Here is a 139,872-nt window from a genome sequence, read left to right as displayed (position 1 = left end):
ATACACATATATGTACACACACATATACACATATATGTACACACACATATACACATATATGTACACACATATATGTACACACACATACACATATATGTACACACACATATACACATATATCTACACACACATATGTACACACACATACACACACATATGTACACACCTATACACATATACGTACACACACCTATACACATATACGTGTACACACATATACACATATACGTACACACACATATACACATATACGTACACACACATATACACATATACGTACACACACATATACACATATACGTACACACACATATACATATACGTACACACACATATACATATACGTACACACACATATACACATATACGTACACACACATATACACATATACTTACACACACATATACACATATACGTACACACACATATACACATATACGTACACACACATATACACATATACGTACACACACATATACACATATACATACACACACATATACACATATACGCACACACACATATACACATATACGTACACACATATACACATATACGTACACACACATATACACATATACGTACACACACGTATACACACATACGTACACACGTATACACATATATGTACACACACGTATACACAAAAATGTACACACACGTATACACAAAAATGTACACACACGTATACACATATATGTACACACAAATATACATATATGTACACATATATACATACATGTACACATGTATACATACATAAATGTACACACACATGTATACATACATGTACACACATGTATACATACATGTACACACATGTATACATACATGTACACACATGTATACATACATGTACACACACATGTATACATACATACATGTACACACACATGTACACATACATGTACACACATGTATACATACATATATGTACACACAGATATATACGCATATATGTACACAGATATATACGCATATATATACACAGGTATATACGCATATGTGTACACATATACACATATATGTACACATATATACACATATATGTACACACACATATACACATATATGTACACACACATATACACATATATGTACACACACATATACACATATATGCACACACACATATACACATATATGTACACACACATATGTACACACACATATACACAAACGTACACACACATATACACATATACGTACACACACATATACACATATACGTACACACACATATACACATATACGTACACACACATATACACATATATGTAAACACACATATACACATATATGTACACACACATATACACATATATGTACACACATATATGTACACACACGTATGCACATATATGTACACACACGTATACACAAAAATGTACACACACGTACACACAAAAATGTACACACACGTATACACAAAAATGTACACACACGTATACACAAAAATGTACACACACGTATACACAAAAATGTACACACATGTATACGCAAAAATGTACACGCATGTATACGCAAAAATGTACACACGTATACACAAAAATGTACACACGTATACACAAAAATGTACACATACATATACACAAAAATGTACACACACATATACACAAAAATGTACACACATATGTATATACACACATATATACACATATGTATATACACGCATATATACACATATGTATATACACGCATATATACACATATGTATATACACGCATATATACACATATGTATATACACGCATATATACACATATGTATATATACACATATGTATATACACGCATATATACACATATGTATATACACGCATATATACACATATGTATATACACGCATATATACACATATGTATATACACGCATATATACACATATGTATATACACGCATATATACACATATGTATATACACGCATATATACACATATGTATATACACGCATATATACACATGTATATACATATATATATATACACACATGTACATACACATGTATATACACTCACGTATATACACATATGTATATACACTCACATATATACACATATGTATATACACTCACATATATACACATATGTATATACACACACATATATACACATATGTATATAGACTCACATATATACACATATGTATATAGACTCATATATACACATATGTATATAGACTCACATATATACACATATGTATATAGACTCACATATATACACATATGTATATAGACTCACATATATACACATATGTATATACACTCACATATATACACATATGTATATACACTCATATATATACACTCACATATATACACATATGTATATACACTCACATATATACACATATGTATATACACTCACATATATACACATATGTATATACACTCACATATATACACATGTATATACACTCACATATATACACATGTATATACACTCACATATATACACATATGTATATACACTCACATATATACACATATGTATATACACTCACATATATACACATATGTATATACACTCACATATATACACATGTATATACACTCACATATATACACATATGTATATACACTCATATATATACACATATGTATATACACTCACATATATACACATATGTATACACACATATATACACACATGTATATACACACATACATATACACATATGTATATACACTCATGTATGCACACATATACACATACATACATATATATACACACACATATATATGCACATACACACACACACGTATATACACAGATATATAGACATATACACACATTTACACACACACATATATACACACATACATACACATATACACACATATGCACACACATATACATACATACATATATACACATATACATACATACACACATACACATATGCATATACATGCATATACATACATATACATATATACATACACATATATACATGCACATATACATATATATCCATATATATACACATATATATCCAAGCATATACATATATCCATACATATACACACACGCATACATATATATACACACACATATAAACATATATACACACACATACATATACATATATGTATATGCATACATATTTATACATATATATCTACACACATATACATACGTGCGTATATGTAAACATACATATGTATACATATATTATACATCCATATGTATACATACATATACATATATACATACATATATACATATGTATACATACATATACATACGTACACATACATATACATACGTACACATATGTATAAAACATATGTATGCATACATGTATGTACGTATATATACACACATACATACATACATATACACAGATACACACATATATACATGTATAAACATATATATGCTTATACATATATACATACATATGTATACATATGTACACATATATACATACATGTGTATACACATATATATATACATACATACTTTTACATAGATATACATACGTTTACATATATACATACATACGTTTACATATAAACATACATATGTTTATATACGTATGCGTATACATATATAGGTATACATATATACATGCATGTATATACAAACACATATATACATAAATATATGCATAAATATATACATACAAACATACATATATATATACATGCATACATATATATGTACACATATAGATACATGGACATATATGTGTCCACAGGTGTACACGCATGTGTGTCCACAGGTGTACACGCATGTGTGTACACACGTCTACACGCATGTGTGTACACACGTCTACACGCATATGTGTACACACGTCTACACGCATATGTGTACACACGTCTACACGCATATGTGTACACACGTCTACACGCATATGTGTACACACGTCTACACGCATATGTGTACATATATACATACATATACATATGTATATATACATACATATACATATGTATATATACATACATATACATATGTATATATACATACATATACATATGTATATATACATACATATACATACGTATATATACATACATATACATACGTATATACACATACATATACATACGTATGTACACATACATATACATACGTATATACACATACATATACATACGTATATACACGTACATATACATACGTATATACACATACATATACATACGTATATACACATACATATACATACGTATATACACATACATATACATACGTATAAAACATATGTATACATACATGCACATACATATATATACACACATACATACACACACATATACACCGTATATATATATGTATACATATATATGTATACACGCATAAATATACATATGTATACATATATACACACATATATATATACACATATATACACACACACGCGCGCAAGCACACTCGCGCGCACGCACACTCGCGCGCACGCACACTCGCGCGCACGCACACGCGCGCGCACGCACACGCGCGTACACGCACACGCGCGTACACACACACGCGTACACACACACGTGTACACACACACACACACGTGTACACACACACACACACACGTGTACACACACACACACACGTGTACACACACACACACACGTGTACACACACACACACGTGTACACACACACACACACACGTGTACACACACACACACGTGTACACACACACACGTGCACACACACACACACGTGCACACACACACACACGTGCACACACACACACACACGTGTACACACACACACACACGTGTACACACACACACACGTGTACACACACACACGTGTACACACACACACGTGTACACACACACGCACGTGTACACACACACACACGCACGTGTACACACACACGCACGTGTACACACACACGCACGTGTACACACACACACGCACGTGTACACACACGCACGTGTACACACACACACACGCACGTGTACACACACACACACGCACGTGTACACACACACACACGCACGTGTACACACACACACGCACGTGTACACACACACACACGCACGTGTACACACACACACACGCACGTGTACACACACACACGCACGTGTACACACACACGCACGTGTACACACACACACACGCACGTGTACACACACACACGCACGTGTACACACACACACGCGTGTACACACACACACACGCGCGTACACACACACACGCGCGTACACACACACGCGCGTACACACACACGCGCGTACACACACACGCGCGTACACACACACGCGCGTACACACACACGCGCGTACACACACACGCGCGTACACACACACGCGCGTACACACACACGCGCGTACACACACACGTGCGTACACACACACGCGCGTACACACACGCGCGTACACACACGCGCGTACACACACGCGCGTACACACACACGCGCGTACACACACGCGCGTACACACACGCGCGTACACACACGCGCGTACACACACGCGCGTACACACACACACGTGTACACACACACACACGTGTACACACACACACACGTGTACACACACACACGTGTACACACACACACACGTGTACACACACACGTGTACACACACACACGTGTACACACACACACGTGTACACACACACGTGTACACACACACACACGTGTACACACACACACACGTGTACACACACACAGTGTACACACACACACGTGTACACACACACACGTGTACACACACACGTGTACACACACACGTGTACACACACACGTGTACACACACACACGTGTACACACACACGTGTACACACACACACGTGTACACACACACGTGTACACACACACGTGTACACACACACACGTGTACACACACACGTGTACACACACACGTACACTCACACACGTATGTATATATATATGTGTGTATATATACATGTGTTTACATATATATATACATATGTATCAATATACACATACATACATATGTATCCATATATACATACTTACGTTTCCATACATACATACGTTTACATATGTATATGTATATATACATACGAAGGTATACATTATATAAACATGCATGTATATACATATACATACATAAATATACACACACAAACACACATATATACATATATACGTGCATACATATATATGTATACATATACATACATATACATGTATGCATATACACATATATACACATATATTTACATTAATGTACACATATATACACACATATGTATGCCCATACGTGTGCACACACGTGTACACACACGTACACGTGTACACACACGTACACGTGTACACACACACACGTACACACGTGTACACACACACACGTACACACGTGTACACACACACACGTACACACGTGTACACACACACACGTACACACGTGTACACACACACACGTACACACGTGTACACACACACACGTACACACGTGTACACACACACACGTACACACGTGTACACACACACGTACACACACACGTACACACGTGTACACACACACGTACACACACACGTACACACGTGTACACACACACGTACACGTGTACACACACACGCACACGTGTACACACACACGCACACGTGTACACACACACGCACACGTGTACACACACGCACACGTGTACACACACGCACACGTGTACAGACACGCACACGTGTACACACGCACACGTGTACACACGCACACGTGTACACACGCACACGTGTACACACGCACACGTGTACACACGCACACGTGTACACACGCACACGTGTACACACGCACACGTGTACACACACACACACACGTGTACACACACACACACACGTGTACACACACGTGTACACACACACACACGTGTACACACACACACGTGTACACACACACACACACACACGTGTACACACACACACACACGTGTACACACACACACACACGTGTACACACACACACACACACGTGTACACACACACACACGTGTACACACACACACACGTGTACACACACACACACACGTGTACACACACACACACACGTGTACACACACACACACGTGTACACACACACACACACACGTGTACACACACACACACGTGTACACACACACACACGTGTACACACACACACGTGTACACACACACACGTGTACACACACACACGTGTACACACACACACGTGTACACACACACACGTGTACACACACACGTGTACACACACACACGTGTACGCACACACACGTGTACACACACACACACGTGTACACACACACACACGTGTACACACACACACGCACGTGTACACACACACGCACGTGTACACACACACACACGCACACGCACGTGTACACACACACACACGCACGTGTACGCACACACACGCACGTGTACACACACACACGCACGTGTACACACACACACGCACGTGTACACACACACACGCACGTGTACACACACACACGTGTACACAAACACACACACGTGTACACAAACACACACACGTGTACACAAACACACACACGTGTACACGCACACGTGTACACGCACAAGTGTACACACACATGTACACACACATGTACACACACACGTGTACACGCACCCACAGGCACGTACCTGTACGCGCACCCACAGGCACGTACCTGTACGCGCACCCACAGGCACGTACCTGTACGCGCACCCACAGGCACGTACCTGTACGCGCACCCACAGGCACGTACCTGTACGCGCACCCACAGGCACGTACCTGTACGCGCACCCACAGGCACGTACCTGTACGCGCACCCACAGGCACGTACCTGTACGCGCACCCACAGGCACGTACCTGTACGCGCACCCACAGGCACGTACCTGTACGCGCACCCACAGGCACGTACCTGTACGCGCACCCACAGGCACGTACCTGTACGCGCACCCACAGGCACGTAGCTGTACGCGCACCCACAGGCACGTACCTGTACGCGCACCCACAGGCACGTACCTGTACGCGCACCCACAGGCACGTACCTGTACGCGCACCCACACGCACGTACCTGTACACCCCTACGCACGTACCTGTACACACACACACGCACTTATGTGTACACACACACACGCACATATGTGTACACACACACACGCACATATGTGTACACGCACATGTGTACACACACACACGCACATATGTGTACACACACACAATGTGTACACACACACACGCACATATGTGTACACACACACGCACATATGTGTACACACACACGCACATATGTGTACACACACACACGCACATATGTGTACACACACACACGCACATATGTGTACACACACACACGCACATATGTGTACACACACGCACGCACATATGTGTACACACGCATGCACATATGTGTACGCATGCACATGCACATATGTGTACGCACGCACATGCACATATGTGTACGCACGCACATGCACATATGTGTACGCACGCACATGCACATATGTGTACGCACGCACATGCACATGTGTACGCACGCACATGCACATATGTGTACGCACGCGCACACGTGTACGCACGCGCACACGTGTACGCACTCACACACGTGTACGCACTCACACACGTGTACGCACTCACACCCCGCACACATGTGTACGCGCACACGCCCGCACATGTGTACGTGCGCATATGTGTACGCGCGCATGTGTGTACGCGCGCACGTGTGTACGCGCGCACTTGCGTGTACGCGCGCACGTGTGTGTACACGCGCGCGCACATATGTGTACGCACGCGCGCACATATGTGTACACGCGCGCACATATGTGTACGCACGCGCAAGCACGCACCTATGTGTACGCACGCGCACGCGCGCACCTGTGTGCGCACGCGCGCACATATGTGTACGCGCACGCGCGCACATATGTGTACGCGCACCTGTAGACATATGTGTACGCGCACCTGTAGACATATGTGTACGCGCACCTGTAGACATATGTGTACGCGCACCTGTAGACATATGTGTACGCGCACCTGTAGACATATGTGTACGCGCACCTGTAGACATATGTGTACGCGCACCTGTAGACATATGTGTACACGCACCTATGTATACATATACGTACGCGCACCTATGTATACATATACGTACGCGCCCCTATGTATACATATACGTACGCGCCCCTATGTATACATATACGTACGCGCCCCTATGTATACATATACGTACGCGCCCCTATGTATACATATACGTACGCGCCCCTATGTATACATATACGTACGCGCCCCTATGTATACATATACGTACGCACACCTATGTATACATATACGTACGCACCCCTATATATACATATACGTACACACCCCTATATATACATATATGTACGCACCCCTATATATACATATATGTACACACGTATATATACATATATGTACACACACATATATACATATATGTACACACACATATATACATATACGTACACACACCTATATATATACACATATACGTACACCCATATATACACATATACGTACACCCGTGTACATACACGTACACCCGTGTACATACACGTACACCCGTGTACATACACGTACACCCGTGTACATACACGTACACACGTGTACATACACGTACACACGTGTACATACACGTACACACATATACATATACGTACACACATATATATGTACACACACACACACACACACATATATATATATACATACATATACATATATATACACACGTATTTATACATATATATATTGTTAGCACAAACGCCAATGCTCAAAGTGCATCCAGGGTGAATTTGATTATGAACGATGGAAACCAATGGCAAAGTATTCAAAATCACTGAATTATTTATAATTGTTATTTATGATGAACTCCTTCAATTCTGTCAGATCCCAGTTCCATTGCCATATCTTTCCCCAAACTGCTGCATTCGCAGCCACATGCCTGCAAAATCTCAAGGCCTCTGGATCATCTATTGGATTAGCTTTGAATCAGCTTCCTTTCCCCTTGGCTGAGGCTTTTCCTCTATTGTGATCAATGAAGTTGCAATCCTGGATTGGGCCCGTCCCATTTCTAGTGCATCTCTCCTGATTCCTTCTTCCTCCACTTACAATCGTCACATAGTCCCCCGATCCTCACCTTCCATCCCAACAGCTTCCTTTCACTACATCAGCATTTGCCATTTTCACTATGTGCAACATGATCCCAAACACATCGTCCCCTCTCCAATTTCCAGAGGGATCATTCCTCATACCTTGGTCACTTTTCGACCATTTGTATTTACGGCCAATTCTGACATCCTCCCATGCAAAACCAGAAAATACATCAATCTCTCTTTCCACGCCACTCTCCAAAATTCCAAACACTTCTTCCATTTGTTGCAGTAATTTACATATTCTTCCTCAATTCTATTAGACTGTATATGCTGCTCTCTTCCACAAATGCAGATTATTTGACTGCTTTGCTAAATAAATATCTCCTGACCACAATCGCAACCCTGAGTTATCTCACCTCTGATACTGGCTTTGTTCTAACAAAGCCCAATGCAGTTTCAAAAAAGAAAAGTGCAAGTTTGCGTAATACAATCCCTTTCATAACCACACAACTTAAAAACACTTTACAGCCAATGAAGTACTTTTGAAATGCATCTGCTGTTGCACAATATCTCACCTTGTTTCTAAGCAACCTGTAAACCCTGAATGATAACTTCAGTAACTTTAGTCCTTAAATGCATCTCCACTTTCAAACCTGTGTCAATTATATACAGATGCAACAAGGTTTAAGCAAGTGTGCGGCAAGGAAAGTGGAGTAGGGAAGAAGAGCCTGCAGAATCAATCCCTCTTGAGAGAAAAACTTGGTAGAAGCTGAATCCAAAAAAGCAGCTGTGGGCTATGGGCAGGGGAAAATGGACCTGTTAATTCTGAGTATAAAAACAGGTTTGTGATTGGAGTTGCTATAAATGAGCAGAAATATGCAGAGAATTGGGAAGAACAACTCAAAGAAACAGTCTCTGAACAAAAACTGATCATTTACTTCAATATAGAAAGAGGGGAAGGGAAGGAAAATGGTGCGTAATTGATCCAAACCTGCTGTTTTGCTGAAGGGAAGTCAGGAATGTTGGTGCTGCCCTGGAGCTGCAAGGTTATTTGAATAGTGTTGCTGTAAGCACAGGTGCGGGAATCTGCAGCTCAACGTGTTCCAGATGATGTTAGATAATAGGTAGCTTCAAAATGCCTGAGAGTGATGGAAACAAATTTAATTGTACTTTTCAAAATGGAATTGGATAAATTGGAGAAAAAAATTACAGGAATGTGTAGAAAGAACTGGGGAGTGGGACTAATTGAATTGTTCTTCAAAAGATCTGAAGATGAACCAAATGGCCTCCTTCTGTACCGTAATATTCTAGTGGAAACCAAGGGCAGTATTCTATGATTCTATTCTAGTGGAAACCAAGGGTTCCTGATGTGATTTTTAAAAATTAATTCATGGGATGTGGACGTCACTGGCTAAGCCAGCATTTATTGCCCATCCCTAATTGCCCTTGAAAAGGTGGTGGTGAGCTGCCGCCTTGAATTGCTGCAGTCCATGTGATGCAGGTACACCCACACTGCTGTTAGGGAGTTCTAGGATTTTGACCCAGTGACAGTGAAGAAACGGCGATATATTTCCAAATCAAGATGGTGACTGGCTTCGAAGGGAACTTCCAAGTGGTAGTGTTCCCATGTGTCTGCTGCCCTTGCCCTTCTAGATAGCAGTGGACATGGGTTTGGAAGGTGCTGTCTAAGGAGCCTTGGTGAGTTACTGCAGTGCATCTTGTAGATAGTACACACTGCTGCTGCCGTGCGTTGGTGGTGGAGGGAGTGAATGTTTGTGGATGGGGTGACAATCAAGCTGCTTTGTCCTGGATGGTGTCAAGCTTCTTGAGTTTTGTTGGAGCTACACTCATCCAGGCAAGTGGAGATTATTCCATCACATGCCTGACTTATGCCTTGTAGATGGTGGACAGGCTTTGTGGAGGCAGGAGGTGAGTTACTTGCCACAGTATTCCTAGCCTCTGACCTGCTCTTGTAGCCACAGTATTTCTATGGCTAGTCCAGTTCAGTTTCTGATCAATGGTAACCCCTAGGATGTTGAAAGTAGGGATTCCACAATAGTAATGCCACTGAATGTCGCAGAATCACAGAATTTTAACCGCACAGAAGGAGGCCATTCAGCCCATTATGTCTGCACCAGTTCTTCAAATGAGCAATTTGACCTAGTGCCATTGCCCTGCCTTTTTCCCGTACTCCTGCACATTGTTTCTATTCAATTAATCATCTAATGCCCTCTTGAATGCCTCAATTGAACCTACTTCCACCACACTTCCAGGCAATGCATTCTTCTTTTGCAAATCACTTTAAATCTGTGCCCTCTTGTTCTTGATCCTTTTATGAGTGGGAACAGCTTCTCCCTATCTACTCTGTCCAGCCCCTCATGATTTTGAACATCTCTATCAAATCTCCTCTTAGCCTCCTTCTCTTCAAGGAGAACAGTCCCAACCTCTCCAATCTATCCTCATAGCTGAAGTTTCTCATCCTTGGAACCATTCCTGTAAACCTCTTCTGAACTCTCTCCAATGTGTTCACATCCTTCCTATAATGTGGCACCCAGAACTGTACATAATATTCCAGCTGAGGTCTAACAAGTGTCTTATATAAATTCAGCATATCTTCCCTACTCTTGTACTCTATACCCCTATTAATAAAGCACAGGATACTATATACATTATTTCCTGCTCTCTCCCACCTGTCCTGCCACCTTCAATAATCTATGCACATATAGACCCAGGTCTTTCTGCTCCTGCATCCTCTTCAAAATTTCACCCCTTATTTTATATTGTCTGTCCATGTTCTTCCTACCAAAATGCATCACCTCACACTTCTCCGCATTGAACTTCATCTGCCACCTATCTGCTCACTCCACCACCTTGTCTATGTCCTCTTGAAGCTCCACACCGTCCTCCTCGCAGTTTACAACACTCCCAAGTTTATCATCCGTAAACTTTGAAATTGTCCCCTGCACACCTAGATCATTAATGTCTATCAGGAAAAACAAAGGTCCTAATACCGACCCCTGGGGAACTCCACTACAAACTTTCCTCTAACCTGAAAAATATCCATTGACCATTACTCTCTGCTTCCTATTTTTCAGCTAATTTTGTGTCCACGTTGCTACTGTCCCTTTTATTCCATGAGCAATAACTTATCGCACAAGTCTGTTCTGTGGCACTGTGTCAAATGCCTTTTGAAAGTTCTTGTACACCATATCAACAGCGTTACCCTCATCGACCTTTTCTGTTACTTCTTCAGAATAACTCCAGTATAATTAAACATGATTTCCCCTTTAGAAATCCATGCTGGCTCTTCTTTATCAACCCATATTTTTTCCACGTGACTTATAATTCTATCCCAAATAATTGTTTCTAGAATCTTACCCACCACTGAAGTTAAACTGACTGGTCTGTAATTGCTGGGCTAATCCTTACAACCTTTTTTGAACAAGGGCGTAATGCTTGCAATTCTCCAGTCCTCTGGCACCACCCCTGAGTCTAGGGAAGACTACAAGATAATGGCCAGTGCCCCTGCAATTTCTACTCACTTCCTTCAATATCCTTGGATGCAATTCATCCAGTCCTGGTGTCTTGTCAACTTTAAGTACTGACATTCTATTCAACACTTCCTCCTTATCAATTTTGAAGCCTTCTAGTGACAGTTTTTCCTCGTCTGTCACCATGGCCTAGTCTACCCATCTACCCTCTTGGTAAAGACGGATGCAAAGTATTCACTTAATACCTCAGCCATGGCCCCTTCGCCCATGTGTAAATTCCCTTTTAGGTATCCAATCGGCTTTACTCCTTTTACTATTTATATGTCTATAGAAGACTTTAGGATTTCCCTGGCTGCCAGTCTTTTCTAATAATCCCTCTTCGCTTCTCTAATATGCCTTTTCACCTACCCACTGAACCTTCTCTGAACTCCTTCAAAGGTGTTTGTACTGAATTTTCAGCAATGATGGCAATGAAAATGAAGTACCAAGCCCATTGGCCACAACAGAGGCGTGTGTTAGTCAAAGCTCCCTCCACGACTTAACAGGATGGTTGCTCAGCACCAGAAAGAAGGCAAAAAAGTGCCGAATTGCATATCACAGAGGCCCCCAAAATTTGGAAAACGGGAGGGAGGATCTTGGAAGCATAAAGATCGAGAACCCTTGACCTGGAGGAATGTAAATGGCAGAAACATTTCCAACTCCTACTGTTCAAAAAAAAAACTTGGAGCGGTGGTTATGATCGGAAATTGCTGAACCTAAAATACACTTTATATGTTGTTTGAGGCCCTGCACAAACTGGTGACTTCCTAATTACAGCAGTGACTACACATCAAAAATGAATGCAGTGGCTGTAATTCTGGGGCTCTTTAGGTCGTGAAAGAAGCTGATCTAGATGCAAATTATTTACTTCTGGTATCTGTGATTTTTGCTTCAACTAACCAGACTGCAGTTACAACTCATAAGATTAAAAACAAAAAACTACTGCGGATGCTGGAAATCCAAAACAAAAACAGAATTACCTGGAAGGGTCATGAGGACTCGAAACGTCAATTCTTTTCTTCTCCGCCGATGCTGTCAGACCTGCTGAGTTTTTCCAGGTAATTCTGTTTTTGTTTTGTTTTGCAGCTACAACTCATTGCTCGGCCGGGACCATGGAAAGCTACTGCTCGGGAGCAGGCAAAGTCCTTACCTGTTACGGGACACCAAAAATTAGACTGGTAACTTAATTGAAGCAAGTTAGCGAACTTTTCAAAAAAGTAAGATTAAGAAGAAAATAAACCAAAAAAAAAAGAAAGTGCTTAGAACTGGACCCTGTTAGAACTGTGAAAGTTTATCAATCCGAATTGCACGAACTCTCTCTTCCTGCGTAAGTAGCCGCATGCGCACTCCAGTTTCACGGTACTTCCCGCAGTGCGCATGCGCTTGCTTACGGCCGCACACTGGTGGGAAGTTTGAACAGCAGAAGCGCGAGCAGGACCGTTGAACGGGTGAAGATGGCTTTAGCGCGTGAGGGGGAGCTGGACTGAAGGTGGGAAAACCATTAGGTAGAATTATAGCACACAAATCGGCCTTTCGCACCCACTGGCCCATGCCCATGTTTATGCTCCACAGGAGCTTCCTCACATCCTTCGTCATCTGTTTTAACTCCATAAATTTATCCTCTTATCCTTTTCTCACTCGTGCACTTGTTCAGCTTCCCCTTAAATACATCCATGCTATTCGCCTCTCTGTGGTAGCAAACTCTAACTTCTAACCACTCTGAGCAAAAGGGTTTCTACTGAATTTCCTATCAGATTTATTAGCAACTGTCTTTATATTTAAATAACATTCACTGTAACAGGTGTACCTACACCACATGGAGTGCAACAGTTCAGAAAAAGATATGCCCCCTAGTTCTGGACTCACCTGTAAGTAGAAACATCTTCTCTACATCCACACTATCAAATGCCTCTGTAATATTAAAGACCTACTATCAGGTCGCCTCAGTGGTTTCTAGAGAAAAAAAGCAAAGCTTCTTCAATCTTTCCTGATGGACATAAGCTCTCAGTTCTGGGGCTATCTTTCAAATCTGTTATCTCCCTCTAACCTGCATTGCCATTTAATAAGATAATGGCTGATCCTCAAACTCATCCCACTTTCTTGCCTGATCGCACATCCCTGAATCCTGTAGAAACTGAAAATCTTTCGATCTCAGTCTCGAATATACACAAGAACTGAACATCAACAGCCCTCTGGGTGAGAGTATTTCAAAGAATTCACAACTCTGATGGAAGAAATTTCCCTCATTTCAGTCGGAATTACCTGGTTCCTTATCCTTAGACAAGGTCTAAACTCTTCAGTAAAGAAAAGCAATCTGTCAGCATTAACCCTGTCAAACCCCCTCAGAAACTTAAATGTTTCAATGAGATCATCTCTCATTCTTCCCACCTCCAGAGCATATAGCCAATTGAACTCAATCTCTCCCCATTGAATAACCCTCTCATTCTAGGAATCAATTCGGTGAACCTATGTTGCATCCCTTTTAAGGTAAGTATATCCTTCCTTAGACACAGGAACAAAAACTACTCCAGGTGTAGTCTCACCGAAGCCATGTACAACTGCACCAAGCTTTCCTTACTCTTGTCACAAATGACATGACATATGACTGTGACAAAGTTAAACTGTCCCTCCTCAGCCTTTTTGACCTGCCTGCAGTCTTTGACACAGATGACCACACTATCTTCCTCCAATACCTCTCCACTGTCATCCAGTGGGTTGGGATTGTTCTCACCTGGTTCCATTCTTATCATCAGCCTAACACTTGCAATGGCTTCTCTTCCCACTCCCACACCATTACTTCTGTATCCTTGGCCCCTCCAATTTCTCATCTATGTGCTGCCCCTCAGCAACATCATCCAAAAACACTGCGCTTGTTTTCACATGTATGCTGATGACTGCTCTACCTAAATGATCAGACTGCTTGTCCAACATCCAGGACTGGGTGAGCAGAAATTTCTCTCAATTAAACATTGGGAAGACTGAAGTCATCGTTTTTGGTACTCACTCAAACTCCATTCCCAAGGTACTGACTCCGTTCCTCTCCCTGCCAACAGTCCAAGACTAAACTAGTCCGTTCATAATCTTGATGTCATATTTGACTCCAGAGTTAGGCTTCTGACCACAAATTCGTGCCATTACTAAGACTGCCTTTTCCATCCCTGTAATATCACCCAACTCCACCCGTTTCAGTTCATCTGCTGGCGATACTCTCATTCGCGCCTTTGTTCCTCAGACTTGACTGTTCCAGTAAAATCTAATGGTCTCCTACATTCTCCCCTCCATAAGCTACTGCCCAGGTCTTAACTTGCACCACATTCCATCCACCTGTTGGCTCCTAGTTAAGCACCGTCCTGATTTTCAAATTCTTATCCTTATTTTCAAATCCCTCCATGGCCTCGCTCCTCACTATCTTTGTAATTTCCTGCATCCCCACAACCCTCAGAGATATCTGCACTCCTCTAATTCTGGCCTCTTGATCCTCCCTGATTTTAATCATTCTGCAGTTGGTGGCCATGCCTTCAGCTGCCTAGACCCTAAGCTCTGGAGTTCCCCCCATCTCCATCTCTTAACCTTGCTTTCCTCCTTTAAGATATTCCTTAAATCCTGCCTGTTTGACCAAGCTTTTGTTCATCTGACCTAATACCTTCTTATGTGGCTCAATGTTGCTGTACCTGCATGTTAACTTTGTGTTTCTTGTACACGGAAGGACTGAGTTGTGGTTGGAGACAGGAATATGACCAAAATCCCTCTGAACATTGAATATGTTTTGAATGGTGAGGAAATATAAATTTTTTTCTATTCTTCCTACCAACTTGAGAATGAGAGGGGATCTCATTGAAACGTATGAAATCCTGACAGGGCTGGACAGACTGGATGCAGCGATGATGTTTCCTCTGGCTGGGGGGTCTAGGATCAGGATACGGGGTAGGCCATTTAGGACAGAGATGAGAAGAAACATCTTCACTGAGAGGGTGCAGAACCTGTGGAATTCTCTACCACAGAAGGCTGTGGAGGCCAAGTCACTGAATATATTTAAGAAGGAAACATAGATTTCTGGACTCTAAAGGCATCAGTGGATATGGGGAGAAAGCGGGAGTATCGTATTGAGATAGTGGATCAGCCATGAATGGCGGAGCAGGTTCGAAGGGTTGAATGACCTATTCCTGTTCCTATTTTCTATGTTTCCATGTATTTACTGTTGAGCTTCAATCTTTGCAATCCTTTTTTCATTGGATTTATTAATGACACTCACATCCCATGAACAAATAACTTTCAAAAGGATATCGTCAATACCTTCCATCACTTTATTGGTGATTGAGAGTATACCAATTGGGCGGAAATTGACCAAAATGAACTCAGAGAACATGAGCGGAAACAGGACAGAAGCTAAAGAAAGATGCAAATTCAAGGCTAGGGCATTGAGGAACCTTAGTGAATGTGTGGCCTGACGGGCTAGGAAAAGGGAAGGACTTGGCAGAAGCAGCTGATTGGTGGGTCTCAATCTTTGTGACAAAGAAGGCTATGAGTACCTCACACTTATAGTTGGAGGTGACGGTGGAGGAGACTGGGGAGATGAGTTTAAGAAGACGGTTTTGCAGTACAGAAAAGAACCAGGGTGTTATCTTTGCTTCCAGTACTGCCCACATAGTGATGTAAGAAAATACATGACCCACACCTAGGGGTCAGTCTAGTGTTGGACAGAGCTGTGTTTACAAGCAAGCATGGAGACAGCCCCTAGCTTGAACCCCTTACTATATACATGTACATATTTCTTGGTTAATATCTTGTAGTTCATATCAGAACTGAACTGGAAGATTTGAAACTCAAGATTCTAGTTGATTATGTATCCTTGGAAACACATGAGACACTAATGTCGTCAATGAACCAAAATGTTCAAGATCTGAACAGACAAATTTTTGAGGTGTCACAGAGGTACAAGAAAGAGACTACAGAGCCGAAGAAAATGGTTGGACATTTGGAAGAAAACTTGGAAAAACATTACATTTTTAAGGAGATAAATGAAAAGGTGAAAACCAAGAACCTAGAATGGCAAGAGAAAGTAAAGAAGTTCTCACAAAAAAGCATGAGGAGTCTCAAAAACAATTAGCAGAAGCACAATTACAGAATGCAAGTTCGAACGATAGCACAATGGAATTATACTCTGCCTAGGAAAAACTGATCAGTGTAGAGAATCAACTTTCACGTACGAAAGATGGATTGGTTAAGAAAAAACGAGAACTAATGAGAACACTAGATATTCGCTCACAGGAAGTGGAACACATGAAAGAGGACTTGAAACGCTTAGAAACAAATTCAACAAAATGGATCTTCAATTAAAACTCGATGAACTTCAAGCATCAGAAGTCTCCAGTAAGCATCATGCAAAATGCCAGGAATAGGAGAAGGAATTGCTGATGAATCAGAACAGTTGCTTAAAAGCAGAATTAACAACGAAAACTGATTAACTTCTAGAACTTCGATCCAGTCTGAACAACGTGAAGGATGAGATACGCAGTATGGAAGAGCAAATCCAGACTTTAAAGCAGAGAAGGTGAATTCTACAGAACAGTTTGAAGACCTAACAAATTAATTCAAATAGTCTAAGGACAGTCAGTGACCATGGAAGAAAGATTCCAAAAAGAACTGAACGCCCAGGCAAAGCTGTTAAACTTGTATATGAGTTCTGCAGATAACTCTGAAACAAAAACAATTTGATTTACCAGAATTATTGCTGAGCTGAATGAAAAGATTCATAAGCTTGAAAAACAACTGGAAAAATAGAAGGTAATCAAAAATTTGACTAAAATTGTGAAACAAGTGGGAACGGAGGTTTCATTGTTGGAACGTAAACTTCCATATACATTGAGGTGAGCCACACAACAAAAGAGGAAAAAATGCTGTGGAGACGAACACAGTGTTCATCCACCCTGGAAAAAATGGGATAAATCAACAACTACCTATCACCATAACTGCCAAATCGACAGAGAGCAGTTCAATACTAAGGAATGGAAAAAGAGGATGAAAAGATATCCAGATGCCAGAACAACTACCAAATCAACAGAATTTACATGCAACGACAAAGCCTACCACTCCTCTGATAGGAGTGTTAATGAGATATGGAAGTGTTATAAGGCCCCCCAGACCACCTGAATCTATGAACTCAGATTTGAAGGGGGAGATGGGGTAGTAATAAAAATGTTATTGCATGGGATAAACTAGAATAAAGACTTTTGTTGCAAGGGCGGGGGGGGGGGGGGGGGGGGGGGGGGGGTGTAGTATAAGGGTCTAGTACATATAGGATTATTTTGTGACTGAGTACAGTACCAGTGATGTAAGAGAACATATGACCCAGACCTAGGGGGCAGTCTAGTCTTGGATAGCTGTGTGTACAAGCAAGCATGGAGGCAGCTCCTAGCTTGAACCCTTTACTGTATATATGTACATAGTCCTTATAGTTAATAATTACACACAGTTAACCTACTTAAGACTACAAAGACTTCATTAGGACCTATCAAACGGTATCCAACACCTTACAACAGTGAGCAGTTTTAGCAGACGAGAGTGGGATTCAATAGGGCCTTATCTGGTCCAGTCAGACCTGGCAGTGCAAGGCTAAACCAGTTGTCCACCATATCCATTCAAGTCTGTGTCCCTTGAACTGAAGGGAGCAGAGATAAGGACCACAGGAGAGGCAATGGCCAGGGTGAGAGAGGATAATTGTTTAAATGGGGACTTGTGCAACAAAGGAGGATGTGAGGGTGTGGTTGTGCGGATCGCTAACTGCAAAATGTCATTCTGAAAGCAGGGCCAAAGGCTATAGCGTTGGGATTTTGAAAGTGCAATCTAAGTGAATTTGGAGAGAGTTTTTTTTCCAGTGATGGACACAGAATGAAGTACGCTTCGGAGAGTGAAGTGAAATATGGTTGGAGAGTGATATAATGATAGAAATGGATAGTGTGAAGCTCCCTAGGGAGCTGACCTGAAGAGCCATCTTGAAATCTTCAAAGTACTACCATGGGATCTTTTATGTCCACAGGCCTCGGTTCAGCATATCATCTGAAGTACAACACCTCAGATGGCAGCATTTCTTCAGTACTACATTGAAGCGTCAACCTGGATTACGAGCTCAATTAAAAGCAAAATGCTGTGGATGCCGGAAATCTGAAACAAAAACAGAAAATGCTGGAAAAACTCAGCAGGTCTGGCAGCATCTGTGGAGAGAGAAACAGAGTTGACGTTTCGAGCCCATATGAAGGGCCTGAAGAGGTCATACGAACTCGAGATGTTAACTCTGTTTCTCTCTTCACAGATGCTACCAGACCTGCTGAGTTTTTCCAGCATTTTCTGTTTTTGTTTATAAGCTCAATTCTCTGGCGTGAGGCTTGAAACTGTAACCTGCTTTCGCAAGTGCTGCCACTGACCCAAGGTGCTCTATTAGGAATGTTCCTTTCTGCCCCAAAAATGGCCACTTTCTTCCATGCCATTTCTCCCTCTGACGTGATGCAGTTCCTTCAGAACCTACAGATTTCAGCAAAACCAAGCTTGTGCCTCCCTATCAGAGCACCTGACATTAAGCCCTTCTGTGCTCAGGACACTAGTACCCCCACCAATCCCCTAGGCCCGGCCCACTTCCCCACCCTTCCAATTTAATGAATTAGCACTCCATACAGACAACTGCACTGGGGATAGCCATGCTTTTTGTCAGTCATGGAATCAGCCCTACAACCACTCAAAGATGATTCAGTGATAACTGTCTGTTCATTCAGCTCCTTCATTCTGTTAGACTAACTTTTCTAAGCCTGTACTCTCAATAACATTATCAACATTTACCCTTCAACAGAATGTTCTAAAAATATTAACAAAAGTGAACAGATGGAACAAAGTCATGTCAATGGTAACTACAGTCCTTTGATTTAAGATTTTTTTTTTAGAGTACTCATCTTTAAAAATATTTTTGAGAAATTAATCAGTAAAAATGTTGTAATTTTTGGTTTTTTTGACCTAGCTATTTCTTACCCCGCAACCCACCCTCTATTCTTTGCTCTTTCTCTTCCCTTTCCCTGAAGATTTGGTTCATGCTGCTTCTGGTTCCACAGCCATCCTTCTAAAACTTTACTTTATTGGCATTCTTCCTGTGTAATGTTGGAGGGTAACTTGTTTGACTATGTATCAAGGTCAAGTCAAGCTCGTCTGCATCCAGCATCCATATACATACACGTAATCAAAGGTAGAAAATCATTCCTACCAAGCTTTGGCACACTGAGATTAATTGTTGCACCCTATTGGCTGAGGTCAGGGAGGTCCACAAATTTTCACTTTGATCTTTTTCATTTTTTTGAGTTTACACTGGAAGTGCTGAAGACGAAATTTAGAAGAGTTATTGAGCTCTGTGGCATGATTAAACTGAATTTTGAAACACAGATTAAACTAAAGTGCTTTGCCTTAATTAGATTAAATCACATTCCTCACACTGTCAAAGTAAGACCTCCATGACCTGCACCCCCCAGTGATGTAATCAAAGCATGCTGTTAAGCGTGCTGTGTAGTGATGTACATAAGAATGAAGGCATGCAATAGAAAATATTCCTGAGTCTGCTCAGAGGTGAACTGGATCACTTAGATAGGCCTGAGTGCTCACTTATTAAGGAACTCATAATTGAAATAGAAGAATATCAGTTGAGTTCCTTTATTGGTATATGCTGGCCTGATTTTCTGATATTTGTTGCACCCAGACACCCAATCCAATGCACCTGGACACAGATTCAGGAAATTCTCCATTGTATTGTTTGTAGTGTTTTTTTTTATATTTCATTTACTCATTCACTCAGGGGGTGCAGAGGAGATTCACCAGGATGTTGCCTGGGATGAAACATTTAAGTCATGAAGAGAGGTTGGATAGACTTGGGTTGTTTTCGTTGGAGCAGAGAAGACTGAGGGGCGACCTGATCAAGGTGTATAAGATTATGAGGGGCATGGACAGGGTGGATATGGAGCAGCTGTTCCCCTTAGTTGAAGGGTCAGTCACGAGGGGACATAAGTTCAGGTGAGGGGCAGGAGGTTTAGGGGGGATGTGAGGAAAAACTTTTTTACCCAGAGGATGGTGACGGTCTGGAATGCGCTGTCTGGGAGGGTGGTGGAGGCGGGTTGTCTCACATCCTTTAAAAAGTACCTGGATGAGCATGTCATTGCAGACTCGATGGGCCGAAGGGCCTCTTCTGCACTGTGATTCTGTGATTCACAGGATATGGATGTCACTGGCCAAGGCCAGCATTCATTGTCCATCCCTAGTTGCCTTTAAGAAGCTGGTTGTGAACTGCCTTCTTGAACTGATGGTCTGTATGGTGAAGGTACTCCCACAGGACTATTAAATATGGAGTTCCAGGATTTTGATCTAGCGATGAAGGAACAACATATATGCCCAAGTCAGGATGGTGTGTAAATTGGAGGGGAACTTGCAGATAGTGGTGTTCCTATGTGCTTATAGCTCTTGTTCTTCCAGCTGATAGAAATCTCAGGTTTGGGAGATACTGTTGAAGAACCCTTGGTGAGTTGTTGCAGTAAATCTTGTTGATGGTATGTACTGTAGCCATGGTATGCCATAGTGGTATGGGTGAATGTTTAAATGGTGGATGAGGTGGATCAAGTGAACTGCTTTATCCTGAATGGTGTTGAGCTTCTTGAGTGTTGTTGGAGCTTCGCTCCTCTAGGCCAGTGGAAAGTATTCCATCACACTTGACTTGTGCCTTGTTGATGGTGGAAAAGCTTTCAGGAGTTAACAGGTGAATCACTCGCCACAGAATACTTACAGTCTCTGACCTGCTCCTGTAGCCACAGTGTGTATGAGACTGATTCAGTTAAATTTGTGGAAACTGGTGACCCATAGGATGTTGATGATCAGGGATTCGGCAATGGTAATGCCATTGAATGTCAAGGGGAGGTGGTTGGACTGTCACTTGGTGGAGATGGTTCAGAAGGGTAGAAAAAGGGATAAGGGTATAAAAAGAGGGATAAAACAATGAATAAAAATAAAAATAAATTTAAAAAAGGAAATAAAAAAAATAAATTTAGGAAAAGGGATTTAAAAAGGTGAGGATAGAGGATGGAGTTCATGGTCTGAAGTTGTTGGACACATGTTCAGTCCGGAAGGCTGTAAAGTGTCTAATTGGAAGATGAGGTGCTGTTCCTCCAGTTTGCATTGGGCTTCACTAGAACATTGCAGCAGGCCAAGGACGGACATGTGGGCATGGGAGCAGGATGGTGTGTTGAAATGGCAAGGGACAGGAAGGCCTGGGTCATGCTTGCAGACAGACCGAAGGTGTTCCACAAAGCAGTCACCAAGTCTGCGTTTGATCTCCTGCTACAATGTTCCAGTGAAGCCCAACGCAAATTGGAGGAACAGCACCTCATCTTCTAATTAGGCATTTTATAGCCTTCCGGACTTAACATTGAGTTCAACAACTTCAAGCCATGAACTCTTTCCTCTATCTTCACTGCAGGAGAATGCTGAATGAGGACAGAGGGCTGAGGGCTGGGTACATTGGTTGACTTGCTGGACAGGCTCCTGTTGCTGTCAAGGAACATGGAGGATTCTGGCTCCAACTTGACAGAGGGCATGGCATGGAGCTTTCCCACTTCACAGCCTCTGTTCCATCTCTGTTTTTCTGCATACCCAAAGGCACTGTCACTGCAGCCCCCATACCTGTTGCAGCCTTTGTCTGGATAGGTCAGCTTTTCCACTGCCATCCTGTAAGGATGCAACAACATTCTCTGGGAAATGGACCAAAATATCTGCACTCCAAATTACATTCAGGCACTTCCAATACAAGAAGTTCCATAAATTTTACTTACCTGCAATCAGGGTGCCTGGCCCTTTAAATAATGCTATTGCAGAGTTCATCTTGCTGTTTCACATTATTCCTTTCAGCGGTGAACAACACAGACATTGTCAGGACCTGTGTTGTCCAAATTTGGAATCCTGCCATCATATCAGCCAGTTAGGCTGTGTGACATAGGATAGTGCCAATTCAACATGTTCGGAGCACAAACAGGATGCAGCTACATACACCCATATCAATGAAGAATGCCTCTAGAAAACCAAGATAGGCCTGCATTATGCTGCTAGAAATGGCACTATGCGAATGCATTTCACAGAAGCTTTGACATAGTAAACTTAGCACAGTAAACCATTGTAATGAAACCTAGCTGCATGATGAATATTCACTTTCTGACATCTAAGATGGCTACAAGTAGTGTTGTCAACTCTGGCTGGGCATATTCCGGGAGACGTTGGTGGAAGCGACATCATGAGAAGCCAGCGGATGACATCAATGCACAGATTAGCTGAGACAAGTGCCCTCTTTTTGTGCTGTATATTTTATATAGTTCAATGCAATACATGTGAGATTACCAGCCACAAAGATACAGCAGAAAGCAGCTACAGCACTCTGCTCCATAAAGCTTTTCAGTCAAGCTGCTCACCTGATCTCAAGTCACTTTGGCTGTTTCCGTCAACTGTGAACACTGATACAGTGTTACTGATTGAGAGGGAATGAACCTGTCTCTACTAAATTCCGCTACTGAGTCTGAACAATTCCTTCTACCAGTTGCTCACGGGGAACGGAAATCCACAGCACACTACAGTCCATCCGGTCACCACCAATTCAATCCGACACTAATTAATAACATTAACAACATTAATTAATTACCATACCAGCATCTGGCCAGTCTCAGCCAGTCTTTCACAATGTTAGGATGCCCAAAAGTGATTCACAGCTAATTAAGTACCTTTGAATTGTAATTATTTTTGCTATGGAGGAAAAGGCAGCGGGCCAATTTGTGTACAGCAAGGTCCCACATACAGGATTATGACAAATCTCCATATAATCTATTTTAAAATGATGTTAGCCAAAGGTTTAACGTTGGCCAGGATACCAGGAGAACTTCACTGCTTTTCTTTGAATAGTGCCATGGGATCTTTTACATCTGTGATCTATGATTCTGTGATCCAACTGATTGACTTGACGGGATCTCAGTTTAACATCATCGAGAAACAGCAGCACCCTTCCTCATTACTCCACTGAAATGTTAGCCTGTATTATGTGCTCAAATCCCTGGAGCAGTACTTCAACCCTTGACTTTCTGACACTAATAGACCACTACCAATGAGCAAAGGCTACCACCATTACATATTCAATAACAACAATTTGAGGTAAAAATTAATCTATGTTGTTAATTGGAAGTAGGGGTTTCAACTCGTGACTTGCCTGTGCCAGTTCTGTTGGAGGTCGGCAGCACGCAAACTTTGAGCATGCTGCCTCCTAATTACCATTATTTCTGCATGTGGCGTGGTGTGACCCGCATTGCTGGCTGGCTGGCTACATGCACAATAGGAGGCCTAAGAGTGTACAAGGCTAGCACATGTTCCAACTACCCTCCAGCTCTTCAAGGTAGTCATTTCTATTTAAAGGATCCTGCACTGTAACAATCAAGTCAAAACAACTGAAGCAAAAAAATTCAAGGTGAAAGAACATGGAGCACCAGCCAATGAGAGGGGCCCAAGCTTCACCAATGTCACTCTAGAGGCACTAGTAATGGAGGTGGATAGAAGGAGAGAGGGCATATTTCCTTGATGGGGGCGTAAGGCAGGAAACCCCAAAGGCTTTCCTCAAAGGAGTGGGAGCAGGTTGTCAGGGAGGTTGCTGCCCATAGTCTGGCCCCCAAGGACCTGGCAGCAGTGCAGAAAATGTTTATTGACTTTACATGCATGGTCAAAGTCACATCACACCTCACATCCACCAAACCACCGGCTTTTCATGTTGCTTAATGCACCACACCTCTATCATTCACCCAGCAGGATTCAATTGCACTCAGGACTCATGTCTAACATTCATATACTCCAACATTCTGACACATACCTTCCTGTGATTGCGACCTCACCCACCTCTCGCTGCTTCCACAGACTTCCAAATATTCTGCTTTAGCAGGCACATAATCCAGATACAACGTTACAAATCATTGGCATTCTGCTGGCTGCAGAATCTAGAACCGGGGCACAAAGTCACAGGATAAGGGAACAGCCATTTTAGTGTGAGATGAGGAGAAATTTCTTCACTTAAAGGCTCGTGAATCTTTGGAACCCCAGAGGACTGTGGGTGGTCAGTCACTGAGCATTTTCAAGGCTGAAATTGATAGATTTTTGGACTGTTTGGAAATCAAAGCATATGGTGCTCAGGCTGGAAAGTGGAGTTGAGGCTGAGGATGAGCCATGATCTTATTAAATAGTGGAACAGGATTGAGGGGCCTTGTGGCCTACTCCAGGTCCTATTTATTTTCTTATGTTCTTAGGTAAGGCAGACTGTCTCTCCATGGGTGACATCCTCACAATTCTATGTATCATCATTCCACTTGTAATTGAGTTGGATCCCTACATTTTCCCTGCTTTTGTGCATTCTCTGAAGGAATTAGGTCCTCAGGAATCATCTTCACAGATATCCTGCGATACTTGCTGTATGTGTGCTGGCCCTGAAAGACACAAGAAAGGGATATGTCACAATCTTGACAGTCACCATACTCTGTTTTCTCATAGTTCAATCATTGATGAAATAAAGCCAGCATTTGTCTGTCAAAAGATATTTGTAACCTGTCACTGGCTATCTGTATCTATCCCTGTCTTAACATATTTGACTAAGAGAGTGCAAATATGCCGCTTATCTCCAGGGCATCCTTCTCTGTGTCTGTGTGCTGTATTTATTTGTGGTGGCGCCCTTCCAATCTTTTCCTCTCCCTTGCATTTTGCATCTTCTTCTCCTTTAAGGCATGATGAAACAGACTTGCAAATGAATGAAGGTGTGGTATTCACTCAAGTAAGGTAATGCATTTGGTGAGGGTGCCTATGAGACACATGCAACACATTACTTAAGGATTGGTCTGTGTGTTCACATTAAATGGATAAAAGGAGGTGTGAAATACATAGAAAGTTAAGGCTGAATGCTGCTGAAGATTGAATAGGTGTGAAAGGTGATGTATTGAATATTTATCAAGGTGGAGTGAAAGGCAGAGCGAGGGTTAAAGCACAGGATGTTGAGTCAGCAAATGTACTTACTTTTCCTGACCTGTAGTCGTTTGGTAGTACAGAACTTGAGGGCAGAATTTTGCCCATGTCTGGTGGGTTCGGCGGGGGCGGTCAGAAATCCAACCGCCGCACGCGATCAGGGCTCGACTGCAATTTCACGCTGGCGGGCCAATTAAGGCCCACCCAGCGTAAAACACAGCTTGTCACTGGCCAGGAAGGGCCAAGCGGGGGCCTGTTGGCCGCTGGGTCCAAGGGCTGCCTGGCGGCCTGTTTAAAAACAGCCTAGGCAACCCTAGGAAGGCTGCCAGGGAAGGACGTCTGTCAGCCGCTGCAAGGATGGAGTCAGCAAATGCCAGGTGAGAGGGTGGGTCCCCCGTTTTTCCAACGAGTGCCTTGCTGCCCTCCTGGGGGAGGTGGCTGCCAGAAGGGACACCCTTGACCCCAGAGATGGGAGGAGGAGGCCACCACACCTCACCAAGAGGGCATGGGAGGAGGTGGCAGCCCCCGTGAACAGCCATGACGTGGTGCAGCGCACCTGATTGCAGTGCCAGAAGTGCTTCAAAGACATGCTGCGCTCAGGAAGGGTGAGTGCCATCTTGGCTTGGGTCAGTGCGTTCAATTGTTTTGGGCTGGCCATTCCCCTCCCCCCATCCCTTGGAGCTCAGGAGTGTTAGAGTGTGAGTGCCAACTGACAATCACACCAGAGATGGCCAAGGGGGTGAGCCCTGGCTGCTATGACTGAGCACCTTGCGCCTTGAGGGCCACGACTCGGATGTGCTCCTCAGTTGGGGTTGGCCAGGCTGCAATGGTGCTGCAGGTACAGAGCGGACTAATCAATGCTCCTCTGTCCATTCAGGAGAAGACATCCCATAACAATATTGAGAGGTTGCGGACTGGCGGAGGACTCCCACACCTCCTCAACTTCTCCCACTATGAGCAGGAGGCCTTGGAGTTCAAGAGGCGCCATGCACCTTGGTCAAGCAGCTGCAGTTAGGCAGGGGTGTCAGATGAAGGGAAGAGTGCAGTACACTGAGGTAAGAATTTCAGCTTGTGTCACCATACTAGTGCAGTCTCTTCATTGGTGTGAGCCTTGAACCTGGAGTCTGATCATTGAAAGACAAGGGCACAATGATGCAGACTCCATTGTCTCACCAGGGTGCTTGGCATGCACAGTGACAGTGTGATGACTTAAACTAATGACATGTCCTTCTTCTCCCTTTTAGGTTCATCAGCAGGCGTTCACTCTCCGGACCCTGAAGAGCCACTCCTGACACCAGAGGACCACCATGCTCCCCAAGCACCTGCATCACTGAAGAAGGCACCAGCGCAGATACCAGCACCTCGATGGGCATTAGCTTGGCGAATAGTATCTCGGTGAACATTGGTGAGGGCACTTCACACTCACTTAAGGTGCAGGCAGATGCAGAGAGTGCCCAAGGCGCCGGCAGTCAGAGGACTGCTGGGGACCAGGACGATGCTCAGTCGAAAGCTGATGATGGACCTCTGGAGTTGTCCATTAGGCAGCAGATGCTGGTCATCCATCAGGGTGTGCAGGAGGATCTGGCAGAGATCCAAGAGGGTATGCGTGCCATGTTCTCCGTTGCAGAGGAGTCCCTGCGGAGCGTGAGCACTGCGTTGACCCTCATGGCCGAGTGCAATGCTTCCTCCATGGAGAAAGTGGTGACTCTCATGGAGAGGCTGCTCCAGGGACAGAATCAGCCGTTCCTGGGGTTTCACTTGGACCTGCAAGCCCTCACACAGACACTGACCTCAGCTGGTCAGTGTCCGTGTATGAGATGGATGGGATCCCCAGTATCCCAGCTAGGCACCCGTCCATCAATGGTGAACAGGGAGGTCCAGAGTGACCTCACATTGGCACACAAGCTGCTTGTCGTCTCTGCGGGCTCCTCTCAGGGCGCTCCAGATGACGGCAGCAGCTCCTCTGCCGTTCTGCCAGTGACCGTTGCATCTGATGAGGCTGTGGTGATTGGGGAGATGCCAACCATGGCACTGGCCGCTCCCTCTCCGGCAGAGCGAGCACGGGTTCCACTAGCCAGAGGACGACTGCCAAGGTCATCAAGGCCAACAGGACAGCAGAATCAGCTGACTGTCTCCAATGCTGGTACCAGCGAGGGGGGAGCACCTAGACGTAGCACCCGTAAAACGTAAATTTAAAGCACCTTAAACACAAAAGGGGACTGGTCACGGGTAATCTTTTGTTCCCCCATTTTGTTTTTTTTAATGGTGTGACTACCAACACCGGTTTCTTTCTGTTGAAGACTATGTGACTTCAAATATACAATTAAATTTGCTTTTGTGTTATTGGCCTGAGCATGCTTCATTTATTTTGTAGGTGCAGGGTAGGCCAGTATGTAATGCTGGATGTGGGTGGCTTGAACCTTTATTGCACAAGCACTGAGTGTATCTTGGGGGCCAAAGAAAGGGTCATTTCTGCGATCCACGATGGAGCCGGCAGCCCTGGCATGAGGTGGTAGTTTTTATTTGGCAACCTAGCTGAAGGAGCGTTGGATCAAGGTGTCCCTGCCTCCTTGGAGGTTACCGAGGTCTGGCTCCACGCCCTCAGCATTCTCCTCACCGTGCTCCTCTTCTGACTCACTACTGGATTCATCCTCTGTGGCCTGAGCAGCTGCGTCAACATCCTCTTCCTCCAGTGGGTCCCCCCTTGCCAGTGCCAGATTGTGGAGAGCGCAGCTTGCAACCACTATCAGTGACACCTGCTCTGCGGATATTGCGGTGCGCCCCCTGAGCAATCCAGGCATCGGAAGGACATCTTGAGAAGACCTATGGTTATCTCTACCACCGCCCTTGTGAGGCCATGGCTCCTGTTGTACCACTGCCCCGCCTCTGTTCTTGGGTGGCGGCGAGGCGTCATGAGCCACCTTTTCAAGGGATAGCCCTTGTCACCCAAAAGCCATCCATCCATTATCGCTGGAGCACTAAGCCTCAGCACCTGGGAGTGTCTGAGGATGTACGCGTCATGGGAGCTGCCAGGAGACCTTGCACAGACTTGCAGAATCTGCATCCTGTGGTGACACACTATCTGCACAGTCATGGAGTGGAATCCCTTCCTGTTGACAAAGGCACCCGCTGACCCGATGGCGCCTTGGTGGCCACATGTGTGCAGTCGATTGCACCCTGGACCTGGGCGAAGCCAGCAATCGCGGCTTGCTCAGCCTGGGTGGCCTCGTCCGTACAGAAATGAAGGAAAGTCAACACCCGCCTGAACAGTGCTTCTATCGCCAGCTTGACACAACTATGGACAGCTGATTGGGAGACTCCACACAGATCCCCCACTGACCCCTGGAAAGAGCAGAAGCATAGAAGTTGAGGGCCACTGTGACCTTCAGAGCCACTGACTTGGGGTGTCCACCCACACAGTTGGAGCTCATCTCAGGCCCGATCATCTGGCAATTGAAGGTCATGGTCTCCCTTGAGAGGCGGAGCCGCCTTCGGCATTGCACCTCTGACATATTGAGAAATATGCATCGCCACCTGTAAACCCTGGCAGTAGGATAGTGGCATCTTCTGCGGCCCCTTCCGCCTTGGACTTCCTGCTGGCCCTGCACCCCTTGTGCCTGCACCTCTCGTCCCACAGGTCTCTCCCCTGGAAGCTGCATTGGGACAACTGGCCTCCTCTCCCTTCTGCCCCTCTGTTCCTCCTCAGAGGAGGTTCCCTCCAGCGGAGACCACAATCCCCATTACCAGGGTAAGGGAATGCTGTTTGATACCTGGAAGAGTCCACATGGTCTGAATCCTCAGAGGGCCTGGAAGACACCAATAAGTCCAGAAATGAAGGCTGGAAATGGTAAGAATGAAGCCCCGATCAGAGAATAAGTTGCCAAGTCAGCAGCGAGTTATCTCCAAAGCTCCTCAATATTCATATTGACAATGCTGCTGACCCTTCTTATCCTGCCCATGGATGAGGTTTTGCAAATTGTAGCCTGCCCACTTGCTCGTTTTGCCCATGCGACGAGTGAAAACCCGCACAGGCAACATTAGGTCGCCATCAGTTGGGTTGTCAAGTGCCTTAACTGACCTGTTAATTAATGGTGGGTGTGGCTCCAACTCCTGCGCACACCCGCCAAGCGAAGTATCACATGAGTGCGCGATGATGTCGGGACACTCACCCGATGTCACCATGCGTCGCTTTACACTCAAACGGGTCGGACATGTGCCCGCCCGCTCAGTGAAAAGTTCTGCCCTGAGTTTTTTTTAAATTCATTTACAGGATGTGGACATCGCTGGCTAGGCCAGCATTTATTGCCCATCCCTAATTGCCCTTGAGAAGGTAGTGATGAGCTACCTTCTTGAACCTCTGCAGTCCCTGTGGTGTTGGTACACCCACAGTGCTGTTAAGGAGGGAGTTCCAGGATTTTGACCCAGCAACAGTGAAGGAACGGCGATATATTTCTAAATCAAGATGGTGAGTGGCTTGGAGGGGAATTTCCAAGCACTGGTGTTCCCATGTATCTGCTGCCCTTGTCCTTCTGGATGGTAGGGGTATTGCTAAAAAAAAGAGGCAATTTTGTTGAAACTTTTCATCTTGCACTCATCAGGGCAATTCACAAGAAAATACCAATGTCTGGGGGAACAACATATGTAAACTGTATGAAAAGAGAGTGCTGGTTGGTTGGCAAGTGGACTCTGATTGGTAGAGGTGTTGCCACGGAGTTGATGGTGACTGACAGTTAATCACCAAGCATCGTTTGACATTTAAATCAGGCAGCTTGACTCTGATTGGTCAAGACATTGCCCTGGGGAATGAGCCAGCGAATGGCTGTCACTTACTTTGGTTAGCTGAAACAAGCGCAATGTTTGTACATGTTCTTTCTGTCTGCAAAGAACAGGGACCTGTATATTATTATATGTAGCTCCCAGCACACACAAATGCACCATGTTGTGAGCCCAACAAATAACCTTAAATTGGTTATCAGCATAATTCTTAGCACACGGGATTATTTAGCAAATGTTGTCCAATCGCAGAATCACATCTAATGTTGGACACTGTTTTGAGTTTTGCAAGCATGGCTTGTTGGGTATATTCTGTACTTTGCCCGTTACGAACAGCAGAAGGTACATGTTGTTTGATATGATCCGCCAGTCTTTTGGATGAACGGCTACGTACCTAGCATCATACTGGCACTGAAGTGCATACACCACATTACTGATTTGTGTGATAGGCAAAACACCACATTACTGATTTGTGTGATAGGCAAAACACCTTTCTGGCTTGATGGCAGCATATTGTTAGTGGAGTAGTCAAATTAACTCCCTTTTCTTGATGTACTAGTTGAGAAATCTGCCAGAGGGCTCTCTACCATGGTCTACGCAAGCCTACCTTTAATGGTCAATATACACGTTGGGACTCTTAAAGTCCCATGTGCCACAAGATTGGCCTTATCAGCAACCTTGTAAATAGGACCCACACCATTTGCTTACCATGCAAGCTTGATGCTGAAATAGGACGCATCAAAGACATCCTGCGGGATAATGGCTACCCCGATCAGATCATTTCATGCTGTATATCACGCAAACTCATGAACGGGTCCAAGGCCATCGCTGTCAGCCCTGAAAAATGCCCAGTCTACCTCTGATTGCCTGGAAGAGAAAAGTGCCTCAAAAATTTAAGCAACGGGGGAAGCTAGCTATTTCACACTGCTACTGTGCAAGTAGCAAGACAAGTGGTAATCGCCACTAACAGGATGCTGCCATCAAGCCAAAAAGACATTCTGCCTATCACACAAATGAGTAATGTGGTGTGTGAATTTCAGTGCCAATGAGATGCTAGGTATGTAGGCCGTACATCCTAAAGACTGGCAGATCATATCAAACAGCATGTCCCTTGTGCTGTTCGCAGTGGACAAGGTACAGACCATACCCAACCAGCCCATGCTTGCAAAACTTAAAACAGTGTCCAAACATCAGATGTGATTCCGTAATTGGACAACACTTTCTAAATAATTCTCAGTGTACTTAATATTATGCTGGCAACCAATTTAAGATTGTTAGTCGGGCTCGCAGTGTGGCGCATTTGCATGTACTGGAAGCTACATATATTAATAAACAGGGCCCCGTTCTTTGCAGACAGGACGAACATGTATTCACATTGTGCATGTGTCAGCTAAACAAATTAAGTGATAGCCCATTCACTAGGTTCATTCCTCAGGGCAATGTCTTGACCAATCAGTGTCAAGCTGGTTTAAATTTCAAACAATGCTTGGCAGTTAACTGTCAGTCACCATCAACTGGTGCATTCTCCATGGCCATGCCTCTACCAATCAGAGTTCACTTACCAACCAATCAGCGCTGTCTTTTCATACAGTATAAATATGATGTTCCCCCAAACAATGGTATTTTCTTGTGAATTATCCTGATGAGTGCAAGATGAAAAGCTTTGACAAAAAAATGTCTCTATTTTCAGCAATTTCCTGACCTGGTTAGGTCATTAAACCACTTTCTAGATTACATCTATGACCTGGTCACAACACTCCTGGTGCTCACCTCTCAGCTAGCTCCAATCATACCTTCTTGGTGAGAGCAAGGGGGTTTTTTCCTTCCATTGCTGGGGTAAAGTATGTCTTTCCTACTCCTCCTCCTGACTGCATCCAGCAGTAATTCCAGTGAGGTATCATTAAATCTGGGTGCTGCTCTTGTTCTATGTCCACCTTCTTTCCCGAACATTTCCAATTTATATTGATGCATACTCCCTTTATATACAGTTGAGATTGCATCCTAAGAGAGGACAGCAGATTGCTATTGCATACAGCCACTGTCACTCTCCTGGGACAGCTCCTCAGCAATCCTGATGATATGTCAGAGAATAGATGCTGGAACGTTGTTATGCTCGAGAATTCATTTTCAACAATGGTTCCTCAGAGCTACAATGTCAACATTTTGAGCTTCCAAGGCAGCAGCCTGAGTTTTCATGGAAATGTTTGTGCTCCAATAGAAGCTGTGATATCAGTCATCAAATACTGCATTGTAAAGAAACGGTTAACAGACTAGTTATAAGTTCAAGAGCATTATTTGTTATGTGGAAACCAATTGTACGATACATTAGTTAATTGTAGTGATACTGCTGAATTGAATGGAACAATTTGAATTAAAATAGAACAGTTAATCGTAGCAAACTGATCGTAGCCATACAGGTAATCACAGTGGGATAGGAAGAAGCCCTTATATAGCTAAGCCAATGGAAGACAACTTGGGAATGCACCAACCAAACAACAGCCAATCAACCAACAGAGTGTCGTGCATGAGCTCTTTCAAAAGCTGTATTCTGCATACAAAACCCTTGAAAAAGTTCCACATGAAATTCATGAAACAGCAGTCTTAAATGATGAAGATAAACATAGTAATAGTTGAGCTTTCTCAGGATAAATACCTGATTAATACTTTCTTTGCCAGGAGTGCATTTTTGAAAGTATTTTGCTCAGAAATGATGACCAGGATGACCAACTCTCAGGGGAAAAATTTAAGGGACACTAGCATGGGGGACTATACGATTGGGCAGGGGTTGTAGGCAAATCTGTGAGAGCTGGGTGGGGGTGGGGGTGGGGGCGGGGGTGCGGGGTGAAGGTTCCCAGCCAATCTGTCAGATCAACAGCCAGGGATAGTGAAACGCGCAGATGCATACTGTGCATGGGCAAAATTTAAAGGGCTGGAAAATGGGCAAAACAGCATCCTGGCATGATATAACCTGGGATATGGGACAACCATCTTAATTAAGGGATGACCGCATTAAATCCAGGATGGTTGGTCACCCTGCTGAAGACAATGATGGCTCCTCTACAAAGTACAGCCAGAGCAAGGTCCAAGGCTGGCTCAGCTGTACAGAGGGTCAAGAAGAATATTTGGAAAGCAATATCAATAGGGGATTCTATCAATATCAATAGGGGAACAGACAGACATTTTTGTGGCCGCAGACGTGAATCCAGGATGCACTTACATGCATGAGCACCTAATTTAGACCTTGTTGTTTTCACTTTTACTCTAACTCCACCTAATACCTTATAATTTCTTATTCTAGTGTTATCTGTCTCTCCCAATACTTGACCTACCTTGTTTTTCCTCCCTAATGAATCCAGGATAGTATATTGCCTCCCTGGCTCTTAGGCCAATGTTGTCACTAAGCAACTGCAGCACACTCTGAGGTTGTGGTACATATTGGAACCAATGATCTAGGTAGAAAAAGGGATGAGGTCCTCGAGGCAGATTTTAGGAGCTAGGAAGGAGACGAGCAAGCGGGATGTCAAATAATCTCCAGATTACTCCCAGTTCCAGATGCTAATGAGTATAGAAATAGAAGGATAGAGCAGATGAATGTGGACTTAGGTTTCTGGGACATTGGGACTGGTTCTGCAGGAGGTGGGAGCTATTCAGGTTGAATGGTTTGCACCTCAGCACAGCCAGGACTAATGTCCAAGCTGGGTGGTTTGCTAATGCTATTAGGAAGGGTTTAAACTAACTTGGGTACCAGGATGAGAACATTAGAGAGGAAAAACAAGATGCTCCAAGAATTCAGAGAGATAGATAGCATTCGAGTAAGACATAGTCATGTTATAGCATGGCCAATGGTAAATGCTGAGCTTCAAATCCCAAAGGGAAACTTGAAACAACTGCCACAAATGTTATGCAATTTGTATAAATTTTGAGATGCATGCCTTGAATTCAGTAGTAATAAGACCACCGAGTCTTATAGATTTCTTACAAAACTAAATCAAACCTTTATTAATAGAAGAAATGATTTTAAGTACACACATAGATCTACAAATTACCACTATGATAACTTCTAAATCCCCTAGTTAATCTAACTCCCAGTTACACTTTTGTTAAGGCAACAGTAATTTTAAAAGATTTAAAAAATATAGATTTTAAAAGACCCAAGCAAAGAAACATGATACCCTGAACAATCCCATTCAAAGTGAGTTTTCTTAACTTCAGTTCTTTGTAGACAGCAGCTTAAGGCATAGATGCTGAAGGCTTTTTCTAACTTGTTTTAGATCTTAGAATTCCTACCCTTACACATAGCCTTTTCTCCTTTATACATATTTTCCCCTTTGAATGCAAATCCCCATGTTTCACTATGTCTTTATCTTTACCTTTCTAATAATAAAAATCTCTCATAGTACCAATTTTGGGAAAAATAAACACACTGTTTCTTAACTTCCCCTGGCTAGGTGTAATATTTCGCTCACTCTTTTGAATTCAATCTAGTCTGGTTTATTTAAAAATGCAAATGTTCTCTTTGTTTACCTATGTTTACCTACCTAACATTTCAAACCTAGCTTATCTTCTGTTACAACAAAGCCTTCAGCCTTCAAAGCTGCCTTTAATTCAATTAAGTCACACATACATGCACATACACAGACATAGGCACAGACCCCACTATTACTCTACTTTACAATAAACTCCACTAACATTATAACAATTATTATATCTTCCTGACAGTAAGGTATTAGGTGGCGTCAGAGTGGGAAATGAAACAAGGTTTAAATTAAGTTTTATTTAACTTTTAAGTTGCACTTAAACAGGATTGGGCCCGATGACCTCGCAGGGAGGTTCACTGGTGTGGTTGGCAAGGGTTTAAACTAAATTGGCAGGGAAATGGGCACTAGCATATTGAAGTAGAAAAGAGGAATAAGGTGCGTAAAGGGGTGAGAGTGCTAAATAGTACTTGAGAAGAAAGTAGTGCCATATTAAATAGGAGCAAACCAAGAGGGTCTACAAGATATACAAAGACATGTTTGGAATGATTGTATGTAAATGCACAAATTGTTTTGAATAAGATCATGTTTAAGTGCAACCATCCCTTTTGAATGGGTGCCTCCTGCCCAGAAATGGTCCCAATGTCCCTAGAAGTCTTCCCTCCTGTACCATGCCTCAAGTCATGCCTGGAACATCCCTACCATCCTATTTCTATCCTTGCTAGAATGTGGCACTGGGAATAATCCAAAGATTACTACCTTCAAAGTACTACCTTTTAATTTCATCCCTAACTCCTAAACATCTAAGACCTCAATACCTGCTCTCTATGTGTTGTTGGTATCGACATGTACCACAATTTCTGGCTCAGTATATTCCCCTGCATAATATTCTGCACGCTCTCCAAAAATAACCATGTGGAAATATGATGTAGCAGCAATAACAGAAACATAGTTTAAAAATGGTGAGGACTGGGTGCTTAATATTCAAGGATACAAAAGGATAGGGAAGGGAAAAGGGGACGTGGGGTGGCAATACAAATTAGGGGAGACACTATAGTGTTAAAAGGAGTGGATGTCCTTAAGGGGGACAAAGACAGAATCCATTCGGTTAGAAATGAGAAGCAAAAAGGATATGACTAGGGATTTTTAGGGGCCTCCAATTGGTGAGGGAGAGAAGCATTCTGTAGGAAAATCACAGAGATGCATATGAACTATGGAGTGGGGATACTGGGGAACTTTAATTACCTAAATATTGATGAGGATAATGTAAAGGCTGAGGAGGGGGGAGGAATTTCTGGGGAGCGATGGTGTAGTGGTATTGCCACTGGACTAGTAATCCAGAGACCCAGGGTAATACTCTGGGGACCCGGGTTTGAATCCTGACACGGCAGATGGTGGAATTTGAATTCAATAAAAATCTGGAATTATAAGACTAATGATGACCATGAAACCATTGTCGATTGTTATAAAAACCCATCTGGTTCATTAATGCCTATTGTATGAAGGAAATGGTCTGGCCTACATGTGATTCCAGACCCACAGCAATGTGGTTGACTCGTAAACGCCCTCTGAAATGGCCTAGAAAGCCAAGCAGTTGTATCAAACCGCTACAAGGTCTCAAAAAAGAAATGCAACTGGCATCGACCTAGGCACTGGAAACGACAATGGCGAAGTCAGCCCTGTCTTCCCTGCAAAGTCCTCCTTACTAACATCTGGGGGCTAGTGCCAAAATTGGGAGAGCTGTCTCCTGACATAGTCATCCTCACGGAATCATACCTTACAGATAAGGTCCCAGACACCACCATCACCATCCCTGGGTATGTCCTGTCCCACCGGCAGGGCAGGCCCAGCAGAGGTGGCAGCACAGGGGTGTACAGTCAGGAGGAAGTTGCCCTGGGAGTCCTCAACATCGACTCCAGTCCCCATGAAGTCAAACAAGGAAACCTCCTGCTGATTACCATGTACCGCCCTCCCTCTGCTGATGAATCAGTACTCCTCCATGTTGAACACCAGTTGGAGGAAGCACTGAAGGTGGCAAGGGCAGAGAATGTACTCTGGGTGGGAGACTTCAATGTCCATCACCAAGACTGGCTCAGTAGCATCGCTACTGACCGAGCTGGTGAACTCCTAAAAGACATATCTGCTAGACTAGGTCTGCGGCAGGTGGTGAGGGAACCAACAAGAGGGAAAAACATACTTGACCTCATCTTCACCAACCTGCCTGCCGCAGATGCATCTGTCCATGACAGTATCGGTAGGAGTGACCACCGCACAGTGGTTGCGGAGACGAAGTCTGGCCTTCACATTGAAGATACCCTCCATCATGTTGTGTGGTAAATGAGGTAGATTTCGAACATATCTAGCAGCTCAAAACTGGGCACCCATGAGGCGCTGTGGGCCACCAACAGCAGCAGAATTGTACTCGAACACAATCTGTAACCTCATGGCCCGGCATATCCCCCACTGTAACATTACCATCAAGACAGGGGATCAACCCTAGTTCAATAAAGAGTACAGGAGGGCATGCCACGAACAGAACCACCATACCAAAAAATGAGGTGTCACCCTGCTGAAGCTATAACACAGGACTACTTACATGTCAAAAAGCAGAAGCAACAAGTGATAGACAGAGCTAAGCGACCCCACAACCAACGGACCAGATCTAAGCTCTGCAGTCCTGCCACATCTAGTCATGAATGATGGTAGACAGTTTAACAACTCCCTGGAGGAGGAGGTTCCACAAATATCCCCATCCTCAAATGATGGGTAATCCCAGCACATCAGTGCAAAAGGTAAGGCTGGAGCATTTGCTACAATCTTCAGCCAGAAATGCCGAGTGGATTATCCATCTCGGCCTCCTCCGGAGGTCCCCAGCATTAAAGGTGCCAGTCTTCAGCCAATTCGATTCACTCCACATGATATCAAGAAACGGCTTAAGGCATTGGATACTGTAAAGGCTATGGGCCCTGACAATATTCTGGCAATAGTACTGAAGACTTGTGCTCCAGAACTTGCCGCGCCCCTAGCCAAGCTGTTCCAGTACAGCTACAACACTGGCATCTACCCTGGCTATATGGAACATTGCCCAGGTATGTCCTGTACACAAAATGCAGGACAAATCCAACCCAGCCAATTACCGCCCTATGAGTCTACTCTCAATCATCAGTAAAATAATGGAAGAGGTCATCAACAGTGCAATCAAGCGGCACTTGCTTAGCAATGACCTGCTCACTGACACGCACTTTGGGTTCAGCCAGGGCCATTTAGGTCCTGACCTCATTACAGCATTGATTCAAATACAGATGAAAGAGCTGAACTCCCGAGTTGAGGTGAGAGTGACTGCCCTTGACATCAAGGCCACATTTGACTGAGTGAGGCACCTGAGCAAAACTGAAGTCAATGGGAATCAGAGGGAAAACTCTCCTCTGGTTTGAGCCATACCTAGCACAAAGGAAGTTGGTTGTGGTTGTTGGAGGTCATTCATCTCAGCTACAGGACATCACTGCAGGAGTTCCTCAGGATAGTGTCCTAGGCCCAACCACCTTTAGCTGCTTCATTAATGACCTTCCATCAGAAGATCAGAAGTGGGGATGTTCACTGATGATTGCACAATTTTCAGCATCATTCGTGACTCCTCAGATACTGAAGCAGTCCATTTCCAAATGTAGCAAGACCTGGACATGCTTGGGCTGACAAGTAGCAAGTAACATTCACGCCACACAAGTGTCAGGCAATGACCATCTCCAACAAGAAATAATCTAACCATCGCCCCTTGACATTCAATGGCATTGCCATCACTGAATCCCCAACTATCAACATCCCCGGGGTTACCATTGACCAGAAACTGAACTGGACTAGCCATATAAATACTGTGGCTACAAGAGCAGGTCAGAGGTTAGGAATCATGCGATGAGTAACTCACCTCCTGACTCCCCAAAGCCTGTCCACCATCTACAAGGCACAAGTTAGGAGTGTGATGGAATACTCCCCACTTGCCTGGATGAGTGCAGCTCCCACAACACTCAAGAAGCTTGACGCCGTCCGGGACAAAGCAGCCCACTTGATTGGCACCATATCCACAAACAATCACTCCCTCCACCACCAACGCATAGTAGCAGCAGTGTGTACCATTTACAAGATGCACTGCAGGAATTCACCAAGGCTCCTTCCACAGCACCTTCCAAATCCAAAACCGCTACCATCTAGGAGGACAAGGGCAGCAGATAGATGGGAACACCACCACCTGGAAGTTCCCCTCCAAGTCATTCACCATCGTGACTTGGAAACATATCACCATTCCTTCACTGTCATTGCGTCCAAATCCTGCAACTCCCTTCGTAACAGCACTGTGGATGTACCTACACCACATGGACTACAGCGGTTCAAGAAGTCAGCTCACCATCACCTTCTCAAGGGCAACTAGGGATGGGCAATAAATGCTGGCCCAGCCAGTGAAGCCCACGTCCCCGTGAATGAATTTTTAAAAAAAACTTCCTTGACCAGTATGTTCTTGGTCCAGTAGAAAGGAGGCATTGCTGCATCTGGTGCTGGGTATTGAGGTGGACCAAGTGTCTTTGGGAGAACGCTTGGGTAAGAGTGATCATCATATCATTTAGATTAGTAATGGAAAAGAACAAGGAACAATCTAAAGTAGAAGTTACAAATTGAAACTTCAAGACAATGAGAAGGGATCTAACCACAGTAGAATGGAACCAAAGATTAGCAGGAAAAATGGTAACAGAACTATGGAAGAAATGTTTCAGGTATGAGCTAGATGCATTCCAACAAGGGCGAATGGTAAGGGAACCAAAGTCAGGGCTCCATGGATGATGAGGGAGATAGAGAAAATGATGAAACAAAAAAGAGGATGATGTAATTCAGAGTAAAGGAAGCAACCCTTTATGCCCTTTTCTCAAATACTGAATTGATTTTTCCTTGACACATGCTAATGTATGAACAGCAATATCAAAGTGCAGTAAGATTGCCATTACACTCTGGATAGAAGCGTAGTCTCCATGTAATCACTTCCTGGTTGCGCCAGTAAATGCAACATGTACGTGTATGGTCCTTCCGCCAGTCCCATTCTTCTGTGAGAGTCCATCCGCACGATGGTTCCAAGCCTCCTCTGGCTGACTATCTCTAAATCTCTGCCCATGGTTCTTGGTCTAGTTTTGTTTCGGCCTTAGCTACATCTGGGTCTCTGGGAGGTACTTATCTTTGAGTTCCCACACAGCAGATTGTACGTTTTCACACTTTACTAGGTTTCTGCTAGTTTATTTTTGACCACTTGATCTCTTTTGCACATTTTGGGCCAATAAAACATTGGTCAATGAAAGCTCAAATCAGTTTCCTTCATGTCACTTTTCAGCTGCTTTTACTAAGAGTGTATCATAAACAAAAAAATAAGATTCAGTATAAAGAAGTGTACAGTAAAGCATAATATTTAAGTTAGTTTTCATTGATTAGCAAGAAAAAATGATGTGGGATCCTTGGATTCTTAAAGGGTGCATGATGCATGTCAGGTGAATTCTTCAAGCAAGAACCAGGCCAAATGTAATAAACTGAGAAAGGAAGTGAAGAGGAAAATAAGACTGTCAAAGAGAGTTTATGAAAATATAATGTCAGTTAACATAAAAGGGAACCCAAAAATCTTCTACCACCATACAAATAATAAGTAGGTAGTAAGAGGTGGATGGGTGCTATGGGGGACAAAAGGGTGATATATGCTTAGGGGTGCAGGGCAAGGCTAGAATACTTAATGAGTACATGTATCAGTGTTTACTAAGGAAGAGGATGTTGACAAAATATTGGAAGAGGTGGAGATTGTAGAGGTAATGGATGGGGGTGAAAATTGAGAGACAGACTGGAAAGGCTGGCTATCCTTTGAGTGGATAAATTGCATGGTCTGGATGGCTTGCATAGAAACATAGAAACTAGGAGCAGGAGTAGGCACCCTTCAAGCCTGCTTTGCCATTCAATATGATCATGGCTGATCCTCTATCTAAACACCATATTGCTGCTTTTTCTCCATACCCCTTGATGCCCTTAATATCCAAATATTTATCAATTTCTTTCCTGAATATACTCAAGTGACCCTGCCTCCACAGCTTTCTGTGGTAGAGAATTCCACAGGTTGGCCACCCTGTGAAGAAATTTTTCCTCATCTCAGTCCTAAATGCCCTGCCCCGTATCCTGAGACTGTGGACCCTGGTTCTGGACTCCCCAACCAGGGAAACATCCTCCCTGCATCCAGTCTGTATAGCCCTGTTAGAATTTTATATGTTTCAATCAGATCCCCTCTCGTTCTTCTAAATTCTAGTGAACCAGTCGAACCAATCTCTCCTCACAGTCCTGACATCCCCACTATCAGCCTAGTGAACCTTCACTGCACTCCCTCTATGGCAAGCATATCCTTTCTTAGGTAGGGAAACCAAGACTGAACGCAATACTCCAGGTGTGGTCTCACCAAGGCCCTGTATAACTGCGGTATGACATTACTACTTCTGAACTCAAATCCTCTTGCAATGAAGGCCAACATACCATTTGCCTTCCTAATTGCTTGCTGCATCCACTTATTTACTTTCATTGACTGGTGTACAAGAACACCCAGATCCCTTTGTATATCCACATTTCCCAATATATCACCTTTTAAATAATACTCTGCCTTTCTGTTTTTCACACCGAAGCATATAACTTCACATTTATCCACGTTATACTGCATCTGCCATGTGCTTGCCCACACACACAACTTGTCTAAATCACCCTGAAGTCTCCTTGCATCCTCCTCACAACCCCGCCCAGTTTTGTGTCTTCAGCAAACTTGGAAATATTTCATTTGGTTCCCTCATCCAAGTCATTTATATATATATTGTGAATAGCTGGGGCCCAAGCACTGATCCCTGTGTTACACCACTAGTCACCGCCTGCCACCCAGAAAAAGATCCATTTATTCCCACTGTCTGTTTCCGGTCTGTCAACCAATTCTCAATCTATGCCAGTATATTACCCCCAAACCCATGTGCTTTAATTTTGCCCACTGGCCCCTTATGTGGGACTTTATCAAAAGCTTTCTTGAAATCCAAATACACCACATCCACTGGTTCTCCCTCATCTATGCTACAAGTTACATCTTCAAAAAACTCCAGTAGATTAGTTAAACAAGATTTCCCTTTCATAAACCCATGCTGACTTTGTCTAATCCTGTTAATGCTTTCCAAGTGTTCTGTTACCACATCTTTTATAATAGACTCTAGCATTTTCCCCACTACCGATGTTAGGCTAACTGGTCTGTAATTCTCTGTTTTTTTCCCTCTGTCCTTTTTTAAATAGTAGGGTTACATTTGCCACCCTCCAATCTGTTGGAACTGCTCCAGAACCTATAGCATTTTAGAAGATGACCACCAATGCATCCAATATTTCCAGGGCCACTTCCTTTAGTACTCTGGGATGTAGATTATGGGGATGTAGATTATGGGGCCCTGGGGATTTTTCAGCCTTTAACTCCATTAATTTCTCTAACTCCATTTTTTTGCTAATATTGATTTTCTTCAATTCCTCCCTCTCACTAGACCTTTGGTTCCCTAACATTCCTGGGAAATTATTTGTGTCCTCTTTTGTGAAGACAGAACCAAAATATGTGTTCAATTCTTCTGCCCATTTCTTGGTTCACCGTTTTAACTTCCCCCGTTTCTGACTGTAAGGGACCTACATTTGTCTTCGCTAATCTTTTTCTCTTCACATATTTATAGAAACTTTTACAGTCAGTTTTTTATGTTCCTTGCAAGTTTACTCTCATACTCCATTTTCCACTTCTTGATCAATCTTTTTGTCCACTTTTGCTGAATTCTAAACTGCTCCCAATCCTCAGGCTTGCTGCCTTTTCTGGCAATTTTGTATGTCTCCTCTTTGAATCTAATACCATTCCTAATTTCTTTTGTAAGCCATAGTTGAACCACCTTTCCTGTTTTGCATTCCAGGTTGCTAAAGTAAGTGGGAATAGAGATAGTGGAAGGGTTTGCCACATAATCTTCTAATCTTCCTTAGATATGGGGGAATATGATGGAGGATTGGAGAGCGGCAAATGTGACAACTTTATTCAACAAAGAACATTTTTAGTAACTACAAGCTGCTCAGTTTAACATTAGTGGTGGGTAAGGTTCTAGAAACAATAATAAGGCAATAAAGTCAACAGGCACTTGGGGAAGTTTTGAGTTCATTAAGGATAGCCAGCATACATTTGTAAAGGCTGATCATTCTTGACTAATCTAATTGAATTTTTGATGAAGTAACAGAGAAGGTTGATGATGAGAAAACAATAGTTGTTGTCTATATGGATTTTAAGAAATCATTTGACAAAGTGCCACATAAAAGATTGGTTAGCAAAATTGAGGCTAATGGAATGGGAGGGTCAGTACCAGCTTGGATTTTGAGAATTGTCTTAAGGCAGAAAACAATGAATCATGGTAAAAGGTTGTTTTTCAGACTGATCAATGGTAGTTAAGATTCATCACCGGGACCATTGCTTTTATGAGATTTGAAAGAGGTATACAAGACTATGATAGATTTAAATAAAGTAAACAAGGAAAGCTGCTCCCGTTAGCTGATGGTACAAGGACTAGGGGACACAGTTTTATGGTTTTGTGCAAGAGATGCAGGAGGAATGTGAGGAAGAACCTTTTTACACAGAGAGAGGTAGTGACCTGAAGACTTGTGGGAGCAGAGATGATGAATTATTTCAAAAGGAAATTGGATGAGTACTTGAGGGAAATAAACTTGTAGGGCTATGGGGATAGAATGGGGAAATATAGCTGATTGGATTGCTATACAGACAGCTGGCATGGATTTGATGAGTTGAATGGGTTCATGTGCCATAATGACACTATGACCCTAAGAACTTCTGACTACCTATGTGTGAACAGGGGAAAACAAAAATTGAAACAAAGCCAATGGAAAGAAGTTGAGAAATACATTCAAGATGCTACTATAAATCTTCCAATGGAACTATTCAACCCACTTCCATCAACAGTGCTGTCCATAGCTGCCATTTATTTGAGTGGGTGGATGAATCAACACTGTAATACTGTAACTGGGTGCATTGTATATGGGTTGATGGGTGAATTGGCATTATATTGGCTTAAATGCTCAAGAGATTGTGTACATGAGCAAATAGACTATATGTAAGTCAAACCACAAATTGGTAGGCATAAAGCCCCAAATCACCAGCATTAAGTGATATGATTAACTATTATATTTGCATTTAACAAGCTGCACAAAAATGTGACTGCTTTTTATGCAGTTTGCTCAAAAAACATTGCTTCAGCTTAGTTACACTACACTAAAAGCTTCTTTAGAAGGCTCAGTTCACGTATGCAACTCTTCAGGCAGTCATTTCGCACATAAATCAGCGGTCTAGCAGCACTTGCACCATTACGCCTTGCCACCGAATGTCATGTCCATGTGCTTTCACCCATTGCTCCATATTCTTTTATACTTAAGGTAGCACGTTACCTCATGATTTACCGGAAATAGACTAAGCTGGGCTGGGGTTGTTGAGGCTTTCACATGATGCAGTCAGTTTGGCTGCTAATCTCTGACAAGTAACTTCACTTATGTGTGACATGATGACATTATTCTGCCTTTTCCTACAGGTGTTGTTACCGCTTACAGGCATGTGATCTAATGATAATACTTTAATCAAAGTTTGAAAATCAAAATTGGATGGACATTAAATTTGAAGTTAGAGCTGTAAATAACCATAAAATGTGACACATTTATAGTGAATGATAACTTTGCAAGTATTAATGAGTCAATTGTCTTTAATTTAATTAGGTTAATTTACATGACATGGATTTGAGTTAGACATGATTTATTCCTCTGCTGAGTTTTTGGTATCACAATTTTACAAACTAGGAGTATTTTAGTTTTACCTAAACCAGCCGTATCTAAATATATTTCCATATACCTATATATAATATTTTTATTGCTGTTTAAATTAACTTCCACCTGATTTTATTGCCAATTTAAAAATTTCATTGTGCAGCATGCCAAAGCCTTTCACTGTATCTGTTCCGATAAATGCAACTAAAATCTGTGGGAAACGGATTTAAACTTTTCAAAACCAGCATTGTACAAACACAAAAAACTACTGCGGATGCTGGAAATCCAAAACAAAAACAGAATTACCTGGAAAAACTCAGCAGGTCTGGCAGCATCGGTGGAGAAGAAAAGAGTCGACATTTCGACTCCTCACGACCCTTCAACAGAACTGAGTATAGTTCGGAGAGGGGTGAAATATAAGCTGGTTTAAGGTGGGGGGGGGGGGGGGGGAGAGAGAGAGAGAGAGAGAGAGAGAGAGAAGTTGGGGTGGGGGGGGTGTGGTTGTAGGGACAAGCAAGCAGTGATAGGAGCAGATAATCAAAAGATGTCACAGACAAAAGGATCAAAGAGGTGTTGAAGGTGGTGATATTATCTAAGAAAATGTGCTAATTAAGAATGGATGGCAGGACATTCAAGGTACAGCTCTAGTGGGGATGGGGTGGAAAGACTAACAAGGTATTAGTTGTAGATTTTAAAATAATGGAAATAGGTGGGAAAAGAAAAATCTATATAAATTATTGAAAAAAACAAAAGGGAGGGGGAAGAAACGGGGTGGGGATGGGGGGAGGGAGTTTAAGATCTAAAGTTGTTGAATTCAATATTCAGCCCGAAAGGCTGTAAAGTGCCTAGTCGGAAGATGAGGTGCTGTTCCTCCAGTTTGCGTTGAGCTTCACTGGAACATTGCAGCAAGCCAAGGACAGACATGTGGGAAAGAGAGCAGGGTGGAGTGTTAAAATGGCAAGCGACAGGGAGGTTTGGGTCTTTCTTGCAGACAGACCGCAGGTGTTCTGCAAAGCGGTCACCCAGTTTACGTTTGGTCTCTCACCACCTCTTTGTTCCTTTGTCTGTAACATATTTTGATTATCTGCTCCTATCACTGCTTGCTTGTCCCTACAACCACCCCCTCACCCCCCAACTTCTCTCCCCACCCCCCAACTTCTCTCCCCACCACCCCCCCTTTAAACCAGCTTATATTTCACCCTTCTCCTGATATTGCTCAGTTCTGTTGAAGGGTCATGAGGACTCGAAACATCAACTCTTTTCTTCTCCGCCGGTGCTGCCAGACCTGCTGAGTTTTTCCAGGTAATTCTGTTTTTGTTTTGGATTTCCAGCATCCGCAGTAGTTTTTTGTTTTTACTCTTCACAAGTACTTCATTAGCTGTAAAGTGCTTTGGGACGTCCAGTGGTCATAAATGTTTAAATGGGTTTAAATGTAAGTCTTTTATTTATCTATTTATCTATATCTATCCGAGAACTGCTTGGAATCTGAATGGGATATCATGTAAGCATAAGCCCCCAGGTGCCTTTCTCCAAAGGCTGACTGACAGAACACTTGGTGAGATGGTGCCAGGTGATATAATTCAGTTGGTTCATTACCAGGAAGTGAACACAGATAAACATTCATGGTCAGATTCACTTACTTAACAATGAGTAATTAACCTCCTATTTTCTAACCTTCTGAATGTGGTGAAAACCTGCCTTGGAAATCTAGTTTTAAAAACATCACCATCAAAGTGACTTTCCCAATATTCATTATCTGCCATCCTTACCCAATCTGTCTTATATATGACTTCAGACCCACAAAATGTGGTTGATTCTTAACTGCACTCTGAAATGGACTAGCAATCCACTCAGTTATATTCAAGAAGGTCACTCACCACCATTTTAGAGTAATGTACAGCGCAGAAGACGGCTATTCAGCCCATCAAGCTTATGCTGGCTCTCCATGGTGAAATTCAGTCAGTCCCATTCCCCCCCGTAGTTTTATTTCCTTCAAGTGCCAATCCAATTTCCTTTGAAAGCATTGATAGTCTCTGCTTCTAACATCCTCCTGGACTGCGAGTTCCAGTCATTATCGCTCACTGCGTAAATAAGTCTTCCTCACATTCCCTCTGTATCTCTTGCCCAAAATTTTATATCTATGTACCCTGGCCCTTGTACCATCAGCTAATGGCAATGGTTTTTCCTTGTCTGCTTTATCCAAACATGTCATGATTTTGCACACATCTATCATAACTCCCCTCAATCTCCTTCACTTGTTTGCTCATAGAATCATTGAATGGTTTCAGCACAGGAGGTCATTCGGCCTGTTGTGTCTGTATCTGCTCTCTGCAAAAGCAATTCATCTAGTGCCATTCCCCTGCCTTTTCCCCATAGCCCTGCAAATTATTCCTCTTCAGATTATAATCCAATTTTATTTTAAAAGCCACAATTGAATCTTGCACCACTATACTCCAAGACAGTGCATTCCAGATATTAACCAGTCATCGCATTAAACAAAAAATGTTCTCATGTCACTGTTGCTTCTTTTGCTAATAGCTTTAAAACCAGTTCCTCTAGTTCTTGCTTCCACCAATGAGAACAGTTTCTCCCTATCTATGTTACTGAAGTTCCTCATTCCTGGGACCATTCTTGTGAATCTTTTCTGCACAGTATCACATTCTTCACATTTTTCCTAAAGTGTGGTGCCCAGGACTAAACACAATATTCGAGTTGAGGCTGAACCAGTGCTTTATACAGATTTTATGATAACTTTCTTTCTTTTGTACTCTATGCCCCAATTTATAAAGTTCCTAATCCTGTATGATTTATCAACCCCTTTCTCAACTTGCCTGCTACCTTCAGTGCTTTGTGCACATATATACCCAGGTCTGCCTGTTTCTGCACCACCTTTGGAAATGTGCCTTCATTTTATACTGCCTCACTTCATTCTACCTACCAAAATGTATCACTGCACACTTCTCTGTCTTAAATTTAGTTTACCACTTGTCCACTGATTTCAATAGCCTGTTTCTGTCCTTTTGTAGTTTAACAATATCCTCCTCACAGTTCACAATACTTCCAATTCTGTGTCATTTACAAATTTTGAAATTGTGCCCTGTACACCCAAATCTGGGTCATTAATACATTGCAAGAAAAGTAGGGGTTCTAACACTGATCGCTAGGGAACCCATCATAAACCTTACTCCAGTCTGAATAACAACCATTCACCAGTGTTACCTATTACCTAGCAAATTTTGTATTTTGGAGAGCAATTAGGGATGGGTAATAAATGCTGCCCTTCCCAGAAATGCCCCATCCTGTGGATGAATAAATAAAGATCTTAGACTAATGCCACTAATTTCAGTATTCAGATCCTATCCTAACGTCTCTAAATGCAGTATTCAGACCTTGCCCTAATTAAGATACCACTTATACATCTTAAACTGGCATCTTGTACTTTTTAAATAATTCTGTATTCCAACATTAACCATTAAATGGTGGGAAAAATTATAGCTGTCATTTTGGCCAAAAGGTGAAAACAGGAGCTAAATGGGTGCTGTGCTAATAAGACACACGTATTTGAAGCCTGGATTTGGCACACAGTTTTGGTCCTAATTGCTGATTCCCATAATTTCACTTGCTGGAGGCGCTAAACCAGACATCTGCAGATTTAGCACTCAAGTGCTGAGTACAAGCACTTTTCGTGGAGGCGTTTTTGTGGGCTCCTTGCACTCACTTCCACAGAAGGTGTGGAGTGCCCTGGTTGGCACACAAAAGCGTGCTATAAGATGGTTCAGAGCCTGAAGAGGGTTGCAGCTTTTCACACACAACACTTGAGGTCCTGTTGGAGAGGTCCCAAGCTGGAGAAATATTCTGCGCCCACAGAGGGAAGGACATCAGCTCACCCTCCTTGCCTCCTGTCCCTCTCCTCTTTCAGCAGTCAGTGCTGTTCAGGCAAGGCCTCGTGTCCATCTCCTATTCCTCACCCAGAACAAGGGGGAATCTCTAACCATAACGATAAAAGCAAAATACTGCAGATGCTGGAAAACTGAAATAAAAACAGAAAATGCTGGAAAAACTCAGCAGGTCTGACAGCACCTGTGGAGAGAGAAACAGAGGTTAACGTTTCGAGTCCGTATGACTTCTTAGTTTGGAATCTCTAACCAGATTGTCATGATCAAGCACTCCCTTTCTGCTGCTGACTCCTATGAGGTAGATTAGCAGAGCACTTACCTGTTTAGGTGAAGTCCTCAGAGAATTTTTGGAATAAATGTTGCTAGTGTGTTAGTGGAGACTTAACAGAGTCCAAGAAATGCTTGTGACGTGTTTCAGAGATTCTCTTCACAACTCCGGAAATAAATGGACAAGAAATGATGAGTATTCCTTTAAGTAGCACTTCAAATCCATATCAACACCATGTTTATTCCCAAGTAATTGGTTGCTGTTATGAGAGGCCACCAAGATGTCATGCAAGCACCTTAGTAAGTGCTGTAAACATTTTAAGTGGCAATCAACCCTTTTGCAATTTTCCAGGCGGCTGTTCCTAATCCTTGCTTCTACTCCTTTAACAAGATGATATCTTGCTCTAAACACCAGCTGAATTGGCATTTCAGCTCAAATCTCCACCGTGGTCACATCAGAGGATAGTTAGCGCCCGAACCCACTGCCAAAAATGGCTCATTTCATGGAAAGATTGAGTAATCATTGTATCTCGGTTCTTAATGCAGTCATTTAACCATAATGTCTCACTTATTCTAATTATCCTAGATAAACCACTGGTTACTGAAACTGATGATAAAAATCCAGCTTTGAAAAGATATTTATTCGGATCAGCTGGAACTCTGATTGTTTTAATTATAATCGGAGTTGGAGTTTGGAAAACAGAAAACAAGAAGCAACAAAATTCTGACGAAAGTGAGTAAAATGTTTAGAAATAATAGGCACTCACCAAGTGATTTGTATGAATATAAATACAAATTTGATACTTTAATTCAATTGTTATGGAAGATTCTTTCACAAAATTCAGTGTAAATTTTCTTCAATATTTAAGGTTACGGTTTCTTTACATGGAAGTAAATTTACTGCTTTTTCTCCCACTTCTATAGTGGTTACATTAAAGACAATGTTAGTGTTTGTCACACAGACTGATAGCTTTATAGATACAGAATTGAGAATGTTATTGGTGCAAGATGTGTGATATGATTGAATTCTATAGATGTATGATCTGTGGTGTGATTAAGGATAATTTAAGGATGACTCAAGGACTTATACTAAGGATGACTTAAGCTATACTTACACTACAAGCATAGCTTCATTATGAATTGTGAGGTTAGATTTTCCAAATTCCCTCTTCGAGCATGGGTCCCTCAGCACTTGGACTGAAGATTTTTAAAATCTCCTCCATAATGTTAAGTCTAGAACAAAAACAGAATTACCTGGAAAAACTCAGCAGGTCTGGCAGCATCGGTGGAGAAGAAATCAGTTGACGTTTCGAGTCCTCATGACCCTTCGGCAGAACCCAGTTCTGCCGAAGGGTCATGAGGACTCGAAACGTCAACTGATTTCTTCTCCACCGATGCTGCCAGACCTGCTGAGTTTTTCCAGGTAATTCTGTTTTTGTTTTGGATTTCCTGCATCCGCAGTAGCTTTTAGCTTTTTGTTTTTATCTCTGTGTTAAGTCTAGAGTCTGGCATTGACTAGACTGAGGATTGAGAGCCCCTTCTCTAGGGGAAATTTCACTGTGGGTTCATGTCAGATCCTAACTGCAGAATTGCAATAAGTCTTAGTATCAGTGAGGAGTGGAACTGGTTGACACCGATGCTCAGTTCGTGTGTAAATGGAACCTGAGTTTGTGCTTCAGACTCACTGAGCAATAAACTATCACACAAGGAGGTTCACAGAACCACTATTCCACACGTTCCTTGTAATTTCAATTATTGAGTGTGACTTGTGGAAAATCTTGTCAGATTTGTTGTCATTTAATCTAATCAAATGTTCTGTGCAGGATTAAGTTTTAGATATGGTGGGCTGAGTGAGTGTCACTGCTGTCCAGCATGCTGGTTTCCCGACACCATTCCACCCCGGGCCATTTTACCAGAAGCAAGTTGGGCTGGGCAGCTGTGCTACCCACCTAAAGCAGTGGTAGCCAATTAAGGCAGTTTAAAGGCCTATTAAAGCCTATTGTCAGAGGCCAAGTTAAATTTTTCAGTCAGCCTCCTGGTCCCTGGTTCTGTTGAAGAACCGTGTAGTGCCTGGAGGTAGCCTCCCAATGACTGCCCAGAGGGCCAGCACTCTACACTGGTTTAGAGGCCCTCCCTGCCTGCCTTCAGCCAGAGGTTCTCCCCCACCCCATCTGATGGCCTGGCTGCTAAGGGCTTTCTATGATATAAGCTTAAAAAAGTTTGAGAGAGGGCACCTCCATCTTGGGAATCCCCCCACCCCTCCTCCTCACTTACCAGAAAAGGTAGCCTTCTGCTTCTTCTCCATGCTGGAGGGCCTCCTATTGGCCTCATAGCTTCAGGGGCCTACCTGTCATCCCTAATTGGATGGTGAGCCTGTCCTCTGGCCATTAGTTGGCCAATTCAGGAAAATTCACACCTGGGTGTCTGTTCCCCAGATATTGCAGGCTTCTGACTCCCATTTGACCCTGACTGTGGGATCCCAAAAGCCACATGGAAAATCTTGCCCAGTGCATTTGTGAATTCCACAGAAACCAGCAGTAAGTGACATCACTTGTTAAGAAGCAGACGCTAACTCAAACTTATTTTGTTTTTTCAGAAGCGCTTTTGCTGGAAGATGCTGTAGAAGGTAATGAGCAGAGTCCTGTTTTGTGTTCTTATTAGATTCCAGGATACTTAATGCTGCTGCAACTGACTACAAGGATAGAACTTGTTGACTATTAGAATCCATTTTTACAAAAAAAAACCCATCTAATCTCCAGAGGACTGTGATGATGTTTATTTTTGTAATTTAGTGAGGCAAAGAATAGAATTCGAATCATTAAGTAATTTGGAACATGGACCCCATATATTAACGGAGATTTAAATACTATAGAAATGTAAGTCAGTTTTAAGCTGTGTAGTGTTGAGAACATATTAAAAATCCATTAGCTTATCAGGTTTACTCCTTTCAGAAAACATGTAAAGCCTAATAGGTATCTGCATTTCAATGTCCTCCCAAAGCTACCAGAATAAGCCCACATTAATGGGGGAAATACAATGGGAGGTACTATTTTAAAACTTTGATACTGTCATCTGGATGTCCCATCCCACACAGTAAATTGATGAGAAGTCTGATTTGATTTCCATGCTCCCTTTAGATCTTCCAAAATTTTCTTTGGAACGCTCTTCTGGAACCTTGTTTCTTAAGAAGTAGCCATGTTCTGTTGAAATACTCTTCCAAGTATTTCAGCATCAAGCACTTATCCCTCCAACATCCTACATGTGTCACCTTGACGTCTATTCGAAGGTCCCTCAAAGTAAGGAGGAGGCTTTCCGTGGAGTCCTAGAGTACAGAGAGAGAGAGAAAGAGATAAAAAGAGGGGGAAGGGAAAGAGAGAGGCTATAAGAGATAGGGGCGAAGTCAGTGCAAGGTAAAAGAGATAGGAAAGGTAAAAGGCTAAGGGAGGAACAGCATTGGGAAAACATTCCACATTGACAGTCAATCACTAGACAGTCTGTTGGTCGATGAAGGTTTGTGCGCCTTCTGGAGCTTTCTTCTTGCTCTTGCATCTTTGACTATCATCATCCGCCTTGATCAAAGCCAACTTCACCTTGGTGCGGCAGGGCCCGCAATCGTGGGCGGCCCAGTTAGGGCCACCAACACTCGGGGGCGGGGGGGGGGGCGAAAAATAAGGAACGCTTTGGCATAGGGACAGCGCGAGCAGGCAGGGGTTGCTGGTGAACCTGTAAAAGCAGGGGGCGGAGAGGTAAACCCATGGGGGTGGGGGGCGCCTGCTGCCAAAGCTGTGAGAGCAGTGGGAGGCTGCTGAATGGTGAACCTGTGAGGATGTGGTGGGGGTAGGGGGCTGGCAAACCTGTGGGAGCTGGGGGTGGGGGTGGGGGGAGGGGGTTGGCAGATCAGGCAGCCGGGAGCAATGCAAACTTGCGTTGCGTGCTACACATGCGCAACATTTAAAGCTATGAAATATGAGACAAACAGTGCCCCAGCAACATACACCCCAGGACACAGGGCACTCGCTTCAATTACGAGATGATCCCACAAAGTCCAGGACAGTTAGTCACCCTGGATCCAGTGCACTCTCTTCCCAGCTGTTGAGGTCAAAGCCAATCTTCTTCAAGTAGGCTTTCAGGATATCTTTCAAATGTTTCCACCGGCCACTCTGTGATCTTTGTCCAGTCGCAAGTTGGGAATAGAAAACACGCTTTGAAAAGGGAAATTGGGATTTAGCTGGAGATCCAAATCTGGTAACCTTTCCTCACAGCCTGGTTATGAAGCCATGCTGGCCGGTGGGGATTCATCAGAGCCAGAAGGTCCATTGCCAGAGGGGATTGTGAGCAGCAAAGGCCAAGCCCATGGCCCAGATCCTGCCATGAGGGGATAATCCCTGCTCCAAGGTGCCTGCTTATGAGACCCTCTGAATTCTACATTTAAATTTATACCTCCAAGGGCACTTCAATTTAAGGCAGCCTCACACTCTCAGACCTACGTCGGCCGTACCCACCTCTCCTGCTGGGTCTGCCAAGGCTCTACAGCTGCTGGCCCTCTGATTGGGTTGGCAACTCGGGGATCCTACCTGCTGTCCTTGTTTGAACAGTGAGCGCAAAGATGGCCAATTCTGAGACTGCTTCTGGGAAAAGAGCTCACCCGGTTGGCCTCCCAGTAAATGCAGGCTCAGGACACACAATTGGTCCCGATGTGTGTGTCCCAAAGCCCACAAGAAAATACTTCCCCTTGAATTTAGTGATCCATTATCCATAACTCCTTTGACATGAGACTGGAAATGTTTTTAATCTCATGCTGAGATCTATTTAATCTTTCTTTCTCAGGATATTAATATTCCATCCAATCACCCATGTCCTTAAACTTGAGGGTGAAGCCAGATGCTAAATGAATCCTAGTCTAGTACTTTGACTGAAAACAACCCCTGAAACATGAACTCTAGAGAATCTAAATTCTAAACAGATGCTATAGTGTCAGGAAATGATGGGTCCATTCATCTCAGTTCCTGTCCCCATTTCACCACCAAAATCCTGACCCATTTATCAAATACGAAGAATGAACATGTAAATGCTGTAACATTTCAGAAATCAAATGTCAAAGGAAGTGGGTATGTTTAAAAGCTGGATATGTAACTAATTGAATACCTGTTGCCTGTTTCTGAATCATACATTTCCCATGTTCTGTTAATCCACTGTAATAAACACAAACCCATATTGAGAAATTCAACCATTCCCTTCCAGATGCCATTCAAGGGATACGTTTTGAGAAGCCAAACAGATTGCTTTGACAAGGCATCACATAAGAAGCCCAAAAGCTTCAGCTCAGTTGCCAGAACTGTGAATGTCATCTATCCAAAGGAGCAGGGCACACTTATTATGAGAGCTGGTGCGTCAGATACTGTGACACAAGTGAAAGCTGCTCAACTCCTGCCATTGCCCCAGAAAGAAAAGTGCCCCTCAAAGCGAATCCTGCTGGTAGGCGATGCAGGAGTGGGGAAAAGCTGGGCTGTGGCCAGCATCCAGAAAGAGTGGGCAGCATCTCAACCAGGTCAGCTGGTCAGGTGCATCATTGTCTTCAGATTCTACGACTTAAATGCGGTTGAAGGAAAGACCACTCTACGGAAACTGTTTAAGAAACAGTGTGAGCCTTTGTCATCAGTCCTAACGGAACTTCTCTGTAACCCTCAGGATGTGTTGATCATTTTGGATGGATTGGATGAATTCAGCCATAAATTGCAATGGGGTCCACTGGATAATGATTTCAACATAGATACCAAGGCTGAAGTAAATGTCCTTGTTTCCAAATTAATTTCCAGGAATCTCCTTCCAGCAGCACAGGCATTGGTTACCTCCCGATGGTATACCAAGCAGATAAAATCTAACAAGAAATATTTTGATTGCATCCTTATTATCTCTGGGTTTACCAATGATCAGTTGAGCAGATATTGTGATGTGTTCTATCAGGGAAAGGAAAAGGCAGTAAAAATGTATCAACACATTACAGAAAATGAGATCATCAACTGCCTGACTTCTAATCCCCTTAACAGTTATATCCTGTGCAATATTTTGGACAACGTAGCTGCAGTCCTGCTGCAATGGCAAATATGCCAATGACACACAGCAAAGTATTCTTGCTGTTCCTTTACAGCCTGGTACTGTAGTACAGCTGAAGATTCAGCAATCATCATCGATAACTCTGAGACTGAACAGCGAGGCAAATTGCTGAAAGATACCATCTTGAAATTGGGGGAACTGTGCTTCAACAATCTGCTGTCAGGGAAACTTGAAATGAGAGAAGATGGCCTGGGTACCTATGAAATAGACCCAGAGGTTCTTTCAAAGTATTTCTCAAATCTTATCTTGAGAAAGAAGTGTAAAGGTCAAAGTGTTTTTGAGTTCTACCATGTTGTGCTGAAGGAACAGTTTGCAGCTTTGTATTGTGCAACTTCGCTGAAAGATGATGCTGAAGAGTTGATCAAACGTCTGGATCTTTGGTGTTTTGGGAAAACGCCACAGAATCAAAAAAGCCAATATTATCTGAGACTATTCAAGCCTGAACACACAGAAAATGTACAATTTCACCAGGCTCCTCACGGGTTCCTTAACAGCAGGAAGAGACGGCACGTTGTGGAATTGTAGTGCTCCTCTCACTCGTTCTATAGCCACAGCTCTCATGATATGGTTCAAAAACTGTTTTGAATGAGGTAGTAAGAAGTCAGAGTTGCTGAATTTAATGCGTTGTTTTTTTGAACTGCATGATTCAACTGGAACAGCAGAAGTATCTCCTCATATCAAAAATGTAGATTTTTGCAACATTTCTGAGCCCACTAGACCTTACTGCTTTGTGTTACTGTCTCAGTCATTCTACTGTGGAAGAATTGGATTTAAAACTCTGTACCTTAGGGGACAATGGAATAAAACAGCTCAAGGAAGTGTTGTCCAGCAGCAAATATATCCTGTGAATAAAAACAGCTGTAATAACTTGCACTTATATAGCACCTTTTATCAGAGTAAACATTCCAAGGCTCTAGACAGGAGCCTAATAAGATAAAAATTGGAAAAAAAGTCAAAGAAAGATATTATGACAGATGATCAAAGAGCTACACTTCAAGCAGCATCTTAGAGGAGAGAGAAGTGAAAAGGTGGAGAGGTTTACAGATGGAATTGCAGAGCTTAGAGCCGAGGTGGCTGAGGGTATGGCTGCCAATTTTGGGCACAGTCAGGAATGCATAAGAGGTCAGAGATGGAGGAATGTAGAGTTCTCAGAGATTTGTAGGAGTGGTTACAGAAATATGGAGAGCCAAGGCTATTGAGGAATTTGAGCATGAGGATGAGAATTTTAAGATTGTGGTGTTTATGGACTGGAAGCTAATGTAGGTCAGTGAGCAAAGGGATAATGCATGAATTGGTGCGAGTTAGGTAAAGGCAGCAAAGGTTGAGCATAAATTTATTGAGGGTACAGGACTGGCAGGAGAGCACTGGAGCGATCAAATCTGGGCTATTATCTTGGTATTCTACATATTCATTGGAACGAAATGGTAAGAAGGAGTACAGATTGTACATTAGAATACGGAAAAGATGGTGATGGTAAAAGCGGTGACATACAATGGGAAACCGTTCTCTGATGCACCAGTTCAACTCCACCAATGGATTTGGACAGTTACATAATATAGTTGAGAAGAAAACATGAAATGGAGGATAGATCCAGATACCATTAGGTTATTGCTTGTTGCATTGGCTTTTCATACCTGGTCATCTCCTACAAAAGGTAAAGTTTGCAAAATTAAGGAAGAAGATTTATGTCCTCAGTTGTGTTTTTCTGCAGCTAGTCCGTTCATTGGGTGACACAAACATTGGGCTGAATTTTACCAACCTAGAAAATGATCGGGGGGGGTGAGACCATTTCTGGGTTCCGATCCTGCTCACACACCCATTAGCTTAATTTTGTAGGAGGGGGCTAATTAGCAGGCCACCTTCACGTGTGCTGTCCAATTCGACGACGACGGAGGCGGGAGGTGAAGATAGCGTAGTCCACCGCAAGGAATGTCAGCAGCCCCTCACCTTGTCACAAGTGGGAGCGCTACTGAGGGCCAAGCAGCAGGAACGGGAGGGAAGCAGTGGAACTACCTTTATTATCTGGGCAACAGCTGAGACCCTGTTAGTTTCATAAATTCGGAGACATCCACCACCATGACACCTTCAATCAATGGCAAGGCTGTGACATAGGGAGACAACAGCCTTGTCATTTTCTGCCAGTAACATTTAAATTCCTTCAGCTCTAATGCAGCTTCGACTTCTCACTGTGCAGCTGCCTCATGTTAGGTGCTGACACAGCAGGGGCTTGCATATGCTGGCAAAATTGCTGTTCTGTTTTAAAATTGCTGCTAATTGGCTCCTTGCTTACCTGGATTGGATTCCTGCCACTGCTGGGTGGGTTGCGCATGTCCACTTCCAGGGAGGCAGTAATATGTCGGGGAACCCATCTGACATTTGGTTGTCCAATTTTCCTGTACCCCCGCCCCCCTCCAAAGGCTAGGAAAATTCTGTTCATTGTCTCACAAACTTTGGATATTCTTAGCAAAGCGAATCGTTTGTACTGTCTTTACAACTCCACAGAATGTATATGTCTGGAACTCAAACTTGTTGAACTTCGATTAGAGAGTACATTTTAATTTAACCCTCATTTAAATTGTCTTTATCCTCTATTGTAGGGTAAGTTCTAACAAGCTAACTGAGGAATTAGCCAAGATTTTCAGTGACATTCTCAAAGGGAAAGATTGCGTTGCTGAAAAGTTATCGTTAAGTATTTCTAATATGTAATATGTTTATAAAGAACAAAAAGACTGTATTTATTTTAATGCAGACCACAAGCTGTGACCGTTCTGATCTTGTGCCTTTTAAGAATTGGAACAAATATCCTTAAATCCAGGGGGGTTCACATGTTGTTCGAAGCGCTCAAAAGTAACAGTTTAAAATCCCTTTACCTGTATCATAATGAAATCACTGATGATGACACAGAGAAGATGACTGACTGTCTCAAACAAAATGAAACCCTTAAGATTCTGCAGTAAGTCTGAAATTAATTTGATGTTTGTTTGATTTAAACCAAGTTCCTAAAAATGATATGTCAATGTGCAATTCATTGCACCATCCTGCCCCTGAGATTGCCAGTTTTGACTTTGCTCCCTACAAGTGTCTGTGGTAAATTACATAATTAACATCCACTTGTTACTTATCCATCATCTTTTTGGGCCTTTGGGTGTCTTTCACCTCAGCCTCTCTTTCCCCATTTTACTTTTCATCTCTGCCATGCCGTTTCCCTTATATCTCCTCCCTCCCCTCAGCTCAGTATGTCTTCTGTTTTCTATCTCCAGCCATTTCTTGCTATGAGCTAATTTGTGTCTCCAAAGAGAGGCAGGGTCATCTTCCCCACGGAATTAACTTGATACTACTTTGGGTGGATATTAAACTAAACTGAAATCACAATTGTCTTTTGTTGATAATTTCAGCTTAATTGACAAGAACACAAAGTTTGCTTAATTAACATCATCTCAGCTTGAGTTAGCTTTTTCTTTAAAGGGACAGAACACTGGAGGTGAGATCCAAATTTGGTGAGGCAAAAAGAGATCCACCTCCTGTAATATACATTGAGGTCCCTTTGCTGTTTTTGTTTTGTAATCCTCAAATTTGCCAAGCTCAGATTTCTCTCCCTGAATGAGTGAAGCTCACCAGCTCGGGACTCTTACTGTTGGGTTGTTCCATGCTATAAATGTGGACATTGGCTAAAGCATTGGGCTCAAAGATCATGCCTCCCATGATAAACTAGTTAGCTAACAGTCAATTCTCAAATTGCACGCTCCTTCTGTGGAGCTGCACTTAAAGGGACTTCCAGTCAGATAATTAGGGCTAAAGAATTGTAACTCTTTCTCCCACTCCCGACTCCCTTTGGGCATGGTTCAGTATTGGAGTGCAAGCTTTCAAAATTTACCTCACTGTTAATTCACGCATTAAGGAGGGCCAGCTGGACAGGATTGATACTATCCATGAACTGTACACTAGTATGAATGACATCTAAGAGCAATAAGAGGAGAAAATTCAATAAATTGAGATCAAAAAGGAATTGGATATGAATAATGTAGAGAATCACAAGTAAATAAAATTTATATATTGTATATGTACTATAAAACTATGTCTGGTTAAATGGTGCACTGTGTAACTTCACCTTTGTGTGACAATAGCAAATGTACACAGAGCCAATAGGAAAAGACTTATTTAGGTTTTAAGGCTTTTCACAACCAAAATACTTAATTGTTTATGTGGAAACAAATTTGGTGAGCCTGGTCTGAGAAATATTCAGCAACTCAAAAAGTACCGTTCCAATATGAAGATCATTACTTATATCGCAGAAGATGAAGAACTCATAGATCATGTTTATAACCAAATTGAAGAAGCCATGGCTGAATCAACGCAGTATGATACAGAGTGGCTTTCAAATCTCCTAGAAACCACATTCGAGGACCTTGAGGAAAGCATGTACCATATAACCAATCAACGCACAAGGACAAAGTGGACACAATGAAGGAGAAGATTCAAAAACTGCAAAACAAGCTGGACTGGGAAAAGCAGTTTCCCACTGTTTAATGGTGTCTCGAAGGTTTATGTGGCTTATTCTCAGCCAGCTCTTTATGTCCATTATATTGTTGGAAATCACCATGCCATTGAATAAATGTGTAGTTAATGGGGAGCAGCAGTGATTGGGGTGGGGTGGGGCAAGGTGGAAGCAGGGGGGTTACTGTTTGTCTTTCTCATTTTCAGCAAGGCAGTCCCAGACCTATCAAATTATCAAAAATAAAATCCAGATGAGCCTGTAAGACTAATTTCATTGGTCATGCACTGTTTCTGCATTAGAATTGGAGCGGGTGTGGGGCAGCGTAAACTGAGGTGGGATGGTGAGGGGGTGGGTAGGGGCACCATAACCTGGTATTTGACCAGCAGTGGGGCAGGTGGTGGGCAGCCTGGCTGACCTTGGACTATTGAGGCCCATAAGTAGTCATTTGCAGGGTATCTTCCCGCCACTGCTGGTATATTTTTACCCAATTGCCACAGCCATGTAAAATACAGTCATGGCATCCAGGGTCAGCAGATGTAGGCACATACCCCCCACTTCCCAGCCAGTGGGCAGGGCCACCAGCTCTGTGTTAAATCCCAGCTATAGAATCTTACAGCGTAGACAGAGTCCATTCAGCTCATTGTGCCTGTGTTGGCTCTTTGAAAGAACGATTCAATTTAGTCCCACAGATTAATTCTTCAGCAAGAGGTGAGCCAATTTCAGCAGCTTTGGAGTTAATAATGAGTTGAAGGCAAGATTGCTGGAGGATCCCAGCAGCCAATCTCTACTTTGATTACTGGTTAGTGCAATCATTCTACACAATGTAATCATTAATGATTTGAATGTTTTCCATTATTCAGAGTCAGTGCAAGTTAGATGATGCCTTGCAACTTGTACTAAACGGAAATCTATCTATAAATTTAAAATCTTGCAAACACATTCTTCTTGTCTGTAGATCACTATTTTTATATCAATCTTTAAATTTGAAATTGTCTTGGTAAATGTTTATGGTAAGAATTCAAATGTTGTGTATCACGGTTTGATGATTAGACCAGTTAGGAAAAGTAGATACTTAAAGAAACCAGGTGAACCTTTAGCATTACTCAAAATGTTTCAGAAAATAGATTTCATCTGTCATTTTTAATTTCAGTAACTGAAATTGCTAATATGATCAAATAAACTTTGTAACATAAATAGGCATGTTATTAGGTCACATGCTTTGGTATACAGACATTTAAAATGTAATATTTCTCCTTAAATGTTTTACTCATTTTTTGTATAGCTGCAGTTACTAGAAAGTATAGGCATGGCAGGAGACTTCATTCCCTATGGAATGCGCATCCTGTGCCATGTGGGAAATCTGGCACACTTTCTGTGGCCTAGATGGCCACATGTACATGTCTTGCCAGCTAGAGCAGCTGATCGGCAGCTTTTGAAGTTTGAAGCTTGGCTGGAGTCACTAAGGGGCATCCATCAGACTGAAGCTTTGTGGATAGCACTTTTCTACAGGTAGTCATTGTAGTATAATAGAGAATGTTAGACTAAATCCCATAAAAGGTTTACTGTAATAGTCTGTGATGTCATAAAAGAGAGTGACATATTAATGTGATGTGAGACTCTGGGACAGTCTAAAGTGAAAGTTAAAGAAAAGCAAGCATGGTCAGAAGCTTGTTAGAGTGTTCTCCATAATCTGTAAATATATTAGAGTGTTTATAGGTAGCAATCTCCTGAAATCATTGAAACTACTTCAACCAAACAATGCAATAATGTAGTCACCCCGCAGCTTAAAAATGTGCAGACACAGAGGGAATGGCCACTGCCAGAAGGACAAGAAAGACCAGGCAGGGTAGGGATCTCCTAAGTGCATCTTGCTCTCTAACCTGCATTCAAGTCTGAACACTGATGAAAATGATGCTTCCTATAGGGCAGAGCTAAATCCACAGCATCATGGGTGGCTTAGCTGCACAGGGGTGGGGGTGTTGGAAAGAAGAAAGGAGCAATAGTGAGGGGAATGGACAAGAACTTCTGCGGCCACAGATGTGACTCCAGGGTGATATATTACCTCCCTAGTGCTAGAGTCAAAGATGTCACTGAGCCACTACAGGACATTTTGAGGGAGAGAGTGAACAGCCAGTGGTCATGGTCCATATTGGCATCAATGACACAGGCAGAAAGAGGGATGAAATCCTGAAAGCAGATTTAGGGAGCTAGGAGAGAGATTGAAAAGCAGGACCTCAAAAGGTATGATCTCTGAATTATCCACGGTGCCATATGTTCACGAGTACAGAAATAAAAAGATAGAGCTGATAAAAAAACATGGCTAGAGAGATGGAGCAGGAGGGAGGGCTTTAGATTCCTGAGACATTGAGACTGCTTCTGGGGCAGTTGGGACCTGTACAAGATGGGACGAGTTGCACCTCAACAGGGGCAGGATCATTCCATGTGGTAGTGAGTTCCACGTTCTCACCACTCTCCGGGTAAATATTTTTTCCTGCATGCCTTATATTTATTAGTGATTCTTGTATATTTCTAACCCCTAGTTTGGACTCCCTTACAAGGAAAAACATCTCTACATACATCCTATTGAACCCCTTCAAAATTTAAAAAACCTCTATCAGATAACTTCTTTGTTTTCCCTTTACAAAAAAACACCACAGCCTGTTCCATCTTTCCTGATAGTTATAACCTCTCAGTTATGGTATCATTCTTACAAATCTACACAAAATGAACTTGAAAGTGGTCAAACTCAGTATCCTGCCTGAATTGAGCTTCAATCCTTACATTCAGTCCATCGCCATGATTGCTTATTTCCACACTGAAATTTTACCCTCTTCTGTCCTTACCTACTCCGCTGCTGAAACCTTCATCTGTTGCCAGCTCCAGGCTTGCCTTCTCCAATTTCAGATTTCCAGCATCTGCAGTATTTTGCCTTCTCCAATATTGTCCAAGTCCAACTTCACAACTCCAATTCATCCAAAACGCCACCAATTGTACCTTTGATCCTGTATTAAGTCCCATTCCTGTAATTCCTGGCCTGCTTACATCCTTGTCCTCCAAAGCACTGATTTCAAAATCATCCCACTTGTTTATAGTAAGTTTCAGTAAGATAAGAGCCCATGGTGTTAGAGGCAAGGTATTAGCATGGATAGAAGATTGGCTGTCTGGCAGGAGACAGAGAGTGGGGATAAGGGGGTCCTTCTCAGGATGGTGGCCGGTGACTAGTGGAGTTCCGCAGGGGTCAGTGTTGGGACCACAACTTTTCACTTTTTACATTAATGATCTAGATGAAGGAACTGAGGGCATCCTGGCTAAGTTTGCAGATGATACAAAGATAGGTGGAGGGACAGGTAGTATTGAGGAGGCAGGGAGGCTGCAGAAGGATTTGGACAGGTTAGGAGAATGGGCAAAGAAGTGGCAGATGGAATACAATGTGGGGAAGTGTGAGGTCATGCACTTTGGTAGGAAGAATAGAGGCATAGAATATTTTCTAAATAGGGAGAGAATTCAGAAATCTGGAGTGCAAAGGGACTTGGGAGTCCTAGTCCAGGATTCTCTTAAGGTTAACTTGCAGGTTGAGTCGGTAGTTAGGAAGGCAAATGCAATGTTGGCATTTATTTCGAGAGGACTAGAATATAAAAGCAGGGATGTGCTGCTGAGGCTTTATATGGCTCTGGTCAGACCACATTTAGAATATTGTGAGCAATTTTGGGCCCCGTATCTCAGGAAGGATGTGCTGGCCCTGGAGAGGGTCCAGAGGAGGTTCACGAGAATGATCCCAGGAATGAAAGGCTTAACATATGAGGAACGTTTGAGGACTCTGGGTCTTTACTCGATGGAGTTTAGAAGGATGAGGGGGGATCTGATTGAAACTTACATAATACTGAAAGGCCTGGATAGAGTGGACGTGGGGAAGATGTTTCCATTAGTAGGAGAAACTAGGACCCGAGGGCACAGTCTCAGAGTAAAGGGAAGACCTTTTAGAACAGAGATGAGGAGAAACTTCTTTAGCCAGAGAGTGGTGAATCTATGGAATTCATTGCCACAGAAGGCTGTGGAGGCCAGGTCATTGAGTGTATTTAAGACCGAGATAGATAGGTTCTTGATTGGTAAGGGGATCAAAGGTTACGGGGAGAAGACGGGAGAATGGGGTTGAGAAACTTATCAGCCATGATTGAATGGCGGAGCAGACTCGATGGGCCGATTGGCCTAATTTCTGCTCCAATGTCTTATGGTCTTCATGTACTTTCTTCATCCAATTTCCTCTCACTCTACATCCCTGATCCTCCTCCACCACCAATGACAGCAACTTGCATTAATAGAGCATATTTAAACTTGAAAAGGCTCCAAGTAATTTCACAGAAGAGGAAGGAGACAACATGGGCATTGAGCAAAGGGAGATATTAGATTGGATGATCAAAAACGGTCATGGAGATTGATTTTTAAGGAGGAGAGGACAAGCGGAGATGTTTAGGGACGGAATTCCAAAACTTTGAGCTGAGGCGACTGAAGATACAGCCATCAAAAACGTGGTTAAATTAGGGGACTTTCTGAGTTTGGAGCACTGTGTGTTCCTCTCTCACCTTTCAATCTTCAGGCATCACAGCTATATATCATCTTTTTATATCTGTATACAGTCTTTTTAAGTAGCCAAGACACCAAGAAAACACTGCTATTCTTCAAAATGTTGTCACAGGATATTTTACGTCCACCTGAGAGAGCATAAGGGGCTTCAGTTAAACGTCCCATCCAAAAGATGGTACCTCCTGAGAGTGCAGCACTCCTTCGGTACTGCACTAATGTTGGCCTAAATTTTATGCTCAAGTCTCTAGAGTGAGACTTAAACCTACAACATTTTGATTCAGAGGCCAGAATGCTACCATTTAGCCGCAGCCTACACCAAATAATAGACAAAATGAGAATAAATGAGTAACAAAATAACCTATTTGGAGATATAGCATAAAAATAAACAGAGGTCCATTAAATTCAATGTGTTTAGATTCCATATGCCCCTATTGATCGTAAAATCACCCCTCAGATTTTGTTGAATATTGTCTGTGCAACTTAATTATTGCCACCGTGGCACCTTCATGTGATGGAGTCATGGCAGCTGCAATCCCGCCCCTTTGACGTCACGGGAAAGCGGTCTATCCCCGCCCTCAGCGCGATGCATTGTGGGGATTGAATTCCCACCTGTCAATCAGAGGCCGCAGATCCGGGGAGAGGCTGCATAGAGTAAGGCGTCTCTTGAGCACCCAGTGAGTTTAACCAGGGTTTGCATCTTCTCTTCTGGTCATGTGAATTTGTATGATTACGAAAATTTGAAAGTAGATCACTTTACAAAGAGATAAAGTGAAGAACGTTTCACGTTGAAAAATGTGTATTTACACTGAGGGTGGAGGTGGAATATGGAGCTCTTCCCCACAACATAGAAACAGGAAGAACCAGTCCCCCGCTGCAGTTTCCGTCGTTGAATGGCTTATCTGTGATCTAACTCCACATACCGGCCTTTAGCCCTTGTCCTAATACGTTTGGTTAACAAAAATCTATCAATCTCAGTTGTAAAATTACTGCTTGATCAAGCATCAATAGGTCTTGGTGGAAGACAATTCCATACTTCTATCACGGTTGATGTGTCCGAGTGTTTCACAATTTCACTCTTGAAAGATCAAGCTCCAATTTTTAGATTATGCCCCCTAGTTGTAAACTCTTCAACCAGTGAAAATAATTTCTCTCTATCTAGTCTATCAGTCCCTCTTGACATCTTGAAATCAAATCACCTTTAACCTAAATTCCAGGGAATGCTCAGTAATTTGTGTAATCGCTCCTTGTAATTTAACCCTTGGGGTCCAGGTATCAGTCTGGTAAACCCACACTGCATTCCCTTCAAGGCCTTCCTAAGGTGTGGCACCCAGAACTGCTCACTACTCCAGGTGTGGTGTAATCAGGGACTTATATACATGAAGTATGATTTCTAGTCCTTGAATTCTCGCCCTCTAAAGGCCAGCATTCCATTGCTCTTTTTGATTATTTTCTGCAACTGTTCAAGACATTTTAATGATCTATATATCTGGACCCCCATAGTCTCCTTGGACCTCCACTATTTTTGCTTTTCACCGTTTAGAAGTCACTCTGTTCTATCTTTTTTAGGTCCAAAATGAATGATCTCACATTTGCCCTACAATGAAATCATTTTCCACAGCTTTGTCCATTCTTTTAATCTATCAATATCACTTTGTAATATGTTTCCTTCTACAATGCTTACAATACTGGCTACCTTTGTATCATTGGTAAATCTGGATATGTGGCTTTCTATCCAACCATCTAAGTCATTAACAAACACGGTAAATTGTTGAGGCCCCAACACTGATCCTTACAGGATACCGCTAGTCACATCCTGCCAATTAGAGAACCTGCTCATTATCCCTGCTCTCTACCTCTTGCCTCTGAACCAATTTCCTGTCCATATCAATAATTTGCCTTCATTTTCATGAGCTTTAGCCCTAGCTTACTGTCTCTTTTGAGGGAATTTATCAGATGCCTTCTAGAAGCCCAAATAAATAAAGTCCAAAGATATCCCCCGTCTACTAATTTAGTCAACTCTTCAAAAAAATTCAATTAGGTTTGTAAGGCATGACCTACCCATTATTATAGACTCAATCAAGATTTTGTCAAATTTTTTCAATCGAGGTATTCGAAAGGGAGTTAGACTATTATTTGAATGGGAAGAATGTGCAGATGGGGAGAAGGCAGGAGAATAGCACTAAGTGAACTACTCATTTGGAGAGCTGGTGCAGACATGATGGGTTGAATGGCCACCTGCAACACTCCAACAGTTCTGTGGCTCAAGTAATATCCCGATAACAGATGATAGGATAACTGGTCTACAATTCCTTGGTTCTCCTCTGTCACCTTTCTTAAAAAGTGGAGTGACCTGCACAATTTTCCAATCTATAGGAGTTGAAAGAATGTTGGAAGATTAGGGAATCTGCAATGTTCTCAGCGACTTCTTTTAAAACCCTAGGATGGGAACCATCTCAACCTCTGGATTTGTCACTCTTTACTGCCAAGCAGAGTATGGAAATTATTGAAATTCTTTAAGTAGAAGAACATAAAGAGAATGGGCAGTGCAATATTAAAAGGTATGGGGAGTGGGATTAGACTCAGTGGGATATTAAAAGGTATGGGGAGTGGGATTAGACTAGGTGGAATATTAAAGGGTGTGGGGGGTTGGATTAGACTCAGTAGGATTTTAAAAGGTTCGGGAAATGAGCAAAAGGGTTGGGTATCTCACTGCTCATAGATGAATTCCAATCATCCTAAGGTTTGAATGTAGTTTTCCTTCTATAAAGAAAATATTGATTGGTTGTACAATGTCACATTCTAGCCTTTCACACACAAACAATTTGCATTTATATAGCACCTTTAACATAGAAATTTACACGATAGAATGCAAGTGGTAGAGTTTTGGATGAGTTGAATGTTTGAGGTTGGCCAATGACAATGTTGGAGATGGCAAGCTTTGAACTGGCAGAGGTATGGATGAGAGCTTGAATGGCAGTCTAGTTAAGATGGGATAAAGGGAGGCACAATTTCAGAATGGAATAGGCAATCTCTGGTGATGGATTGTAAGAATTGAAGTTTAACTTGTATTCAGACATGATACTGAGGCCACCCACTTTCAGGTGGGTGTCCAAGATTGGATGTCAGACAAGTAGTCTGACAGCAGAGAGGCAGTGGAGAGATTGAGAGGTGGTGGGGAGCTGTAGCTGAGTGTCGTCAGTGTATGTGCGGAAGGTAACTAGAAGGGGCAATATATAGTTGAGTACAAAGTAGCTGCTAATTGAACAGGCACAAACTGTTGAGGTACTTTAATGGATATTAAGGACTTATCTCTGATTCAGGCATGTTGCTGCCTTCAGTGGCCAGTAAAATTCATATGGGACAGACAAGAATAGTGTGGACAAGAACAGCTACCTCGACTACAGCTCCTCACACCCCGCTTCTTGTAAAGACTCCATCCCATTCTCTCAGTTCCTTCGCCTCCGTCGCATCTGTTCTGATGACGCTACCTTCAAAAACAGCTCCTCTGACATGTCCTCCTTCTTCCTTAACCGAGGTTTTCCATCCACGGTCGTTGACAGGGCCCTCAACCGTGTCCGGCCCATATCCTGCGCATCCTCCCTCACGCCTTCTCCTCCTTCCCAGAAACATGATAGGGTCCCCCTTGTCCTCACTTATCACCCCACCAGCCTCCGCATTCAAAGGATCATCCTCCGCCATTTCCGCCAACTCCAGCATGATGCCACCACCAAACACATCTTCCCTTCACCCCCCCTGAGGGCATTCCGTAGGGATCGTTCCCTCCGGGACACCCTGGTCCACTCCTCCATCACCCCCTACTCCTCAACCCCCACTTATGGCACCTCCCCATGCCCACGCAGAAGATGCAACACCTGCCCCTTCACTTCCTCTCTCCTCACCGTCCAAGGGCCCAAACACTCCTTTCAAGTGAAGCAGCATTTCACTTGCATTTCCCCTAACTTAGTCTACTGCATTCGTTGCTCCCAATGCGGTCTCCTCTACATTGGAGAGACCAAACGCAAACTGGGCGACCGTTTTGCGGAACACCTGCGGTCTGTCCGCAAGAAAGACCCAAACCTCCCTGTCGCTTGCCATTTTAACACTCCACCCTGTTCTCTTGCCCACATGTCTGTCCTTGGCTTGCTGCATTGTTCCAGTGAAGCCCAACGCAAACTGGAGGAACAGCACCTCATCTTCCGACTAGGCACTTTACAGCCTTCCGGGCTGAATATTGAATTCAACAACTTTAGATCTTAAACTCCCCCTCCCCCCATCCCCACCCCGTTTCTTCCCCCCCCCCCCCGCTTTTTTTTTCAATAATTTATATAGATTCTTCTTTCCCCACCTATTTCCATTATTTTTAAATCTAAAACTAAAACCTTGTTAGCCTTTCCACCCCACCCCCACTAGAGCTGTACTTTGAATATCCTGTCTTCCATTCTTAATTAGCACTTTTCTCAGACAAAACGCCTCTTTGACCCTTTTGTCTGTGACATCTTTTGATTATCTGCTCATCTCCACAATCACCACACCCTCAATGTCTCTCTCCCCCCCCCCACCTTAAACCAATTTATATTTCTCCCTTCTTCTAACTATGCTTCAGTTCTGCCGAAGGGCCATGAAGGCTCGAAACGTTAACTGATTTCTTCTCCGCCGATGCTGCCAGACCTGCTGAGTTTTTCCAGGTAATTCTGTTTTTGCTTTGGATTTCCAGCATCCGAAGTAGCTTTTAGCTTTTTGTTTTTAAGAATAGTGTAGTTATGTTCCTGTTTCACAAGCCCACAATGGCACTTTACTGAAATCCCAGTGAGAACAGAGAAGGATGCCTCATGAAACATTGAGGACAGTGGAATCATGACCTGAGGTCTCCCTCTAGAGGTGGAACTTGAATAGTGTTGCCTATTAACTGGAAATCATTCTTCTGTGACAAAAATGCTGATAGTCTTGCTGTTGTACTGTGTTAGACACGTGAGATAGTGCATAATTGTCACATATTCTCTCTCGTTAGGTAGAGTCATGAATTTTGAAAAGTTTTTTTGCAATGTGCAGTTACATTCTACAAGTGTTAAACCTTTCAATTCTGCTTTATTTTCTCTGGCCACCAGCCAGTTCTCATGGTGTTGGAATATTTGTCTCAAAATTTTGATTCCCACCCCCAACTCCCCCTGTCATTGAGAATTCAATATCTGTGCGTTACCTTCTCTTTGAGTGGGGTATTTCCTAATCTTACTTCCCAGTCCTATAAAGAGAGAGAAGTGAGGTGAGAGTGACTGCCCTTGACAATGTGGCATCAAGGAATCCGAGCAAAACTGGAGTCAGTGGGAATCAGGGGGAAAACTCTCTGCTGGTTGGAGTTATACCTAGCACAAAGGAAGATGGTTGTGGTTGTTGGACGTCAGTCATTACAGATCCAGGACTTCACTGCAGGAGTTCCTCGGGGTAGTGTCCTTGACCTCACCATCATCAGCTGCTTCATCAATGACCTTCCATCATAAGGTCAGAAGTGGGGATGTTCGCTGATGATTGCACACTGTTCAGCACCATTCGCGATTCCTCAGGTACTGAAGTAGTCCATGTCCAAACGCAGCAAGACCTGGACAATATCCAGGCTTGGGCTGACAAGTGGCAAGTAACATTTGAACCACATAAGTGTCAGGCAATGACCATCTCCAACAAGAGAGAATCCAACCATTGCCCCTTGATGTTCAATGGCATTACCATCACTGAGTCCCCCACTATGAACATCCTGGGGGTTACCATTGACCAGAAACTGAACTGGACTAGCCATATAAATACTGTAGCTTCAAGAGCAGGTCAGAGCTAGGAATCATGCGATGAGTAACTCACCTCCTGACTCCCCAATACCTGTTCACCATCTACAAGGCACAAGTCAGAAGTGATGGAATACTCCCCACTTGCCTGGATGAGTGCAGCTCCCACAACATTTAAGAAGCTTGAACACCGTTCAGGACAAAGCAACCCACTTGATAGGCACCAAATCCACAAACATTCAATCCTTCCACCACTGACGCACAGTAGCAGCAGTGTGTACCATCTACAAGATGCAAGAATTCGCCAAGACTCCTTCAACAGCACCATCCAAACCCACGACCACTCCCATCTAGAAGGACAAGGGCTGCAGATAGATGGGAACACCACCACCTGGAAGTTCCTCTCCAAGTCTCTCACGATGACGTGGGAATATATCACCATTCCTTCACTGTTGCTGGGTCAAAATTCTGGAACTCCCTTCCTAACAGCACTGTGGGTGTACCTACACCACATGGACTGCAGTGGTTCAAGAAGACAGCTCACCACCACCTTCTCAAGGACAATTAGGGTGGACAATAAATGCTGGCCCAGTCAGCGAAGCCCACATCCCATGAATGAATTTTTTAAAAAGTAGCCTCCTGATTAAGATGTTGATGGAATCCATGGAAATGATGTGTGCTCTGTTTTAACTGAAGGAGAGAAGCACTGAATAAACTTCCAGTGCATGTTTGTTAGTTCTTGACAAATCTTTATCAGATTAATTGTAATTATGTCTCAAAGAGAATCCCATCTGTAGCTAGAGTTATGGACTTAATCTTCATGCTAAATCATCATGTCTTGAAAGCGCCTCAGTTGCACAATGCTAAATGTTCCTATCTCTTAAGCCAGCCATTCTTGAAGCCAATTTAGACCCAGGTTGTTGGCTTTGTTTCCCTGAGCTGCAAGAAAAATCAGGATCCTATTCCCGATTGTCCGATGGCTCTGTGGTGTACAGAAACACAACTCCATGTTGGGATCCTCTTGTCCTTGCCATCAAATCAAATACACCACATTGGCCACTAGTGGTGTTTACATGTGCTTAGACATCTGGCATAGCACACTCATCTCATAGTGCTACAACTAAGCCAGAAGGACAATGGGATCAAAACTCTTCTCTCTCTGCTACCTGTAAGGATCTTTCATGAAATTAATTTGAAATTTTAACCAGCAGTTGATAAATTCAAGTTCATTTTAGAAATTTGAGCAAAAATTCCAGACTGACACTCCAGCTGCAGTACTTGGGGGTGTGCTGCACTGTCGAGGTGCCATCTTTCAGAGTCGGTTTGAAACAGAACTGGCTGCCCACTCAAGTGGATATAAAAAAGTCCATGGCAGTATTTTGAGAAAAAGTAGAGGAGGTGTCCCCTGTGTCCTGGCCAATATTTATCCCTCAACCAACATCACCTAAACAGTTACCTGGTGACTATCTGTGTGCAAATTGTGTACTGTGTTTCCCACAACAGTCACTACACTTCAAAAAGTACTTCATTGGCTCTAAAGTGCTTTGGGGTATTCTGAAGTTGTGAAAAGTCCTATATAAATGCAAGTCTTTTAACACGTAATCAATGTGCCCTCTAAACTGCGTACATGCCCAACAGCATTGGAGGTATTGTCTGGGCCTAGTACCGTGTTAAATACAGCGAATTTTAAATTGTGTAAAAACATTTAAAGTACTGAACATAACAACAAAATTTTAATGGGGATATTGCTTATGATAAAGAATCACAACTCAACCTCAGCTATTGCTGATTGATCCAGTTCTGATCAGGCTCTCTCTGTGTTGAGTATCCTGGCAGCAAGCCCACCCTGTTCGAGGGCAGTGTGTAATTTTTTTCAGACTCACTGTGCCTCCCCTTTGGGTTGGAGAGCCCTGTTTCATCGTGCAGAAGTTGAGAATCTTCTTGTGATGGTTCTTCCCACAGGTACTGTTAGAGATTCAGAGCGACAATGGCTGGAAAGGAGGCTGTAGCACAGTGTGATGTACCTGTTACCATCCTTGAGAATCGGATCAAAGCTGCCAAGGACCCTGAGGAGATGGCAAAGCTTCAGAAAGACCTGGACCAGCTCCTTGAGGTAACTGAACATGGGGTGGGGTTCCTCCCCCGCACACCCCTCCACCCAGTAGGTGCTTCCTCCCTTCAAAGCCAGTGACTGAATGTTACTATTTGGTGATGGACTAGGAAGTGATGGGACTGGATGCTCACTGGCAGGCTGCAGGCAGGCAGCTCGTGAACTCAGCGATGGGGAGTGCTACCACCAGACAGCTCTCTCATCCTTGGGACTTTTACAAGGTTTCCACAGGAGAGGAATAAAATAGTGGAATCTAATTTATTGTCAGTCCTTTACAGGCTGTTGGGGTATAATTAAACAGATCCATTATTTTACAGACAAGAGAGCTGATCCGACAGACAGTGCAGCAGATCGTTAGACTGGCTACGGACTCCGAAGAACAGGCCGAACGCGTGCTAACCACAAAACAGCGCCTCACGGAGCAGGAAAACTATTACGCTGCGGTGGAGTATTTCCGGGTTCACTGCTTCGACTGGCACAAGAGAGAGGTACGTCTGTGACACTGGCATTTAGTGATGGACCAACAGAACAACAACAATAGGATCAGGCGAAGACCATTGGCCCCTTGAGCCTGTTCCACTATTCAATACGATCATGACTGATCTGTGGCCTAACTATATAGCCACCTAGGTTTCATATCCCTTAATACCTTTGGATAAGGAAAATCTATCAATCTCACATTTAACATTGATAATTGACCTAGCATCATTTCTACCACCCTTTGTACAAATGTTTCCTAATTTCACTCCTGAAAGGTCTGGCTCTAAATTTTAGACCATGATCCCTAGTCCTAGGCTGCTCAATCAGCAGAAAGTTTATTTCTATCCATCCCATCTACTGCTCTTACTTCCTTGAAAACTTCAATTGAATCATTCCTCAAACTTCTAAGTTTCAGGGAATGTAATGCTACTTTGTGTAATCCCTCTTCATGATTTAACCGTTGGAGTCCAGATATCACTCTGGGAAATCTACATTCCACTTCTTCCAAGGCTAATAGACCTTTCTTAAAGTTTGGTACCCGGAACGCCCCACAATACTGCAGTTGTGATCTAACTGGGCCTTTGTATATCTGAGGCACGATTTTACCCCCTTGTATTCTCGTCCTCTAGATACAAAGGCCAGGCATTCCATTAGCTTTTTTGATTTTCTGTACCAGTTCATGATATTTTAATGATCTATGTACCTGGATCCCCAAGTCTTTTTGGAGTATCATGTGCAATTTTCCAACCTAAAAGAATGTTTCCTGAATCAATAGAACTGTGAGGGATAATTCAGAAGTAAAATGCTGCAGATGCTGGAAATCTGAATTAAAAACTGAAAATTCTGGAAATATTCAACAGGTCTGGCAGCACTGTGGAGAGAGAAACAGAGTTAACGTTTCAGGTCAATGACCTTTCATCAGTTCTCACTTATTTCCTTTAAACCCTGGGTTGGAAACTATCTGGTCCTAAGGATTTGTCACTCTTTAGTGCCATTGTTTGCTTCATCACAGTTGTTTTGTTTATGTTAATCATTGTGAGTCCCTGATTCGACAATAATTACCTTAGGGTTTCTGGCAAGCTGACCTCTTCCTGTACTGTAAACACTGACACAAAGTAATTATTAAAAATGTCTGCCATTTCTTTGTCATTCTTATGTTTAATTGTTAAAAAGTTGTGTTGATTTTGATATCCTTTACAAGTTTCTTTTCATACTCCCTTTTTGTAGCTGTTACTGTTTATTTTATCACCATTTGCTGTTCTTTGTAATTTTCCCAGTTGTTGGGATCTGTACTTTTTTTTTGCACTTTTGTATGCTTTTTCTTTTAGCTCTATGTTGTCTCTTAACTCTCAATTCATCCATGGCCACTGCTTTTGGTCAATAGAGCGTTTTCCCCTTGGGAGCATAAACTAGTTCTGCACCAGATTAAATTAATTTTTAATGAATGTATGTGCACCATAACCATTACTGACCCTCACCTTGTTCAATATCCACATTCCAATCAGGGTCACTGGACCAAGAGTAGATGAGTGGACTCTAAATGATTTTCTCCCTCTCTAACCCTGGCTGAGATCAATTGGATTAATATAGAATGGGATTGAATGTGGAATATCCTGGTCTGTACCTCGGTTCCATATCATTTACCTTCAGGCCATTGGAGGAATCATACGAAACCCAAGTTATTGGGACAAAACATTGCAATGTAAGATATCATGAACCCACTGCTATCTTCTTCATGGGAAATAGATTTCAAACATTAGAAATTTAACTTCATGATTAGACTATTATAGTTAATTATTTCTGTTCCGAGTACAGACCATTGTGCCCACACAGGCTGGGAAAGAGTTATCCAGCCTAATCCCACTTTCCAGCTCTTGGTCTGTAGTCCTTTACCTTATGGCACTTCAAGTGAATATCCAAGTACATTTTAAATACAATGAGGGTTTCTGTCTTTACCACCATTTCAGGCAGTGAGTTCCAGACCCCAACCACTCTCTGGGTGCAAAAGTTTCTCCTCAACTCCCCTTCAATCCTTCTACTAATTACTGAAAATTGATGTCCTTAGTCAATGACCTCTCTGTTAAGGAAAGTAGGTCCTCCCTATCCACTATCATAATTTAATACCCTTCAATTAAATGTCTCCTACAGCCTCCTCTGCTCCCAAGAATGCAAACTCAGGCAATCTAATCTTTTCCCTTGGCTAAAATTCTCCAGTCCTGGCAACATCTTTGTAAATCTTCTCTGTACTTTCTCTAGTGCAATTATATTTTTCATATAATGTGGTGACCAGAACTGCACATAGTCCTCTAGTTGTGGCATAACTTGTGTTTTGTACCATTCAAGTATAACATCCCTACTCCTACATTTTATGCTTTGACAAATAAAGGAAAGTATCCCATATTCCTTCTTAACAACCTTATCCTTTGTCCTGCACCCTCACTGATCTGTGGCCATGCACTCCAAGGTCCCTCTGTTCCTCTACACTTCTCAGTACTCTACCATTTATTGTGTTCCCTTGCCTTGTTATCTTCCCTTGCCTTGTTATCTTCCCTTGCCTTCCCCAAATGTATTACCTTACACTTCTCTGGATTGAATCCATTTTTCTGCCCACCTGACCAATATTAATATCTTTCTGCAGTCAACAACAGTCTTCCTCATTATCAACTACAAGGTTAAATTTTGTATCATGTGCAAACTTCTTAATCATGCCCCCTACATTTAAATCTAAATCATTGATGTACACCACAAAAAGCAAATAATCTAGTACTGAGCTCTGCGGAATACCTCAAACAGCCTCCCAGCTACAAACATCTGTCGATCAGTATCCTTTGCTTCCTGCCCATATGTATGCTAGCACCCTTATATTCATTGTTCCAACTCCCATTCTTGGCTCGAGGAATGTTGTATTTCACAAGGGATGGGGGTGGGAGTTGGGAATAGTTAGCAAAATAAAAGGTTCAGACTCTAAATTCATTTAACATTTTAGAGCATCTCATTGTTGTAACTGGTGTAGAGGGAAGAGTTCCTCTGTAATGGTATGGACACCATGAATAATTGTCCATTTGTGGTTTTATTGTTGCAGTACGAGTATGCTCGTCACCAGCTGAGCGTCTTCGTCAATCTGTGTGAGGAGCGGGTCCCACTGACACGGTACGGTATCGCCCAACAACCACGTACTCGGGCATTTAAAGTGAAGGGAACCTGAATTCCATTTGATAGTTGTGCAGTGGCGGCCGAGGGGGTGGTCACTTTTAACAGAAACCCTTACAGACCATAGTCAGTAGGTAGTTTGTATGTCATCTTAATTTTAAACTAATGTTTAGTGAAAGGTTTGATGTTATGAAGCATTAAGGAAGAATGCAACATAATACAGGGAGACATTAGAAAACATGCAGACTGGGTAATCTGGCAAATAAACTTTAACGTACATAAATGTGAGGTGGTGTGCAGAAACATCGCTTACACCTTATAAAGTAAGAAACTGAATAGTGCCGAAAAGCAAAAGGATCTCGGGTTAAAGGTGAACAAATGTTGAAAGCAGTATCACAAGTTATCAAAACAATTGAAAATGCTCACAAACCACTGGGATTTATCTTTTGGGATACGGAAGACAAAAATGTTGAAGCTATGCTAAACTTGGGTCAGGCTGCACTTGGGGTACTGTGTACATTTCTGGTCTCCATACTATAAAAAGAACTGGAGAAAGTGCAAAAAAGATGTGCCAGAATGGGACCAGAACTGAGAGATTACAGCTACAGGTAAAGGTAACAGGTTGGGACATTTTTCTTTAGAAAAGAGACAACTTGGAGGAGACTTGATCGAGTCTTTAAAATTATGAATGGGTTGGACAGTATAAATGTGGAGATCATTTGAGGGAGATTCCTAAACTAGGGGCCATAAATACAAGATGATTACCAATAAATCCAATAGGGAAATTAGGAGAAACTTCTTCACTGAAAGAGTGTTAGAATGTGGAACTCGCTACAACAGGCAGTAGTTGAGGCAGATAGCTTAGATGCTTTCAAAAAGAAACTATATGTATTGCATGAGGGAGAAACAAAATCAAATGATATGCTGAAAGGCTGAGATGAGGCAGTTTCTTATTTCCATGGAGAATGGAAGGAGACTCATGTGGAGCATAAACACCAAGAGAGACTAATTAGGTCCAGTGGCCTGATTCTGAGCTGTTCATTCTATGTAATTTTATATAATTAAACTGTTCTAAGGCTGTTTACCAAGAATAAATGGGGTAAACTCTATTGTACAAATATTGAGAAGCTGTAACTGCAACAAGAAGGGTAGGGGCAGGTTACCCAGGGTAACAGCAATAATACCCTGTCAATTGAAAATGAAAATATTGAGTTACCTCAGTCATTGCCAACCTGAATTACTCACCTAGAAACTGGGAGACCAGAAATCATCTTCCAATCTAAGTCAACACCAAACTTGGTCTTGAAGCAGGGTAACCTGGGCATCCCAATTGGACGTAACAAATTGTTCCCGTGTCTTTTGATTTGTTAGTTCTGGGCTTTCCAAATTGGAGAGCCTGTCAGTGGATTAAGAAAGAGTATTGGTGTTCTATCACCAGGTGTCAATAGAATACACAGTGCACATGGCTTACACAACAAACCAAAAACGTTGGGAAGCAGGTAATATACCTACTTTAAGAAGTCTCCACTTTGTCAAATTGAGTCTAATAAAGCTTTCTGAAAATTGGAATTTAGGGGGTCAGTGGAGATCTCGTCTCAGAGTCTTGTATTCCTCTCTGCTGGACAGCCAGGTCCTTCAAATCATCAGATTGTAATAGAAGTTTTTCCCTACTTGGACTTGAGTGGTGCATCTGCTTGCAGAATAAATAAGAAACAAAATACTGCAGATGCTGGAAACCTGAAATAAAAACAGAAAATGCTGGAGGGCAAAATTGCTCAGCAGGGCAAGGAGCATCTGTGGAGAGAGAGCAGTAGAGATACCGTTTCAGATCAATGATCCTTCATCAGAACTCTGAAAGGTCATCAACCTGAAACATTAACTCTGTCTCTCCATGGATGCTGCCAGACCTGCTGTACAATTCCAGTATTTTCTGCAGAATAAATAACTACTTTAAGATGTTTTCTGTGTTTTTTCTCTGTACATGAGCTGCATTGTATTCACTCTGTGTCTTTGAACAGGGTCAAGGAAACCATTGACCAAGTGAGTGAGAAGCTGAAGAAATGACAAAGTGGAACCCCCCTCCCCTCCATTTAGTTGAGACCGGGATCTCCCTCTCTCAACTCCTTGTGTCTTCCAATTGGAGTCAAAACTTTTAAAGCTGATAGCCTCTCTCTCTCTGGTGCTGCTGGTTAGACCACATTATTCAGAATAACTGGACAGGGGATCGCTACTGACCAGCAAATCACTTGATGCAAACTGCAAAGAACCCTAATACTTTTTTGTCTATAAAATGTGCACTGAAAGTATGAACACTTAGCATTTATAAAGCAAATTACATTATATACATGCTTTGTTATTTTAATACATGCTCATTAGTAATGGTGCTGATCAAGCTCAAGGACACTATATATGCCGAGGGACAGAGTTAAAACCATCTTCCATGCCCATTGTACACTGCAGTTTACAGTTTAGGTCCTGTATTGACGGTCTGAAAGATAAACAGCTTGGTTGCCTGATGGATGCACCAGTCAGCTAGCTCGATCACATAACTTCAAAGATCAGTCTGCTTTTGGTACAAAGGTCTTTTGTTGTTACTGGGACTCTGTCTTTATGTAGATGATGAACTTCTTTGGAAGGGTAGAGGAGAAGTTTACTCTTTCACAGTGAAAGTATGAGGCTGTTGATTCGGTGAATGGTGTCATTCCATTGTCCATTTTCAAACAAATGAAAATATTTCAACAAAATCACTTTCTTGAAGATTGTGTCACTTTAAAATGCCAACATTTTCAGGAACATGAAAAATGTATTGGGGTCAAATATCCTTTTCTTTTTTGATTATTTTTTATCATATTCTGTGATGTCATCTCTTTCCAAAAATGCATCCAGTTTCTTTGCCAACTCATTTTTACCAGCTCCTTTAGTTGTTTCATTAAATTCATTAACTCTTTGAGTGAACACGTTTTGCCCGGCGTTTCTTCTCTATGTATGCAGATTCTATCTTTCTATGAATTGGGCTCTCTAATTTTTAATTTGGGTCTCTGGATATTTGAACTTTTCATTGCAGTTGACATTTTGCCTGGCTGAGCTTCACACTTCAGCTTCGTTCTCGAAAATTTTGATTCAATCAAAGTCTCTTTTCAAACAGGCCCAATCTTTCTTCTTCACTTGGTGGCAGGGATCCCATTGGACTGTCCACATCACCTCCCCATTCCTCAGATTAAACAACAAAGGTACAGAATGAGAAAAGGCCATTCAGCCCATCAAGTTTATTCCACCTGAGTCCATGTCTGATTGGATTATCAAGAACCTCTGTCCCACAATACCTGTCAATGTCCCCAAATTAGAAGGCATCAATTTCCTTCATCGAGCTCCCTCAGCAATTTAAAAACAATCAGTGCCATTAATATCTCTCTAACCATTCAATCTCCATTCTCAACAGATATGGACACAGCTCAAATTAAATGTCAGTTGATCCCAAATCAAACCTCTGGGGAACTATTTCTAATCTTGAACCTTGTAGCCTAGGAATGCAGTATCATGACCAAATTGCCCAGTTTGGTCTACTCTACTCTGCCCACATTGCCCAGCCTGGTCTACTTGAATGAGTGTAGAACTAGAGGTTTGAGCAAGTTAAACTGTTCATTTATTTCCACCTCTTTGATACCTTTCATTAGTTTGAAGGGTGTGTCAGGTCTCCTTTGAACACCTTTAATTATTGTACCTAACCTTGTTCTTCTCTGCACTAGTCCCTGAGCCCTTATTGTACCTGTAGAATTTGTGCTTTAGCTCATATTATGAAGCCTCTGATACTCTGGTAGAAAATATCCTATATTTTGGAAACTTCTATAACAGTTTCATAGATATGCAAAAAAAACTTCTTGACAAAATTTTGTGTTGCCCTTCATTTCTCCCTCATCCTTCATATCCACAATGTAAACCAACCCAATTCATCTGACACCCACCATCGAGCTCTTTTTAAAACTCTTTTAAATACTGTTACCTTTTCTGATACCAATTTCTATTCTATAGGTTTTGGGGTTGGTTAGGACTTAAACACATCATCTAGGCTAACAATTCAGGGCACTACTGAGAGAGTGCTGTTTTGGTGAAAGTGTCATCTTGCAGGTGAGATGCTGAATCAACCTATTGAGATGAATGTAAAATATCCCATGGAAATATCTGAAGTGTAAAGCAGGGATTCCTGGATGATATTCATCCCTCAACCAACAAAACTGATTTACTGGTGATTCATCCCATCTGCTGTTTATGGGACCTTGCTGTATGCAAACATTTCCCTATAGTGACCACACTTTAGAAGTAATTAATTATCTGGAAAGCACTTTAGGATACCCCAGGGTCATGAATATTAAATAAATGTAAAATTCACTAGCTTAGTTTTAAGTAAATTAAATGACATGGCAATTGTTCCAATTGGTTTTATTTGTGTTGTTCTTCAATCTTTTATTCATTGACCTACTAACTGCATTTTAAGTTTTAAAAAACAATTAAAACTTTTAAATACTTGGAGTAAAAGTGCAACTGTTTTTATTGAACCTAGTGTGGGAGAACTGAGATTTGCAACAACTAACTCCTATAAAAGGAATTAGGTTGGTATCTAGTAAGAAGCAGGGTTGGGGTGTATGTATTTTTTTTTGTGTCAGATGTAGGTCTTTGGTAACATTCTTGCTTATGAGTCAGAAGGTTGTGGGATCAGGTTTCGCTCCAGAGACTTGCACCAAATCTAGACTTAGTCATGGTGCCAATTCTGAGGGACAGCTTCACTCAGAGGTGACATCTTTCAGATGAGACATTAAACTAAAGCCCTGTCTGCTCTCTCAGGTGGATTTAAAAAATTGAATGAGACTATTTCGAAGCAGAAAAGGAGTTTTCTCTCTAGAGTACTGCATAATGTTTAAAGCTCACCCAAGATCAATAAAAACAGATTATCTGATCATTATCACATTGCTGTTTGTGGGATCTTGTGTGAAAATTAACTCTTATGTTTCCAGATTTTCACTCTGCTTTGAGTAAAGATGTGTTTCCTGCTCTCACACCCCTAGCTTTGTGTCCTAGCTTTAATTTTAAGGTTATGTCCCCATGTTCTGGACTCTCCTGCCAGAGGAAATAGTTTCTCTCTATCTATCCTATTAATTCACATAATCATCTTAAACATCTCAATTAGATCACCCTTCAATCTTCTGTACTCAAGGGAATACAAACGTAGTCTCTGTAACCTGTTCACATAATTCAACCCTTTTGGCCCTGGTATCATTCTAGTGAAGTTGCACTGCATCCCCTTGTATTCTTCCTGAGTTGCAGTGCTCAGAACGGAACACAGTACTACTGCACTGTGAGCACCTTTGGATCTGAATGGATAGTTGGCCCTGGATTTTTAAACAAGTAGCTATACTCGGATTTAACTGAGAAGTGCCAGGAATAAGGGAAATTTAGGGCCAATATAATAAAGTCGGTTAAGGAGAGCATTGCTGGAGAAAGAGGACGTCCCAGAGGGTTCAAGGACAGAATCAATTTGGCTAGAGCTAAGGAACAAAAAGGGTGCAATTGCATTGCTCGGTGTAGTCAATAGACCGCCAACTAGTGAGAAGGATTTAGAAGAACAAATCTGCAGGGAAATTAGAGAGATGCAAGCATTATAGAGTAGTTATAATGGGTGACTTTAATTACCCAAATGTAGACTGGGACAGTGGTGGTGGAGAGGGGTAAAAGTTCCTAGATTGTCACCAGGAAAATTTTCTACAGCAGTGTGTGTCCAATCTGACAAGAAAAGATGCACTGTTGGACCTGGTTCTTGGAAATGAGGTGAGCCAGATAGATCAAGTGTCAGTGGGGGAACATTTAGGCAACAGTGATCATTGTATTGTATGTTTTAGGATGATAGAAAAGGACGATAGGCAATCCAGAGTAAGAAAAATTAACTGGACGAGAGCTGACTTCGATGCGGCAAGAACGGTGCTGGGCCAGATAGACTGGAACGAAAGATTAGCGGGAAAAACTGTAGCTGAACAATGGGCTACCTTCAAAAAAGAATTGGTTTGGACACAGTCAAGGTATATTCCATCGAAAGGGAAAGGTAGGGCAAACAAATCCAGAGCTCCCTGGATTAAAAATGAGATCAAAATTAAGATAAAAAAGAAGTTTGCTTATGACAGGTGTCAGGTAGAAAATACAATTGAGAACCAAGAGGAATGCAGAAGGTTCAGAGGGAAGGTGAAAAAGCATATTAGAGAAGCGAAGAGAGATTATGAGAAAAGACTAGCAGCCAACATAAAGAGGAATCCCAAAGTCTTCTATAGCATATAAATAGTAAAAGGGTGGTAAAAGGAGGAGTAGGGCCAATTAGATACCTAAAAGGGAATTTACACATGGGCAAAGAGGCCATGGCTGAGGTATTAAATGAATACTTTGCATCTGTCTTTACCAAGAGGGTAGATGCTACCCAGGCCATGGTGACAGATGAAGAAACTCTGTCACTAGAAGGGCTCAAAATTGATAAGGAAGAAGTGTTGAACAGATCGTCAGTACTTAAAGTTGACAAGGCACCAGGACTGGGCGAGATACCTCCAAGGGTATTGAAGGAAGTGAGAGTAGAAATTGCAGGGGCACTAGCCATAATCTCACTCTTCCCTAGACTCAGGGGAGGTGACAGATGACTGGAGAATTGCAAACATTACACCCTTGTTCAAAAAAGGTGTAAGGGTAAGCCCAAAAATTACAGACCAGTCAGTTTAAGTTCAGTGATGGGCAAGATTCTAGAAACAATTATTCAGGATAGAATGGAAAAATATGGGTTGATAAGGAAGAGCCAGCATGGATTTCTAAAGGGGAAATCGTGTTTAACAAGCTTGCTGGAGTTTTTTGAAGAGGTAACAGAAAAGGTCGATGAGGGTAATGCTGTTGATGTGGTGTACATGGACTTTCAAAAGACATTTGATACAATGCCACACAGCAGACTTGTGAGAAAAGTTATTGCTCATGGAATAACAGAGACAGTAACAACATGAATACAAAATTGGCTGAAAAATATGAAGCAGAGAGCAATGGTCAATGGATATTTTTCAGGCTGGAGGAAGGTTTGTAGGAGTTCCCCAGGGGTTGGTATTAGGACCCTTGCTTTTCCTGATATATATTAATGATCTAGATCTTGGTGTGTAGGGGACAGTTTCAAAGTTTGTGGATGATATGAAGCTTGGGAGTGTTGTAAACTGTGAAGAGGACAGTGTAGAACTTCAAAAGGACATAGACAAGTTGGCAGAATGGGCAGATAGGTGACAGATGAAGTTCAATGCGGAGAAGTGTGAGGTGATGCATTTTAGTAGGAAGAACATGGAGAGACAATATAAAATAAGGGGTGAAATTTTGAAGGGGGTGCAGGAGCAGAAAGACCTGGGGGTATATGTGCATAGATCATTGAAGGTGGCAGTACAGATGGAGAGGGCAGTTAATAAAGCATATAGTATCCTGGGCTTTATTAATAGGGGCATAGAGTACAAGAGCAAGGAGGTTATGCTGAATTTATATAAGACTCGTTAGACCCCCTCAGCTGGAATACTGTGTACAGTTCTGGGCACCACATTATAGTAAGGATGTGAATAGGAAGGGAATGCAGAAGAGGTTTACAAGAATGGTTCCAGGGATGAGAAACTTCAGTTACGAAGATAGATTGTAGAGGAGAGGACTGTTCTCCTTGGACAGAAGAAGACTAAGAGGAGATTTGATAGAAATGTTCAAAACCATGAGCGGGCTGGACAGAGTAGATAGGGAGAAGCTGTTCCCGCTCGTAAAAGGATCAATAATGAGAGGGCGCAGATTTAAAGTGATTTGCAAAAGAAGCAAATATGGCATGAGGAAAGACATTTTCACACAAGTGATTTGGGTCTGGAATGCACTGCCTGGAAGTGTAGTGGAGGCAGATTCAGTTGAGACGTTCAAGAGGGCATTAGATGATTATTTGAATAGAAACAATGTGCAGGAGTACAGGGAAAAGGCAGGGCAATGGCACTAGATCATAATGCTCATTTGGAGACCCAGTGCAGACACAATGGGCCGAATGGCCTCCTGTGTGGTTAAAATTCTGTGATTCTGTGGATGGGCAGAATTACTTACATCATCCTCTGTCTCCCTTTACCCTGCAGACTGACTTTGGTGAGGTTTTACTTTGCTTAGGACATCATTGTTTGTTACATTCTCTTATTCCCTGCCCAGGAACGCAAAGAAAAAGCAGAAGAAAGAGACCTGAAGTGTTCTGGTAAATGCGATCAGCGACTTCAGTAACAGTAAATGCTTTACATAACCGCTTGACAGATGAATTTTAGCCATGTGTTGATGTGACTTTGATGAATAAAGAATGGCAAACCCCTTGCTTTGTGGCAATGAGTCCTGCTCATACCATCATTGTGTGCAGAATCTAACACAGGTAGATTCTCACTTTTGCACAGTGATGATAGAGAAATAATAAGCTCTGACACTTTTCATCTCCTTCTGTAACCAAAGCTAGTTCCAGGATGATTTATATTGAGTACAGGAGTGTAGCTAAAAGGAGAAGAATCCAATTACTCTGAAGCAGCTGACAAATTAAGTAGCAATGAACTGTCAGCCCATATATCTGAGAGTTCTACAAAAGTAAATCAGCAATAAACAGATTTTTAATCTCCTAATTTTCACCTCTGCTGTAAAGATGCTGAGACATACTGCAGGATAGAACCATGATTGCCGGTATCCCTCCTGTACCTTGATAAAGTGGATATTCTCCATCAAGTGGTCTAGTGAATAAACGTTGCAAGGATATTCAGCATGGAGAAAACACATGTTCTCACCTGGTATCTACACACATTTACAGCAGGGATCACTGGATAATGACCTATCGAGAACCCTGGTGGATTTTCTCCTTCCTAATCTGCATTTACACTGCCCCGGCTGAAATCAAGTATCTCAGGACAGAATTGTTTTGAACTCATTCTTGGGATGTGGGCATCACTGGCAAGGCTGGCATTTATTGCCCATCCTTGATTGCCCTGAGCTGGTGGTTGGACTTCTAGACCACTGCAGTCTAGTTTTATTCATTGTAGCATTTGATACAATTGAATGGCTTGGTATCTCATTTCAGACGACAGTTAAAAGTCAACCATGTTGGTGTGGGTCTGGAGTCACGTAAAGGCCAGATTGGGTAAGGACGGCAGGTTTCCTTCTGAAAGGACATTAGTGAACCAGTTATATTTTTAATGACAATCCAACAGTTTCATGATCACCTTTTATGATTTCCAATTTATTTCAATTGACCCCAGCCTCTACAGTTCTTTCAGATTTCCACTACACTTTGTGTGAAGATGTGCTTCCTGATGTCAGCCTTGAACAACCTAACTCTAATTTTAAAGTTAAGCCTCCTTGTTCCAGACTCTCCCACTAGTGGAAATGATTGTTCGGATTTTTGCTGAGTAGGGCTGACTCAGGGGCCCTTTAAAGTGGCAGGCAAAACCCAATTCTGGGATTCCCGCCCCCAGTCCCGTTTCTGTGATAAGGGTGTGGGTAGCCTGCCTGCACACAACTTTTGCCCAAAAAGCTGTAGAGCTTTTTCAAACTTTCAAAACAGATTGATAGATTTTTGTTAGGCAAGCGCCTTAAGGGATATGGAACCAAGGTAGATAAATCGACTTAAAGTGCAGATCAGAATCAGCCATGATTGAATGGCAGAACTGGCTTGCAGGGCTGAATGGCCTCCTCCTATTCCTATGTTCCCCTGTCTGATCCCCCCTGATCTGAGCTGAGGTATGGTAGAGACTGTACCATTGACCTCAGAAGGGAAGGCTGGCTTTGGTTCTCTCTTGATGATGTGCAGACATCAATTAAAGACAGGATTGAGCTCAGATATGAGGTTTCCTGAAGACCAATTCTACATTGCCACAGAGTGAATAGACTCACCTAGTAAATTGATGATGTATTGGAGGATGACTGATTCTGTGGAACAGTGCCCCAACCAGAATCAATGACGTCTTGAGTGGAGGGGGCAGAGGGAGAGAAATCAGAAGAGAAGAATCAAAACTGGGCAACAGTTTAAAAAATATGTTTTGCAACTCGCCCTGGCTTGATTTAATGTCAAAGAAACAGATGCTGACACAGGATAATCTTCGTATTTGGCTATAGTTTTCAGGACATCTCTCTGGGTTGGCAGCCACTGTATATACAAACAAAATGGGAACACGGGGCTTATATTTATATAATCCCAAGCAATTCCCTTTTATGGACACAACAGGAGCATAATGTCTGGAGTTATTTCCGAGAGTTTAAGTGCCATACAACTCATTTCCCCTTTAAAGAGCAATTCTGCATTCCAAGCATCTACTAAAGGAACAACATCTTCAAGAAAAGATTTTTGGCAAATCTTTCTGTGAAAATAAACGGGAAGACAAAGTCAGGTCACTTATGCACAAATCCTCAGTTTCAAAAATTACTTTTAACCCATTGAAGGGGTGAGCTAATAGTGTGAATCCTACCCAGTCTGTTGGAAAAAGACAAGCTCTATGGATTGAATGGCTTTTCTTTTCTCTACAATTGTGAAGTCATACAGCACAGGAGGAGGCCATTTGTTGTACAGGCTCTTCCAATTATCCCCACAACCATGCTCTTACCCCATAGCCCTGCAAATGTCTCTCTTTCAAAAATGTATCTTCTAAGCTAAGATTTTTAACTTGAAATAGGAAAATTAGCATTACATCAATTGAGCAATTAAATCAATTGGGAGGTTTTAAGGTTTTCAGTTACAACACAATGAGCAATGAAAGAATTGACTTTGGCCAGCTGAACCTGTGTGAAAGTGGCGGTGACAGCTCACACATTTATTTACTGAACTTCAAAAGTAATTCATTGTAAACCAGTGTGTGACATCCTAAGGTACTTTGCAAATGCGACTTCTTTACACTGCTCATTGGCTAGTGAAAGGAATATCCCAGGCAGAGGTGTGTGAGGGAGAAGGAATATTATTTGTGGAAGCGGAATTGAAGACTGTGAGAATGGATGAATATACTGCAGTTTTTCTCGATTACCTTTGGTAATTATAGAGTATTGATACAAAGCATTCCTTCATCGAAGATCGTGTGCTTTTTACAAGTACATACACTGAGCTTGGCTCAGTCCACAGCACACTTGTTGCTGGGTCAGTAGGTTGTGGGTTTTTTCGCTATACTAGGATTTTGACTTCACAATCCAGGCTGATCCTTCTGCTCAATACTGAAGGGGGTACTGTATTGTCAAAGGTGCTGTCCCTTAACTGAGATGTTAACCAAGGCCCCATCTGCCTATTTAATAAGATGTTAAAGATCCCGAGGAATTATTACAAGAAGAGCAGGAAGTTCTCCAAATGTCCTGTGTAATATTCCTCCCACAGGCCAGCAACCCCCAAAATAGATAAATTGGTCATTGCTGTAATTATAAATCTTTTAAATGGTTGGAATCTATGATAAAAGAAAGATTTTCATTCACATGCCACATTTTATAACCTAAGGATATCCCAAAGTGTTTTTACAGCCAATTATATTCTTTTTGATGTGCAGTCACCATTGTAATTCGGGAAACATGGGAGAAAATTTATGTACAGCAAGTTCACACAAACAGCAATGAGTTAATAGCTAGCTAATTTGTTTTAGCAATGTTGGTTGAGGGATAGATCTTAGAAGATATATTGACAAAACAGGTATATATGGAAATAATTTTTTATTCATTCATGAGATGTGGGCTTCACTGGATAGGCCAGTGTTTATTACCCATCTCTAATTGCCCTTGAGAAGCTGGTGGTGAGGTGTCTTCTTGAACCGCTGCAGTCCCTGAGGTGTAGGTACACCTACAGCGCTGTTAAAGAGGGAGTTTCAGGATTTTGACCCAGCAACAATGAAGGAACGGCGATATATTTCCAAGTCAGAATGGTGAATGGCTTGGCGGGGAACTTCCAGGTGGTGGTGTTGCCTTGTGTCTGCTGCCTTTGTCCTTCTAGATGGTAGTGGTCATGGGTTTGGAAGGTGCTGTTGAAAGAGCCTTGGTGAGTTCCTACAGTGCATTTTGTAGATGGTACACACTGCTGCTACTGTGCGTCAGTGGTTGGGGTGCCAATCAAGTGGGCTGATTTGTCCTGGATAATGTCAAGCTTATTGCGTGTTGTGGGAGCTGCACCCATCCAGGCAAGTGGGCCTTGTGGATGGTGAACAGGCTTTGGGGCCTCAGGAGGTGAGTTACTCACCGCAGGATTCCAAGCCTCTGACCTGTGGCGACAGAGCCCTGGGAATAGGTGAACTTGATCTGTTTCATTTTTCCTTTGTGAACCTCAGTAGGGGTGAATGTGAATTGAAATTAGTATGTTTGTGAAAAAGAAACTAACATTTTTACCATGCATGTGTTCCTCCTGCAGAGGGCAATATTGCAAGAAGCCAAGAAAGCATGGAACAAAATTAAGCCTTTCAGTCCTTCAAGCTCTCTTTTTCTACTAACTACATACAACCTCTGTATTATAGTCACTGCCCAACATAGTTCACCTCCTCAGGCAAGTTTCTGCAAAAGAGAGAGTTGTTGAGGATTAGGGATGGAATTCCAGCGAGCAGGACCCATGTGGATGACACTTTGCTTCAATACTGGGGTGAAAGGATTTCATGGAGGCACAAGAGGTCAGAGTCGGAACAAGTCAGAGCAGCAGTATGTTTGGGAGGATATGGGGCTGGAAGTGATTGCAGAGATAAAGTGGGGTGAGTCTGCTGAGGGAATTAAGAGATAAGAACAAGCTGATTACAGTAGTTTATAAAACAAGTGTGATCCTTACCAAACAGAAAAAAATAATAACCAGTTGAGACTTTGCTTTAATATACAAACAAGGAGCAGGAGTAAACCTGCTCCGCCATTCAATAAGATCATTGCTGGTCTGATTGTAACCTCCTATCTACCCCCAATAACCTTTTTACCCCTTTGTTGATGAAGAATCTATCTACCTCTGCCTTAAAAATATTCAAAGACTCTGCTTCCACTACCTTTTGAGGAAGAGAGTTCCAAAGACTCACAACCCTCAGGGAAAAAAATTCTTCTCATCACTGTTTCAAATGTCAAACCTTATTTTTATAGTGACCCCTAGATCTAGATTCTCCCACAAGAGGAAACATCCTCTCTACCACTCTGTCAAGAATCCTCAGGATCTTAAAGGTTTCAATAAAGTCACCTCTTACTTTTCTAAACTCCAGTGAATACAAGCCTAACCTATCCAGCCTTTCCTCATAGGACAACCTGCCCATTCCTGGTATTAGTCTAGTAAACCTTCACTGAACTGCTTCTAATACATTCACATCTTTCCTTAAATAAGGAGACAAACACTGTACTCCAGGTGTGGTCTCACTAGTGCCTTGTACAACTGAAGCATAACCTACCTATTTTTATATTTAATTCCCCTCGCAATAAATTATAACATGCTATTAATTTTCCTAATCACTTGCTGTACCTGCAGACTAGCCTTGTGATTCATGCACTAGGACACCCAGATCCCTCTGAATCTCAGAGCCCTGCAATCTCTCACCATTTGGATAATATGCTTCTCTTTTATCTTTCCTGCCAAAATGGACAATTTCACATTTGCCCACATCATACTCCATTTACCAGGTCTTTTCCCACTCACGTAACCTATCTGTCACTTTGTAGTCTCCTTACGTCCTCTTCACAACGTACTTCCTTACCTATCTTTGTGTCATCAGCAAATTTAGCAACCATACCACCTTGTCCCTTCATCCAAGTCATTTATATAAATTGTAAAAAGTTGAGGCCCCAGCACTGATCCCTGTGGCACAACCCGCCAACCAGAAAAAGACCCATTTATGGCTACCCTCTGTTTCCTATTAGCTAGCCAATCTTCCATCCATGCCCAATATGATACCCCCTACACCATGAGCTTTTATTCTCCACAATAACCTTTGATGTGGCACTTTATCAAATGCTTTCTGGAAATCTAAGTACAGTACATCCACCAGTTCCCCTTTAACCACAGCATATGTGACTCCTTCAAAGAACTCTGATAAATTGGTTAAACATGATTTCCCTTTCACAAAATCAATTTGACGCTGTCTGATTGTCTTAAACTTTTCTAAGTGCCCTGCTATAACATCTTTAATAATTGCTTCTGACATTTTCCCTATGACAGATGTTAAGCTAACTGGCCTGTAGTTTTCTGCTTTCTGTCTTCCTCCCTTTTTGAATAAAGGAGTTACATTTGCTATTTTCCAATCTAATGGAACCTTCCCCGAATGTAGGGAATTTTGGAAAATTAAAATCAATGCATCAACTATTCCACTAGCCACTTCTTTCAAGACCCTCGCGTGAAGTCCATCAGGACCTGGGGATTTGTCAGCCTGCAGCTCCAACAATTTGCTCAATACCACTTCTCTGGTGATTGTAATTTTCCTGAGTTCCTCCCTCACATTTCCTGATTTACAGCTATTTCTGGGATGTCATTTGTATCCTCAATAGCGAAGACCAATGCAAAATACCTGTTCAATTCAGCTGCCATCTCCCTACTTTCCATTAGTATTTTTCAACAGTAATTTTATGTGAGTTTGATTGCCTATTCCCCCATGGAGCTTTTTGCCATTCTTTAGAGGCCTCAGAAGAGGAGTTAGCTGGGGTAAGCTCCCCAAGATTCTTTGAAGTTCAAGCAGGAATGAAGGAAATCAAAACTTCATCTTTCAAAATCAATTAAAGTTACTGATCTTCAGTGACAGACCTTGTAACCTAATGGGAGGCAGGGGACCAGGGACAGGGGGAGCAGGGTTTGGAGTCAAGATTAGGCCAACTTGGTGGAAATGGGGCCACGCTGAATGCCAAGCTGGGAACTGTACGGATCTGCAGGCTGATCATAGAGACCAAAGACAGATGAGATGGAGCAACATGGAGGCACTCTATCAAAGTTGTGTTGCCCTCCCCCCAATATCCTCCCAACATCCCCTCTACATGCTTGGCACCCCTGCAGTCACTCTATCAACAGACCCTACTAAAGCACCCTCACCCTGACTCACAACCCCCACAACACCCACCAGACTCAGCTGTCTACTGTTCCAGGGCTCACACTGGTGTGTCAACAGTGCCCACCTAATTTATGCAATGACTCAGATGCATTGGCTTGACTGCAGACCCCTTTCACTAAATCATTCACTGCATGAGTCCAAAGTCAATCAGGAAGTGTTTTGGCAATACAACCCGAATGGGTTAATAATTAACTCATAAATTAACAGATTATTGCCACCTGATATCATCACAGATGAATGATCTCTGGGAATGGATACATGGGTGGAATAATGTGCAGCTATCAGGGTGAGTTGCACCTGATTTTGAGAAAAGAGAGACTGGAAATACCGTACAGCGACAATGTTCCATTTAATCATAGTTAACTTCATGCTTCGTGCTGAGTTGAGGATTCCTTGGAAGGTTTAAGCCATAAATTTTTAACCAACATGTTTTTGGTTAGTTCCTTGTATTGAAATAACAATTTGAAAAAGGAAAGTTTTTATGAAAATGCCTAATACAGAAATCACTGCCTTGTAGTGATCATCTTTGTACTTGAGCTAACACTTGTGCCCAATGGTCTCTGTGTGCTGCAATTCGGATGGACAGGGGTGTTATTGCTCCTCATAAGGAAAGGCTATCTATTCATCACATTGCAGCAGCACAAAGAACTCATTCACCTTTTCAACGGTCATTATTTTTTACGGCTGGGAGAACATGGTAATAATTCATCCATGGCCAGGTATGAGCTATCAGAGGAGCGATCATGTTGTAAATGTTCAAACTACAAGGAGCTAACAGCTGATCCTATTGAAAGGTGGAAGACTAGAAGATGGATCCAACAACAAATTACATTTATATAATGCTTTTAACATAGTAAAACATCCTGAGATGCTTCAAGGAGTATATCTGGTCAAAAAAATCATCCAAGCCAAAGGAGGATACACTAAGGCAGATGATTAAAAGCTTGGACAATGAGGTAGGTCTTAAGGACTGTCTTGAAGGAGCAGAGGTAGCCAGGTTTAGAGAGGGGATCCCAGAGCTGAGCACTTAGCGCAGCTGATGGCAGGGCCACCAATGGTGGAGCAAAGAAAATCTGCGATGCATAACAGGCCGGAATTTGAGGAGCACAGAGATCTCAGAAGAGATCGGTAAGTCTGGACAAGTTATGGAGATTGGGAAGAATCAGGCCATGGAAATATTTGAACATGAGAATGAGAAGTTCACAATTAAGGGGTCAGCGAGCAATGGATGAACAAGATTTAGTGCAAGCTAGGGTATGGGCAGCAGAGTTTTGGATGGGCTGAGTTTACAGGGAATGGAAGGCGGGAGATCAGTCAGGAAATAATTGAAACATTCAACTGTTGTCTGTGGGCAAGGAGTTTAGTGGGAGAAAATTATGAATGACTAAAAACATTGTGTATTTGATCAGCCTGTGCTTGTGCCTAATTCAGACAAATGCCTAAAATATAAGCAGCCAGTACAAAAATCAATTGTTTCAGCTAGGAACTGCTGATGTTAAGGTTACTTTTTTTTATCAATTTGCAGATTCCACCACTCCTCACCCCCACTTCCATCAGTCCCCACTGTCAGGATAGATCCACACCCACTGGATTGCAAATCTAGACTTCTGCTGCCAATGGTGTTTTGATCATTAATTGAGAAATTGCAAACGACACATTCCCAAATTTCCAAATTCCATTGAGTTGGATAAGAATGCCTGAGTCGGCAAAAGTGATGAGAGTAACGTCAGTATCCAGGTAACCATCCCACAATCTGAAAGACAACCAATTGACAGCCTTCACTTATAAAAGTTTAACATGCTCCTGATCAGCTGCAGTGAGCTAATGTCTGAGTCGGAAGGTTGTAGATTCAAGACCCGCACCAGAATTTTAACACACGTTCTAAGCTGGCACTTCAGTGTACTACCGAGGGAGTGCAGCATTGTTAGAAGTACCGTTTCTTTGATGAGATGATGTTAAACATCTGTCTGTTCCAATGATTTAGGTGGATGTTAAAGATCTCACAACTCTTTGAAAATAATTCTTCCAGTGTGCTGGCCAACTATCCTCCCTTAACCGCCACCACCAAATACAAATTAACCTTGTCCATGTCCTGAAAACAAATAAAAACAATGCTGGCAAGGCCTATCTGTAGTTGCCCTGAAAAACTGGTGGTAAATCTTCTCTTTATTCCCCTGCAATCTGCATGGTGAAGATGCTTGCACAGTGCTGTTAGGTAGGGAATTCCAATATATTGACACAATGTCAATGATGGAATGGTCATATAAGTCCAAATCAGCATGGTCTGTGACTTGGAGATGGTAATATTTCTACTACATTGCTGTTCTTAACTCTTTCTGTGGTAGAGGCTGCAGAGAATGAATGTGTTATTTATAAATCAGGCCATTTGGCATTGAACTGCCCAATTCTACCTGCACTCACCCTCTGCTCCAGACTATGAAAAAGACACATTATTTTCAGCTTAGTATCTATCTTCAATTTGTCATTCCCTAATTTGTAGGCCTTTTTCCTTTGATCTGGTATGAGGATTTGGAGAGCAGAGTGAAGAAGTGGAGTGAGGTTCTCTACCAAGGTCATTGAGATAAGAATTGATGGAGAAACGTGAATAAAAGGGATGCATTTTTTTCTCTAACAACACCATCAGAACAGTTATGAGTGGAAAGAATTCCCAACAAAATTGTGACAGAAGAGTTACTGAAGATTGGGGTGGCAGTTTTTGGAACCACTTTCAATATAGTTGTGTTTAACAGCTCTAGTAACAGATTTACAGAGTTAAAATTGGTTCAAGATGCTTGAGGCTGATTAAGGCGCCAGGTCAAATAGGCAAAAAAACCAACAGAACATATTTAACCAAGCGATTGAACTGGCTACTCGCATTTTGCTATGACATGAAAGGATCAACACTTGTTTCTCAATGTGACTAGTACCTCAACTCAAGGCAGGACTTGTGGTCGCAAAGTTGAGACCAGGCATGTCTCTACAAGAATGGAGAGTAACTCAGTAGAGTGCGTCTTGCTGCTCACTACAGCTCTGTCCAGCTCTCTCTCCTGTACCTCCTCAGTCCTGGTGTATAAAAGATTGTTGAGGTGAGTTACTTGGAGCCAACACTCACTTAGTGGACTCGCAGATGGACATGGAATGGCCTTTCAGAGCATTGTTACCATTCTCGCTATCTCAAGGGCAATTAGGATGGGCAACAAATGCTGGCTTTGCCAACGGGGCTCACATCCCATGAAAGAATAAAAAAAATCACTTTGCTTCTTTCTCTATAACTTTCTTTATCTTTTTAATGTCTCTCTTCTCTCACTTTTTCCTTTCTATCCCTCTGTCAGTCCTTCTCTTTGTCACTCTCTCTCTCTCTTTCGCTGCCATCTCTTGTCTCTCATTGTCTTTCTTTCTATGTCTCTCTCTCTCTGTCCCATGTCTCATTCTGACTTTTAATCTCACGGTGTCTCTTTTATCATTGTCTCTTGTTCTGTGTTTCTTTCAGTTTCTGTTTCTCTGTCTGTCCCTTCTTGTCTCTCACTGTGTCCTTTCTTTTGTGTCTGTATCTGCTATTAATGTTGTCAAACTTCACAACATGTAGCTTCTGAGAGTTGAGCGCCTAAGTGACATTTTGTCAGATGTCACACACATATTCTTGACACACAGGATTTTCAGCAGATTATTTTTATAGAGGGGGGCATGGGATTTCCTAGTGGGGATGATACATAACTTCAGGGCATGTTAGGAGAATGTCCATGATCAGTACTATTTATAAATTTATATTTAACACTTTATTATTCAAACCTAGGATATAAGAATACAGTGACTTTCTTGTGCATTGGGACTCCAACACACAAATAAATCAGAACATTGGAAAGGGGTCTCAGTTTCTTGCCGTTCTATTTCCTCATTTATTACCACCAATAATGCCCGGTTTTTAATTGAATTTTTTTTCTTTCTCTAATTTCCTTTGATGTAACGCACCCATAAAGTTCAAAGGGAAACAACCACGGCTTACAGAACCTCAAGCATGATCTTTCAAGTTGATTTGCTCAAATTTGATCAATTAAAACCAGTTTACCAGCACGCAGCACTTCTGACTTCTTGTCCTGTGAGGACTACTGTCCATGTTAGACGATTGGCTTGTTCCCATTGACAGTCTTAACATTAACAAGCCAGGTTGGCTGGGCAATTGGCAAGTGACCTGGAATACTGCAATCCTGTCTGGCTCAGGGATAAAAAGGTATGACTTGGTTCCAATCTTCCATTGCCAGGTATGTCATCTACAAGTCTGCTTGATCTCCCCACAACCGCCAGATATTCAAGCTCAAACTGCTGGTCAGTAGGGCTGCCAACTGCCCCCATCCCAAGAATTATAAATGTCAAGGGATATAGAGGATTGGATGAGGGAAAAAAAAGAGGCTTATGGCAGATACAGAGGGTTGAAAACAGCAGAAGCCCAAGAGGAGTGTAGAAAGTGTAGGGGGGGGTACTTAAAAAAGTAATTAGGAGAGCGAAGAGGGGGCATGAAAAAACACTGGTGGGCAAGATAAAGGAAAATCCCAAGGCATTTTATAAATATATTAAGGGCAAGAGAATAACCAGGGAAAGAGTAGGGCACATTAGGGACCAAAGTGGCAATCTGTGCTTGGAGCCAGAGGATGTAGGTGAGGTTTTAAATGATTACTTTTCATCTGTGTTCTCTATGGAGAAGGACTATGTAGGGGTAGAAATCAGGGAGGGGGGCTGTGATGTACTTGAACAAATTAGCATTGAAAGGGAGGAGGTATTAATGGTTTTAGCGGGCTTAAAAGTGGATAAATCCCCAAGCCCAGATGTGATGTATCCCAGGTTGCTATGTGCGGCATGGGAGGAGATTGCAGGGGCTCTGACACTAATTTTCAAATCCTCTCTGGCCACAGGAGAGGTGCCAGAGTATTGGAGGACAGCGAATGTGGTACCATTATTCAAGAAGGGTAGTAGGGATAAACCAGGTAATTACAGACCAGTGAGTCTAACATCAGTGGTAGGGAAACTATTGGAAAAAATTCTGAGGGACAGGATTAATCTCCACTTGGAGATGCAGGGATTAATCAGGGATAGTCAGCATGTCAGGGAGAGATCATGTCTAACAAAGTTGGTGAATTTTTCGAGGAGGTGACTAGTTGTGTAGATGAGGGTAGTGCAGTTGATATAGTCTACATTGACTTCAGTAAGGCTTTTGACCAAGTCCCACATGGGAGTATCATCAAGAAGTTAAGAGCCTATGGGATCCAGGGCAATTTGGCAAAAATGGATCCAAATTGGCTTAATGGCAGGAGGCAGAGGGTGATGGTTGCAGGTTGCTTTTGCAATTTGAAGCCTGTGTACCGCAGGGATTGGTGCTGAGATCCTTGCTGTTTGTAGTGTACATTAATGATTTAGACATGAATATAGGAGGTATGATCAGTACGTTCAGAGATAACACGAAAATTGGTGTTGTCGTAAATAGGAGGAAAGCATTAGATTACAGGACAATATAGATGGGCTGGTAAGATGGGCAGAGCAGTGGCAAATGGAATTTAATCCTAAGAAGTGTGAGGTGATGCATTTTGGGAGGACTAACACGTTAAGGGAATACACAATGAATGGTAGGAGCCTTGGAAATACAAAGGATCAGAGGGACCTTGGCATACATGTCCATAGATCCCTGAAGGCAGCAACACAGGTAGATAAGGTGGTTAAGGCAGCATATGGGATACATGCCTTTATTAGCCAAGGCATAGAATATAACAGCAGGGAGATTATGTTGGAGCTGTGTAAAATGCTAGTCAGACCACAGATGGAGTACTGTGTGCAGTTCTGGTCGCCACACTATAAGAAGAATATGATTGCACTGGAGAGGGTGCAGAGGAGATTCACCAGGATGTTGCCTGGGCTGCAGCGTTTCAGCTTTGAGGAGAGCCTGGATAGGCTAGGGTTGTTTTCCTTAGAGCAAAGAAGGCTGAGGGGGGACCTGATAGAGGTATACAAAATTATGAGGGACATAGATAGGTAGAAACTTTTCCCCTTAGCAGAGCTGTCAATAACCAGGGGGGCATAGATTTAAGGTAAGGGGAAGGAGGTTTAGGGGGGATTTGAGGAAATTTTTTTTCACCCAGAGTGTGGTTGGAATCTGGAACACACTGCCTGAGGAGGTGGTAGAGGCAGGAACCCTCACAACATTTAAGAAGTATTTAGATGAGCACTTGAAATGCCATAGCATACAGGGCTACAGGTCAAGTGCTGGAAAATGGGATTAGAATAGATAGGTGCTTGATGGCCAACATGGACACGATGGGCCAAAGGACCTGTTTCTGGGCTGTATGACTCTATGAACCTAAAGATTAATCTCTTGAACGTTGCTGCAAGTAACCAGTGAGATAAATCATTGCAGATTTGAAAAATATTTTCATTGAACACTCTTGTTGATTAGTTGTAAAAATATTGGAGATGGGGAAAATTAGTTTGACAAGGACGGCATTTGGAGGCAGGAGTAAACCTCCAGGAATACATCCAACCAGAGTTGGCAACTCTAGTTATCAAACAGCTTGCAATCAAGGGGTTGAGTTCTCATTCGGTAGAGCAGATACTTTACCAAGGCTTCTTTAGGAGCTGTATAGTGATCCACGAAACTTAGTCTAACATCACCACCAGCCTTCTGACTATAGCATGTACGTCCACACACACCACATCAACCAGTTGGAGGAGTGAAGCTACAGCACACCCAGTACACGACCTAATCAGTCTAACTTTCTGATGTCACGGGTGGGGGTAATTTTAATTTAACTCACTGGGCGAGAAATCCCCAAGATTAGATTTACTGCCAATTTTACACCCCCAGCAATGTTAATGGAGAGATTGAAATTGGACAGGGTATAAAACCAACAAGACACCCAATCACATCAATATTCCAATGGGTTGGTTATGCTAAAATTGCATGTCGCATTTAATCCTCTCCCAGTTCTGTCAGAATTTCCTCCTCCTTAATTCCCATGTCATAATTACCCCTCAATTACGCCTGTCTGCAACACCCCCCGATTCTGCCCTTGCAAATTCCCGCCTTCCTATTTTCTTCTCTAACTGAAATTATCTTTCCCATTTTTCCATACTTCCCATTCTCGCCTTGAAATTCCCCTTCCTTTTCTCCTATCCCCAATATCCACTCATCTTGCTAGTTACCTCCACACCTGTAACCATTTGAATGAGGTCACGCTGTGGAGGGGAGGGGAAGGTGAAGAACAACCTAACCTGCTGGTTGAAATTAGACCCCGCCCATTGTTGCGCAGCGTGTGGGCATCGCCTAGGAGCTAATGGGAAGCGCCGATTGGCAAGCCGGACCAATGGGATGCTGTAGAGGGCGGATCCCGCGACAGCGGCAGCCGGTGGTGGGGGGTGGTGGGGGGGTTTTGGAGCTACTGGGCCTCCTCCAGGTTCGGTTGATCTGCAGCGCAGGCTCGTCAGTTTGTGGGGACGGCGGACGCGTCGCAATCGGGGAATTTCTTGCGTTTCTTTCCACTTTAAAGGGAAATCACTGCCGAGAAGCACCAGTGAATGTAAATTTTCTCACAGCCGGTGCAATAGGAGGAGACTATTTTAATGCAATGTCATTTTTGTAGTGGGACCTTTGAATCCAGGGGAATCTTGACTTAACCATGGCTCGAACTCGGACACAGGGAGAAGATTTCACCTTCGTCAACCCTGTTGTTAAATATTTACTGTTTCTGTTTAACATGCTGTTCTGGGTAAGTGATTCCTTTTCATGCTCTCTCGATAACCTCGTCCCGATCTATCTTTTGCTTTCTGTCTCTGTCTCCTCAAGGGAGATTTATATCCGTGCTCAGTTCTCTTTTTAAGAGGTTGTAAACTTGCAGCTTAGCAACCGTCCCTCTTCTTAGTCCAGGCATGTTCTACCAGGGACTATCAAGCGTACAGGCATTTAGTGCTTCTAATCCCCTCCATTTCATTCAATCTTACCGTCAGGCCAACCGCTGGGGATTTCCTCGCAGCACTGTTTTAAAACGTTGGAGGTCCCCTATAATGCTTCGAAACATAGCGTACATTACTGAAATAAAAACGTTAATCATTAACTCATTTGGTATGTTGATGGATTTTTGGGATTTCCGAGCTCTCTCTTCCCCCCACCAACCACCAATATTGTTTTTGAGGTCTGATTTTACACCCTCTTCTTTACCCCGCCCCGCTCTAATTGAATGAGGACAAATCCTGCAATAATTAAAACAGCAGTCCTGCAAACCGCTGCCTCACCACAATGGACGGTGGCATCGGCCTGGGAGCAGCTCATGGCATCAAAAGGGTAGTGATTCTCACTCTGCCCACCAACAAACCCCACCCCCACCCCCGAAAAAAAAGTTTGCCAAAATGATTTCAGCTCGTTCTGACTAGTGGCTGAATGTCAGGTTACACACCTGACACTTAGTTGACTTCCCCTTGTGACTGTTTACAGGTGGATGTGAAAAAAACCTCTCGTGTCGACCTTTCACCTCTCCCAAATTAAGAAAAACTTGCATTTAGACGGCGCATATCACGCTTTAAAGCAGCCAATGAAGTACTTTCTGATGTGTGGTCACTTGTAGGAAATGTGGCTGCCAGTTTGTTCACTGTAAGGTGCCACAAACAACAATATGATGAATAATGAACGTGCTTAACCGAAAGAAACAGTTTCAAGGCGCCTGGGCTTGTCCCTGACATGAGGCCAGTCCCATTTAAAATGAATACAAAAGCAAAATACTGCAGATGCTGAAAATCTGAAGTAAAAGCTGGAAATATTCAGGTCAGCACTTGTGGAGAGAGGCTAAGTTGATATTTCAGGTTAGTGACCATTCAGCTCCTTTTTAAAAGGGATGTGATTCCAATCAGAAACACCGGTGCTTGCCCAAATCTCCTTCCCCGTGGATTCTCTGAGCTGGGTTATTTGGTTCAGTCTGTTGTATGTGATTGTGACCACATCCAGCCTTGAGTCCCTGAGGTGCACTGTGTGCTTCAGAAAATTATCAATGTTGCCATGAGTTGGCAAAGTCCGAAATCTTCAATGTGTTTAGTTGTGACTTGTTATAAATATCCAGTAGCACTAAGAAAAACTTGCATTTGTGGATTGCCTTTTGTATCCCCAGGGGGGTCAGCAATGGTCTCTCTCCTGCCCCTGCACCATTATCACTAGAGTTTCTTAAAGATCTGTCACTGACCCCCTTCCTCTTCCTTGTCTACATGCTGCATATTGGTGGCATTATCTGCAGACTACCTTGCCTACTACCTTTCTTGACCCTGCCACTGTCTCTGCTGTCTGACTGCTTGTCTGTTCTGCAGTCTCCAGCTGAACATTAAGAATACTGAAGATCAAAGCATCGGTCACTGCCACAAACTCCATATCTGCATTAAATGCGACATCATCACTACCATTATTGTTCTCATGTGACTCCCCAGGATGTTAGAAGGTGAAATGATGGATTTTGGTCTTTTCGCCTAGCGATTCCTATGGGCCTTTTCCATTCTCCTCTAGGGCAATGTCTTGGGTTGAACCAGACCATTCGCAATCTCCATGCCTATTTGATGCTAAACTGAGCTTCCAACTTCACGTTCTCCACATTGTGGTCATCACCCATTTCCACCTCTAATATCACTCACTGCCACCCCTGTCTCTGCCCACCTGCTAAAACATCCTTTGTCACCTCCAGACTAGTGCTTATTCCAATATAATAAACCAAAAATGCTGGAAATTTGCAGCTGGTCAAGCAGCATCTATGGAGAGAGAAAAACAAAGTTAATGCTTCAGGTCAATGACCTTTCATCAGAACTCCAGACCTTTAAGCATTAACTCTGTTTCTCTCCCTCTCCATAGATGCCACCTGACCAATTGAAAATATCCAACATTTTTTTTTCTTTCCTGTGGTTGCTGGGTACTTCGCCTTTGGTAATTCCTGTCCTCACTTGGTCAGCTTCCCATCCTCCAACGGAGTGGGACACTTGGAATTTTGGATATTATATTTTGGAAGCTTGTAAGGAAAGCAATGACTTCTTAACTTGCATATATTTAATAGTGTCCCTAACATATTTGGCAATGTAAAAACATTAGCTTATTCTCACAATTTGTACAGTGAAGAAGGTGTACTCGATTAGAGGAAAGGCTGCCTCCTGTTGAAGAAGTGTTTAAGCCCCTGGACAGTGGTGTGGGAGTAGCAGAATGGGCAGGTGCTACATCTGTTACCAAGGAGGCATGGGTGTTACCAGAATGAACTAGGGCTCCCCACAGGGAGTATTCCTTCCTGAAAGCAGCCAAGAAAGGGGAGGAATGTGTTTGGTTCTTAAATCGGGTGGTGAGAAATGATCTGGCGAAGGATGAGACTGGTGGGGTGGCAGTTGTCCAGGAGGCAGCTTTTCCTCTAATCGGGTACACCTTATTCGCTGTACAAGCTGTGAGAATGAGCTATTGCTTTTACTCAGCCAAATATGTTAGGGACACTATTAAATATATGCGAGAGACTCCCAAGCCTGAGGATGTGGAAACTGGTGCAGATGTAGTCAATGTCAAGGCTGAAGTACTTTATAGAGGATTTGGAGATTCTGCTCTTTTGCATTTGGGTTGGATTGTGTTGGGAGAAAGCTCTTTGGGTTGTATATCACTAAGGTAATGGGGCTACAGGTCTGTCGGTGTACAGCACTGGGACATATGGACATATCACTCATACCAGAAGTATAGGGGGAGCAGACATACTTCCGGCCACTGCTCACTCTTGACCACAGTACTCTGGGTGGTCCCCCACATTGCCCATCTGTAAGGCTGGCTCTGCATTGCTCATATCCAGGGTTCACAGACCCTATTGTGAGAACCACTGCTTTAGTATCTGTGTTTGTGATTAGCAGGAAGCTTGAAGCACTAAATAGAAAACCATAAATCTTTTGGCATTTTCTGACAGGATGAAGTTCCACATTTCCCCAGATATTTTTTAAGAATGGTTTTAGTTTTGCAACATTTACACCTCTCCTTAAACCATTATGGTATAATGCAGCATCCATGCTACATTACACATTACTGATACCTGCAGTTACATACACTGAGACCTCAGCCGGAGCCACCCTTAACCAAGAAGGTTATAGCTTCACAGTCCACTCCAGTGCAAACATGTAATTAAGGCTTATGCTCCAGTGCAATGCTGAGGGAATGCTGCATTGTTGGGGGTAAAGTCTTTTGAGCTGTTAAGGCACTGTTAGGTGATGTAAAGATCCTGTGGCACTATCTGAGGATGGCTGGGAGTTCTTTGCTAAGAAATTGGCAAATACAGGTTAGCCTACTCACTCATCTTGCTGTGCATACAGTCAGTATTCCACATAACAGTGCACTTCCAAACAACTCATTGTGTAAAATGCCTTGTGGTACATTGGAGAGATCTAATAGGCTCCTGATAGAAAGAACTTGTATTTCTAGTGCACCTTTTGCAACCGAAGCACTTTTGAAGTGCACACCATTGTAATGTCAGAAATGCAGCAGCCAATTTGCAAACAGCAATGTAATTTAATGTGGAATTCTCACATTGCAGTGTTACTTCAGATTATTGGAATTATTTTTAGCGCACAAACAAATTTGAATTGTCAGAAATTGGTTTCTGGAGGTCAGGACAGTGTGTTTAGTACCAACCGTCACATCATGTGCCAGCCTTTCACTGACTGGTGGCTTCGAAAGGTTAACTGGGTTGCCATGTTAAACATTCACTTGTGGAGGTCATAAAACTAATAGTATTTATATCTTCAAGAGAAAACAGATGCCTGATATATTTAGCTCTTGCTTTCATGTTCTCTTTTGGTTTGGAAGCTGAGAACTGTTGTACACTTTGAAACATAATAAAGGGTGCAGAGTAGGTCGGGAGCAGCTGTAGAGAGGGGCTATGCTGGGTGGGATAAGGAAGTAAGGTGATGGGGAGAGTTGGGTATGCTGGGTAGGATATTAAATGGTTTGGATAGTGAGGACGAAAGTGGGATTAGACTGGGTGGCCTGTACAGAAAAGCAACAGGATAGACTGGGTATGTTAAGTGTCTTTTTTGGTTTTGTAGCATTTTATAATTCTATACTTGTCGACACTAAATTGCCACAAGTAAGGGAACTTCCTCAGTGAGGAAGTGAAACTGACATTTGCTGTTCTTGACTAGTCCTGGAACCAGTAGTTGCAGCCCAGGATCACCCCGGTTTCTATTGAATACACTGATTGCTGTACACAGGCTATACAATTGTCTTCTGACCTTAGGTAGGGAAGGGCAGATTCTCACTGCTCATTGTAGACCCTGGGTGTGAGTGGTTATCAGTTGGTTCTGTTTCTTCATGATGAATTAACCAGATGTTACCCATTGACTAGCCTTGCATGGATTGGCACTTGGATGAGATGCTGGGTGTTAGCAACTGGAGGGTGAATTAGCTCAGGTGCGGTCAATGGCTTTAGAATGGGAGTGGAAGAAATAGAATGCCGTTTACAAAAATGGGGAAGAAAAGAGTGCTTTCACTGGCAGTTTACCTTCACTGAGAACTGCAGCAGCTCACTAGCACCTTGAGGCAACTAGAGGTGGACAGCAAATGCCAGCAATGGCTGCATCACAAGAACAAAGTAACAGTCTGATTCCTGATCTCGGGAAAGCAGATGGGCTTGAATCCTGTCTAGTTAGCTTATATAGTTGTCTGGTCCCTCTGCTTTACTGGACTGGGAAAGTTTTGAGGTGAATGCATTATATGTATATTAACAGGGCTGTACAAAATAAACCAACTCCATATGGGCGGAATAAGTTTGAAAGCACCACCTGTAGTCGATGTTCCTTTTGACTTTTCTGTGTGGCCTGTTTGCACTTCATGGTCCCTTTAAGATTGCTGTGTGGTCATGGACCCCACAGCTTAGAGAACATTGCCTTGCTGCCACTCATGGGTCACTGCCCTCGAGCTGCTCATGATGTCCCAAATGAGCAATTCTTCAGCTAATGACCTGTTTTGAAAACACAACATTATATCAGTCTGATTTAAAGTGGGACAGCTGAGATCAGACCTGCCAGCCAAGGGGCCAGATTTGGGGCAAGGTGGTTTTGGCTGTGTACTGTAATCTCCCTCTATATGTAGGTGTAGTGCCAACTGTGATTTCTGTGATGGGAGGACTGATGTGGCTGCGCCAGGTGGTAGCTCAGGGTAGTTTTAGTTTTGAATTTGAACAGGGCTGACACTCTACAATGATGGGGAGAAAACAGGCTTGTTTATATTGTACAAAAACAGAAAATGCTGGAAAAACTCAGGTCTAAAAGATCTGTGGTGAGAAAGACAGAGTTAAAGTTTCTAGTCCGTATGACTCTTCAGAGCTAAGAAGTAAAAATGCAATTGAAATTTATAAATTATAAATTCTTAAATTTCATCACATTTTTACTTAGCTCTGAAGAAGAGTCACACGGACTCGAAACGTTAACTGTCTTTTTCTCCACAGAGGCTGTTGGACCTGAGTTTTTCCAGCATTTTCCGTTTTTGTTTCAGATTTTCAGGTATTTTACTTTTATCTTGTTTATATTGTGCCTTTCTCAGGGCTTTACAGCCAATTAAATGCTTGAGTTTAGTCATTGGCTGCTGTGTTTCCCACATTACAGCAATTTACACAAGGCAAAGTTCCACAATACAACTATATGGAGGGAGACTGTGGGATCCGAATAGCTCTCAAATTGTAATGTTAAAACCTCAGTTTAACCTTCTCAGATGGACATAGGATCCCATTGCACTCTTACAAAGATAAGCAGGGGAAGGAATTTCCCCCAGTAGTCTGGACAATATTTATCCCTTTAATGTCCATTAATGTCTTGTATAACATGACATCCAGCCCCAAAGAATTTCTAGTAATAATCAAACTGCTGTTTGTGGAATCTTGTGCACAAACTGGCTGCTGCATTTCCTACATTATAGCACTAAGCATACTTAATTAACTGTAAGGCACTTTTGGGGAGTTCTGAGGGCATGAAAGACACTGTAGGGATCCTTTCATTCTTTCAAACTTGTATAACCAGTATGTCCCATCTCCCCTCTGCTGTGTAACCAGCTAATGTCTGCAGTGTGAACAGCTAATGTCCGTGTCTAATTGCCTCTCACCCTCAGGCCTGTAATACTTTTCAAGGCTTCACAACAATGTTTGTTTATTTTTCTTCGATTCTGTGTCAAGCTGTCCTTGCTTTGTAACAGGAAAGATACTGTTGGCTCAACCTTTCTATGCTATTGTTGGTTTGGGAGTGGGGAGGAACGCAGTGAAACAAACTAGAGAAGAAAATTATTCTTTTCCGCCTTTATTTTTCACCAATAGGTCACTTCTTCAAACACAAAAACAAATGAAGATCTACTAAGTACAGGGAGGCAAGGGAAGCAGGAGGAGAATGAGTCAGTAATTTGAGTGCAAGTGTGTGGTTCAGTGACTGGGGGCCTCAGGGGACCCTTGGAGTTATTGATGGGAACTTGTGGAGCCATCTGAAACTGGGCACCTGCTGAACATTGTCCCTCAAGGCTGCAGAAATGCAAAAGCGTGGAAGTTATGTTAGTTATATAAAGCTCTGACTGAGCCTATTTAGCGTACTGCAATCCGTTTCAGGCATTGTACCTCACCAAGAGTATATTGGCTTTGGAAGGGGTGCAGCAAGGACCAATGACACTGGGGCTAAAAAGGGTTAAATTATAAGACAGGTTGCATAGATTAGGCTTGTATTTTGCTTGCATATTGGAAGATTAAAAGGTTATTTAATTGAGCTGCTTAAGATGATCAGAACAGTTGATCGCACCTCTCTACTGGGACAGATTAAGACCTCACCCTGTTTATTTTTTCTAAAATATATAGAAATATGCTTATTGCTATCTCTCAATTTCAAATTGGCTGAATCAATGTCCGTCTGTGACCCCAAACAAAAGAAGCTACCTGGCTGTATCGGGGGAAACTTGCACATTGTTATTCTTGAAGAGTTACTAGCAACCCACTGTGGAATGCACAGACCAAATTCAAAGAGAGCAATACAAAGGCCATCTGCATTTCATGAACCAGGGTGGCCAACAGGAATCTATTAAACTCGTCTCTTAAAACAAAGAGCCCTGAAACCTTTCTTTCAATTCTTAATAGTTGAGACATTTGGCAATCTTGGGGACCCAGATGAGGGATACACGTCCTTTGTCTAAGTGTAGAGGGGTGGGAGTCATGTGACTTGGGCCTCTGGCTTGTGGAACCAGTAGTATTGTCTTGCTGAACAGCAAAATCTCAGTCTGCTTTTCTACGATCTGACTAGCAGACGCTCAGACATGAAGCTCTGGCCCAGGTTGGACACCTGGCCCCATCTACACTGCTTATGCTGGAAATTCTGTACCATCGACTACAAGACAGGCATGCAGAGATGAATCAATCTCATTGTATGAAGTCAACACCACTGGAAAAGTGAATTATCCAGCTTTGGTTTTCAGCTCACTGACCTCTGAAGGAATACCTCATTGGGCTTTGATTCTGGACTCTGGAACTCATGTGAAACAATATTTCTTTTCTTGTGGTCTGTGCACTATAAAACCTTCTTTTCTCTATCCCTCTTTTATTATGAGTACAAAAGGGGGAGTGTTGCGAACCCTTTTTTCACGTTTCGTGTGTGCAAATAAACTAACCCCTTGAGTTTATTCTATCTCTAGTTTGCTGTGGAGTTATTAATAGAAAATTGGATCACATCAAAACTAAGGGGTTGGGAAATACACCACTTATAAGGGGGGAAACCAATCAAAACACTTGTCTGTTTACAGATGGGCGGTGAGATGAGAAATTAGTACTATTTAAATAAACCTCCCTCCCGTCCATAACATTATCTTCTTTTCTCTAGTGAAGGAATCCAGAACAAGGCATAATCAAATTAGAACTAGGTCATTGAGGTGTGATATCAATAAGTACTACTTCACATGAATTGTAGTGTAAATCTGGAGCTTTCTCTCTCAAAAAGCTGTCGGAGGCGTCAATTGAAAATTTGTTAGGTAAGAATATTGAAATTTATGGAACCAAGGCAGGTAAATGGAGTTAAGATACAGTTGAGCCATGATCTAATTGAATGAAGGAACAGCTTTGAGAGGCTGAATGGCCTCCCTCCTGTTCTGTGATCCTCTGTATAGTGTCAAGGGCCTTAAATGTCAACCATTCTGTTTGTCTAAATGAAGCTGTTCTACAAAACTGTGCCCATTAACAACAGGTTATTTGGCATCTTTTTCCCACCAACTCTTGTCTACATTGCCCACTTAACCAAACCGAATGTGGAGTAGCATGTCTTCTGTTGGCTGCAGAGAAAAGTGAGCTGTACCCTAACTGGCTCCCATGGACACATTTAATATAGTTGAGATCCCCAGGATGGTGACTAGGGCTTATTTTCAGTAATGTGCCTCCCAAGTCTGAGAGAAAATCCTGGTGCGCTCCCCCACCCCACCCCACCCCACCCCCTCACTCCCATGACTGCTGTGACTCTGTGATGTGACTTCAGTAGGTTCCATCTTCTGTCCTCCTTTCATCATCCAGAGCTGAAACTGAACCAGATGATTTCCTATATGTAAGAGTGATATTGGTTTGCCCTCACTTATAATGGACAGTGTTTATCATGTTAAACCGATGGCAGGGGAGGTAGCCCACTGACCGATATTTATCCTCCCTACCTTCATTTGTTAAATCTAGGTGAGGCAGGGTGGCTGTGTGGGGTCTCTCTGATTGAGGCAGGACAGGAGGGAGAGTGGGATCTCCCTATGAGTGAGATAGGGCTTGGAGGCGAGTGAGACAGAGCTCAGACTTGGATCAAATACAGGTAACAAATTGGGGCAACTTATTCCAGCTCAGTTGAGAGCTCATTGTCCCAGGAAACACCTCCATATAGACACAGTTTACACCCATCACTGGTTGCCCATCCCTAATTGCTCTTGAAATGAGAGACTTGCTAGGCCAGTTCAGAGGGCATTTAAGAGTCACCCACATTACTGTGGATCTGGAGTCACATGTAGGCCAGACCGGATAAGGACAGCAGATTTCCTTCTCCTAAAGGACATTAGCGAACCAGATGAGTTTTTACAACAATCAATTATGGTTTTATGGCACCATTTCTGAGATCAACTTTCAATTCCATATTTTACTAATTCAATTTAAATTCCACCAGCTGCCATGGTGGGATTTGAACCTGTGCCCCCAGAATATTAGCCTGGGCCTCTGGATTACTAGCCCAGTGACCTTACCAGCACACCACTCTCTCCCCCTGTGCAATGATGGCACATGGCCAAGTACACATACACACGTGCACACAGGCAGAGAGAGATGTGCAGACTGATGGATTCTGGCTGTACTCCAAGACTTGATTTGTACCTGGAGAGGTTCAGGGCTGGGGAGGAAAGAGAATGGGAAATCGAGAAACTTCAAAAGTTTGGTCCCTGTGTTGGCCATTCTCTGTGCATGAGCCTCAAAAGTGAGTGTTCTTGGGTTATTTGGCCAGGTGTCCCTCCACATCTTACACACAAACAAGGAGCAAGAGTAGGCCATTCGGCCCCTCGAGCCTACTGCACCATTTAAGATCATGGCTGATCTGATAGTAACCTCAAATCTGCATCATGCCTACCACGGATAACCTATTGCCCCCTTGCTTACCAAGAATCTATCCACCTCTGCTTTAAAAACATTCAAAGACTCTGCTTCTACTGCCTTTTCAGGAAGAGTGTTTCAAAGACTCTCAACCATTGGAGAATTTTGTCTGGGCTCCATTTTAAATGGGCGACCCTTTATTTTTAAACAGTGACTCCTAGCTCTAGATTTTCTCACAAGAGGAAACATCCTCTTCATATCCATCCTGTCAAAACCCCCTCAGGGTCTTTTATGTTTCAGTCAAATCGCCTCTTGCTCTTCTAAACTCCAGCAGATACAAGCCTAGCCTGTCCAACTTCTCCTCGTAAGACAACCTGCCCATTCCAAGCATTAGTCTGATAAACCTTCTCTAAACTGCTTCCAACATGCTTACATTTTTCCTTAAATAAGGTGACCAATACTGTACACAGAATCACAGAAATTTAACAGCACAGAAGGAGGCCATTCAGCCCATTGTGTCTGTACTGGCTCTCCAAATGAGCATTATGACCTAGTGCCATTGCCCTGCCTTTTCCCCATAACCCTGCACATTGCTTCTGTTCAAATAATCATCTAATGCCCTCTTGAATGCCTCAATTGAACATGCCTCCACCACACTTCCAGGCAGTGCATTCCGACCCGAACTACTCGTAGTGTGAAAAAGTTTTTTCTCACGTCACATTTGCTGCTTTTGCAAATCACTTTAAATCTGTGCCCCCTCGTTCTTGATCCTTTATGAACGGGAACAGCTTCTCCCTATCTACTCTGTCCAGTCCCCTCATGATTTTTAACATCTCTATCAAATCTCCTCTCAGCCACCTCCTCTCCAAGGAGAACAGTCCCATCCTCTCCAATCTATCTTCGTAACTGAAGTTTCTCATCCCTGGAACCATTCTTGTAAACCTCTTCTGCACTCTCTCCAATGTATTCACATCCATCCTATAATGTGGTGCCCAGAACTCTGTACAATACTCCAGCTAAGGTCTAATGAGTGTCTTATATAAATTCAGCATAACCTCCTTGCTCTTGTACTCTATGCCCCTATTAACAAAGCCCAGGATACTAAATGCTTTATTAACTTCTCTCTCTACCTGTCCTGCCACCTTCAATGATCTATGCACATATGCACCCAGGTCTTTCTGCTCCTGCACCCCCTTGAAAATTTCACCCCTTATTTTATATTGTCTGACCATGTTCTTCCTAACTAAATGCATCACCTCACGCACCTCCACACTGAACTTCGTCTGCCACCTATCTGCCCACTCCAACAACTTGTCTCTGCCCTTTTTTGAAGTCCCTTCAAAACCACTTTAAAAGCACTTTTATACAATGTACCAATAAAAGTCTGAGGTCAATAATAGGGAAGCCCTAAATCTGAACAAGTCCAGTACTCCAGATGTGGTCTCTCTAGTGCTCTGTATAAATGAAGCATAACCTCCCTGCTTTTGTATTCCATTCCCTTTGCAATAAATGATAAAATTCTTGCTGTACTTACATACTAGCCTTTTGTGATTCATGCACTAGGACACCCAGATCACTCTGCAATCTCTCACCATTTAGATAATGCTTCTCATTTATTCTTGCTGCTAAAATGGACATTTTCACATTTTCACACATTATACTCCATTTGCAAGATCTCTGCCCATTCACTTAACCTGTCTATATCTTTTTGTAGCCTCCTTATGTCCTCTTCACAACTTACTTTCCTGCCTTCTTCACTTGAAGTGGCAGTGCACTTTCCAGCAGGGTTCACTGGGTAATGGTCAGCAGCATAAACCCACGTGCTTGGCAACAGAGGGCAGGGGTCAGTATTGGCAATCCCCTGAGCTATCTGTTGCAGATTAATAAAAGACTTGGTGCATGCAACAAAGGATGAGTCACTTCCTGCCACACACTCGGCTTGATCTGAAACGTGTTGTAACTGCTTTTGACTCAGCTGATCCTGGCCAGATTTCAACCTGTGAAGGGCAGCATTTAACTCTGGTCAGTCTTGGAACCTGTTGATTGGCCCTGTTCAATTGTTGGAGACTGGATAACTTTTTTTGTCCCAAAAAATAGCCCTCATTTTCCCCCTGCCCTGCACCCCCCACATCCCCCAACAACAACATCACCCAATAAACAAAAACCACTATTGTGCTGAACCCATATTCCCATCAGAGTATAAAATGATCCTGCTGCTATCATTTTTAATGCACAGGCATTCTGCAGCACGGTTCTAACTCCTCCTTTAAGTTTGACAGTGAACAGGAGGGTATGCGGACTGTGAAATGTGCTATTTGACTGTGGAAAGTGCATGCCAATTACACAGCCTGGCCAACAGCACCATTAGTTGCACTAGGCAGGAATGTGCTGGGAATAGAAAACAGTGAAAGCTCTAGATTGAAACCAGGATCATAATGCTGACTGCTTGTGGGAGGGGAGGGATGGTGAGGCCTAATTCTCCTGTTTATTACGAAATGAAACCATGCCTGCTGGTTCCCAGTGAATAAAGGATTAAAGATTAGTGAAAAGGAAATGTAGACAGGCTAGATGGTGGATGAGGGGGCGATTCTTTAAACATAGCCCCTCCTTCAATGTCTCTGCAACTTTATTTAATTTTCCAACCAGTTTGGATTTGTCTCGAAGCAGCTTATTATCCCAAACCATTCCCCAGCTTTCAAAACGCTTATTGATCGGAGGCCAGTGAGCTTCCGAATGCTAATGAGTTCTGGAGATGAAGCTTAAAAACTTGATGCCAGGTGTTTGCTCAGGGGGTAGTAATCATGCCTCTGAGTCGGAGGGTTGCGAGTTCAAGTCCCACTCCAGGGTCCCATAATTCAGACTGACAGTCCCAGCTGAGGGATGAGATGTTGAACCAAGGCCCCATCTGCCCCCACAAGTGGATGCAACAGATCTCATGGTGCTTTGTAGAAGAAGAATAGGAGGTTTCTCAGGTGTCCTGGATAATATTTATCCCTTGGCCAACATCTGATATTTTGTCTCTTTTCAGCCCATGCTGTGAGAATTTGCTGCTTTTCCCTACATTACAGCAGTGACTACACTGTAAAGAAAGAACTTGCATTTATATAGTGCCTTTCCTGACCATGGGATGTCCCAAAGCATTTTACAGCCAATGAAGTACTTTTTTTGTGGTGTAGTACTTCCATTGCTGTTGACAAGTTTCAAATGACCAGAGGACTGACTTGACCCCGGTGGGATCTGTGGAGAGAATCTGGGCATTTTTAGAATGAGTGTAAAGAAGCCGGGTACAAAGAAGGTAGAACTGTCATGCTTGTGTTAACTGTTAAAGCACACACTCTATATACAGTGTGATGTCTGGCCCAACTTCTCGATTGACCCTGATCTAACTGAATGGCAGAACAGACATGAATGGCCTTATCCTGTTCCTGAACACTCTACAAAAGCTGAATGCGGTCAGCACTTAGTATGACTGTCCACTGGGACCATTCTGCATTCAAATGGAAATCTGGGCAGGATTAGGGTATGGTTGTACTCCCAGTATGAGAAAGAGGCTTGAGGAAGATTCCTTGAACAGTCAGTATGGCCAGCATTTTCAGTGTGTGGAGGGGGCTCTGGGGAGATTCTTGTTAGATTTCCTGCCTTGATCAAATTCTCAATAGTGTATTTAATGGATAACACTAAGTTTTAATTGTCGCCTATATTTTTTTTTAAAATGGCTTGCGGATTTGAATAATCACAGCTCAGATACTTCACTGGTTAGAGGGAAAATAAGCTACCTCAATGTCACATCAGAAACAATTCAGTCATGAAGAATATTGGGCATTTGCATAACAGACACATCATGGGTGAAAATGTAAAATAAAACTTTCTGTACAGTCTTACTGTATGCTGCCACGTCACGCATTGTGTTTTATTCTTAAGCCATTTGTTTGTGAATCCAGTGTTACATATGGAAAAAGACAACAACCATTCCTTATGTTTGGGGTTGGTCCCTGTCAATCCATTAGGACACCATTGCCGTGGATTGGCACATGCCAGTGGTGGAACACTTAAGCAGTTGTGTGACTTTTGTTTTGTCCTGACACATCTCGTAGCAGGATGGAATGAAACTGTTTGGCATCTGAGTTGGGTTGAGGGCTGAAAGCCAGGAGAGTGGATTCATTCCATTCCCAGGCCTGGAAATGCCACACAAGTGCCAGGCAATGACCATCTCCAACAAGAGAGAAATTAACCATCGCCCCTTGACATTCAGTAATATTGCCATCACTGAATCTCCCACCATCAACATCCTGGGGGTTATCGTTGACCAGAAACTGAACTGGACTAGCCATATAAATACCGTGGCTACAAGAGCAGGTCAGAGGCTAGAAATCCTTGATGATTAACTCACCTCCTGACTCCCCAAAGCCTGTCCACCATCTACAAGGCACAAGTCAGGAGTGTGATGGAATATTCCCCACTTGCCTGGATGAGTGTAGCTCCCACAACACAAGAAGCTTGACACAATCCAGAACAAAGCAGCCCGCTTGATTGACACAACCACAAACCTTCACCCCCCCCACCACCGACACAATGGCACTGTGTACAAGATGCACTGCAGGAATTCAGCAAGGCTCCTTAGACAGCACCTTCCAAATCCACGACCACTCCCACCTAGAAGGACAAGGGCAGCAGATAGATGGGAACATCACCACCTGGAAGTTCCCCTTCAAGTCACTCACCATCCTGACTTGGAAATATATCACCGTTCCTTCACTGTCACTGGGTCAAAATCCTGCAACTCCCTTCCTAACAGCACTGCAGAGGTTCAAGAAGGCAGCTCACCACCACCACCTTCTCAAGGGCAGCTAGGGATAGGCAATAAATGCTGGCCCAGCCAGCGAAGCCCACATCCTGTAAATGAATTAAAAAAATTGGTGTCTTGCTGTTAATGACTGAATTGTTTTTGAAGTTGGTGGACTGATGCACACTCGATTAGTGATGGGAGTGAGTTTTATTCAGCACAGGGTAGCCTGCAGCTAGAGAAATTAGTGGGGTGATTTACTCGAGGGTTTTACCATCTACTCAATTTCCTTTTTTCCCTTGGGAAAAGGGGCCTAACATCTCTTTGGTTAAGAGGACAGGGTACAGTCTCCTGATCATCTGACATCTTCAATCCTCTGCTTTCATCACCTTATCATTTCCACCTTACTCGTTCCTGGCAGTTACATGAACCTAGTATACTAGGGGCTGCTACTCATTCTGTTTTCGATTGGGCAGCCTGGGTATCGAGAAATTTCAAAGTTGTAAACTGTGTGGCAAAATTCATTATCCATTTAAAACAAAAATTCATTTACTTTCCAGGCAGCGATGCAGGAGTTCGTTTGAGGGAACTATCCCATAATACTCAGAAATGGAGCAAAAACTTATTTGTAGAGCACTTTTAACATGGTCAAACATCCCAAGGTGCTTCCCAAGAGTGTTATGCTAAGCCACATATTAAGGCCGATGATCAACAACTTAAGTCGAAGTAGGTTTTAAGGACTCTCTTAAAGGAAGAAAGAGCAGTTGCTTGGTAGAGGGATTCCAGAGCTCAAAGCCTTTGCAGCTGAAGACACAGCACCAATGGTAGTGATCAACATCAGGAATGCTGAAGAGGCCAGAATTTGAGAAGTGCAGATAATTGGCAGTTTTAGAGCTGGGGGAGATTCGAGGTGCGAAAGAGTGAGGCCATGGAGCGATTTGGAAACAAAGATTAGAATTCTCCTGGTTAAGGAATATAGAAATGTGAGCACGGAGGTGATAGGTGAATGAGACTTGGCACAATTAAGGACACAGGCAGCAGAGTTTTGGATGGCCTCAAGTTTATGGAGGGTGAAGGTACTGGACACTGCAAAGGCTGTGAGCCCCCGACAATATTCTGACAATAGTACAGAAGAATTGTGCTCCAGAACTTGCCGCGCCCCTAGCTAAGCTATTCCAGTACAGCTACAATACTGGCACCTACCAGTCAAAGTGGAAAATTGCCCAGGTATGTCCTATGCACACAAAGCAGGACAAATCCAACCTGGCCAATTACAGCCCTATCAGTCTATTCTCGATCTTCAGTAAAGTGATGGAAGGGTTCATCAGCAGTGCCATCAAGCGGCACTTGCTTAACAACCTGCTCACTAATGCCCAATTTGGGTTCCGCCAGGGTCACTGGGCTTCTGACCTCATCACAGCCTTGGTTCAAGCATGAACAAAAGAGCTGAACTCCAAATGTGAGGTGAGAGGGACTGCACTTATCATCGAGGCAGCATTTGACAGAGTGTGGCATCAAGGAGCCCTAGCAAAACTGGAGCTGATGGGAATCGGGGAAAACTCTCCATTGGTCAGAGTCAGAACGGCTAAACAGGTTAGGCCTTTATTCATTAAAGTTTAGAAGAATGAAGGGTGATCTTATTGAAATGTACAAGATTCTGAGGGGGCTTGACAGGGTAGATGTTGAGATGTTTCCACTGGTGGGGTAATCTCAAACTAGGGGACATAGTTACTGAATAAGGGGGCACTCATTTGAAACAGATGCGAAGGAATTTCTTCTGAGGGCAGTGAATGTATGGAATTCTCTACCACAGAGTTGTGGAGGCTAGATCACTGAAAGTATTTAAAGAGGAGGTAGATAGCTTTTTGAAATATTGGGGGGGTTGAGGGGTATGAGGAGCTGGCATGAAAGAGGAGTTGAGGCCTGGGGCAGATCAGCAATGATATTGAATGGCAGGGCAAGCTTGAGGGACTGAATGGCCTACTCCTATTATGTAAACCTAGCACAAAGGAAGATGGTTGTGGTTGTTGGAGGTCAATCATCTCAGCTCCAGGACATCACTGCAGGAGTTCCTCAGGATAGTGTCCTAGACACAACCAACTACAGCTGCTTCATCAATGACCTTCCTTCCATCATAAGATCAGAAGTGGAGATGTTTCCTGATGTTCACCATTTCAACTCCTCTGATACTGAAGCAGTCCATGTCCAAATGCAGCAAGACCTGGACAATATCCAAGCTTGGGCTGACAGGTGGCAAGTAACATTTGTGCCACACAAGTGCCAGGCAATGACCATCTCCAACAAGAGAGAAACTAACCATCACCTCTTAACCTTTCAAAGGCATTACTATCGCAAAACTGAACTGGACTAGCCATATAAATACTGTGGCTATAGCAGGAGGTCAGAGGTTCAGAATCCTGTGGTGAATAACACCCCCTGACTCCCCAAAGCCTGTCTGCCATCTACAAGGCAGAAGTCAGGAGTGTGATGGAATACTCTCCACTTGCCTGGATGAGTGCAGCTCCAGCAGCACAAGAAGCTTGACACCATCCAGGACAAAGCAACCTGCTTGATTGGCACCCCATCCACAAACATTCACTCCCTCACACACTGTGCTACTGTGCATCAGTGGTGATCATCTACAAGATGCGCTGCAGAAACTCACCAAGGCTCCTTAGGCAGCACCTTCCAAACCCACGACCGCTACCATCAAGAAGGACAAGGGCAGCAGACACATGGGAACAGCACCACCTGGAAGTTCCCCTCCCAGCCACTTGCCATCCTGACTTGGAAAAATATTGCCGTTCCTTCACCCTCACTGGGTCAAAATCCTGGAACTCCCTAACAGCACTGTGGGTGTGCCTACACCACATGGACTGCAGTGGTTCAAGAAGGCAGCTCACCACCACCACCTTGAAGGCAATTAGGAATGGGCAATAAATGCTGGCCCAGGCAACAATGCTTCCCATGAATGAAATTTTTTAAAATGGGAGGCTGGCCAGGAGTACATATGAACAGTCTAGTCTAGAGTTAACAAAGCAGTAGATGAGGGTTTCGGCAGCAGATAAGCTGAGGTAGGGGCAGAATCATTTGATATCATGGAGGTGCGAATAGGCAGTCTCAGTAATTGCATAGATAAGTGGTCAGAAACTGATCTCTAGATCAAATACCTCCAGGTTAAGGCTACGATAAGTCTGGTTAGCCAAAGACATTTGCTAGTTAGAGAACAGCTTGTGACAGGGACAGAAGACAATGGTCTTCCCAATATTTAATTGGAAGAAATTTCTGCTCATACAGCACTGGATGTCAAACAAACCCTCTGATAATTTAGAAACTGTAGCATGCTTGTGTGAAGTGGTGGTGAGCTGGAGCTGGGTGTAGTCAGTTTACAGGCAGGAACTTGTGCTGTGCTTTTGAATGATGTCAACAAGGGACAACACGTAGAAGGGACATCTTGAGGGACATCAGAGATTAGTAACTTTATAACCCAGCATGCTGAGATAGAGTTAACATTTATAATAGATTTGTAAGAATAGGAAGCGATCCCCAGCACAGAGAACCTGTCCTATTTCTTCTTTCCCTAGGTACTGTGGTATATTGCCCTCAAATGTCTTCCCATGCCTTTGGCAGAATGTCCTATGGAACCTTGAGTTCTAAATCCAGACTGACACTCCAGTGCTGTACTGAGGGCATTGAATCGCAATTTGAGCAGTGCTAAACAGGGGCCCTGCCTATCAGATGTGGTGCTAAACAGGGGCCCTGCCTATCCTATCAGGTGAACTATGCCATTGGTTTGAAGAATGGGTGAGTTCCCCCCAGGTGTCCTAACTAGTTATTCCTTGGCCAACGCCTAAAATGGATCATCTGGTCATTTTGTCTCAATCCTGTTTGTGGGACCTTGCTGTACACAAATTGGCAGTCGTGCTTCCTACTTTACAGCAGTAACCATTAAAAAATACATGCTCGTAGGTCAAGCAGCACCTATGAACGTAAAAGAAACTTTTAACATTTAGCCCTCTGATCTTTCATCAGAAATGTGTTGTATATTGGAGGGCACTGTTATTTTTATGATTCTAGCTGCTGAAACAAATGTAGCTGTGGCGCCCAGATGTGGGTTTATGAATGTTGCACTTCTCCCAAAAGAAACTAGACGTTGTGTTAGAGAAAATTCCAGGCTCCATACCAAGCCTGGGATGTTCCATCCAATTAAATCACAGCCTCCAGCCAGGAACTTCCTCTGATTCAGCCCAGCCCTGCACACCTGTCAGCCCTTCTGATCTTAATGTGGAAATCTATTCTAGTGGCCAACTTTGTTCTCACTGTTCAGTCTGATTCAATCTGCCAGGCTTCCTGAGCACTTATACCAATGGTATCCACACAGGACAGTGCATTCAGTCCTAAGTTAATGCCACATCGAGGAAGATAACTGCCCTCAAATATACAATATGATGACAGCTTGGATTTGTAAAGTACCCTGATGTATTCCCAGAACCGCTGCAAGATTTTCAGTCAATGAATTGCTTTCTAAGATGTCCACACTTTTTCCATCTTGGCCAAATGTGTAAGTTTTATATAAAATTTATAATATAGTAAGTGTACTTTGTGCGTATATTTACTTGACAACACCTAATGTCATTCAGTGCCTAAGGAAGTAAAACAGGAACAACAATCAAAAGATGCTCACATTCTACATTTTATCTTGCCATTTTGCCAACAAAACCACAAAAAGCTTAAAGTTTGCATGCACAAGACCAACAACTGTGTTTATTACTTTTTTCCACTAACCAAAAAAGTAATTTTCTACATCTGGTTTCCCAATGGGCCACATGTGGTTCATGGTTAACTTACTGGATAACACTGGTGTAACAGAATCGTTCTTCTCCCCTTCTTCCCCCTCCCCACTTCCTTACCCATCTTAATTGTAGTTTTGCTATTTGAGTCACATGCCAATCGCCAGTGGACGGGTGGGTGGCTATACACTTTGATCTGCATGAAGAGCTTCTGCAAAGGGTCATTGAGATTTCTTTCACCCCCTTTCCCACATCCCATGCTGTACCATTGGCCTCTTAGCACTTCCCTTTGATGGCCAATCTGGGCATCCTTGGGCCTATAGTCACCAGCAATACCTCACCTCGTACTTGAACCAGCCAGTCTACCCACCACATGGGCTGGTCTGGTAGTCTGACTCTTGCACTGATATTAAAGGGGTTTCAAAGAAATTTTGTGGTAGAGCTTGGCTTGGATTTCATTTGTTTTGTTAGTGTCTCAGTGGTTGGATAATACATACTGTGAGGAGAACATTGGATGAGTTATTAGAGAGTTATTATCACAGTCTTTGTGTACTAACTATGCCATCTGAGTTGTATGCAGATTGTAAAATTGAACTTCTGACTCTCAAGACCAAATTGTTCATTTAAAATGATCAACAGTTGTCCCCATACCAATTCTTGTAGAGCTCCACTTCCCACTTTTTGCCAGTCTGAATAACTGCCTTCAAACTCTAACATTGCATTGTCTGTTTTGTACCCAGCTTGCTATCCATTCTGCTACTTGTTCTCTGAATACACGTGTCTTGACTTAACCAGGAGTTTACTATGCAATAACTCACTGAAGGCCTTTCTTTAAAAAAATACAATATATTATTGTATGTCCAAGGGCCCAAACACTCCTTTCAAGTGAAGCAGCATTTCACTTGCACTTCCCTCAATTTAGTCTACTGCATTCGTTGCTCCCAATGCGGTTCCCTCTACACTGAAGAGACCAAACGCAGACTGGGTGACCGCTTTGCAGAACACCTTCGGTCTGTCCGCAAGCATGACCCAGACCTCCCTGTCGCTTGCCATTTCAACACACCACACTGCTCTCATGCCCACATGTCCATCCTTGGCCTGCTGCATTGTTCCAGTGAAGCTCAACGCAAACTGGAGGAACAGTACCTCATCTTCCAACTAGGCACTTTACAGCCTTCCGGACTGAATATTGAGTTCAACAATTTTAGATCATGAACTCTCTCCTCCATCCCCACCCCCTTTCCAATTTCCCCCCCCCCCCCCCCCCCCCTTTTTTTCCCAATAATTTATAGAGATTTTTCTTTTCCCACCTATTTCCATTATTTTTAAATGTATTTCCATCCATTGTTTTATCTCTACCTTTTAGCCTATTTCTATCCCTTCCCTTCACCCCGCCCCACTCCCACTAGGGCTATCTGTACCTTGCTTGTCCTGCTTTCTACCCTTAATTAGCACATTCCTTAGATAATATCACCACCTTCAACACCTCCTTTGTCCTTTTGTCAATGACATCTTTTGGTTATCTCCATCTATCACTGGCCCTCTATCCAGCTCTACCACCCACCCACCCCCCCACAAACCAGCTTATATTTCACCTCTTTTCTATTTTTACTTAGTTCTGTTGAAGAGTCATACGGACTCGAAACGTTAACTGTGTTCCTCTCCGCAGATGCTGCCAGACCTGCTGAGTTTTTCCAGGTATTTTTATTTTTGTTTTGGATTTCCAGCATCCACAGTTTTTTGCTTTTATACAATATATTATGTCTATTACAACACCTTCGTCTACTGTTGTGGTTGGTGAAGCAGGATTTTTCCTTTGAAATCCAAGCTTCTTTACTATATTTTCAGTTTCTAGTTCTTCTATTGCATCTTTGTTTAAGGATCCCTAATTATTCTATAGTTACCTGGACTTGTCCGACCTACCTTTTAGGAATTCGAATAGCTGACATATATATATTCAGGCAATAGTGTCCCTATCTCTGTCATAACTTCTAATTTTCAGGGGTTTTCCTCTGATTAGATTATCAATTTTCTCCCCCTTTTCATTTTAAATGACTTCATACCCTTTTTGATCTCCTCTAATGTCAGGTCTGTGATGGATAGTCCTGGTAAATACTGAGGCAAATTAATTGTTTAATATTTCATTACCTGTGAGTTTACTGTGTGTATCTTAGTCGTCCAGTTCCTATTCTTATTTTTCATTTGCTTTTTGTGTGCCTGTAGAATACTTTATTTCCTTTTATATTTCTTGATATAATTTTGTAATTTGTTTTTGTCTTCCTGATTGCATATACAGGATATATGCACAGATACAGGCTACTTGGCCTAACCAATCCATGTCGCTGTTTCTGCTTCACTCATGCCTCCGGCTATCTTTCCTCCTCTAAATCTATCATTGTAACCCTTCAGACTCATATGCTTTTTAGCTTCCCCTTAAATGTATCTATACTATTGGCTTCAAACGCTTCCTGTGGTAGCAAACTCCACATTCTCACCATTCTGAGTAAGGAAGTTGCTTGTTTTTTGACATCTTTCCTAACTGTTTCATATGCCCTTTTGTCACCCTCTCCTTCGAATATGTACTTTTAGTGTGTGCCTTTTTCTTTGGTTGAAGGAAAAAAAGAGTAACCATTGAAACTAAAGTGTGTCATCACTGGCTACTTTCATCTTGCAAACACTACCTAAGGAGATATTTGGGACAGGTGACCAAAAGCTTGGTCAAAGGGGTTGGTTTTAAGGAGTGTTTTAAATGGGAGAGGCCAAGGGGTTTTAGGGGGGACTTCCAGAGCTTGGGTCCAAAGGCAGCTGAAGACATGACTGCTAATGGAAGGGCCAAAAAAGTGAGGGATATGCAAGAGACCAGAATTGGAGAAGCACAGAGGTCTTCTGGGGTTTTAAACTGGAAATGATTGCAAGGGTAGGGAGGGGTGAGGTTATGGAGGTATTTAAACATGCAGGTGAGACTTTTAAATTTGAGGCTTGCTGGTAAAGGAACCAGTGTAGGTCAGGAATCAAAGTGGTGGAATATAGGATACAGGCAGCAGGAATTTGGATGAGTTTTCTTTTCAGTTGCTGGGTTTATGGCAAAGAATAGTTTCAGACCCAAAGAACATTTTTTTCATTTTGCCAGAAACCCCAATGTGGGGTGATCTTCCCAGACAAATGAGTCTCTCCCTTTAGCCTGACCTCCCCAGTGTGAAGTTTCACTGTTGGTTTAAAGGACCAAAGGTGTCCAGATTGGTCACTGCAAGGATATACTGAGATGAGGTAGGGAACTGCCCCATGATAAACCCCAACAAAACTCCTCTTCCTTTTCAATTTCAAACCATTGGGTGACTGGAAGGTTCCAACTTGCCACCATGTTCAGACTTCAATTCAAGCAAGGAAATGTTTTGCAAGGGTTTTGTCTGAACAAGGGTTTGAGTGCATTTCACATCTGACCATCAGCATCCAGCCCCTGAGCATGGAGCTGTGTGGTAATGTTTGCTGCCATATGTGTGCAGGGCAGGATGTCACTGAGCACCTCGTAACTCCTCCTCAAAACGTTGACCAGATCAGAAATAATCACTTCGTTATTTGGGGTGAACTTTTTGTTCTGATAAATGAGTATCAATCTTGGAGAGTCTTCCATTTCCTCATTTTGAGTGTCAGCATCAAATGTTCCTAGTTCAAATGTAGCAAATCTGGATACTGGCTAGAGCTCCCCCTGTACACTGTCCCACCAAACACTCAGGGTAGATACAGAGTAAAAGTATGTGGCCCCCATTTCCATTAATTTGTAATGGCCTTGGACAGCTTCTTAGATACTTGAGTTGTCTTATGGGTAATGTCCATTATTTATACAAAAGGCCCATTACATTTGCCACACAGGCTCCCAGAATGCTGTAATAAAGGCAAAATACTGCAGATGCTGGAAATCTGAAATAAAAACAAAATGCTGGAAAACTTCGGGTCTGGCAACATCTGTGGAGAGAGAAACTGTGTTAGCGTTTCGAGTCCATATGACTCTTCCGAGCTCTGAAGAAGTCTTGAAACATTAACTGTTTTTCTCTCTCCACAGATACTGCCAGACCTGCTGAGTTTTGACAGCATTTTCTGTTTTTATCCCAGAATGCTATGCTGGCTAACCAGATTGGGGCACATTTGTTGCTGGGACAGCTCTAGGTTATTTGGGGATTTACATCCCCATCCCTGTGGTGTTTTTCTGGTATCTACCTATCCCTCAATCGTTGTCTTTTCTACTGGTTTCATTTCCATGTTTTGTAACAAGAGCTTTGCTGAGTTTGAAATGGAACTTTTGCAATATAAGTGGTTAACTAAGGAAATGGGTCAGTGGTTAAGAAGTCACAAACTAATCACATGAATGGATTATCTTGTCTTTACTCCTTAGTCTATGTATCGTTAACCACAGGGACATGAGACAAATTTTCAAGGCCGATTTTTGTTGGATTAGGGTATTGCGGGGAGGGAAAAGGCAGGAAAATAAGAGTGGGTTACAGATCAGCCATGATCAAATTGATTGGTGGAACAGGCTCGAGGGGATGAGCGGCCTTCTCCTGTTCCTATGAGACGTTTCAACATAATTTTGCTTAGGTTGGGGTCTCCTAATGATGGCCCATGGCTCTGTTTGACCTCTGAATCCTGACAGGCCTTGCATTCCAGTCATTGCTGGGCTTCAATCATTGGAGCAGGTTCACCTGAGCAGAGGTAGGGCCCAAGTGGGACAGTGGTTGGGGGTGGGGGCTCAGGCTGAAAGGTGACCCCTCTAGTAAGAGGGTTACAAGCTGTTTTCAGGTTTCTTCAGTAAAGAACACCATCTCCCTCCGCCCCCTCCTGCCCTGTACCCATCCCACCACCCTCACCAGTGTGACTGACTCTTAATCTGCCCTTGAACCAGGCCATTCAGTTGAAGGCCATTCACTACCGCCTTCTAAAGGCAATTTTGGATGTGCACTCATCACTGGCTTTTCCAGCGTCAGTGAAGTTGACAACTCTGGCTAGACATAAAACCTCCAGGAATAATCACAAGATCTCCAACTGCCTGCCATTGGTCACCATCACATCCATCTGCATAGCGTAAAGCCTTCCCATGGCCAATCAAAGTGAATGAACTCTTTACCTGATTGGATGATTGATTGTCAGTCAAACAATCCCCCATTTCTTTTCCATTTCCCAATGTTTGTTTATTGGTTATATAAGAAAAGTGTTTAAAAAAAAAATATACTTTTTTTCTGAAATGTCTGTTTTTTTTTCTCCTGGGTTTTACTTCCAGCAGCATCTTACACGTTAATTGTGGAGTCCCCAGGATAATCCTGGAGAGTCCGCAATCTTAAGTGATGACTGCATCCTAAAAAATCAATTACAAAAATGTAATTTGGAGCAGAATTGACTGAGGCCTGGGGCAAATGTCTCCCATCCAGGAAGATGGAGTTGTCATAGCCTTAAAGAAAATGGTATATATTTTTTTTTAAAAAATTATCTTTTAGCTGTTGGGAAAGAAGCCAGTCTAAAGTGAAGTTTAAACTTTCCCCACAACCAGTGACACAATTTAATCTTCCTGTCTAAATCTAGCCTGTTTGGGTCTATTTTTTGCAGAGCATCTCCATGGTGATGGTTGCTATCGGTTTGTATGCCAGAGTCATGAAGCATGCAGGTGAGTGATATCATTTTATAGTTTCATTTCTCCACTGTTTATGAAGCTACAGGAGGGATGGCAGAATTGTGGAGATGGGGAGAGTGGGGACAGGGTTAAAGTGGGGGGGGAAGAGGGAGGGGTTTTGGGGTTATAAGGCAGTGAATATTGATTTGGGTGAGGAGGAGGACAGAGGATGTGTGGGTGGGGTTGGGATGGTGGATGGATTGGAGTGGAGGGTTCAGGGGTTATGCAGCTGTGGGGTGACAAGTTTGCCATATTTTTCAGAGGCTGCCATGGCCTGCCTTGCAGTGGACCCTGCCATCCTCCTCATCGTGGTGGGCGCACTGATGTTCCTGATCACATTCTGTGGCTGTATAGGATCGCTGCGTGAGAACATCTGCCTGCTGCAGACAGTGAGTGACACACAAAATGGGGGGAACCCAGCTGTGATGTAATACTCTAATGCACAGCCTATGCGTATGGTGGAAGCAGATTCAATCGTGGCTTTCAAAAGGAAATTAGATAATTATCTGAAGATAAAATTAGCAGGGCTGCTGGGAAAGGGTGGGGGAAGTGATGGGTAAATATTCTATGATTCTACTCTAAGCTATTGGCTCTGGGCAATTTAGGCAGGTATTGATTTGTGGAGCTGTGGAGGGCCTGGCCTGCTGTGATGGTCAATCTTCATTTCAGTTCTACCTTCCTGTCTACCACTCAGCACCACTTGTTGGAACATTAACATTGCTCCCCTGCCTGTCTCTGTGCTCCAACTTGCATTCTACCATTCTGTGACTGATTTTTGATTTGTTGTGATTTGATTTTCCAGTTCTCTATCTGCCTGACGCTGATTTTTTTGCTACAGTTGGTCGCCGGAGTTCTAGGCTTTGTCTTTTCAGATAAGGTATGATTGTATTTCCTTTAATTGAAAATAATGTAGAGGGCCCACTGGACAAAAGGGTGGTTGGGGGGGGAACGTGGTGGTGAGGGTTGGTCCATAGGGCAAAGGGTGGGGGTGGTCCATGGGGCAAGGGGGAGTGTGGGGAGGCTTAGCCTGTGGGACAGACACCAGTAAGGTGGAGCAGACTGAAGGGAACGGTGAGATAAATGAGGACATTTATGGTGACACCAATTTAGGATTTAAAAGACTGGACATGGTGGGAGAAATGCAAGAAGTGAGGAGTGCGATGGTGCTGGGGAATGGGTGATGAGTCCTCTGGTGGAGGTGGGGAGGATTGGATGGTTGCATATGGAGCTTGAGGAATATAAGGGGAAAGTGTTTCATGCTGAATCAATGCAAAGCTCCATATTTGCTTCTAATTTTAACATAGATGAGATATGTGTATCCCTGGTTTCAAGAGCATTGGCATTGGGCAGTTCATTCATTGATGGCATAGCTCTGTGTTCATGGCAAGTAATGGAGCGAAAGCAGCATTTGACTTGTTTAAGATCCCAACTGTGTGAATGGTCAGCTGAAGGCAGAGCAAGATTTTGGAATTGTCACCACTGTTTTCAGAAAAGAGAGACCTGAAGATATAAAATCAGCAAAACTGAAGATGTTTGACAACACTGGTGTCTCATATTCTTAATATGCATTGATTTCATGGTCTGGTGCAGACTGCCTGATCTGTAACCTCAACTGCAACCTGTGCTCCCAGAGCAGCTACATATCTGCAGGTCACATCCAGGCATCCTTTCAATGGTGTCAACCTTGTAAGAATTCTGAACTCCCCTGACTCAACATTTACAGATTTTGGAGAATATAATTTTTTTTATTCTCAGATTGTGGGTGTTGCTAGCAAGGCTGACATTTATTGCCCATGTTTAGTTGCCCTGAGAAGCTGGTGGGTGTCTCTTCCTTGAACTACTGCAGTTCTTATGTTTTTTTAATTGCAGTGATTTGGATGCATTTGAATATCTTGCTTGGCCACTTCACAGGACAGTTAGGAGTCAAACCATGCTGGTGTTGGACTGGAGTCACATAGACCATACCGAGCAAGGCCAGCAGGTTTCCTTTCCTGAAGGATATTAAGTGAAGCAATTGAGTTTTTCTAGCAATTGAACAGTTTCATGGTCACTTTTTTTAGTGGTTGCAAGTTTTTATTCAGATTTTTAAACTGAACTCAAATTCTTGAACAGTGTGATTTGAGCTTTCATTCTCTGGGTTACTAGTCCAGTAACACATCTGCTTACCCTCTTTGCTAATGTGTTCAATACTGTGGTCTGGGGAAAATTAATAAACAGTGAACTTATTCAGTCATCCTTCTTGTATTCCTGTTACATAGGGGCATGTCTTAAAAACTGGGAATCCCCTGTTTTTTATTGGGCTAGTGCTCACAGCAGTTGTGCAGCCCACAGCCTGGTTACTGAATATTCTGTACACCAGTTCCCTGTTAGCTAGCTGAGATGTACTGAGGATTGTTATCATACATGTGTTGAAATTGGTTGTTTTACTTCTCCATTCTAACAAAAAATCTTGATAAATGCTCACATGGCGAAACATCACATTGCATATCTGTTTCCGTGCTGAAAATTCCAATTCGGCCCATATAGTCTATACTGGCATGTATGCTCCTTGGAGCCTCCTGATGCCTTCTTCATATAAATAAGTTTTGCATATTTTTCAATTTCTTTATCTCTCATACTTATCAAGCCTTAAATGTATCTCTGCTATTTTCTTCAACTACTCCCTGTAGTAGCAAGTTCCATATTTCAAGTTTCTCATGAATTCCCGACTGAATTTGTTATTGACTATCTTATTTCTGACTCCTAGATTTGGTTGTCTCCACAAGTGGACAGGACACATCATCTTTATTTCTACCTTTTCATAATTTTAAAGACCACTATCAAATGGTTCCTCGGGGTAATGTTCTAGGCCCAACCATCTTCAATGATCTTCCATCAAGGTCAGAAGTGGAGATGTTTTTGTTCAGCACCATCCGCGATGACTCAGATACTGAGGCAGTCCATGTTCAAATGTAGTAAGACCTGGTCATTGCCCGGCACTTGTGTGGCGTGAATATTACTTGCCCCTTGTCAGCCTAAGCTCGACACTGTCCAGGACAGAGCAGCCCGCTTGATTGGCACTCCATCCACAAACATTCACTCCCTCCACTGCCAACACACAGTGGCAGCACTGTGTGCCATCTACAAGGTGCACTGCAGGAACTCACCACTGCGTCCTTAGACAGCACCTTCCAAACTAAGGCACTTACTATCTAGAAGGACAAGGGCAGCAGATAGATGGGAATGCCACCACCTGGAAGTTCCTCTCCAAGCCACTCGCCATCCTGACTTGGAAGTATACCGCCGTTCCTTCACTATTGCTGGGCAAACATCCTGGAACTCCCTCCCTAACAGCACTGGGTGTGCCTACACCACATGGACTACAGCGGTTCAAGAAGGGAGCTCACCACTGCCTTCTCGAGGGCAATTAGGGATAGGCAATAAATGCTGGCCTAGCTAGTGACACCCACATCCCGTGAATGAATAAAAATTCACCCCTTTTTTTGAAAGAGGCTCCAGCCTGTTCAATCTTTTCCTGATCGTTTTTAACATCTCTGCTGGTATCATGCTTGTAAATCTTCCTTCCCCAGTGCTTCTCTATCTTTTATAATATGGAGACCAGAACTCTTCACAGTACTCTTAAGTGTAATACAACATTATTTTTGTTTGGGTAGGAGAAAAAAACAGGGAAATGTAGCCCAAAAATACTTGAAGGATTGTTCTCTTGAGAGCAGAGAAGGTTATGGTGAGGTTTAGTCGAGGTGCTCAAAATTAGGAAGGATTTCAGGGTTCTGCCAGAGCCACTCTGCTCCTGACCTTATTACAGCCTTGTTTCAAACATGGACAAAAGAGCTGAACTCCAGAGGTGAGGTAAGAGTGACTGCCCTTGACATCAAGGCAGCATTTGACCGAGTGTGGCATCAAGGAACCCCAGCAAAACTCAAGTCAATGGGAATCGTGGGAAAACTCTCCACTGATTGGAGTCATACCTAGCACAAAGGAAGATGGTTGTGGTTGTTGGAGGTCAAACACCTCAGCTCCAGGACATCACAGCAGGAGTTCCTCAGGGTAGTGTCCTAGGCCCAACCCATCTTCAGCTGCTTCATCAATGACCTTCCATCATAAAGGCAGAAGTGGGGATGTTTGCATAATGTTCAGCACCATTTATGACTCCTCAGATACTGAAGATGTCCATGTCCAAATGCAACAAGACCTGGACAATATCCAGGCTTGGGCTGACAAGTGGCAAGTAACATTCACGCCACACAAGTGCCAGGGAATGACCATATCCAACAGGAAAGAATCCAACCATCACCCTTTGATGTTCAGTGGCAATACCATCACTGTGTGCCCCAATGTCAACATCTTGGGGGTTACCATTGACCAGAAACTGAACTGGACTAGCCATATAAATACTGTGGCTGCAAGAGTAGGTCAGAGGCCAGGAATCGTGCAATGAGTAACTCACCACCTGACTCCCCAAAGCCTGTCCACCATCTACAAGGCACAAGTCAGGAGTGTAACAGAATATTTCCCACTTGCTTGATAAGTGCAGCTCCCAAAGCACTGAAGAAGCTGGACGCTGTCCAGGACAAAGCAGTCCGCTTGATTGGCACTCCCTCCACCACCGATGCACAGTAGCAGCAGTGTGTACCATCTACAAGATGCACTACAGGAATTCACCAAGGCTCCTTCGACAGCACCTTCCAAACCCACTACCACCTAGAAGGACAAGGGCAACAGGTAGATGGGAATACCACCAACTAGAAGTTCCCCTCCAAGTCACTCATCATCCTGACTTGGAAATATATCACAGTTCCTTCACTGTCGCTGGGTCAAAATCCTGGAACTCCCTAAGAGCAGTGAATGTACCTACACCACATGGACTGCAGTGGTTCAAGAAGGCAGTTCACCACCACCTTTTCGAGGGCAACTAGGGATAGGCAATAAATGCTGGCCCAGCCAGCGAAGCCCACATCCTGTAAATGAATTTTAAAAAAAAAAAACAACTTTTGATAAAAGTAAATAAGGAGAGACAGGAGGGTCAATAACTGGAGAACACAGATTTAAGATGATGGACAAAAGCACCAGAGAAGATAATAGTTTTTGCACATTGAGTTTTTTAAATTCTTTCCTGGGATGTGGGTATCACTGGCAAGGCTAGCATTTGTTACCCATTCCTAATTGTCCCTAGGAAGGTGGTGAGCTGCTGCCTTGAACTGTTGAGGTCCATCTGGTGCGGGTAAACCCACAGTGATATTAGCAAGGGAGATCCAGGATTTTGATCCTGTAATAGTGAAAGAACGGTGATAATAGTTCCGAGTCAGGAGGGTGTGTGGCTTGGAGAAGCGTTCCCATGCCTCTGCTGCCTTTGTCCTTCTAGGTGCTCAGAAGGAAAAATCAGCAGAACTTTGAGGTGACTGGTTCTTGTCTGAACTGAAGTTCCATTTAAGGTATACAAGATCAGTTTGGACCAGTACCAGTCGTTTCCCAAGATTTGCTGGTTTTTCCTTTTGGGTGGTAGTGGTAACAGGTTTTGAAGATCCTGTCGAAGGAGCCACGGTGACTTTGTAGTGCTTCTTGTATATGGTACACACTGCTACCACTGCATCGGTGGTGGAGGGAGTGAATTCTTAAGTTGGCGGATGGAATGCTGATCAAGTGGCCAGTGAGGGAGAAGTTGGGAGAATGGCACTAAGGGAATTGCTCATTCAGAGCCGGTGCAGTCACAATGGGCCAAATGGCGGCCGCCTGTGCAGTAACAATTGAGATTCTGTCCAGGTTCTAACTGGGATCTTGTATATCAGTTTTAATTGTATGGAGTTTCTGCTCCCTCTGGTGGCTCACTGTGTAAACACAAGGCTGTGGAATATGAATCTTTACAGATCTGACAGTCCAAAATTTATCTCTAGGTGGTGGAAGTGGTGGCCCATCTTGAGCCACTACAGTCTGTGCGCTAAAGGTAGCCTGCTCAATGCCTAATTGTAGCAGTTTTGATAACAGAGTAACTTTTTCTGCTAGGCCACTTCAGGAGCAGTTAAGAGTTGATCACATTGATATGGGACTGGAGTTACATGTAGGTCAAACTGGGTAAAGGTGGCATACTATGAACCAACAGCTTCACTGTCACTCCTACTGATACTAGCTTTCTATTTCCAAGGGCTTTTTTTAAACTAAATTCAAATTCCCAAACTCAGTTGAATTTGAACTGGCTTTCAAAGGATTAATAGTGCAGAAATATGATTCTCATATTCAGCAATCGCTGTGGAAAATTACTCCTGATGAGCAGTCATTGGGTTAGTTCCTGAAGTAGGGAAGTATTTGAAGTAGAAAAGAGTCCGATCATTTGAGGGGAGAGATACGCAGTTCCTGATGGGGAATAGCTGAAAACAGATGCAATGGTTCTGCCCATCAGTGTGAGAGGTTGTGGAGGGGCTCCTGTTATTGAACACATTTCCTCCCACAAATGCCAGTCCTACCAATAGAGCCAGATTGTTCATTATTTGGGTATGTAGGGAGAAGCCTGATTTGGTAAGTGGGAGCTATGGCTGCCTTTAATTGCCAAATGTTCTTTTGCCTCCAACATAGGCCCGATCAAAGGTCAGTGAGATCATCGACAGCGCAATAGTCCACTACCGCGATGACCTGGATCTCCAAAACCTCATTGACTATGGACAGAAGCAGGTAGTGTCACATGGTCACAAACTCTCTCCACTAAATAACCTGCCCAGTATCCTCATGCCCTCCCCATCTCCTTCAGATGCTTCCTCTTTCTACCTCCTCACTGTCTTGTTGATTTTTCACTTGCTAATTCTTGGGCTTTGCTTTCTCTCCCTCTCTCGCCCACTCCCTAGGCCTGTGAAATTTCATTGTTCCAAAGTTGCACAGAAAGCATTGATGTTCAAGTTAAGCAAGACCTGAAAAGAGAGTCACTAGTTGGAGGCGATCGAGCAATTTGAATGAGGACAGCATCGTTTACAATCGTTTTCTCAGCCTTTCAGCTTTAGGTTTTTGACTACAGAAATAATAATTGGAACGTAATGTAAGGATATGAATTTAGTGTTGAATGGGTTCTCTTCCTATTTCGTAATCACTATTAATTACTTATTTTGACATTCTCAGCCTCCTGGTAAAACAGAGGATTCAGTTTGGATTTATTTGTCCATATCTAGCTGTGTTCCACCTTTTAATATCTCTATCTACACACCCAAAGTCCTTCTGCTCCATGTAACATACACCCACTGAGGATCGGCACCTTCAGGGAAGGAGGCCGGGGAAATGTACTCACTACCCAACACTGGGAACAAAAGGCATTAACCTGTTTGCCTTTGTCTTTTCTCCCACTCTCAATTCTCTTTTGACCCGGCAGTTCAGCTGTTGTGGTGGAATCTCATATAAGGACTGGAGCCTCAACATGTACTTTAACTGCACACTGGAAAACCCCAGCCGGGAGCGCTGCTCCGTGCCCTATTCCTGCTGCCTGCGCTCTAAGGAGGTGAGTGACTGAGACGGGTGAATTTTGCAATAATATAGATGTGTAGACTGCCATGTTTAATGATTCAAACACATGGTCAAAAATAAAATCCTGCAGATGCTGGAAATCTGAAATAAAAAGAGAAAATGCTGGAAATAGTCAGCAAGTCAGTTAAAGAACACCAAGTTTATTAATGATTAAATGTTATATTTGCACCCAACACTGATTGTAAAGGATCCTTTCTACAGACTATACTCACAAGTCGGTTGCATTCAACCCTCCAGATTACTCCCTCCATCTCCCCACATCACAGTGCAATGGTTTTGCTTTAAACTTGTCTAAAAGGATATTACAGCACCTCGTCCCTGACCTGTACTCTTGGTCTTACATCTGGTATCATTATCTCAACATGCCAAAGGTTCCACAACAGAATCTCAAGGCGTTACAGAAACTATTGTGTCCATTTACTGTACAGGAAAGAATCACCATATAGGTGATTAAGCCCCAGCTGGGATATTGTGACCTATTCTGGGCCCAATACTTTAGGAAAGATGTGTAGGCCTTGGGTGAGGTTCAGAGGGAACTCTACTAGATTGGTGCCAGGGTTGCTTCGGTTATGTGGAGAGACTGGGGAAGTTGGGGTTATTCACCTTGGAACAGGGAAGGTTAAGGGGAGATTTGATACAGGAGATAAAAACCCTTCATGATTTTGATAGCATAAATAGGAAATTATTTCCAATACTAGAAGGGTTAGTAACCTGAAGACACAGTTGAGACAATTAGCAAAAGCACAAGAGGTGACATGAGGGGAAAAACTTTATGCATCGAATTATGGTGATCTGAAATACACTGCTTGAAAGGGTGATGGATGCAGATGCAATAACTTTCCAAAGGGAATTGTAGGGTTAAAATTTACAAGGCAGAAGTGTAGGGGAGGGGGACCATTGGATCACTAAAGAGCTGGTGCAGACACGGTGAGCTAAATGACCTCTTTGTGTACTGTATGTTCCTATGTATCCATGAGAAAATTATTCAATCTCTATTTTATGATCACACTTACAGCCTCTCAGTTTAGGTGCATGTATTACATATGGCACCTTTTGGAGCAATTGGAAAAACCTGTCCACAAAGTAGTCACAACTTCATCTGGCACAGCTTGTCTAACATGAGCAGTGTGTCCATCTGAACGGGGGTGGGTGGAGAAGGGAGTGAGCCAAAACAACCCCCTCCCCCTTGGCAGACTTGCTGCCCCTCACTGACCCCAGTGTCCTTCCAATGCAGAAAGTGATCAACACCATGTGCGGTCAGGGGATGCAGGACCTGGACTACTTGGCAGCAGAAGAATACATCTACACCAATGGGTGCATCGACAAGTTGGTCAACTGGATCCATAGCAACCTCTTCCTGTTGGGAGGGGTGGCCCTGGGCTTCGCAATCCCACAGGTCAGTGTCACATCCGCTTTATCCCCACCTACATAGGCCATTCATTTCATCAAGCCTGCTCCTTCATTCAGTTAGATCATGATTGATCTGTATCTCAACTTACTTTACCCATCTTGGCTCTGTATCTTAATTAATCTTGCCTATCAAAAACCTATTAATCTGTGTTCAATTGAACCCGATCCCCGTCTCAATGAGTCTGTGGGAGAGGATTTCAAATTTCCAGTACCCTTTTGAGTGAAAAAGTGCTCCCTGAATGGCCTAGCTCGGATTTTAAGGCCCCTTTGTTCTGAATTTCCTCACCAGAGAAAATAGTCTCTCTCTATTGACCCTGTCAACTCATTTAATCACAAACATCTGAATTGGATCAGCCCTTAATCTTCTATACTCAATGAACTAGTATAGTCTATGCAACCTCTTAATTTAACCCTTTTAGCCTCAGTATTCTTATCTGCTCTCTACTTCTAATCCTGCATGAACCCCTTGCTTGGGACCTCAATCCTCTTTCCAAATCCTCCTTGCCCCCATCCCCCCACCCTGTACATTCACCTGTGAGCCTCGATGGTGAGCACTGGTGCAGGATTCAGCTGGGAAGTGGGGAGGAAGAAGTGTGACTGAATCTGCAAACCAGTCACTCAGACAATTGGGAGAAGGGACCCTGGCTTATTCGTTCAGCGTTCTTTCTGTTCCGTTGCCCTGGGTGCGGAGGCCTCCTGACAGCTGGTCCCCAGCCAGTGCTAGTACTAGATGTGCTATTTGTAAGGCAGTGATGCTTTATGCAGTGGAATAGCACCTAGTGAACCAGCACCAGGGTGGAGCTATGAACACCAGTGGAATTGCACAATGTTAGCACTTTCCAGAAGAGTTAAAGTTGAAAAGGCCTCCGATAATGGGGGTGCTTGGTGGGGTGGGGGGCGGGGTGCATTTGGTGTCTGTTTTAAAGGAGCTGTGTCATGGGGTGGGGGGGGGGCAAAGCAGGACACTCACTCCAGTTCTGCAGCAGTGATGTCGTGTGTGCAGGATGAGGAGGCAATTTCCCCTCTCACCTCCGTGAGGAATTGACCAATGATGGAGATTCACGTGACACGGTCAGCTTCCAAAGAACTGGTGTTACGTGGGAAATTTGTTAGCTAATTTGTGCACGGCTAGGGGTCTCAAACAGCAAAGTGATAATGACCTGATAATCAGTTTAGGACTTGGTTGAGGGATAAATATTGGCCAGGCATTGGCCAATATTGGCACTAGGGAGAACACTCTTTCTTTGAAATAATGTAATGGGATCTTTTACATTCTCCTGAGAAATTGAGGCCACGACTGCACTAATGTGTTATCTGAATGCAGTAGTTCAGACAGTACAGCACTCCCTTGGTGTTGGCTCATTTGTGCTCAAGTCAATGGAACGGGCTTGGAACCCATGATCTTCTGTTACCCACAATTTCGCTACTGTAAATGAGATGATACAAAAAGGATGTGGGTGAGAAATGAGCAAATGTACAAATCTTAGTTATGGGGCATTGCTCCTTTAAGCCTGTGTGGGTGTCTCTTCACTTGTTTGTTTTGCTTCTCTCCTTGGCTGCCATCTCCAGTTGGTGGGAATTCTTCTCTCCCAGATCCTCATCAACCAGATCAAAGATCAGATTGAACTCCAGAAGTACAACAGCCAGCACAGAGCAGACCCATGGTACTGACCCCTGCCTGCTACACAACACCACCTCCACCCCAACACCACAGCTATTCACATACTGGAGGAGGCACACTGTTCCCCTGGAGCTCTTTTACAAGTTGCTGGTGTGAAGACCAATCGAATTCTGAAGCCTTTTGTTTGTTTGCTCAGGAAGGACTGCAGCCCATCGGGATTGTCAGAGTGCCACTCCTTCATTCTTGGTTCATTATACGCATTGTGATCACAGGATGAAAAGGCCCACAGGAGCTGTGTTTTAAATTTAATCTCTCATCTAGCCCATCAACTTCAAGTTTAACTAATCTATTTGTTTTATAAATATCTATAGTTGGGGGTCCTGTTATGGCTGTCATGTACTGGTGTATAGAACAATGTCCCACATACATCATTGGTACTGGCCTGATCTCTCTCCCCTTCTCATTGTGGTCGTGCACTTGTCTTTTAAGGGATTTGTTCATCTGTTCCTGGTAAACTCTGCTAATCTGTGCCTATGTTGCTTTTTGTGAAGCTCTCTGTGCCCCTATTGCTGTCTTTACTTTGTTCCTGTATGTTACTGTTAATCTGTCAATTTTTTGTTGATGTTTTACTGTGCCTCTTTGTCTCTCTCGGAAGGACAATCTGGGGTGAATTTGGTAACTCCCAAATGTTTACCTGTCGGAGGGCGTTCAAAACCAAGTGCTTCCTGGGTCAATTGCCTAAATCTAGCTCTAAGTGGGGGGAAGTACTTTCTGACTTATGGTGTTAGCGTATTGAAAAGGATGTTATGATTGGAAAAGCCACATTACTGTATGTGCATACTTGGGGGGAGGGGGTAAATGTTGTCTACCTGTTAATTTAATTTTTTTGCTAAATTAAATATTTTTGTCTTTTAATAAAATATATAATCTATCTGCCTGTGTTGGGCTATTTTAAATGTTTTTTGGTTAATTTGTGTCGTACAAATAATGCACTGTGCTAGAGGCTGTTCCAGCAGATGGTGCAGTGACACTGAGTTAGTTCGGTAATATGCTCAATTTCTCAGACAGATTGTATCGTTACAGCTGCAGTTCCCTGAGATGCACATTCCTAACCTCAGGTGTACCATTTCTAGCTAGGGAGGGAGGAGATCAAAACCTGAACTCAAAGCTCTGCTGTGATGGTACTACAGATGAATAGCCTGCCAACATTTCAATGTTTGGATATTCATCATAAAGGTATCAAAAGGTTGGCCAGCATCAGGAATATTTTTTTAAAAGCCTATCACCTTTTAAAGAGAAGAGAGGGAAAGCATGGGGTGGGAAGCTTGGGTGGGGGAATGGAGTTGCTGCTGATATCCAGCTGCAACCTGAAAACAGTCCCCCTTCAAATGAGGAAGTACTGGGCAACCACATTGGCTTTAAGTATTGTGAACAGTGAGGAGGATAGTGTAGACTTCAGTTTGGATGGACAGGCAAGTGGCAGATGAAATTAACGCAGAGAAGTGTGAAGTGATTCATTTTGGTAGGAAGAATGCAGAGACAATATAGAATAAATTGCACAATATTAAAGGGGGGTGCAGGAGCAGAGGGACCTGGGTGTATATGTGCCTAAATCATTGAAGTTGGTAGGACAGGTTGAGGGAGCAGTTAATAAAGCCTACAATGCTATATGCTTTATTAATAGGGGCATTGTACAAAAGTGAGGAAGTTATGTTAAACTTGTATAGAACAATAGTTGGGCCTCCATCTGGAATATTGTTTCCAGTCTGGGCACCACACCTTAGGAAGAATGAAGACATTAGAGAGAGTGCAGAAAAGATTCTCAAATGGCCCCAGGGATGAGGAACTTCAGTTACGCAGATAAATTGGAGAAGTTGGGACGACTCCTAGAGAAGGGAAGGTTGAGAGGAGATTTGATAGAGGTATACACTATCATGAGGGGTCTGGACAGAGTAGATAGGGGAAAACCTATTTCCATTGGCGGAAGAATTGAGAACGAAGGGGCACAGACCTAAGGTAATTGGCAAAAGAATGGTTACATGAGGAAAAACTTTCACGCAGTGGGTGGTTAGGATCTGGAATGCAATGCCTGAGAGCACGGTGGGGCCCAGTTCAATCTAGGCATTCAAGAGGAACTGGATTATTATCTGAAAAGGGAGAAGGTGGGGGAATGGCACTAGGTGACTTGCTCTTTCGGAGAGCCAGTGCAGACATGCTGGGCCAAATGGCTGCCTCCTGCATTGTAACCATTCTGTGATTGTGATGGATTGATCAGAGGTTGAGGTTAATCTGCACCTTGCGGCAGAAAGCTTGCAGGCCATGGAGATAACTACCGATTAGGGGAGCCATTCGGCTCATCTTTGTCCCCCATTCAGTCCCTGCAGTCTTCCCATTGGAACATCCAGCACCTTCCTTCAATAATTTGAGGGCTTAGGCGTTCCACTCCCATCATTGCTTTCCTGAAACCAGTACTAGCTGTTTCCGAAATGGGGGTGATGGCAAGAATGATTGGATTGATCACAATTAAAGCAAACAAGGCTGGGAGTCAAAGATCACAAAGGTTTGTTTCCCTTGCCCCTTTCAAAATAACTTATTGTTTATCTGCTGGCATTCCTTCATCCGTGACACATTGTTCAGGGCTCCACAAAATATTCCAAACAAGTTCTTGTTTAAATCTGTCTGTTCACGATTGATACCACAGGAGATGAACTGGCAATTAAATATAAAATGAGCCTGTATGTCTGTGCAAGGCTTCATGAGCTGTGTTCTCTCAGGATGGAGGGCCTGTGTGTGTGGTCCTAAAAGACTTGCCAACAAGAGGCACTCCCAGCAGCCTGCTGCACTGCTCAGTTTTCATGTCAGACTGAGCTCAGCTTCCTGCCCTTGTGTTTTTTTAATTGTTCCCCTGCCCCACCCACTTCTGCCCTTTTACTGAAGGCTCAGATTCTTGGAGGAGGTTGAGGGGAGGAACCATTTCACAGTATAACCTGTCGTGAGGGGCCTTGACAGCAGCAGGGAGATTCTCTGCTGTGACAGTCCCAGCTTTGGGCCTCCCACACCACCCCCCCACAAACTCGTGCTGCCTCCCTAACAAGTGTGTTGGAATTGCCACACTGCGAATCTCCTGTTATGTATCAAGCCAATCAGCTGTGGGGGTCATCACCCAATCTCAGTCACCCATGTGCTTTCCAGTGTTGATGGGTAGGAGCTTGTGGGCTTCCCCTCTTCTCCCCACCCTTACCCACAGTGGGGTGTTCTGAGGCATACTGTGTTTGCCCCATTCTCCAGCCCAGTGAGATCAGTCTACTCCATGCAGAGCTGTCGTGGAACCATGGGAGAGGCTGCTCTGCTGTATATCTGATCCACACCCAGTACTTTAATGCTTTGATCCACCGAGTAATTAGGGAAGACCATCAAGCTTGTTTTGACTGGCATTGTATCATTTAAGAGGCTGTTTCACAGTTAGTGGGTGAATCTTGCTTGGCCAAGGAATGTTTCTAAAACCTTTATAAACGCTTGTTTGGGCTCCGCTGGAGTATCACACTTCAGAAGCAATAGCAAGGGCTTAGAGTGGGTGCAGAGGAGATTTATTAGATTGGCATCAGGGGTGCAGAGCTAGAAGCTAGTGAAACTGGGGTTGTTCTCCTTAGAAAACAGAAGGTTAAGGGGAGATTTTATAGACGTGTTCAAAATCATGAAGGGAGCTGGAGAGTTCATAGAAACTGATTCCATTTGTAGGAGGATCAGTAACCTTAAGGCACAGATTTAAGATAATTGGCAAAAGAACCAGGAGAGAGATGAGAATTATTTTATCTGATGAAGTGTTAAGATCTGGAATGAAAAGGAGGCAAATTAAAGTATAACTCTCAGAAGGGGCATGGAAACATTTACAGGGCTATTGGAGTGGGACATTGAATAGC

The 139,872-nt window shown here is 43.0% G+C and overlaps 3 protein-coding genes across 6 annotated transcripts in view; 2 read left to right on the top strand and 1 right to left on the bottom strand.

Moving 5' to 3' along the window:
• LOC144687257 (peroxisomal succinyl-coenzyme A thioesterase-like) overlaps window positions 1-14,856 on the bottom strand; it is a 70,821-nt gene extending 55,965 nt beyond the window's left edge. For 2 of the 3 annotated variants that reach the window (XM_078553104.1, XM_078553106.1), the window contains exons 1-2: window positions 14,662-14,777; window positions 10,973-11,120 (exon numbers count right to left, since the gene is read on the bottom strand). The gene's annotated coding sequence lies outside the window, so the exon portion shown is untranslated. Of the gene's footprint in view, window positions 1-10,972; window positions 11,121-14,661 lie in introns of all 3 variants that reach the window. The other variant, XM_078553105.1, reaches the window with a different exon arrangement.
• Window positions 14,857-66,621: 51,765 nt separating this feature from the next.
• On the top strand, window positions 66,622-82,081 carry LOC144687256 (legumain-like). Its single transcript, XM_078553101.1, has 5 exons — window positions 66,622-66,711; window positions 73,771-73,921; window positions 74,236-74,406; window positions 77,481-77,548; window positions 79,567-82,081. Exons 2-5 carry the CDS (start codon window positions 73,796-73,798, stop codon window positions 79,610-79,612), a joined length of 411 nt encoding a protein of 136 aa, XP_078409227.1. The 5' UTR covers window positions 66,622-66,711; window positions 73,771-73,795; the 3' UTR covers window positions 79,613-82,081.
• A 17,981-nt stretch (window positions 82,082-100,062) lies between these two features.
• Window positions 100,063-136,885, top strand: tspan33a (tetraspanin 33a). Of its 2 annotated transcripts, none has more exons than XM_078554683.1 (8): window positions 100,063-100,352; window positions 125,358-125,415; window positions 125,683-125,810; window positions 126,260-126,298; window positions 131,989-132,084; window positions 132,770-132,895; window positions 134,156-134,317; window positions 135,901-136,885. In XM_078554683.1, the coding sequence occupies exons 1-8, from the start codon at window positions 100,263-100,265 to the stop codon at window positions 136,000-136,002; spliced, it is 801 nt and encodes a 266-aa protein (XP_078410809.1). In that variant the 5' UTR covers window positions 100,063-100,262; the 3' UTR covers window positions 136,003-136,885. The 2 variants fall into 2 exon arrangements, with proteins under 2 accessions (XP_078410809.1, XP_078410810.1); XM_078554684.1 differs by having other exon boundaries at window positions 126,224-126,298.
• Window positions 136,886-139,872: the final 2,987 nt, after the last annotated feature.

This window comes from Cetorhinus maximus, chromosome 12 (assembly GCF_964194155.1).
Source record: "Cetorhinus maximus chromosome 12, sCetMax3.hap1.1, whole genome shotgun sequence".
NCBI lineage: Eukaryota > Metazoa > Chordata > Chondrichthyes > Lamniformes > Cetorhinidae > Cetorhinus > Cetorhinus maximus.
This window is presented reverse-complemented; position numbering and strand designations above follow the sequence as displayed.

Bases quoted from the DNA above. Each gene is read 5' to 3' on its own strand.
- tspan33a (XM_078554684.1), top strand. From the start codon at position 100,263: ATGGCTCGAACTCGGACACAGGGAGAAGATTTCACCTTCGTCAACCCT. The intron at 125,811-126,223 runs GTGAGTGACACA...TTGATTTTCCAG, and splicing joins ACATCTGCCTGCTGCAGACA to TTCTCTATCTGCCTGACGCT. The intron at 126,299-131,988 runs GTATGATTGTAT...CCTCCAACATAG, and splicing joins GCTTTGTCTTTTCAGATAAG to GCCCGATCAAAGGTCAGTGA.
- LOC144687256 (XM_078553101.1), top strand. From the start codon at position 73,796: ATGGCTGGAAAGGAGGCTGTAGCACAGTGTGATGTACCTGTTACCATC. The intron at 73,922-74,235 runs GTAACTGAACAT...ATTATTTTACAG, and splicing joins ACCTGGACCAGCTCCTTGAG to ACAAGAGAGCTGATCCGACA. The intron at 77,549-79,566 runs GTACGGTATCGC...GTCTTTGAACAG, and splicing joins GAGCGGGTCCCACTGACACG to GGTCAAGGAAACCATTGACC.